The sequence below is a fragment of the Lolium perenne genome, chromosome 1, assembly GCF_019359855.2.
Source record: "Lolium perenne isolate Kyuss_39 chromosome 1, Kyuss_2.0, whole genome shotgun sequence".
Classification (NCBI taxonomy): Eukaryota; Viridiplantae; Streptophyta; class Magnoliopsida; order Poales; family Poaceae; genus Lolium; species Lolium perenne.
Genome location: NC_067244.2, coordinates 27,917,243 through 28,033,670, shown reverse-complemented (window position 1 = coordinate 28,033,670; position 116,428 = coordinate 27,917,243). Strand labels below are relative to the sequence as shown.

At 46.4% G+C, this 116,428-nt stretch overlaps 4 protein-coding genes and 2 long non-coding RNA genes across 7 annotated transcripts; 3 read left to right on the top strand and 3 right to left on the bottom strand.

Annotated features, from left to right (window-relative positions):
- Positions 1 to 29,051: 29,051 nt before the first annotated feature.
- LOC127344809 (uncharacterized) lies at positions 29,052 to 31,966 on the bottom strand. The gene is made up of 3 exons (XR_007878253.2): positions 31,494 to 31,966; positions 30,197 to 31,052; positions 29,052 to 29,332 (listed from the first exon to the last, which is right to left on the bottom strand). It is a non-coding gene; the product is annotated as an uncharacterized lncRNA (long non-coding RNA).
- Positions 31,967 to 36,204: 4,238 nt separating this feature from the next.
- Positions 36,205 to 38,988, bottom strand: LOC127329224 (uncharacterized). The gene is made up of 4 exons (XM_051355762.1): positions 38,857 to 38,988; positions 37,776 to 38,484; positions 37,480 to 37,668; positions 36,205 to 36,731 (listed from the first exon to the last, which is right to left on the bottom strand). The coding sequence occupies exons 1-4, from the start codon at positions 38,986 to 38,988 to the stop codon at positions 36,676 to 36,678; spliced, it is 1,086 nt and encodes a 361-aa protein (XP_051211722.1). The 3' UTR covers positions 36,205 to 36,675.
- Positions 38,989 to 41,475: 2,487 nt separating this feature from the next.
- On the top strand, positions 41,476 to 42,818 carry LOC127331665 (uncharacterized). 2 transcript variants are annotated; one of them, XM_051357931.2, is made up of 5 exons: positions 41,476 to 41,605; positions 41,690 to 41,785; positions 41,924 to 41,977; positions 42,278 to 42,343; positions 42,465 to 42,818. In XM_051357931.2, the coding sequence occupies exons 1-5, from the start codon at positions 41,569 to 41,571 to the stop codon at positions 42,488 to 42,490; spliced, it is 279 nt and encodes a 92-aa protein (XP_051213891.1). In that variant the 5' UTR covers positions 41,476 to 41,568; the 3' UTR covers positions 42,491 to 42,818. The 2 variants fall into 2 exon arrangements, with proteins under 2 accessions (XP_051213891.1, XP_051213828.1); XM_051357868.2 differs by having other exon boundaries at positions 42,251 to 42,343; positions 42,465 to 42,815.
- A 4,789-nt stretch (positions 42,819 to 47,607) lies between these two features.
- On the top strand, positions 47,608 to 82,915 carry LOC139831866 (uncharacterized). The gene is made up of 2 exons (XM_071821208.1): positions 47,608 to 48,169; positions 82,788 to 82,915. The coding sequence occupies exons 1-2, from the start codon at positions 47,608 to 47,610 to the stop codon at positions 82,913 to 82,915; spliced, it is 690 nt and encodes a 229-aa protein (XP_071677309.1).
- Positions 82,916 to 89,642: 6,727 nt separating this feature from the next.
- LOC127331405 (uncharacterized) lies at positions 89,643 to 91,031 on the top strand. Its single transcript, XM_051357591.1, has 4 exons — positions 89,643 to 89,997; positions 90,084 to 90,185; positions 90,278 to 90,364; positions 90,736 to 91,031. Exons 1-4 carry the CDS (start codon positions 89,880 to 89,882, stop codon positions 90,762 to 90,764), a joined length of 336 nt encoding a protein of 111 aa, XP_051213551.1. The 5' UTR covers positions 89,643 to 89,879; the 3' UTR covers positions 90,765 to 91,031.
- An 11,662-nt stretch (positions 91,032 to 102,693) lies between these two features.
- LOC139836163 (uncharacterized) lies at positions 102,694 to 103,176 on the bottom strand. Its single transcript, XR_011752662.1, has 3 exons — positions 103,083 to 103,176; positions 102,916 to 102,985; positions 102,694 to 102,799 (listed from the first exon to the last, which is right to left on the bottom strand). It is a non-coding gene; the product is annotated as an uncharacterized lncRNA (long non-coding RNA).
- Between the last annotated feature and the right edge of the window lie 13,252 nt (positions 103,177 to 116,428).

Below are 116,428 nucleotides of genomic sequence, written 5' to 3'. Positions count from 1 at the left end.
TGCAGAGCGAACGGAGGTGAGGAGCTCACGGTCGGAGCAGAGCGGAGGCGCTGGGTCGAGGAGCTGGGAGAACATCGTCTCGCACGCGAAGCGAGATGGAGGTCGCCCGGGGAGGAAGGCTGCAGCAGCTAAAGGACGTCGGGGCTAGCTACCAGAGAGCAGATTGTTGAAGGAGCGTGCGCAGGAGAGAGGGCGAGCTGGGACCCTTGGCTCCATCCAACGCGAGGGGCGGCGGCATGGCCTCAACCTCAAGACACGGAAGCAGCCTGGACGACGCCCAGCAGACGGGACCTCATGGCGGACAAAGGAACCGACGGCGACGGCAGATGGGTTCTCTTAGCCGACGAAAACGCCCATGGCGGCGGCGGACAAGCCCTCCCGGCCAAAGACAATGGCGATACAAAATTCCCCATTGGGAATTTCTAACCGCACGGAACGGAGCTTACCACTTTGCCATTTTCCATCAGATCCCTGGGTATTTAAGAATTCGCATAAAACAAAACTGACCCTGGCTCACGGGATGAGCTGCACCAGCTCTCCAAGTAGAAGTAGCAAGTACTGCATCCAGCATCTGTATACTATACTAAAAATACTTCAGATTCTTTTTCCTTACAAACATGCGTACCAGACTGAAGCAACAATAGTTGACGTGATGATTCCTTTGATCTGTGTTGCACAATTTTACAAGTAGATTTTATTTTCCACGAAAGCCATACCGAATTATACTTAGTTAGTGATGCGAGGGAAACACTGTGAAAGTAGATTTCTCCGCGCGAGCCATATTCCATTATACTTGGCGGTGTGAGGGCCATGTTGTACAACACTTTAGCACATGCCAAAATAATGTTTGAAGCAAAATCAATGGCTAAGATTGCGCTGCGGCAGACGACGCAACGAACAACGTCCAATCGCGCGTACCTAGCAAGTCGTCGAGCACCTTGTGTGCGCGGAGGTGCGGCGGATTTGACACTGTGTTCTGGGACGCGCAGGCGAAGCGGCGGCGGCGGGACGACTGACGAGAGTGCAGCCGCAAAGAGATCAGTCATCTAAATGGCCGGCAAATCCAGAGGCGGCGGAGGTGTGGGAGGCACGGGAGGGAAGGTGCGACGAGAAAAAAGACGCAAACCAACGGTTTATGGAAATAGTCGCCGACATGTGGGAGCCCGCCTCGCTTTTCGTTGTGTCCGGCGTGCCCGGAGCGTCCCCTCTGGGGCGGGGACGGGCTCGGAGCAGCGGACACCGTATCGAGTCAAGTATGAATGTATCACTGTAAAAGCAGTGTAGAGAAGCGAGTCACGTGATATAATTCATTTGAGTATTTATTTCTCCCGATGCAACGTATAGACACTTTTGCGAATACTTGCTCCGTAGCGAAGCACGGGCTTTGTCCTAGTATATATAAAGGCCACACCCGATTAGGGTTGTTGAGCTATTGCATAATATCTGTTTTACATGGTATCAGATTAGACCGGTCCGATGTCTTCCGCTGCCGCCTTCGATCCGATCTCTTCCGCCGTCGTCACGTCGGCACCTGCGGCCTCCGCTGCCACGCCTCCATCTGCGCAGCTGTCGCCGTTCCTGGCTTCGCAGCCTCTGGCTTGGGCTCATGCTCAGCTGCCCACCATGGCCCCGTCGCTGATCGCTGCTGCCGATTCTACATCAGCTGGCACTGTTGGGGTTGAATCTCTCAGCCCCTATCTTCCTTCTACCTCTACCAATCTCACTTCTGTATCTCTCAAGAACACACGCACATACATTAGCCAAGGAAGAAGAATAAGCTTTGCCCACAAACACTTCCTTGGCACCACCGCGGCTACATCCTTCCTCTTTTCTCATTACTGAACATAGTACTTACATAGACTTATATAGGCAGGGCCAGGACGCACGCTGCCCACTACACCACCTAGCAAGGCCATGAACTCATGCCACTCCTTGACCCACTACTCCACTAACATGCACTAACTAATCCCTAGCTACATGCATCGCGCGCCATCTACTCAACGGCCACATGACCTGGCCAGACTAACAAAACGACTTCGTACTGGCCGGTTCACTAGCTCAACACTTGATCATACAGTACCGTATCCCGTCACGCTCCAGCCTCCGTCGCATCATGCCGCTTCTCGCGGGGTCGCCGTATCACACGGCACCATGGGCATCTCACCCTGCTCACCGCGTCGCACGGCAGCCTGGCACCTCGCCTCTTTCGCGCACACAGCCGAAGTATCATTGGCATACGTATACTTTTCTAAACTACATGCAATGCTCGAATACAAACATGCAGATACATGATCATGACAAGATTAATTCTAACATTCACCTCCCTAATCTTGTCATGTCAACTTGCAGATCACCCACAACTTCTTGCCATGGACGAGGCCCTTGCATCGCCAAACTCCACACCATCTTGCTTCAGCATCACGCTGCAAATGTTGTTGGCTTCACACCAACTCTTCATAATGGCGATGGCATCGCACCACCGTCGACCCTCCTCGAGATGACGGCATCGCACCGTCGTCGCCGCACAACGGCATCACACCATCGCCGCCGGTGACACACGGCAGCGTCGCGCCGCCGCCACCGTCTCGTGGAGGCATCACACCTCGGCTCCTTCTCGCAGCATAGCACCGCGCTGGGCTGCTAGCGGCATCACACCGCCAGCGACCTTCACCTCCTAGCGGCATCACGCCGCGACCAGCTGCTAGCGGCATCGCACCGCCAACAGCCTCCTTCTTGCGCCCTCGGCCTCCACCTCGCATGAAGCCCGCCGAGCCGCCGCCACCTCCTCGGATCTTGAGGCTCTGATACCAATTGTTGGGGTTGAATCTCTCAGCCCCTATCTTCCTTCTACCTCTACCAATCTCACTTCTGTATCTCTCAAGAACACACGCACATACATTAGCCAAGGAAGAAGAATAAGCTTTGCCCACAAACACTTCCTTGGCACCACCGCGGCTACATCCTTCCTCTTTTCTCATTACTGAACATAGTACTTACATAGACTTATATAGGCAGGGCCAGGACGCACGCTGCCCACTACACCACCTAGCAAGGCCATGAACTCATGCCACTCCTTGACCCACTACTCCACTAACATGCACTAACTAATCCCTAGCTACATGCATCGCGCGCCATCTACTCAACGGCCACATGACCTGGCCAGACTAACAAAACGACTTCGTACTGGCCGGTTCACTAGCTCAACACTTGATCATACAGTACCGTATCCCGTCACGCTCCAGCCTCCGTCGCATCATGCCGCTTCTCGCGGGGTCGCCGTATCACACGGCACCATGGGCATCTCACCCTGCTCACCGCGTCGCACGGCAGCCTGGCACCTCGCCTCTTTCGCGCACACAGCCGAAGTATCATTGGCATACGTATACTTTTCTAAACTACATGCAATGCTCGAATACAAACATGCAGATACATGATCATGACAAGATTAATTCTAACAGGCACGGCCTCGATGGTGCCGTACGGCCCTGCTTACGACGCTTTTCCGTCGGCTACGTCCGCGACTGCTCCGTCCCAGCTGCCGTATGGTGCTCCGGCTGCGCCCGCTCCGTCCCAGCAGCCGTATGGCGGTCCGTCTCAGCAGCCGTATGGAGCTCCGGCCGCGCCCGCTCCGTCCGAGCTGCTGTATGGTGCTCCGGCCGCGCCCGCTCCGTCCCAGCAGCCGTATGACGCTCCGTCTCAGCAGCAGTATGGAGCTCTGGCCGCGCCCACTCCGTCCCAGCCGTCGTACGGTGACGCGTTCCCGCCGCCGCCGCAGGCCTGGCTTGCTTCGGCCGCGTCCAGCTACCACGCGCCCCTGCCGCCATACGGATCCCACGTACATCCGACGTACGGCGCATATCCTCCAGTGCACGGATCCTACGTGTCGCATTATGGTGCACTGTCCGCTGTCCCCATGACGGACGGGGCTGGTTCTGCGTCCGTCTATGCTCCGCAAGCACCGCCACCGCCAGCACCTGTCGACCCTACTGCTGCGAAGCCGTTCTATTTTGCGCACTTGATCCCGGTGAAGCTCACGCCCCATAACTATCTTGCATGGCGTGCGCAGGTTCTGCCTCTACTTCGGAGTCGCTACCTCGAGGGGTACGTCGATGGTACCTTGCCGTGTCCGTCGCCGTATCATCCGTCGTACCACGCATGGGTTGCTCGGGATCAAGCCATCCTCTCGGCAAAAAAAAAATTTTGTATCAAATTGGAGCTAGTAACCAATCCCAACATAGAAGTAGTGAAAAAACTTATATAAACAAAAAATCTCAAATATCCTTCATCGTGAGACATATAACCATCACTATAAATAAGAACCAGGATTCCTACAGTAGTAATTAGTATTAACATAATAGAAGTAAGTGGGTCAATCAAGTATCCAAATTCTAAGGAAAAATCATTATTGACGGTCCAAGACCATCCAGTCCTCGCTTTCGGACAACGTCTCGTCGCTCGTCTTCTTCGCCACCACGTCTCGGGATGCATGGTCCGCTCTCCACACGAGCTTCGCGTCTCAGCAGCAGGCGCGCGCTCATGCCATCAGCGCCGAGCTTGGGGAAACCAAGCTCCTCGACCTCAGCATCACCGAGTACTTCAACAAGATGACCGGCTTCTCGGACACTCTGGCCTCCATTGGCCAGCCTCTTCGCCTCGAGGACTTCACCACCTACGTTATGAACGGGCTGGATGACGACTATGATAACCTCGCTGAAAATATCAATGGTCGCGACACCCCACTGCAGCCTCGGGAGCTCTACTTGCGCCTCCTTGCCACGGAACAGCGCGTCAAGAATCGGCGTGCCACCCCGAGCTTTGCTTCTGCCAATGCCGCCATGCGTGGCAACGGGAAGCCCTACAAGCCACCAACTGGTGGGAAGACGGCAACCCCGATTCAGCAGGCTCCGCGGCCTCCAGCCGTGCCCCCCTCGCCCACGACTGGTGGTGGGCGCCCATGTGCATGTTGCCCCTCTTGCGGTGCCCAGCTCGCCTGCCAGCTGTGCGGCCTTGCGGGTCACATCGCCTCACGCTGTCATCGCCGCTTCAAGCAGGACTTCCTTGGCATCGGCAACAACGGCAAAGGCAACGACAAGCAGGCTGCATTGGCGACTCATGACTACGGACACACTCCATCATATCCTATTGATCCGACATGGTACATGGACACAGGCGCTACTACTCACCTGACGAGTGAGAAGGGCAAGCTCTCCACCCAGGAGCCGTATCGTGGTCATGATCAGGTTCGCACCGCCAACGGAGCAGGTATGCACATCTCCCATATTGGTCAGGCATCACTTCTTACTCATAATTCCAAACAGTTGCATCTCCTCAATGTCCTTCGAGTTCCTTCCGCTACACGTAGTTTGTTGTCTATTCCTCAACTTACTCGTGACAATAATGTCTTTGCTGAATTTCATCGTTTTCATTTTTTTATCAAGGATCGGGATACGAGGGACGTTCTTCTTAGAGGTCGCCTACGCCATGGGCTTTATGCGCTTGATGTGCCGCATGCTCCTCAGGCGTTCAGTGGTGTACGTGTGTCATCTACTCATTGGCATGCACGTCTTGGTCATCCTGCCACCCCCATAGTTCGTCATGTGCTGCATCATCATGACCTTCCAGTTGTGTCCAATAAAAGTGTTGAAACAGTTTGTGATGCCTGTCAGCAAGGCAAGAGTCATCAGCTTCCGTTTTCAGAGTCGAGTCGTGTAGTCAAAAATCCCCTTGAGCTTGTGTTTTCTGATGTGTGGGGGCATGCCCAAACATCTGTTAGTGGTCATAATTATTATGTCAGTTTTATTGATGCTTATAGTCGATTTACCTGCTTTATCTTATCAAGCGCAAATCTGATGTGTTCGATGTTTTTCTGCAATTTCAAGCACATGTTGAGCGTCTCCTTAAGCATAAAATTATACATGTCCAATCTGATTAGGGGGGGGGGGGGGGGTGAGTATCATAACCTCAATGCTTTCTTTAATAAACTTGGGATTTCGCATCGTGTGTCATGTCCTCATACACATCAACAGAATGGTGCCGTCGAACGGAAGCATCGTCATATTGTACAAACTGGCCTCACTTTGCTCGCTCATGCCTCAGTTCCTTTTCGTTTCTGGAGTGATGTTTTTTCCACCGCCTGTTTTCTTATAAATAGGCTTCCTACACGACTTCTTCACATGAAAACTCCTCTTGAAATTTTGCTTAATGAAACTCCGGATTATACGTTCCTCAAAGTTTTTGGGTGTGCATGTTGGCCTCACCTTCGTCCGTATAACAAGCGTAAACTAGAGTTTCGGTCTAAAAAGTGTCTCTTTCTTGGGTATAGTCCTCTCCACAAAGGGTACAAGTGCCTTCATGTTCCGTCTAATCGCGTCTACATTTCACGTGACGTTGTTTTTGATGAGAGCGTGTTTCCTTTTTCTGCACTTCCGACTATGCAAAACACATTTGTACCACCTGAGCACTCCACTATACTGTCACCTGATCAGTTTGTTGATGTTGCATATTCTCCTGCGTTGCTACCTAACCATGCTGCAGGTATCGGTCGCGGAGCTCGCCTACAGCTGTTGGACGACCAGAACATTCACGTACCGGACACTGCTCCCGCCCAGGACGCCGATCAGGTGCATGCGCCATGCACACCTGACCCGTCCCTGTCGCCAGTGCCGCACAACACGCATGGACATGCCCCTGTCGCCTCGTCGCCAGGACGGCCGGCCTCTCATGCCCCGTCACCTGACCCACGTGGGCTGGTTTCCTCACATGCATCGCCCGGCCCAACATCTCGGGTGGTCTCCCCGGACTCCAGCGCGTCCACTCCCCATGGGCCACATTCGCCTGAACCATCTGCTGGCTCGCCGCTGTCCACGCCAGGCTCTTCGCATGGTTCGGTCAGGTCGCACGACTTGACGTCCGTCTCCACCATGTCCAGTCCTGCCTCGACTACGCCTGCAGTTGCTTCATCATCGCCAACGCCTGAGCCTCCTGTTCTGCGTCCTCGTACGCGCAGCCAGGCTGGCATATTCCGTCCAAAGGAGCGCACTGATGGGACGGTTGCATGGATTGTGGCTTGCATGGCGCAAGCTGAGGATGATCCAACTGCTGAACCTCGACATTTTCAGGCTGCTCTCGGTATTCCGCACTGGCGTACAACGATGGAACATGAGTTTCAGGCCCTGTTGAAAAATGATACTTGGGAGCTTGTTCCTCCTATTGCTCGGGTCAATATTATTGATTCTAAGTGGGTCTTCAAGGTCAAGAAGCATGCTGATGGTTCCATTGAACGCTACAAGGCACGGTTAGTGGCTAAGGGTTTCAAACAGCGATATGGTCTTGATTTTGAGGACACTTTCAGCCCAGTTGTTAAGCCTACTACCATACGTTTGCTTCTTCCATTGGCTGTCACGCGTGGGTGGTCTCTTCGCCAGCTGGATGTGCAGAATGCTTTTCTCCATGGAGTATTGGAGGAGGAGGTTTATATGCGCCAGCCCCCCGGTTTTGTGGATCCTGCTCGTCCTCATCACCTGTGTCATCTTATCAAGGCGCTCTATGGACTTAAGCAGGCTTCTCGTGCATGGCATGCACGACTTGGATCTGTTCTTCGGGCTCATGGATTTGTTCTGTCCACTGCTGACACATCACTGTTCCTTCTACAACGTCCTGAGGTGACTATGTATCTTTTGGTCTATGTTGATGATATTATTCTCATTAGCTCCTCAGATGTTGCTGTTGATCGCCTACTGTCTTCTCTGAGTGGTGATTTTGCTGTGAAAGACTTGGGTACTCTGCATTATTTTCTTGGGATAGAGGTCTCTCGGTCTTCTATTGGGTTGACTCACTACTAGGAAAACGGCTACTGCTAGCGCACCAAATTAGCTTACCGCCGGCGCACCTGCGCCCGCCGGTGGGAACAGGCCGGTGATAACCGACTATCACCGGCGCACCATGCTGTTCGCCGGAGTAATGTCATGTTTTGCCGGCGCGCCTCAAGAACGTTCGCCGGCAGTAGCATATTATAGAATTTTAAAAAAGCAGGCCACGAGAGGCCTGGCAGGGCGTGACCCATCGTGTCTGGTAGGTTCCCTCCACTTTGCAAATAGGACCCTGTGAGAAAATGTATTTGGTTCCTATTTCAGATCATGGCCGCTCCGCTGCTCATCGTCGTTGCGGCTCGTCCTGCCTCCGCGCCGCTGCTCATCGCCGTCGCGGTTCTTCTTGAACGCGCTGCTGCTTGTAGACGTCGCTGCTCTTCCTGGCCGCGCCGCTAGCTGCTCGTCGCCGTCGCTGGCGCCCGTGGCGGACTCCACCGAGTTGAGGCAACGCGGTGGGCGCGCCGGGCGAGGGAGGTTGCGAGATGGTCGCCGGGTCAAGAAGGTGGGGACACGCAGTGCTCGCCGGCAACGATGGACCTCGAGGAGGTAGGCCGGCAGGTCCCGTCGGTGACTTAGAGGAAGCCGGCGACCGGAGGCAGCTCCAGAGAGAAACGGCCGACGCATCTAGAGGTAGCCAGGAGCGATGCGTAATCTAGCATACGAAGAAGGGAGGCAGCGACCATGGCGTTGCTTGGCAGAGCAGAGAAGAGGAAAAGCAGAGAGGATGGAGGAGAAGTGGGCCGATGGAGAGAACAAGCAAACAGCAGAGCACTTGCCCTCACATGCGTGTCCACCAGAGCCCAGATTTTTTGATCTGATGCGTTCCAAATCCAATGGTTCATGACTCTCAGAGAAAACACACGATCCGTGTATGCTCTTGTGATTGGCTGAGAATGGATGTACGTCTTCCTCTCTCTCTCTTTCTTTTGACCAGGTGCCTCTTCTTATTGGTGGGAAGTGGCTGCACGTGAGGTTGGGTTAAACTGACTTCTGTCTAGATTCGTGGCGACAAACCCTCGACGGCTATGAGTCCTTCTAAAGAAAACAGTCCACTACCACCGGCGGAACAATGTATGCGTGCGCCAGCCACATGACCGTCGTACTTGCCAGTTTGGTTTGGAACTGCACGAAGCCTTACTCCCGGCGCACGTAGTTGATGGTCCGCCGACAATATTACTATATCACCGGCGCACCAAAATACCACCGGCGCACAATATTTTTGGTGCGCCGGTAGTAACTTTGCAGCTATAGGCCTTTTCCTTGTAGTGACTCTCACTCAGCACAAGTACTCTCTGGACTTGTTGCGTCGAGCGGGTATGCTGAAGTGCAAACATGCTTCCACTCCTATGTCTGCCACAGATCGATTGTCTGCTCTGGATGGGGATCCTCTTACTCCCAACGATGCCACTGAGTACCGCAGCCTTGTTGGTGGTCTGCAGTACTTGACTATCACCCGACCTGACATCTCCTATGCAGTCAATCGTGTATGTCAGTATCTTCATGCTCCCAGGACTTCACATTGGTCAGCTGTGAAACACATATTGCGCTACATCTGTCTCACAGCGTCATATGGTCTGCATCTCCAGCATGCACCATCTTGTGACCTCTCAACGTTCTCTGATGCGGATTGGGCTGGCAGTCCCGACGACAGGCGATCCACGGGGGGCTATGCTGTCTTCTTTGGTTCTAACTTGATCGCCTGGAATGCTCGCAAGCAAGCTATAGTGTCTCGCAGCAGTACTGAAGCTGAGTACAAGGCAGTTGGTGATGCCACAGCTCAGATCATTTGGGTTCAGTCATTATTAAGAGAATTGAGAGTCTCTCAGCCTCGGCCACCTGTCCTTTGGTGTGATAATATCGGCGCTACATATCTTTCCTCGAATCCGGTATTTCACACCCCGAACGAAACACATCGAAGTGGACTATCATTTTGTGAGGGAACGTGTTGCCAAGAAGCTACTTCACATCAAGTTCATCTCCTCTAAAGATCAACTTGCTGACATCTTCACGGAGCCACTTCCGTAGCAGGGAGGGTGTTAGATTGTATATACGTAGCATATACCTGTCTTGTATACGTACATTTGATGTACCCCATATATATATATATATATATATATATATAGGACGAGGTTTTGGTACGTAACCTTACCCCAGCGCATGCTATCATTGCCGTCCATATGCTTTGAGATTGGTACTTCTTTTCTCTTACTAGTTTCAAGGGTGACTCATAGAAAAGGAGTGAAATGGTTTTCTCTCTCCAAGCTCCTCAGGCGTGGACCCAACGTGTGCAGGAAATTTGAAATTCTTTGCTGTTTTGGTATGCAGTGGGTGTGGAAGTTTTGGTTTGCATTTGAATTACGCCTGTTTATATCACTGTGTACAGAGGGCTGGGCCAGTATGTACAGTCGTTTCAAATTAAAGCAACTAGGCCCGTCGTGTTCTCGTTTGTCCCTCGCAAGACGGCCCGGTACCGAAGTGGGCAAGCCGGACACTGGACTGAGGTACCGAAAGCCTCAATCTATCGAAATTAACACAGTACCAGAAGAGAAGCCCAGATAGTCTCCATCCTCTTCCAAGTAGTACCCGACAATCTCCGACGGCCGGCGCCGGTTTGGCGACCATGGGAGACCAATCCCATGTCGATGGGCATGGAGTATGCGACGGCGCGCCGATGCGCTCGTCCGACGGTCAGACACCGGACCTGACGTTCCCCGCGTTTCTAGGGTTCCGCCCCCCATCTACATCGGGCGGCGCCGGTGTGGCAACCACTGGAGAGCGAGCTCAGGTCGAAGGGCACGGAGCACCCGCCGGCGCGCCGTTGCGCTCGCCCCAAAGCCAAACACCAGACATGGCGTCCCCCGCGAATCTAGGGTTCAGGACTCCCTCGACGACGGGCGGCGCCGTCGTGGTAACCATGGGAGTGCAGGCTCGGGCTGACGGGCACGTGGCATGTGGCGGCACGCCATTACACGCGGCCGAAGGTCAGACACCGGATCTCCTCCCCTTCTCGCATCTCATGTCCTACTTTAGCATTCTATCTGTATGTCCTCCGTCACATTCACCATATGTGCAGATTACCGAACTATATGCCAACTAGTTGACTGCCCGTGCGTTGCCACGGAGAAATAATACAACATATGGAACCATTAAATTTTTTTCTCTAACATCTAGCTAGCTATCTTCCTCCCTCTCACATTCTATATCAACTCTGCACCGTGTTATATGTACACTACGTTCTTACTTTGACCAACAATATCTTATTTGTAATATTTCTTCTTTGTGTGCACATATTTTACTAATACACAAATCTACACGTGAAATTCTCCTTCGGGTGTATAATGTAGGCCTCGGATTTGTACCTTTGGCTACTATCGTATCATTCCATCCTTATTTGCATGATCTCGCCATTTACCTTATCCTATCTCAAGGTTTCTTTGACAAGGTTTATGCCACTTCTGACGCCCTCTTTTCCCCTCAACTCTACGCACATCTTTGTCATTGCAGCGTCACTCCACTCATTGTATCATCTCAATCTACCTTGCTCTGCCATCACATGCACACCTTAATCTACCCTCTCAAACCTCTGACGTGGTTCCTAATGTATTCACCCTCCTCTTAGGTTCGCCCCAGATCTGACGCTATTTATTTTTTGGAAAACAGTAAAATTTGCTACAGGACACCGTTATTTCCAGCGTTTTCCAAAACACATCACCCAATTATGCCTTTGCCCGGTACCATTACAATTTTGTGACACAATTTTGCCATAACACACCACCTGGCTAGAAGTTTGCACTTTTTCTGGGGATGAATGGTTCTGACGACAAATGATAAAAATTTCCATTTTTAGTTAGATAGTGTGTTTTGGCGAATGTGCCACATAATTGTAATGATATCTGGAAAATACACAATGGGGTGGTGTGTTTCAACAATCACCAAAAGATAAGGTGTCTTGTCGCAAATTTTCCCTTTATAAAAACATAACCAAATTTGTACAATCAGCTTGCAAGATGTGACTAAGAAAAACAGAGGGAGCATATACTCATTCTGAGCCTACACCCTGCGCACAAGCATGTCGTGCACATTCATAAGCTACCGAGTTGGCAGCTCTTGTAGCAAAACATAAATCGGAGAACACAAAAGAAGGAATAAGTTCTTAAATCTCACTAAGGATAGACGCGATTATCGATTGCTGGGTTTTTATTTCCTCCCAAAGCAGTCGGACTCACAAGGTGATGTTCAGGTAGCCTTGCTGATTGGCAAAAACAAGTGAATCTCTAAAAGCTAAAGCTTCATCGTCAGAGGGTCAGACCATACCAGCCGGAAACACGAAATGGTAGTCCATCCCACAATCCTGATTCATCGTCTCGGAATCGGATTCAGGGGCAAGGATCGGCTCGGTAGGATTCAATGCCGAAATGCATCCCCGATTGTCACTACTTGACCCAAGTTCACCAACTCCGCAACACCGATTTGACCCAATTAATAATTACCGTGACCTGGTAAACAACGCTCGCCATCAATGCTCATCATCGCCATTTTTCCCTCCTCTATCGTTCCCCACGGTTCCTCGTTATCCAATCTCCATCAACTCCAAAGCATATAACATGGTAATCAATAGATCCTTCCGTTGGAGAAGATATGATCTATTCTCCCTTGGATTTCTCCTCTCTATAAGTACACCTATCCTAGCGGCCGGAATGCGTCGGCGGGAGTCGAACTCAAAGCACAAAGTATAGGCTGCTAGTTAAACAACTCAGTGGATCAAAGATTTTATGTAATTTTGAGTCCATTTCTTCCTTTGATCTCTATCTTTATAAATTTCTCTTCTCTCTTTCGCTGAGAATGGTTTAGAAACCGAGTCATACCTCAACCAGACCTGCACGTATATCTCTCTCAGCCCAACCCCACCTAAAACCATTTAATACTATTTTTAACCAAACCAAAACCAAACCCACTCTATTGTTCACCCAAACCGAACTGAACCCATTACACAACCGTGGGTCTAACCTTTTTTGCTCAACTGGTTGAGAACTACTGCCCACGAACAGCCTCTCTGCTGCGCACCTCAGTACATCACGTCACGTCATCAGTACAGCCGACGGCGGCGCGCGGCACTGGCGGCGGGAGACGCGACGCAGCAGCGCGGGAAGGGGACGTTGGGGCGCAGGAGCCGACGCGCTTGGTGACGAGGTACTTGTGGATAGCGGCCGGAAGAACTCCAAGGAGGCGCGCGGGCTTGCAGGGACCGACGAGGAAGCAGGGCTCTTGGAGTCTTGGTGGACGGAGATGGAGGCCAGGGCTCTGGGAGGAGATCGTGGCGGCGCAGGCGTCGTGGGGGAGCTCGGAACGGCGGCCTTGGCGGAGGAGGCCGGGGCGACGAAACTGGCGGCCGGCTGCAGGGCTCGGGCGAGACGGCCGGGAAAGCGAGCCAGGGAGGAGGAGGACGGGGCCAGGCCGGAGAGGGCCCGCTGCTGGGTCGGTGAGACGAGCGCGAGCAGCGACGGCGGCGGTCAGAGACTTCGCCGGCCAGCCGTCTGCGAGGTCGGCGAGCCGAGCAAGAGCAGCGGCGGTCAGAGATTTCGCCGGCGAGCCGTGGTCGGCGAGCCGAGCAAGAGCAGCGGAGGCGGCGGTCAGCGACTTTGCCAGCGAGCCGAGGTCGGCGAGCCGAGCAAGGGCAGCGGAGGCGGTCGCAGAGGTATCGCCGGCGAGCCTTGTGCGAGGTTGGCGAGCGGCAGCGACGGCGGTCGCAGCGCGAGCCGTGCACGGGGTCGGAGAGCCGAGCGCGAACAGCAGCGATGGAGATCGCAAGGCTGCGACGGCGAGCCGAGCGCAAGCAGCGGTAGCGCCGGCGGTCGCAGGGGCTGTGGCAGCGAGCCGTTCGCGGCGGCGGCGGCGGCGGCGGCGTCGTCTGCGGTCGCACAGAGAAGCGGAGATTGGACTTGGTTGTCAAACCGGGTGTAAACTTTGGGTCTGACTCGTTTGGACCCGTACCTGTTCGGACCTGGACCAAACCATACCCACCAGTTTTGTACGGAAAACTAAACTAAACCAAACTTTTGTTAATGTGAGCCCAGTTACAACCGAACGAAATGGGCCCAATGCGAGAAACTGAACCAACACACCCGGTTTATTTAGAACCAATCTCAGGTTTTCTAGTGGGCACGAAGATGAGGAATTGGGGATTGAAAACAAGAAAAGGGCGGGCGTGGCAGGAAAATCGGGCGCCGTTCCCTGCAAGCCAACAGACGCAGCGGATTTTTCTCCCGGACGTGAGAGCTGCTCGGCATGTGCGGTAGTGTGGATCCATGGGGCCGGCGTCGATATTTTCTCGGGCGAGTGAGAGCCTTTTTAGATAATTAGTTTTGCGTTGAGATAAATCATCTTGGTAGGATAAAGATGTGGGGGTATTATTGTCCACCCTGAAAATATGACACCAGGCATTCACCAGTTTGCTCTTAATAGTAGAGATTGGTTCAGTTGTTGCTAGTTGCACATCATTCAGCATTGCAAATTTCCCCTTTCGATACATCTGCATAAACAACCCACAATATTCCCATGCTAATTCATTGTAATTATGGAATTATGCAGATGTCCATACGACACCTCGTCTCATAAACAATCAGCAGAATGAGCCATCTTTGTCACATCCAATGCAAATAAATGGCGCTGTAGGTAGCATATTGTCTCAAGGAAAAGCCAAGAAAGTGTACTACTTTCCTGGTGATGCAAAAGAATACCTCATTTTCGCCAAGACAGATGCATCCTCTTCAGGTGCATGTACTTCTTATAGTGTGGAGTCAGTTAAATCCACGTCGCTTGATATGAATGTTGATAAAACGAGACCAGACCAAAAGGACCAATTGCGCCAATGTTCGCAAAAAAAACATCCCAGTTTCAATTGGCCTCCACCCATGCCATCACCGTCGTACCATGACACCCCATCTTCGGCAGAGGCTGTCAAGTCCCAGCCAGCTGAGTCACCTTTGGGACCAGGGATGCGCCAAAGGTAATTATGCTGGATATTTCATCTTTCTTACGTTTCATGTATCAACTCAAGCAGAACAAGAAACACAGCTGATCGGTAAGATTTACCACACGTTTTCTTGTGTGTTGTATTCAGAGGACGCAACGGCGCAGCTTTCCGCCTGAGGGAAGACGGAACTGACGGTGCATTGGAGGCGGCACTGAAGCGAGCAGCAGGTGCTGCAGGGCACCCGGTTTTTGCTCCGTATGTTGGCTTGCAGTTTGATTCAGAAGTGGAGGCATATGAGTTTTATAACACATATTCCTGGGAGTTGGGGTTCGGCATAAAAAGAGGGAGAAAATACGAAAATACATCTGGCTATAAGTCCCTGCAAGAATTCAGTTGCTCATGTGAGGTACATTTATTTCGATCCCTCTCACATCCCTTTTTTGTAACTTAAATAAATTAACCACTGAATTGTCTCTGACCATAGTTCACTCTCAACTGGCAACAGGGTCGTTGCCCAGCTGGGGTCTCTGAAACTGTCCGTAAGCAGTGTAAAGCCATGATTCGCCTCAGGAGGACCTTTGATCACGGGTGGTACATCTCTGATATGGAACTTGAGCATAACCATGTGATGGCTGATACCACAGGGGAGAAAATGCACTGGAATTGCCATAACAATGTCGATCCGTCTTTGAGGCTTCTAATTGGACATATGAGAGGGAACAATATACCCTTGAATCAAGTATATGGTGTGATGTGTGATATGCATGGAGGCGCTGCTAACCTCCCTTTCAGGAAGCGATCATTAAAAAGTACCTGTTCATCAATAGCTCATGAGGCAAGCCAAGATGACATTAACAAACTGATGGCGTTATTTGGGGAGTCACAGGCTACGGATGGTGACTTTTTTTATAGTGTTGACATGGACTCTGAGAAGAGAGTGAGGTCAATATTTTGGTCTCATGCTAAGTCCAGGGCCGACTATGTCTGCTTTGGGGATGCGATCACCTTTGATACTACTTACATGAGCAATTTGTATGAGATGCCGGTTGGTATGTGACATAGGCATCCCAAATGGGCCTGCCGAAGATGGTACCCGGGGTTTACTGGAGGCCCAATACCCGAAGAATAAGAAGATTCGGGAGCCCAAGATTTACTAAGGAAAGATAGAGTTGTAATAGAAATTGTTGTTTGTAATCTGGCGGGACGAGTTAGAAACCGTCCCGGACTCTGTAAACTTGTATAGCACGAATCCCTCGGCTTCACCTCATATATAAGGGGGAGTCGAGGGACAAAAGAATCAATCGAATCATTGTCTGCAAACCCTAGTTTTCATAGTCGTCGAGTACTTTTCGGCTGAAACCTTCGAGATCTACTTACCCTCTACTTCTAACTAAACCCTAGCCTACAATCCATAGGCATTGACAAGTTAATCCCTTGTCAATTGGCGCCGTCTGTGGGAATTAGAGGCGTAAGGAGCTGATCTCGATGGCACGCTCAAGATCTTCGACATCGTCAACCGCAAGCAACACAATGGATCGAGGTAAACAGATCGCTACTGGTCTTGTCGATTTTGTTCCTCACCCACCCTCCCGTTTGGATGCATATGCGTATCTGGCGGAACCCATGGAGATGACGTTCGGAAGGTTCCACTTTCGCGTCGAGAAGGAAGGATCGTATCGTGTCGAGATTCCGATTTCGTCGGAATCATCAGTGGCCGATTCCGATTTTTCAAGCTATACATCGTCAAATGAATCAGGAGAAGAAGAAACCTCGGCGACACGCTACGTCAGCATCAGAGCAAGAGAGAAACTCGCCAAGATCTTCAACGACATGTCGTTTGAGTCATCTGCGGATTCATATATAAGCGATGGTTCAAGCAATGTCGACAGTTACGACTTCATCGACAAATCTTTGACAGTGGGCAAGGTCTTCATCAATCTCAACGACGATGTCACCAAACCCAACATAGATCTGAGTACAAAGTATCATCAGATTTACGCCATTGAAAATCAAGAAGAGACATCTCGAGGCTTTCGACGGTTTGGGAAATCCATACGTCGATCCCTCCAATCTGCGACAAGGCTTGGGCAACAAATACGTCGGGCCAGAGCCGCGAGATAGAGTTCAACTTTCACAAGCAGCGTGGGACAGAGCTGCGAGAGCTATGAACGGCACAGAACCAATGGCTACCACAGCCACACCAGAAGAATTGCAAGCATATCAATATAGGCTCGCACGAGCTGCCAGGGAATTGGAAAAACAGACAGCTGAGTTGAACAGGAGAAAGGAGGCAGCTTCTGCATCCAGCAGGAGAAGGGCAGATCTAAGTCGACAATCTAGAACTACGGGTGATAGCCATCGGGAGGCGCGGAACAGAGCAAGATCAAGGCTGCAACACATACCCGAGGCAGAAAGAGAACACTTGGTTCAAAACCTCGACATGTCCTTTATGTCGATAGATACAAGAGGAAACATCATCCCTAAGACACCGAGAGGCTGGGTATATGGCGACACATGCTTTTATCCTTGCATCTAAACCACCTCCGGGTGACCCAAGGGAAACACTGTACAATATGGCGGTAGCAGGAGTTGGAGCTATGGGGACAGCGTTTATATCAACGCCTCCCGAAGGAGTGGCAAGGCAAAATAGTCCGCGACCCGCAGCAGCAACAGCGGCAGCACCCGAAGGGCCAAGTGGAGCAAGAGACACAACAGCACAAGCAAGAGTCGACGAGGCGCGGCAAAACAGAAGGGATCATCGGCAATCCCCGAGAACTCAACGACGAAGATATGTGCGGCTTACCATGCTTCACGAGGAGAGTCCGAAAACGCGAGTCCCCTCGGGATTCAAGTTACCCGATAATTTCAAGAAATTCGACGGCCTTCAAGATCCAGAGGATTGGCTAGTCGACTATCTGGAGACGGTGAAGCCGACAGAGGAACTAGGGCAACAGCCATGCAAAGCATCCAGGTGCACCCGAGTGGTGCCGCACGATCATGGATAAAGAAACTCGCTCCAGGATCCATCGACAGCTGGGAAAGTTTCGAGGACGTGTTCGTCAAGAACTTCAGATCCACGTGCAAAAAACCCGCATCGTTAGAGGAGTTGAGAGCGTGTCGACAAAAGCCAGATGAGCCAATGAGAAAGTACATCCAGAGGTGGAACATCATCAAAAACTCGGCGAGAAAACATATCCGACGAGAGAGCAATAGATGCGTTTGTCGCAGAGTCGGGCGTGGAGACTTTGTCGAGGATTTGGGAAGGACCAATCCAAGGACGATATCCGCGTTAATGGAGATAGCAAATAAATGGGCAGATGGAGAAGACGCTGTCCACAACAAACGACACAGTCGCCGAGGAGGACCGTGGTCGAAACTATCAACCGAGGCGAAGATTTCCTCGGACGTACCCAACTACGACGCCCAGAACAAATTTCGGCAGGTTTTCGGACAAATACAGGAGGCAACGAGAGATGATTACCGGAGAAGCGATGAACAGCGAGGTGATAATAGGGATGATTCACGCAACGGAGGCAAAATAGTGGGCCGAGGTTTCCAAGACCTTTCGTGTCCCCGAGGAAATGCTGAACGGACCGTGCCGGATGCACTTCTTCCTCGACAAAGAACGGGAAAAGACAGTCGGGGCACTGCGAGAAAGACCGTCGAAATTTTCAGGCAATGTTCAGATACGCAGAAAATGCTCACGCTCGAGCAGCACAGAGAAACCCTCGGGAGCCTAGGAGCGAGGTTCATCTACCGCCACCTCCCGCGATTACAGAGGACAATCGACACCAGCTAAGAATAGCGGCAGCACCCGCACCACCACCCTATGTTGATCCTAACTCCAACGGAGCGGTGTTGATGATTCGAAGGGAAGGCCGTCCAATAGAGCTCAAAAAGTAATCTCACGACAGTGTTTATGGCAGAGAAAATGCCTCCACCAACAGTTGAGTACCTTAATTGGTCAGGACAAGATATCGGCTTCACAATAGCAGATCATCCGCAGCAAGTTCCTCGACCAGACAATCGGCACTTATTCTCGCCAAATAGCTATCGCGAGGATTTGATGTCTCTCGAGTGTTCATAGACGGCGGCGAGCTTGAACCTCATGTATGCAGATACATTGAGGAAGATGAACATATCCTTAGCAAACTTGAAACCAACGAGACACAAGATTCCACGGCATCACACCAGAGAAACCAAGTTATCCATTGGGAAAAATCAATCTCGATGTTCAATTTGGGACCCGAGAAAATTATAGAATCGAGAAGCTCGAATTTGAAGTCGTGGATTTTCCATCACAATACCACGCTCTGTTGGGACGACCAGCATATGCTAGATTTATGGCAGTACCACACTATACATACCTGTTGTGGAGGTTGCCCGGACCAAGAGGACCAATCACAGTCAAGGGAAGCTTTGCCTTAGCCGATAAGTGCGACAAGGATTTTCACAAAGTTGGCGTAAACTTTCGGGATGCAAGCCGAGTACTTGGCGTCAAAAAGCATGACTGATTACGACGTCTTGCCAGACGTTGGAAGGCCAAATAAAGAATCAACTTTCAACACAGAGAAAAATTCTAAGGAGGTGCAGATTCACCCGACAGATCCAAAAAGACGACATCTATCGCAAACGATATGGATATCGCATAGGAAAGCGCTCGTCAAGTTCCTCCGTGAGAACTGGAAAATCTTTGCATGGTGTCCAGCCGACATGCCAGGAGTACCTGTGGAACTTGCCGAGCACCACCTAAATTTGGATCCAACAGCGAAACCAATCAGACAACCTTTGCGGCGTTTTTGAACCAAACCGCAAAGCCATGCTTTCAGAAATAAATCGACTCGAAGAAGCTGGTTTTATCGTAGAAATATCTACGAAGCCACATGGGTAGCTAACCCGGTGATGGTGCCGAAGAAAAACACGACAGTCCTTCGCATGTGCGTCGACTTTACGTGTCTCAATAAACATTGTCCTAAGGATCACTTTCCCCTCCCAAGGATCGATCAAATTATCGACTCCACGGCAGGTTGCGAACGTCTTTCCTTCTTGGATGCATACTCTGGTTATAACCAGATCAGATTAAAAGAAGATGATGAAGCCAAGACAGCGTTTATTACACCTTACGGCGTGTTTTGCTACAAAACAATGCCCTTTGGTCTAAAAATGCGGGAGCAACATATCGAGGATGATGCGAAGTGTTTAGCAACACAGATCGGGAAAACGTGCAAGTATACATCGATGATGTCGTCATAACATCAAAAAAGGGGACAACGTTGATCGAGGATCTCAAAGAAACTTTTGACAACCTCGACAAATTCTGCCTCAAAGCGAACCCGACGAAGTGTTCTTTTGGCGTCCCAACAGGAGAACTTCTGGGGTTTCTAGTTTCGGCAAGAGGGATTGAAGCAAATCCCGACAAAATACAAGCCATAGTAACAATGAGAAAGCCAACAAAGTTGAAAGAAATACAGCAGCTAATCGGGCGAGTCGCAGCTTTGAGCAGGTTCGTCGCCGAGTTAGGAGAAAAAGCGTTACCATTTTATGCGCTGATAAAACAAGGAGATAAATTCCAAAGTGGAACGAAGAGGCCGACGAGCTTTCGAGGATCTGAAGCGAAAAATCTCGACACCACCAATCCTGGTGGCTCCAAAGGAAAAGGAACCTCTCCTGCTATATATTGCAGCCACGCCCCAAGTGGTTAGCACGGTATTAGTTGTCGAAAGAGAAGAAGAAGGGAAAATCCATGGAGTGCAGCGACCAAGATACTTCGTGAGCGAAGTCTTGTCACCTTCAAAACAAAGGTACCCTCAGTACCAAAAACTAGCATATGGAGTGTTCACGACAGACGAAAATTGCGCCACTATTTTTCGGCACACCCGATCATAGTGGTCAATGAAGCTCCCTTATCAAATATCTTGAATAACCCGGAAGCTACGGGTCGTGTCTCCCTTTGGGGAATAGAACTTTCCCTCGGGACATCACGTATGAAAAAGAAAAGCAATAAAGTCGCAAATACTGCCGAGACTTCATCGCAGAATGGATGGAGTTGCAAAATACAGGACCTCCAGATTTATCGAGAACTTGGACCATGAACTTTGATGGGTCCAAGAGACTAGAAGGAGAGGCGCAGGAGTAGTACTCATATCACCTGAAGGCGACAAATTAAAGTACATCCTCCGGATGACGTTCCTTAACGCATCCAACAATGAAGCAGAATATGAGGCTCTCATACACGGGATGAAGATGGCGAAAGCCTGCGGAGCAACTCGATTAAAAATCTTTGGCGACTCACAGTTGGTGGCTCAGCAAGTTATGAACCAATGTGATGCAATCAATGATAGCATGATGGCATACAAGGAGGTGTACAACGAGCTTGAAAAGTTATTCGATGGATGCGAAGTAAATCATATTAGCAGGTTGAGCAACGACGAAGCCGACGTTCTTGCAAACATCGGGTCCCAGTGCCTTCCAATCCCGCCAGGTGTATTCTGGGAAGAGATAACAGAGAGATCCACTAAGCCAACAAAGTCAAAAAAGAAGGAGAAGAAACCCTCGGGGGCTGCCAAGGAAAAGCAAGAGGACGAAGAAGAAGATCAGGACTTGGTCATGGTGATACAGATACCGTGGATGCAGCCGTACATATCATACATCATGAGGAAAGAAATACCCGATGATCCAGTTGAAGCAAGGCGAGTAATTCGACGCTCCAAAGCTTTTACGGTGGTCAAGGGAGAATTGTATAAGCGAAGTATTTCAGGCGTTTTGCAAAGGTGCGTTACACCAGAAGAAGGAAGAATAATCCTGAAGGATGTAAACGAATGTATATTTGGACACCACGCACGTAGTAGAGCTATCGCAGCCAAGGTTTTTCGGGCAGGATTCTACCGGTTGACAAAGCAATCGAGGACGCCAAGGACATAGTAAGAACTTGCGACGCATGTCAAAGGTTCGCCGCAAAACCTCACTCTCCAGCAGAGCTAGCACCAATACCATTGTCTTGGCCCTTTGCTCAATGGGGACTTGATATGGTGGGTAAGTTACACAAATCCTGGCCAGGAGGAAAGGAGTATATGCTAGTAGCTGTCGATAAGTTTACAAAGTGGATAGAAGCGAAGCCGATAAATTCACCAGATGGAGCATCCGCAGTAAAATTCGTAAAAGGCCTCGTCTTCAGATTTGGAGTGCCTCACAGCATCGTCACAGACAACGGCAGCAACTTCACATCCCATGAATTCAAAGATTATTGCGAAGAGGTGGGTATTAAGCTGAACTTTGCGTCGCTGCACATCCTCAAACCAATGGGCAAGTCGAGAAAGCCAATGGCATCATCTCGCAATGGTATTAAGAAACGCTTGTTAGGACCACTGGAAAAAGCTCGACATACCTGGCCAGAAGAACTACCAAGCGTGTTGTGGAGCATCCGAACAACACCAAACACAGCAACGCAGGAAACTCCGTTTTTCCTGGTTCATGGAGCAGAGGCAGTACTACCAATTGAGATAGAGCACAACTCTCCACGTGTCGCTGAATATGATGAAGAAACGTCGAGAAGAGTGCTAGAAGACGACGTCGACGCACTTGATGAAGCTCGAGATGAAGTATTATCTCGGGTAACCAAATATCAACAGGACTTGAAGAATTACCACAGTCGACGTTTGCGGCCAAGATCTTTTCAGGTGGGAGACCTAGTTCTTCGGCTCACGCAAAAAAGTCATGAAAAACTCGAGTCACCATGGCTTGGCCCTTACATTGTCACGGAAGTAATTGGAGGAGGAGCATACAGAATAAAGGACAAGAAGACAGGGGTGGAGGAGCCAAACCCCTGGAACGTGGCGCAACTTAGGCGTTTTTACGCCTAGAGTCAAAATATAGTCTTTGTAAAGCTTCAATGTACTGAAACGCCCGCGAGTTTTCAGACGCACTCTTTTCCTTTTTCGGGGCACCAAGTGGGGCCGGAGAAGGTTTTTAATGAGGCGGGCTCGCGGTGCTGCAATATAATAAAGATAGTGACAATATAACTTTTCTTCCTTATCGACATGACCAAAGTCTTCGCTCCGACGAATTTCAATATAGTTCATCGACAAAAGGAAAAACTTGCCTTGGTATTCAAATACCTCGTGAGTCAACAAAAATACAAAATAGTGCTCAATAAAAAGCTTGGGGGCTCATATTCGCCTTAAATATATAAATGCTTTGGTTCAAAACCTCGCAAGTATACAAATATAGTAAAGAGTCACCGAAACACTCGGGGGCTAAACAAACAGAGAAATATAATGATTGCTTTACAATATAGTCATGGATTACAAAGAAGAAATATCTACAAGAAGAAACTAACTAGTCTTGATTCAATATGTCATCAAGAGTAACCCTGTTTTCCTCAGGAGCAGCACCAAGAAAATCGGCATAATGGCCATCGGCAAAAAAGTCGGCATCCATCCGAAGTAGGTCCTCAATCATTTCTTCGGCTATAGGCGTAACCTTCGTGTTAATCCTGTCAACACCAACTCTCCGCCGTTTTACTTTTTGGTGAACCTTCTCGACAACCTGGGTAAGGTCAAGCTTCGAGTGGCAGATTTGGAGCATGATAAGAGCAAATCTGGCACCAGCTACTAGTTGAGCTTTGACAAAATCATGGATACTGCGAGCATCCTTGAACCTTTCCATCAATTCAGGAAGAGTTTTTGGTTGGACGTTGCGAGGAAACATGGAGTTGTAAACCATGGACAAGGTCTTGGTACAGAAGTCGAGGAAATCGCGAGTTTGAGAGGCGCGATCTTGAAATCTGACAATTTGGCGGGTCCTTTCCGGGGTAGCCCAAAACAAAGAACCATGGTCCAAGGAGAGATTAACAAGGAGGGTTGTCCTAGCATTCACCCTCTCCTCCTCGGCAGCAGCATCAGTAAAGGCACCTATCAAAACAAAGAAGTGGAAACCTTTAAAAAACAGTAGCATGAAGATGGAAGATATCAGAGGATGAAATAGACATACCCGACATATCTGCACTGGCTTCATCCATTAATTCGAGCATGAAATTTTCTCGAGTAGTTGCCTTTTCAGCCTCGGAAGCGGCAATTTCCTTAGCAGCCACGGCTTCGTGAGATTGTTGAAGAGCAATTTTTTCGGCTTCAGATGACTTACGAGATTGCTCCATCATCACAAGTGTTTGCTTCTTCGCATACTGAAGTTGCTGCCGAAGTTCATCCAGTTCTTGCGACAAGGTATCGTCGACAGGTGCGATCAAAGAAAAGCTCTCCTCGCACGAGAAGAAGGCGATACATTGGAAGGAGCGGAAGTTGGAGTATAGTTATCAAATATCAACTGAAATTTAGACAAGACAACATCAAATGACAGATAAGAGTTTTTCATTAATTTCTTGGAATAATTACAAGGGCACTACAGTGGAGCTAAGGAAATGAATGTCGCCAAAACAACTACTTTGGCAACAAAAGCAAAAGAAATAGAAAAGGAAACAAGGAGGCATGCAACTAGACCTCCGGCCTCGAGGAGCTAGGAGTCGAAGCTGGCTTGATCCCCAGATACGCCAAGATCTTCTTCGTGTTGGGCTTGGCTGCCTTGATCAGCGACCTCCATCTCGAATGCTCTATCTCGCTGGTGTCGCCAACCTTCATCCAATCAAGCGTCACGTTGGCTGTCGACAACCAGGGCAACAAGATTCTCGACAAGAACCTTCATATTCTCCTGACGCATCTTCAATCCCAGGTCTTCCGACGAATTGAAAAGCTTGGCAAGGGCAAGGAAAGTTGAAGGTTCCTCTTTCTTCGGGAAGAAGAAGGGGAACAACGCCGACAAACTCGCATTGGCATTGGCCACGCCTTCACGAATTTCGCGCCCATGGAACTCCAGAAGAGAAAGTGCATCAAGGAGAGGGTCATTGACGGGATTCTCCAGATCAAAATCTTGGTTTGTTTGGGCTGCCACACAAGACAAACCATTAGTCAAAAACCAAGAAACAGGAAGTACAATAGAAGGGGTTGATGATATTACTCAGCGTACGCCGACTTTGCGACTTCAGACGCTTGATGATCTCTTGTTCACGCACAGTTTGTGCAGTTTTCTGCTCATCTAAGGCAGATTCGGCATCTTTGAGCCTTCTCTGCAGTTCCTCGACACTAGCAGCTTTCACCTTGGCTTCATCAACCTCGGCCTTGGCTTTGCTAGCAGCAAGTTCAGCTTTCTTGCGAGCCGCCTCACTTTGCTCGAGTTTTTGAGCAAGCGCGTCGACACGTTCGTTGGCCTCTGAGAGTTTTTCTGTCGAGATATGAAAAAGAAAGAAAAGAAAGATCAAAAAATAGCGACAAGCAACAGGAATAGAAAGTCAGTGCAAAATAGCGAGTATAAAAGTCGTTACCTTCGGCTCTGGCGGCATATTCACGGTACCCAATAAATTGGGACCCGATGCGGAGAAGATCCTTGATCATAGGCTGTTCAGCGTGAACACAGTAAAAGAAACATTGGCATGAAAAAGAAAAAAGATGTGAAGAAACAAAATAAAGAAAATATAGATGTCGACAAACTTACATCATCTAGGAGAGGGGGCGACGAACTGCCCAACTGAGGGGCAGGATCAACAATATTTTCAATCCGTGCCCTTTTTGGTGAAGGGGCACGGGGGCTCGAAGGAGTAGATGTATCAACATTTTGCTGAGGAGGCGACGATTCCTCCCCTTCAACTGGTTTTTCTGAAATAACTAAAGTATGTGACGTGCTCGTTCGAGCAGCCACATCTAAAGTTGGTGTTTCTTCATCATCACTGTGACAAAATAGTGGCAGCATAAAAGCAAGGCAAAATAAAATTCTTCAAATAAAAAAGGAAAAGAGCAAGGAACCTACGAGCTGATGATACTCTCGATGTATGGATCATAAGCTGCTTTTCGAGGTACAGGAGCAGTTTCTTCGGGTTTCGAGGTCCCGGAATCTTCGGCATTGCTCCTTTTCCTTTTGCTCTTCGGAGAAACAGCAGGAGGAGGAGATTGTGCTGATGTTGTATCTTCAGAGGCAGCATCCTTCTCAGTAGATCCCGCAGATTTTCGAGAATCTGCGGGTTCATTCACAAAAGAGGGGGTCTCCTGGTTGACATCATCGACAACGGCTCTTTCTTCGACCTCTCCATCCTCAGGAAGAGGAGGAAGGGAAGCCATAGTAGGATGATTCTACAAAGAAATAGTGACAAAAGAGAATAAGTGAGATACCACTGCAAATAAGATACGAAGAACAGTTCAAAACAAGATAAAACTTCGAGAAGAGAAAATACCTCGGGAAGAGGATTGGAAGCACTGTATGGTTCCACTCGACAGGAGGAGGGAATAGGATCCTTCTTGCCTAATCGAGAAATTCTTCGAACCAATTTTTCCAAGTCCTTTACAGAAAGATCACTGGAGATTCTGTTGGCGTCATTTTCACCAGAATACGTCCAAAGGGGATTTTTGCGAGCCTGAAGAGGCTGCACTCTAATCCTAAGGAAGTAGGCAGTAATTTGAACACCAGATAGCTCTTTGCCTCGAGTGTTTTGAAGATGACGGATACGAGCCATGAGCGCCTCTGTCGCTTTTTTCTCTTCTTCAGAAGCTTCGGCATCCCAGGAACGGCGACGCTGAATCCTGGCACTTCCGTCGAAAGGAACTATGTTGTGCTCCACAGAATTGGCGCTTTCTTCGTGGATGTAGAGCCACTTTTTGCGCCATCCTTGGACAGAATCAGGAAACTTGACGTCGAAATAATCGACATCAGTCCGAACACAGATAACAACGCCACCTATGTTATAAGTGACGTTGTGGGAGCCATTACGGCGGAGGCAGAAAATGCGCTTCCACAGAGCCCAATTGGGAGTGATTCCGAGGAAGCATTCGCAAAGTGTGATAAAAATAGAAATGTGAAGGATGGAATTGGGAGTCAACTGGTGCAGTTGAATCCCGTAAACAAAAAGAAGGCCGCGGAGGAAATCGTGGATTGGGGTTGAAAGGCCGCGGATCAGGTGATCAACAAAACTAACCCGATACTCCATTGGAGGCTTGGGGTAGCTTTCTTCGCTAGGAAAGCGGATGGCGTCCTCCTTCGTCATGAGGCCGAGCCTCTTCAGCGTGTTGATGTCTTGATTGGAGATTTTGGATCTCTCCCACTCAAGATCCTCGGCGGCCATCTTGGATTCCGGCGTGCTGTGGCGAGTCAGACGCGTGCGCGGTGGCATCAACGGCAGTGGGCAGAGCAATGTATGTACGTACGGAAGACTGGAGAGAGTTGGGCGCAGGGGAAGTTTTGCGAAGAAGAACAGGTGAGCGGCGCAAGCGAGGGGATGAACGAAGGTTGAAGAAGGGTTTATATAAGATTCGGGTGAAGCAGTCTGCCGTTGGATGAAGAAATCGTGTGGTGAGGATGGATCCTCTAGACACAAGGGCAAAAGAGTATTTTTACTGAAATAGGCGTTACCGTACGTGCGCCAGGAAAAGCGGAGGACGTGTGTCCACTACTTGCACGACGTGTCAACGTAGTCGAAGCAATGGACCCACAGGGCAGAAAAATCACGACTATTCGAGGAGGATGAAGTAAATTTGATTAAGGGAAGTATGTCGACAAGAAAAACGGCGACAGAAAGAATTATTCAATACCTCGGGAACCTTTGGTCAAATACAAGTTTTTGCCCAAATGCTCGGGGGCTACTTCAGAAAAAAGTAAATTTTCGAGTATGACAAATATAGAAATTGCGGGAGCCTACAACCAAGCACAAGTCCTTGGCTGTAGCCTCGGGGGCTACTCCCATCGGGAGCGCTGTTCGCGCACCCGAGAGATAAAAAAAAAAAAAAAGAGAAAAGAGAGAAGAAGAAAGAGATCATATTGGGAAGTAATGAAAATATAGCGACAAGGTGGACTAAAATGTTGAGCCTACAACCAAGCACAAGTTCTTGGTTGTAGCCTCGGGGGCTACTCCCATCGGGAACGCTGTTCGCGTGCCCGATGAAATTAACAAAAATAGAAAAACAAGAGAGTATATTTCGAGTTATAATTAACTCTACATATACTCCCATCGGGAGAACAATATAAGTCATATATGACTCGATAAAATGTGCCATTCCAACAGCCGGAAAAGCACTCGACAATATATTCTCAGAACGCCGAAGTTGCGATCAATTTCTGAATGCCGCAAAATTTGCGAAGGTAAGACCCCAGATCCGTTCTGCTGGGCGTGGCATCGCCAAAGACTGCGCTCTGCTACTTTTATCCGTATCAACAGATACGAAGAAAAATCCTAACGGACGCGTTAGGTACCCGATAAATTTGACTGGGACTCGACAGAATGGTAAGACCTTAAGCGGCACCTGTCGACGTTTACACCAGTATCCCGAGATCATGTCCGGGGACGTGATTTTGAAGTAGGTTTTTGCGGATTGCCACTAGAGCAGTTAACTAGTACCTGATCCGTCAGATGAACTAGCCCCAATTACCAGTATCCCTGTACAATATAGAATTTTATGTGAAGAAATATAAAAGGTTAAAGCTTTCGAGTAAAAATAAACAATGGAGATTTTCCCTGACTCTACGATTCAAGCAAAATCTCGGGGGCTACTGACATAGGCATCCCAAATGGGCCTGCCGAAGATGGTACCCGGGGTTTACTGGAGGCCCAATACCCGAAGAATAAGAAGATTCGGGAGCCCAAGATTTACTAAGGAAAGATAGAGTTGTAATAGAAATTGTTGTTTGTAATCTGGCGGGACGAGTTAGAAACCGTCCCGGACTCTGTAAACTTGTATAGCACGAATCCCTCGGCTTCACCTCATATATAAGGGGGAGTCGAGGGACAAAAGAATCAATCGAATCATTGTCTGCAAACCCTAGTTTTCATAGTCGTCGAGTACTTTTCGGCTGAAACCTTCGAGATCTACTTACCCTCTACTTCTAACTAAACCCTAGCCTACAATCCATAGGCATTGACAAGTTAATCCCTTGTCAGTATGATAGTGGGCGTCAACAATCATTTTCAGTGCTGCCTGCTTGCATGTGTGATAGTTAGAGAAGAGACTGTAGAGTCATTTGAGGCCTTGTTTTGTGCCAGTGTTTTTTTGAGTTTTGAGGGGGGTTTTGAGGGGTGTTTTGGGTGAAAACAACAACCACCCAAAACACTACCTAAAACACTACAAAACCCCTTTCACCTAAAACACTTGTCAAAACACTTGTTTGGCCGGCTGGTTTTACAAACTAGTGTATTCAAGTTTGGTCAACATAAATGGATAAAAAGACGATCTTTTTAGACAATTTAAACTAGAATTGTGTCACAAATAAGGTTTCAGCTCAGTTCCAACAGAAAATATCTTCAGGCACTGAAGCTAAAGACTTGCTAAACAATAAATTATTCAGTATTATTTCAGCTCAGTTCTAACAGTAAATATCTTCAGGCATGGTCTCTGACAACTTCAAGCAGAGCAAAAGGGCAGCATGAACATAAGTTTTCTCTGAGACGTTCTCATCCATACGTACCCTGCAGCAATCAACAAGTTGAGAGAAAATGACACCGAGTTGCATATTTAAACGTCACAAGAATTGCAGTCAAAATGAAACTGTAATTGGTAACTGGGCATAAAGTGAATGTAGTTAGAAAAACGAATAGCCTCAAGACAATTGTTAATATGCAGTGGCAGTGTCAGATATCTTGATAAGAAAAAACTTTATCCAATTAAATGTGTAGAATCCAACCAGGTTAGAATGATTTGGTGTCTGGTTCCAACCATCTAAGACATCCTACTGCCAGTTTTGTACCCACCTAGTTTTGGTGTATACATTCTATCTTTCACGGCTCATAAGTAATTGGGAGTTGTTAATAAGCCAAACGGTGCTATAGCTAGTTTTGGTGTATACAAAAGGGAAAATATTTTTTGTTCTTTCTGAATCTTTCGAGAAACAGGGCACCACAATGTGATAGTGTACCAATTTGAATATATACAGATAGACTGTAACACTTGGAGCGAAGATCAATAGCAGTGAAAATATTCATGTTTCCTAAAAACTTTATCACTATGTTTTACCTTCAGTTTGCCATTGTGTATGTAGGCGTACACCATCAGTTAAGACCAAAGAAAATTATTGATCGAAGGTCATGGCAACAATACTTCATGGTTCATTCTACAAATTACACGGAAATAACAGATAGCAGGTGTGTTTTGTAACAAATCAATAACAGGGACACGATTTTTGTGTATATAAAACTTATTAGCTAGAAACCTAGATGAAATCATAATGCCATGATATAAACCAACAAACCCCATTTTGTTAAACGAAAACATATTGAAGGCGCAAAGAGGGGGCTGCAAACCTGCAACCGAAAGCATATGAAAAAAATCAGTACCTCTAAAACTGGGGTGCTTTCTTCATCTCGCTTGTACTCATCAGATCCATTCTCATGGTCCATCACCTCTTAATAAGTTTCCTCCAAAGCTTCAGCCATGTTAGTATCTGCAAAGTTAGCCTCTGGTGTTACGATGAGCGGCCCGTACGTGGTGTTTAGTAACCCGGCTCCGACGATGTTGGTGATCTCCTACTCGTCCTCGTTGATGCCACCGGCATGTCATCGTTGTTGGATATTTTGGTGATCTAGGCTGCTCTCCTAGGTCAGATTTTTTTTGGGTTGCTACAGTAGGACGGTGCTACAGTAGGGCGGTGCTACAGTAAATGGCCACCTATCCTTATGTGTTGTCTTGATCGGAGACATCGATTTTGATCCAACGGTGCTGGTTCCCCTAGTGCATAGTGCTAAACATATATAAAGGGGTCAAATGACCCTAGAAGAGTGGAGAACACACGGCTGCTCTCAGTTCTCTCTCTCACTCTCTCTCACACAAATTAAGCCACCGATCAGGCTAGCACTAAAGCACTGGGAAGAATCAAGCACAAGTTGCTCCATTTTGGTGTGAGCAATTAAACAAGAGGAGACATGGCATCATCTTCAGATCAAGGTATTTCTGATCTTATTCTTTTGTGGCTCTAACTAGAGCTAGTTGATCCTGCTGGATCCAACAATCGTCGATGCCGATCTTGGCCCAGAGCTCCTTCCCCACGTTGATGACCTCCTACACGTTCTCGCTGACGCCCAGGGGAATCTCATCAGCGCCATTGCGTCCCAGGGCAACACACAAACTGCACTGGCTCCACCACCGAGCCGGCATGTCATCGTCGATATCTTTGAACCTACTACTGAATACTACCTAGACATCAAGCAAAGAAAAAAAAAATGTCTGAACAGGTATGTAAATACAGATACTGATATAAACAACTATGTGCTACATTTCATATGGATAAACAAGTACTACCTATAGTATAGATCGAGGGAGTAGAAGAAGAAAAATGTAAACTAGGTGTTGATGCTGAAACGATTTCTTTTCCTGCTGAAACGATTAACAGCAAGAGCAAGTGCGTGCATGATACTGTCTGTTTTGGGTTTTGCACGCTGTTTACCCCTATCTACATGTGCTCAGCTCAGTCAATCCGAACTCATACTAGAGGCACACGAAGTCATACTTGGTCTATCAGTTTGAATCAAGAAAAGATCCTAAATCCATCCGTTTGAATCAAGAACCCTAGAGGCCTAACACTAACATCTGCAACCTAGGACTAGATCAAGAGAAGGGATGAGGCAGGAGACATACCTGAGAGAAGCCCAGACTTCGACGGAGATGGGGAGCTGCGCAAGGATCTGCAAATCGACGGTGGTGAGCTTCGATGGAGTCAGGGAAGGGAGGGAGGCGCCGGGGCGGAGGAAAGCCTCGACAAACGTCGGGGACGGAGGAATGAATTGACTTCAGGGCATAGGAAGGCGTAGCCATCGGCGGCGGGGAGGAGTGTCGGTGGCGGCAGCGTGGCGGAGCTTTGGTGGCGGCGGCGGGGAAGAGCGGAGCTGCGAGCCGTCTCACCCGATCAAAACGCGAGGGGGGCGGAGCGTTTTGATTCCACGCCGGCCCGACGTGTTTTGGGGTGTTTCTTGGGCCCTAACCCGGCCGAAACCGGCCTGCCGAACGATCCAAGAGCGTTTTGGAGTGTCTTGAAGTGTTTTAACCGGGCCCAGATTTTACACCCCAAAACACTACAAACCCTCTTATAAAACACTTGCACCGAACAAGGCCTGAGTGGGCTTTCAACATGTTCCTGAAGGCAATGCATGGGAAGCACCCCCAAACCATTCTGACAGGTACTTGCATAGTATTTTGACAAATTCATCAACGAAGCGATGAACAAACTTGTTGTGTATATGTGTTCACTGACTTACATGGTATTCTGCTTTTTTCAGATATGTGCCGTCAAATGGAGATAGCCATAGCAAACGTGTACCTACCTTAGGATTATGACGTACCCCATCGATAAAACATTCGGTACTTATGAAACCATCTTAAACCTAGACGCCATATGTTTTGTCCAAGCATTCCTCTATAAGCACCCACCCCTAGGATTATGACGTACCCCATCGATAAAACATTCGGTACTTATGAAACCATCTTAAACCTAGACGCCATATGTTTTGTCCAAGCATTCCTCTATAAGCACCCACCCCTAGGGTAATGCCATACATTCGACACCTAGTCTGACTAATTTGGCATTTGAATTGATCTACAAGTACCTACACCGATGAAAGCCACACCTACATTATAATTATATCGGTACCTCGGAAGTTTACCAACACGCATCGCCAGGGCCACCGGCTCCAGGCTCTATCGGTAGGGTTGAAAACGGAACGGAAACGGACGGAAATATGTCTTATCGTTTTTGTTTTCACCTATCTTGACGGAATCGAAAACGAAATCGGAAACCCCGGAAACGAATATGGAAACGAAAATCACCGGAAATAAATATGGAGCGGATACGTTACGAAAATGAATATTTGTCACAATAAAATGGTGGCATATTACCTTGGTATGTATAACGAAAAGGCACATATAACGAAATAGACAATAAAACAAGGAATATCACTCAACTTCAACAAGCGGCGATTCAACATAAAGTACTACGTAATAGACATAGTTTAACACTTAGACAAGCGCAAGTTCACATAAATATTTTTGCGTCGACACTAAACATGTTCGTGGGCAGTCGCTTTGCCGCCTGATCGCTCGTCTTGTAGGAAGATGCCTGTAGGAAGATGCCGTGATCGCTACGATCGCTTGGGAGTTGGGACTAGATCTTGTGGTATCATCCCAAACAGAGATGAGTCGTCGGGACTGTGGGCGGCTGTCTATAATTAGTAGGTGGCACCTAGTTTCATGTGTAAATGTAGGCCTACCAAGAACATGGGCCTCTCTAGGTTACATTTGCGGAAACTTTTCATATTTGTTTATCCGGAATTTCCTTTGCCGTTTTCGTTTCCGTCGGAAACAGCTCCCTCGTTTTCATTTTCGTTTCCTCTTCCGTTTCCTTTCGTTTTCCGCAAAATGCCATTTCCTTTTCCCTTTTTTGCTCTCCATTTCCTTTTTCTTCGAAAACGGACGGAAAGTTATTCCCTTTCATTTTCAACCCTATCTATCGGTGAAGCAGACCCGTCATGCGCCGGTACCTACCTTAGGATTATCGGTACCTATTATAATGCGGCCCATGGTACAAACTTAAGTCCATCGGTACCTATTATAGGATCTATCGAAGAAATCGAACATCTGTACGCCGGTACCTACCTTAGGATCATGTCGTACCCCGCCGACAAAACATTCGGTGCCTAAATTTTTATGTCTTCAATAATTATGTCGGTGGGGTACTCCCAGATTGCTCCTTCTTTTTAATGCTAACGGTAAATCGAATATATCTAAACGTTGTTTGCCATGTATATCGGATATGGGACCTACCGGTTTACGTAAAACAACACCTTAATTGAATTGTGTGGTGTAACCCGCTGAGAAATCATTCGGTACCTAGACGCCATATCCTTTGTCCGTGAATTGGTCTACAAGCACCTACCCCCAGATGTCGTCGTACCCCCCGCTGACAGGTCTCAATCGGCAACTAGACATACTATTTTGGTAAAAGTACCAATCTACCAGTACCTACACCTATTGAAGCAGCACCTTCTTTGTATTTCTATCGGTACCTTGGATATATTCTAACCCACCTCATCAGGTCCATCGGCTCCAGGCACCGTCGATGAGTCACATGGGTACCTACCTATTACAAATGCGTCACATGGTTCAAACTTAATGCTATCGGTACCTATTGTAGGATCTATCAAGGAAACCGAGGCTAGAAAAACTTGATCGGTGTTTGAATTTGACTACAAGCACCTGCACCAATGGAAGCCGCACCTTCTTTATAATTCTATCGGTACATCGGATGTTTTCCAACGCACCTATCGCTTCGGCACCTATCGTGGTGTTTAGTTTTATCTACAAGTACCTATGCTAGTATCAGCCGTACCTTCTAGAAAAAATTTAAAGGTACCTCAGAGATTTTCCAACGCGACCTAGCGGGGGGTAATCGGTACTAGGTTCTTTCGACGAAAAAGAACCGTCGTACACCGGTACCTACCTTAGGATTATGACCTAGCGCGGTTTTGTCCAAGCATTGCTCTATAAGCACCTACCCCTAGGGTAATGCCATACCCCGGTTGATAGGTCTCAATTGGCACCTAGACGCACTATTTCTGTAAAAGTACCAATCTACCAGTACCTGCACCTATTGAAGCAGCACCTTCATTGTATTTCTATCGGTACCTTGGATATATTCTAACGCACTTCATGAGGTCCACCGACTCCGGGCTCCATCGATGAGTCACATGGGTACCTACCTTAGGGGTATCGGTATCTATTACAAATGCGTCACACGGTTCAAACTTAATGCTATCGGTACCTATTGTAGGATCTATCAAGGAAACCGAGGCTAGAAAAACTTAATCGGTGTTTGAATTTGACTACAAGCACCTGCACCAATGGAAGCCGTACCTTCTTTATAATTCTATCGGTACCTCGGATGTTTTCCAACGCACATAACGTTCGGCACCTACCGTGGTGTTTAGTTTTATCTACAAGTACCTATGCCAATATCAGCCGTACCTTCTAGAAAACATTTAAAGGAACCTCAGAGATTTTCCAACGCGACCTAGCGGGGGGGGGGGGGGGGTAATCGGTACTAGGTTCTATCGACGAAAAAGAACCGTCGTACACCGGTACCTACCTTAGGATTATGACGTACCCCATCGATAAAACATTCGGTACTCAGGAAACCATCGTAAACCTAGACGCCATATGTGTTGTCCAAGCGTTGCTCTATAAGCACCTACCCCTAGGGTAATGCCATACCCTGGCTGATATGTCATTCGGCACCTAGACGCACTATTTTGGTGAAAGTACCAATCTACCAGTACATACACCTATTGAAGCAGCACCTTCATTGTATTTCTATCGGTACCTTGGATATATTATAACGCACCTCATCAGGTCCACCGGCTCCAGGCACCGTCGATGAGTCACATGGGTACCTACCTTAGGGTTATCGGTATCTATTAGAAATGCTGTCACATGGTTCAAACTTAATGCTATCGGTACCTATTGTAGGATCTATCAAGGAACCGAGGCTAGAAAAACTTAATCGGTGTTTGAATTTGACTACAAGCACCTGCACCAATGGAAGCCGCACCTTCTTTATAATTCTATCGGTACATCAGATGTTTTCCAACGCACCTATCGCTTCGGCACCTATCGTGGTGTTTAGTTTTATCTACAAGTACCTATGCTAGTATCAGCCGTACCTTCTAGAAAATATTTAAAGGTACCTCAGAGATTTTCCAACGCGACCTAGCGGGGGGGTAATCGGTACTAGGTTCTTTCGACGAAAAAGAACCGTCGTACACCGGTACCTACCTTAGGATTATGACGTACCCCATCGATAAAACATTCGGTACTCAGGAAACCATCGTAAACCTAGACGCCATATGTTTTGTCCAAGCATTGCTCTATAAGCACCTACCCCTAGGGTAATGCCATACCCCGGCTGATAGGTCTCAATCGGCAAACAGTGTGTTTCGTCTCGTTTTCACCGTTAACATGCATCGTTGAGTTCTATGCTGGCATCTGGTTTTACAGTACCATACAGGTCTCCATTCTGAATTGTCTTTTAAACAGGAGACAAAACCAAATTATGTAACATAAACTATGACTAGCAGAGACACCGTCCACTGGACATTGAGATTAAATGGTTCTGGTTAAAAAATGCATCATTACCATCTATATAACATGACCTTTGCTGGATGTTTAAAGAAGGAACTGACAGCAAAATCTCGCAAGCTAAAAGGCATGTATCATGTTGTCTGACTAAAATCTGCATTACCCAAGCTAACAAACTTGTCTCTGCAAAGATACAACAGAAAGTCTGGATTCAAGGTCCGAGTGAAAAATGCAACCTTTCAATCTGCATTATAAAATAGAAAAAATCATACACTTCAACCATTAGTCGCTCTTACAATCTGGTACATGGCAGCCTGCCAAAAAGCAAAATCATCCTTGAAACAGATTAGCCCTACACGACATTCCTAGACTAAATCAGATCTGACACTACTATAATTCTTACCCAAAAATAAGAATCACATCTGAATGAACTTAGCGAGGACGCAGCCAATCCAAACTACGACCAGGGTAATCGCAATGATCCTGGACGTCTTTTTGGCGGCGCAGAACCCCTTGTACGCCGATCTTGCCTCAGCTACACCTGCTCTTATGTCGGCTATGCCCTCGTTCATCTCGCGGAGATGGTTAAGCACCTCCACCAAGCTGTCTGATGATGGTAACGCCACAACAGGTGCAGACTCAATCTGGGTTTCGAAGACGCCAGATGGAACTGCTGCCATTATCCTCGAAGACCTCAGGTCCTCAATATATGTGTCCTTCCATATGAAGAAACCTGCATGGCGAAAATTCCTGCAAAACAATGAACAGATATCAGGACAACTCAATCATACCACCTATCTGGCTACAACAGTGTATATATTCCATATATAAAATAAACAGCAACACACTGCATAATTTGGATGGTGCTACAACTCCCCCAAAGAAAGGATGGCACTGGTCACCTAAATTGGTTGGACATGTCTCCGCATTACTGATACAATTGGATGCGAATCTAATGTATAATTGGATGGAAAATAAAATCCCAATACGGCCCATACATGCCGTTTGTTAGATGAGATGTGTACACCACCTACTTAATGAAACATGGAGCATTTTCCAACTTATATCATGATTGGATAATCGAAAACTATTTTAGTGCTTTTAAAAAAATATAATGAACACCATGTTGTTGGTGCCCCTGCCAAACATCTCCGAAACATCCATAGTGAGCGCTACCTAGGGCCCCCAATTCAGCTAGTGAACGGTGAAAAACCGCTATGAACAAGAATCCTTCCTAACTAATATGACATAACAAGATCTCTGGGAATAGCTCCAGTGGTCATCTTGGAGACCATAGAACTCCAATGATTACGCCGTGGCTATAGATAGATGAAAATACAAAAACAAAAAAAAATATGCATGAATATTTGATATACAAAATACTACGCTACAAATACTGATTACACGAATGAACTGACTATATGCTCAAACTGGAAAATAAATCGCGGGGGAAAGGCCATGCCATTACATGTCTGACAAGAACAAGGCATGAACTTACGCTCAGGTTCCTGCAGCACTTGAAGAACTCCTTTCCAGCGTTCTTGCCGTTCTCGCACACTCCCCATGTCAATGGCGAAGCACCGCACCGTGGGCAGGGCAACATTGGAAGACCCCTTCCAGAGGACTCGTCCTGCGAACTCCCCGCGTTGTTCCCCTTGCTGGCCATGAACACGGACGCCGATTGAAGCTTTTGCCTGCCAGGTAACATGAAACGACAGGCAAATCAGAAATGACTGGAGAGGGGCAAATCAGTATGTCTGCTAGGGGAATTCGCAAATAGCATGCATGAGATACTTTTTATCTTGCGCTCGAAATCTAGCGCGGTGCTTGCTCTTCTTTCACGGCGACTTTCTGTCGCCCACTCCTGCAGCGGGAACGTGGCACCGCCGGCGTGTGGACTGGGCAGTGGTTCTTGGCAAGTCGAGGGGTGGAGGCGTGGAGAAGAGGCAGTAGGGGAAGCTCTGGGATTCAGGCGGTGAGAGACACGGAACGGTACAAAAAAACCGTCGATGCAGGGGAGCTGGGGCGCTCCACCGGCCGCCGGGAAGAGCCAAACTCGATCTGCAGGGATCGGGAGGAGGGTGGAAGGTCGGGGCAGCACTGCAGAGGGCGCCGCCGGTCGCCGCCAGTCGCTGGCGGGTGCCGGAACGGGCAGGGTCGGGGGAGGGGGACGGGTGGTTCTCGCTTTGCAGGGAAGAGACAAACTGGAAGTGCCGGGATTTGGGGAGTGTGGAGGTCGGGGCAGCGCTGCCGCCGGACGCCGCCGGTCGCCGGAGCGGGCAGGGTCAGGGGAATCGAACGATGTGCAGGGATTGGGGGAGGACCGAGGATGGAGGTCGGGGCAGAGGAGAGAAAATGGCACGATGCCTGTAGCGATATTCGTTTCCAGGCATAAACTGCCAAACCCAACGGGTCTTACACAAACGGACAAGCCCAACGGCTCCTCTCTCAGACCTGACTCGTATACTGCCCGGGCCAGCACAGCCTGCAGTGCATCGAACCACTAAAAGGTAATAAGGCTGTTTGGAAAAGAAAATAGCAACAGTTAGCACGGATCTTGGCACGGAAGTGGACGACAATGATAGCATGCACTGCAGTTTGGTTACATACGAAAACTTTTCTCTCTCTCTCTCTCTCTCTCTCTCTCTCTCTCTCTCTATATATATATATATATATATATATATATATATATATATATATATATATATATATATATATATATATATATATATATATATATATATATATATATATATATATATATATATATATATATATATATATATATATATATATATATATAAAGGCCACACCCGATTAGGGTTGTTGAGCTATTGCACAATATCTGTTTTACATGGCTGGCTATTTATAGCACCGCCGGCGGCGCTGTAGCAGTATCGGCGACCTTCTGTAGCAAGGCGGACAGTCGTTTGTAGCAGGGCGGATGGCCGTTTGTAGCAGCGGGCGAGAATTGCAGGACCACGATGGCGTCGGGCTGGAGATCCATCGCCGGCGGCGGCCGCCACGAGCGACACGCGGGTTGGTGGTGATGCCACACATGGAGCAGGGGTGGCGAAGATGGAAAGGCCGGCCACGATTTCGAGGGGATTTGGGGAAGAGACACAGGCGGGTAGATCCGACGAGCGCCGGCGGGACAGGGATCCGGCGAATTTTGGTAGAGCACCACGGTGGTGAAGGGATTTGAGGAAGAGACCATGGCCATGGCATGTGAGAGGGACGGGAGACACAGAGGAGAACGGGCAAGGCGGAAAGAGATAAGGGTGAGACCGTCTCCATCATGTGTGGGCCCTGCAGGGACGCGTGTCGCGCCAGGAAGCCGGAGGATGGGATGGCGTGGATCGTCCGGGAGAACAACAGCGTTTCCCAAAATTAAAGCTGAGTTAAGCAAAACCACGCATCCACATCCCACCATGCTCGCAGCCCTATTGCTAGGTAATGTGTTGGCATTTTGCGCGTACGTCGCAGTCTTCCTGGTGCGTGACCAAGTCTTTTAGTGCGTGTGTGTCGTTAATCGTCCCTTTCGTTTCGACCTCTCGTACTTATGTCTCGTCTGGGACTGATTCAACGAAATCTAGTCTTTCTCGAATAAAAAAGTTATCTGGCTAGTCTGCAACTATTAAGTAGATACATTTGCTGTAAGAATGTCTTGTTAAGAGATCCTTAAGAATTATTCAAGCAGGGTTGAGAGCGCCCAGAAAATGAAGCATGTACCCAACTGGTCAACACGTTGGTTGGCTTCCTCTCCTACGAAATACTCAATAAATGATCATCAACGATGTATATTGTTCAAATTCTACACGTAAGTGACTTGACTTGATGTATATTCCGACTTGGAACGACCTATGAAAAATCTACCATATGTATACGGATACACACATCAGATAGCTACCTAGACCAGGAAAATATGTGCCATGACAGTTATACCAACTGCATAATGCAGGTAGCTGTTTATTTAGAATATATAGACTTAGCAAGGAAGAGATCAACGTACGAAGTACATTGACTATATGACTGAAACTTGTGCTAGCTGCAGGATATTACGTTCACACATTCAGTGGATCATATCCGTCAGTACACTTCGTGCCTTTTACCAGTTAAAACAAACTTTGGGAAATCCAAATATTACATTTTCGTGCAGTTTTGACTAACATATAGTCTGGCCGGAGACATTACTGTTTTTGTTTTACTATTACATGGGCATTACCCAGGCTGAACCAGGGACAAGCGGATCACAATTCACAACCAGCGGTGGATTTACCGTCCTAGAACCCTCGGAACGTGCCTGGTCGACACCGCCGATTACAGCAACTTCATTACCTAATTATATTTCATATGTTCTGATTTTCCATCCAGCCATGATTACTAGACCAGGGCCTAAACCGGAAAAATCATCAGGCCAGTAAGAAAGGATCGAGGTACGGTCCTCGTCCTGCAGGCTCTAGCATCTTAATCCCATGCATGGAACTGTTTATTAATTGATTGATATTGGGCATCTCCGAGCTTTACTTTTTGATCAGTCCATCTTTTCTTGTCCTCCAAAAGATTTATGCATGTTGCACTTTCTCTAGACATGCACTTTCTCAGGAAAAATCTACCACATATATGCGCTTACCGGCATATATTGCGCCATGACAGTTATACCAACATCATACTGCAGGTAGTTGTTTATTTAGAACATGTAGCCTTGTAGACCAAGCAAGGTAGAGAACGGCGTATATAGTACATACATTGACTATTTGACTGAATTAAAGATTTGTGCTAACTGCAGGATATTACGTTGACACATTCAATGGATTCATTGGTACACTTGGTGCCTTTTACCAATTAAAAAAAACTATGGGGAATCCAAATAGTACATTTTGGTGATGTTTTCACTAATATTTTTTTTTCATATATATATAGTCTGGGTGGAGACATAACTTTATTTTTTTTACTATCATTGGCATTAGCCAGCCTGAACCAGCGACATGCAGATCACAACCATATGCAAAAAAAAAATATTAGCTCCGTTTTGAAACTTAGCTATCTAAAACGGCTTATATTCGAGAACGGACGCAGAAGAATATTTTCCCTAGCTTGTCATGTTCACGGAGTTGAATCGCAATAAAAAGCATCTTAATGCATGTTCAAATAGTTAGCTCTCTAATATTTTTTACTACCTCCGTACCCTGTTCATAAGGGTTACATGTAGTTTTAGAAAAGACCATAAATTGTGTCTACAAAATATAGTGGCATAATTTTTGTGACATATAATTGATATTTCATTGACTAAAGTATGGTCTTACTTTTTGTTAAATGACGTGTAGTCCTTATAAACCGGTACGGAGTGAGTAATCCAGCCAACTGGGTCAACTTGAACATTCCATGACACTGGCACATAACTAATGAGTTACAAATATTCCGTAAATAGAGTAAAATACGCAATATTTTTTCACGAGATGTCATGATCGTTGCAATTAATTAGATGCAATATCTACGATTTCTCCGTGCCTATAAGAAGCGGACTTTTTCCAGGCTTTCGGCCATCGAAAGCTCAAAGTTGTTCAAGAGACACATAGTTGAGAGAATGAGTGACTCGTTATCTTCAAAGAACAGGGCGCAAGGTGAGCTAGTTAACATAGCATATTGCATGCATGCTAGGCAGGGACTAACTGACTTATATCTTCTGACTCGCGATATTTGTGCAGCGGGAAGTTTTAAGTCTGCGCCTTCACAGGGAATTAACGATGGCCGTAAACCGTATGTTCCAGCAAAACATGATGCTGGGAATCATGCATCGTCTGGTTAGGCCCGTCTCCATCTAATCGAATATATCGTGTCTAATCCCGTTCATTTCCTTATTATATTTGATTTGTTCGGGCAGTGAGCTCTGTTAGCAAACTCAAACATTGATATTTCATATGTTCTGATTTTCCATCCAGGTATAAGTGCTAGACCCGTGCATAAATTGGAAAATCTTGAGTCCACTAAGAAAGGTACGAACCATCATCTCACATGCATGTGTGCATGCAATGTTTAAAGAAGGCATCTTCTTGTGTTAATAAAATAGTGAGATCGAGCAGCTACTGATCGCTCAGTGCATGCACAAGTGTCGACATCGGCCTTACTTTTTGGTCATGGCTTTCTTTCCTTGTCCTCTAAAAGATTTCTCATGCACTTTCTCTGGACTCTCTAAAGATCGTGACGATGAAACAAACAATGGACTCTCTAAAGTTTATTCTTGTCTCTTGTGTTTCGCATGCGTGCAGAAGCTAAAGCTAATGCGCTGCCAGCAGGTCAAGGTAATACCACACCATCGGCGCATGCATCAAGCAGCAAACCGCAAAAACAAGTCAACCTAGGTATACGAACTATATAACTAGGCACTATAGTGCGTTTCTTTGCAAAGTGGTATATTTCTTTGCATATATTGTGCGTTTGGCGCCGCAGCGAAACCTGACATGCCTAAATTATATTTGTCAGGCAAGGGGGGCTCCAAATACTTCTAAACGGTGAATATATATTGAGGTCAAAGAATAAAACAAATATATCAGTTTTCTCCTACGAACTGATGCAGAAGAACGGCTTGAACATTCTGTTGACATGCTTTGTCTCTGGTATCAGTATGCAAGTAGTTAAGAGGTGCAAAAGAATTATGTACTGCATGATTAGTTCTAAACTAGTAGTTTGTACAAGTTTGTAGTACTTGCTTTGGTGAATTTCTACACCGTTCCTAGTTCGTAAAGTATGTTGGTATTGTAATGAACTCGAATGTATAAATAAATTGAGGTTGTTGAGATTGTACGGGCCCGGGAAAAAATTAAAATGGGGTTTGTCGACTTCATTCGACTCGTGAAGTCCGTATGAATCGATTGTATTTTGCATGAAAATTTCTTCGAGTAGTAGTACACAAAAACTCCTAGCATAGCGTTGAGTTATTTTTGTTTCAAAAAACGTAAAGCTTGCCGGGGTTAACCTCAACCCCCTCCTCGAACTGTCAAAATCCGATGAGACGTATTATGTGGGAGGATGCCCCAGCAAGCCTAGAAGGGCACAAAGACTTCCAACTACAGGACATGCCTCGAAACTATCAACGTTGTGCCTGGTCTGCTCCACTAAACCTTTTTGCACACCATGCTTGTAGCAACATACGCATGCCGCCATAAGTCAAAATCTGTAAAGTGTTCTCATATGGCCTAGACACCTGCAATCCACAACCCATGCCAGCCAAGGTACATCCATGTCGTGAGGTCACGGACATGACGAGAGTGTCTACAAACTAGAGCCAAGGCGAGTGTATCCAACGTGTGCGCCAATTGATGGCCAAATCTCCAAGAACAACGCCTCCGGTGAGGAAGTGATATCGATGGCGATGTGGTTGTATGGTGCGACAAAATAGATGTAAGTTTCCACCCGGAGAACTTGGGAACAAGGTATGGAGGTGATCTAAACTCCTCGACGAGGCCACCAAGGAGTGAACGGTTCCGGAGGGTGCTGCCGCCATCGGCACCAACAATAGTGTAGATGGCCCTTCACCGGAGAACGAAAAATACCATATATGAATGAACACAAAAGAACAAAGCCACAACAATATGATCCTAGATTTTCCTACATTGGTGCCACTGTGGGACTTGGTTGGCCCGCCGCCCCACCCGTAGAGGCCACCACATATGCCATGCATCTCAGCCAGCATGAGCCAACCAGGACGATAGCCACAACAAGCTAGGCACTGGCCCAAACGGTAAGTACCGACAGGTCGTGGGATGAGTGACAAGGGATTAACTTATCAATGCCTACAAGTTGTAGACTAGGGTTTAGTTGGAAGTAGAGGGCAAGTAGATCTCGAGGGTTTCAGCCGAAAAGTGCTCGACGATTATGAAACTAGGGTTGCGTGAAACAATGAGTCGATCCTTTCTTTGTCCCTCGACTCCCCCTTATATAGGAGGCGGAGCCGAGGGATTCGTAATACACAAGTTACAGAGTCCGGGAGGATTTCTGACCCATCCCGTAATAATTACAAGTCGATATTCCTAATACAATTCTATCTTTTCTTCATACTAATTGGGCTTCCAGGCTTCATATTCTTTGACTCGTGGACCTCCAGTAAACCCCGGGTACCATCTTCGGCAGGCCCATTGGGGATGCCTATGTCAGTAGCCCCCGAGATTTTGCTTGAATCGAAGAATCAGGGAAAATCTCCAACTTTATAATCATTAAACAACCTTTTAACCCATCATATATCTTTAGATAGACGTTTATATATTGTACAGGGATAATGGTAATTGGGGCTAGTTCATTTGACGGATCAGGTACTAATTAACTGCTCTAGTGGCAATCCGCAAAAACGTACTTCAAGATCACGTCCCTGGACATGATCTCGGGATACTGGTGTTAACTCGACATGCGCCGCTTAAGGCCTTACCATTTGTCGAGTCTCAGTCATATTTTATCGGGTACCTAACGCGTCCGTTAGGATTTTTCTTCGTATCTGTTGATACGGAAAAAAGTAGCAAACCGACGTCAGAGACGGTGCCACGCCGCTCAGAACGGATCTGGGGTCTTACCTTCGCAGAGTTTTGCGGCATTCAGAGATTATTCGCAGCTTTGGCACTCTGAGAATATATTGTCGAGTGCTTTTTCGGCTGTTGGAATATCATATTTTATTTAGTCAACGGATGACTTATCTTGTCTTCCCGATGGGAGTATATGGAGAGTTATTTGCATAATTCGAAATATGCTCATTATATTTTTCATAATGTTATCGGGCACGCGAACAGTGTTCCCGATGGGAGTAGCCCCCGAGGCTACAGCCAAGGACTTGTACTTGGTTGTAGGCTTATCACTTCAATATCTTTTGTCGCTATATTGTCATGTTGCCGAGTTCTTTTATCTTTATCGGGTGCGCGACCAGCGCTCCCGATGGGAGTAGCCCCCAAGGCTATGGACAAATGCTTGCATTTGATCATAGGCTCTCGCCATTTCTATTTTTCTATACCCGAAATCTTCCTTTTCAAAAGTAGCCCCCGAGCATTTGATCAAAAACTTGTATTTGATCAAAGGCTCTCGAGATTGTCAATAGTCTTTTACTGTCGCCAATTTCATTACCTTCACAGCCGAGATTTTCACTTGGCAAGGTGACATCGGTGTTGACGATAGCCACGACCACTGTATTGGGAAGACGCGAGCACTGTCCTCTCTCTGTCCTGCGGGCGCAAAACCCGCATCAATTTGACACATCGTGCAAGTGGGGGACTGCTGGCGCGTAATTGACGTGTGTCTCTCCGTTCAACACGCGACCGTTGGGAAACCCAAGTGGAAGGTGTGATGCGTACAGCAGTAAGTTTCCCTCAGTAAGAAACCAAGGTTTATCGAACCAGTAGGAGCCAAGAAGCACGTTGAAGGTTGATGGCGGCGGAGTGTAGTGCGGCGCAACACCAGGGATTCCGGCGCGAACGTGGAACCTGCACAACATAACCAAATTACTTTGCCCCAACGTGACAGTGAGGTTGTCAATCTCACCGGCTTGCTGTAACAAAGGATTAGATGTATAGTGTGGATGAAGATGTTTGCAGAGAACAGTAGAACGAGTATTGCAGTAGATTGTATTCGGTGTAAAAGAATGGACCGGGGTCCACAGTTCACTAGAGGTGTCTCTCCGTAAGATAAATAGCATGTTGGGTGAACAAATTACAGTTGGGCAATTAACAAATAAAGAGGGCATGACCATGCACATACATGTTATGATGAGTAGTGTGAGATTCAATTGGGCATTACGACAAAGTACATAGACCGCTATCCAGCATGCATCTATGCCTAAAAAGTCCACCTTCAGGTTATCATCCGAACCCCCTCCAGTATTAAGTTGCAAACAACAGACAATTGCATTAAGTATGGTGCGTAATGTAATCAACAAATACATCCTTAGACATAGCATTGATGTTTTTATCCCTAGTGGCAACAGCACATCCACAACCTTAGAACTTTCTGTCACTGTCCCAGATTTAATGGAGGCATGAACCCACTATCGAGCATAAATACTCCCTCTTGGAGTTACAAGCAAAAACTTGGCCAGAGCCTCTACTAGCAACGGAGAGCATGCAAGATCATGAACAACACATAGATAATAGATTGATAATCAACATAACATAGCATTCACTATTCATCGGATCCCAACAAACGCAACATGTAGCATTACAAATAGATAATCTTAATCATGTTAGGCAGCTCACAAGATCTAACAATGATAGCACAATTAGGAGAAGACGACCATCTAGCTACTGCTATGGACCCATAGTCCAGGGGCGAACTACTCACACATCACTCCGGAGGCGACCATGGCGGTGAAGAGTCCTCCGGGAGATGATTCCCCTCTCCGGCAGGGTGCCGGAGGCGATCTCCTGAATCCCCCGAGATGGGATTGGCGGCGGCGACGTCTCTGGAAGGTTTTCCGTATCGTGGCTCTCGGTACTGGAACTATTATCGACGAAGGCTTATGTAGGCGGAAGGGTAGGTCAGGGGGCTGACGGGGGCCCCACACGCTAGGGCCGCGCGGGGCCCCCTTGGGCCGCGCCGCCCTAGTGTGGCGGTGCCTCGTCGCCCCACTTCGGTTCCCTTTCGGTGTTCTGGAAGCTTCGTGGAAAAATAGGCCCCTGGGCGTTGATTTCATCCAATTCCGAGAATATTTCCTTACTAGGATTTCTGAAACCAAAAACAGCAGAAAACAGCAACTGGCTCTTCGGCATCTTGTTAATAGGTTAGTGCCGGAAAATGCATAAATATGACATAAAGTATGTATAAAACATGTGTGTATCATCATACAACAAGCATGGAACATAAGAAATTATCGATACGTTGGAGACGTATCAGCATCCCCAAGCTTAGTTCCTACTCGTCCCGAGTAGGTAACAAAGATAATTTCTGAAGTGACATGCTATCATAATCTTGATCATACTATTGTAAGCACATGTAATGAATGCAGCGATTCGAAGCAATGGTAAAGACAATGGTTAAACAATTGAATCATATAGCAAAGACTTTTCATGAATAGTACTTTCAAGACAAGCATCAATAAGTCTTGCATAAGAGTTAACTCATAAAGCAATAAATTCATAGTAAAGGCATTGAAGCAACACAAAGGAAGATTAAGTTTCAGCGGTTGCTTTCAACTTGTAACATGTATATCTCATGGATATTGTCAACATAAAGTAATATAACAAGTGCAATATGCAAGTATGTAAGAATCAATGCACAGTTAACACAAGTGTTTGTTTCTTAAGATGGAGAGAAGTAGGTGAACTGACTCAACATAAAAGTAGAAGAAAGGCCCTTCGTAGAGGGAAGCATTGATTGCTATATTTGTGCTAGAGCTTTTATTTTGAAAACAAGAAACAATTTTATCAACGGTAGTAATAAAGCATATGCATTATGTAAATTATATCCTACAAGTTGCAAGCCTCATGCATAGATTACCAATAGTGCCTGCACCTTGTCCTAATTAGCTCGGATTACCTGGATTATCATCGCAATACATATGTTTTAACCAAGTGTCGCAAAGGGGTACCTCTATGCCGCCTGTACAAAGGTCTAAGGAGAAAGCTCGCATTGGATTTCTAGCTTTTGGACGAGTATGGCGACCTGCTTGCGGAAGGTCGCTGTAGAGGAGTTTGGGGTGACTAAGGGAAGTAGAAGGGACGCTAAGGATACCTGGTGGTGGAACGATGAGGTCCAGAAGGTTATTAGGGAGAAAAGGTACTGTTTCAGATGCCTATATCTGGACAGGAGTGCAGCTAACATGGAGAAGTACAAGGTGGCGAAGAAGGCTGCAAAGCGGGCGGTGAGTGAAGCAAGGGGTCGGGCGTATGAGGACCTCTACCAATGTTTAAACACGAAGGAAGGCGAAAGGGACATCTATAAGATGGCCAAGTTTAGGGAGAGAAAGACGAGGGATGTCAACGAAGTCAAATGCATCAAGGACGGAGATGATCAGCTTCTTGTGAAGGATGAGGCGATCAAGCATAGATGGCGGGAGTACTTTGACAACCTTTACAATGGAGAGGCTGAGAGCTCCACCATTGAGCTAGACGACTCCTTTGATGATACCAGCATGTGCTTTGTGCAACGTATCCAGGAGTCTGAGGTTAAGGAGACGTTAAGGAGGATGAAAGGCGGCAAGGCGATGGGTCCTGATGGTATCCCCATCGAGGCGTGGAGAGGCCTTGGAGACGTAGCGATAGTATGGCTAACTAAGCTTTTCAACCTCATTTTTCGGTCAAACAAGATGCCCGAAGAATGGATGCGGAGTATTTTAGTACCAATCTTCAAGAACAAGGGGATGTTCAAAGTTGTACTAATTACCGTGGAATCAAGCTGATGAGCCATACTATGAAGCTATGGGAGAGAGTCATTGAGCACCGCCTAAGAAGGTTGACAAGTGTGACCAAAAACCAATTTGGTTTCATGCTTGGGAGGTCTACCATGGAAGCCATCTTCTTGGTACGACAGCTGATGGAGAGATACAGGGAGCAAAAGAAGGACCTTCATATGGTGTTCATTGATTTGGAGAAGCCCTATGATAAGATACCTCGGAATGTCATGTGGTGGGCCTTGGAGAAGCACAAAGTCCCAATAAAGTACATTACCCTCATCAAGGATATGTATGATAATGTTGTGACAAGTGTTCGAACAAGCGATGGCGACACTGATGACTTTCCAATTAGAATAGGGCTACACCAAGGGTCAGCTTTGAGCCCTTATCTTTTTGATTTGGTGATGGATGAGGTCACAAGGGATATACAAGGAGACATCCCATGGTGTATGCTCTTTGCGGATGATGTGGTGCTAGTCGATGATAGCCGAACGAGGGTTAATAGAAAGTTAGAGTTGTGGAGGCGAAATCTCGAATTGAAAGGTTTTAGGATTAGTAGAACTAAAACTGAATACAAGAGGTGCAGTTTCAGTTCTACTAGGCACGAGGAGGGAGAGGTTAGCCTTGATGGGCAGGTGGTACCAGAGAGAGACACTTTTCGATATTTGGGGTCCATGTTGCAGAAGGATGGCGATATCGATGAAGATGTGGGCCACCGAATCAAGGCTGGTTGGATGAAGTGGCGCCAAGCTTCTGGCGTACTCTATGACAAGAGAGTGCCACAAAGCTAAAAGGCAGGTTTTATAGGACAGCTATCCGACCTGCGATGTTGTATGGCGCTGAGTGTTGGCCAACGAAGAGACGACATATCCAACAGTTAAGTGTAGCAGAGATGCGCATGTTGAGATGGATATGTGGCCACACAAGAAAGGATCGAGTACGGAACGACGATATACGGGAGAGAGTTGGGGTAGCACCGATTGAAGAGAAGCTGGTCCAACATCGTCTTAGATGGTTTGGACATATCCAACGGAGGCCTCCGGAAGTGCCAGTGCATAGCGGATGGATAAAGCGTGATGAGAATGTTAAGAGGGGTCGTGGTAGACCAAACTTGACATGGGAGGAGTCCGTTAAGAGAGACCTGAAGGTTTGGAATATCGACAAAGATTTAGCCATGGATAGGGGTGCGTGGAAGTTAGCTATCCACGTTCCAGAACCATGACTTGGCTTCGAGATCTTATGGGTTTCAACTCTAGCCTACCCCAACTTGTTTGGGACTGAAAGGCTTGGTTGTTGTTGTTGTTGTTGTTGTTGTTGTGATTATTCTCAACTTAGACATCCATACCGGGACAACATAGACAACAGATAATGGACTCCTCTTTAATGCATAAGCATTCAACAAAAAATAATATTCTCATAAGAGATTGAGGATAGTTGTCCAAAACTGAAACTTCCACCATGGATCATGGCTTTAGTTAGCGGCCCAATGCTCTTCTCTAACAATATGCATACTCAAACCATTCAACTCATGGTAAATCGCCCTTACTTCAGACAAGACAAACATGCATAGCAACTCACATGATATTCAACAAAGGGTAGTTGATGGCGTCCCCAGGAACATGGTTATCGCTCAACAAGCAACTTAATAAGAAATAAGATTAATAAGTACATATTCAATACCACAATAGTTTTTAGGCTATTTGTCCCATGAGCTATATATTGCAAAGACAAAGAATGGAAGTTTTAAAGGTAGCACTCAAGCAATTTACTTTGGAATGGCGGGGAAATACCATGTAGTAGGTAGGTATGGTGGACACAAGTGGCATAGTGTTTGGCTCAAGGATTTTGGATGCATGAGAAGTATTCCCTCTCAATACAAGGCTTAGGCTAGCAAGGTTATTTGAAACAAACACAAGCATGAACCGGTACAGAAAAACTCACATAAAAACATATTATAAGCATTATAAGACTCTACTCTGTCTTCCTTGTTGTTCGACCCTTACTAGAAAATATCTAGACCTTAGAGAGACCAATCATGCAAACCAAATTTTAGCAAGCTCTATGTATTTGTTCATTAATAGGTGCAAAGTATATGATGCAAGAGCTTAATCATGAGCACAACAATTGCCAAGTATCACATTATTCAAGATATTATACCAATTACCACATATAGCATTTCCCGTTTCCAACCATATAACAATTTAACGAAGCAGTTCAACCTTCGCCATGAACATTATGAGTAAAGCCTAAGGACATATTTGTCCATATGCAACAGCGGAGCATGTCTCTCTCCCACACAATGAATGCTAGGATCCATCTTTATTCAAACAAAACAAAAACAAAAAAACAAACAGACGCTCCAAGTAAAGCACATAAGATGTGATGGAATAAAAATATAGTTTCACTAGAGGAACCTGATAATGTTGTCGATGAAGAAGGGGATGCCTTGGGCATCCCCAAGATTAGATGCTTGAGTCTTCTTGAAATATGCAGGGATGAACCACGGGGCATCCCCAAGCTTAGAGCTTTCACTCTCCTTGATCATATTGTATCATCCTCCTCTCTTGATCCTTGAAAACTTCCTCCACACCAAACTCAAAACAACTCATTAGAGGGTTAGTGCATAATAAAAATTCACATGTTCATAGGTGACATAATCATTATTAACACTTCTGGACATTGCACAAAGCTACTGAAAGTTAATGGAATAAAGAAATCCATCAAGCATAGCAAAACAGGCAATGCGAAATAAAAGGCAGAATCTGTCAAAACAGAACAATCCGTAAAGACGAATTTTTTAGGTGCACCAGACTTGCTCATATGAAAATGCTCAAATTGAATGAAAGTTGCGTACATATCTGAGGATCACGCACGTAAATTGGCAGATTTTTCTGAGTTACCTACAGAGAATACTACTCAAATTCGTGACAGCAAGAAATCTGTTTCTGCGCAGCAATCCAAATCTAGTATGAACCTTACTATCAAAAACTTTACTTGGCACAATGATGCGTGTGGTTGACACGTCCGTTGGGAACCCCAAGAGGAAGGTGTGATGCGCACAGCGGCAAGTTTCCCTCAGTAAGAAACCAAGGTTTAATCGAACCAGTAGGAGTCAAGAAGCACGTTGAAGGTTGATGGCGGCGGGATGTAGTGCGGCGCAACACCAGAGATTCCGGCGCCAACGTGGAACCTGCACAACACAACCAAAGTACTTTGCCCCAACGAAACAGTGAGGTTGTCAATCTCACCGGCTTGCTGTAACAAAGGATTAACCGTATTGTGTGGAAGATGATTGTTTGCAGAAAACAGTAGAACAATATTGCAGTAGATTGTATTTCAGTATAGAGAATTGGACCGGGGTCCACAGTTCACTAGAGGTGTCTCTCCCATAAGATAAACAGCATGTTGGGTGAACAAATTACAGTTGGGCAATTGACAAATAAAGAGGGCATGACCATGCACATACATATTATGATGAGTATAGTGAGATTTAATTGGGCATTACGACAAAGTACATAGACCGCTATCCAGCATGCATCTATGCCTAAAAAGTCCACCTTCAGGTTATCATCCGAACCCCCTCCAGTATTAAGTTGCTAACAACAGACAATTGCATTAAGTATTGCGCGTAATGTAATCAGTGACTACATCCTCAAACATAGCACCAATGTTTTATCCCTAGTGGCAACAGCACATCCATAACCTTAGAGGTTCTTGTCACTCCTCCAGATTCACGGAGACATGAACCCACTATCGAGCATAAATACTCCCTCTTGGAGTTACTAGCATCAACTTGGCCAGAGCATCTACTAATAACGGAGAGCATGCAAGATCATAAACAACACATAGACATAACTTTGATAATCAACATAACAAGTATTCTCTATTCATCGGATCCCAACAAACGCAACATATAGAATTACAGATAGATGATCTTGATCATGTTAGGCAGCTCACAAGACCCGACAATTAAGCACAATGGGGAGAAGACAACCATCTAGCTACTGCTATGGACCCATAGTCCAGGGGTAGACTACTCACTCATCACTCCGGAGGCGACCATGGCGGCGTAGAGTCCTCCGGGAGATGATTCCCCTCTCCGGCAGGGTGCCGGAGGCGATCTCCTGAATCCCCCGAGATGGGATTGGCGGCGGCGGCGTCTCTGGAAGGTTTTCCGTATCGTGGCTCTCGGTACTGGGGGTTTCGCGACGGAGGCTTTAAGTAGGCGGAAGAGATAGGTCAAGGGGCGTCACGAGGGGCCCACACCATAGGGCCACGCGGCTAGGGCAGGGGCATCTTGTTACTAGGATTTCTGAAACCAAAAACAGCAGAAAACAGCAACTGGCACTTTGGCATCTTGTTAATAGGTTAGTTCCAGAAAATGCACGAATATGACATAAAGTGTGCATAAAACATGTAGATAACATCAATAATGTGGCATGGAACACAAGAAATTATCGATACGTCGGAGACGTATCACACAACAATGCAAAAAAATTAAGATAAGGAGAGGTTGCTACAGTAGTAACAACTTCCAAGACTCAAATATAAAACAAAAGTGCTGTAGTAAAATCATGGGTTGTCTCCCATAAGCGCTTTTCTTTAATGCCTTTCAGCTAGGCGCAGAAAGCGTGAATCAAGTAACATGAAGAGACGAAGCATCAACATCATAATTTGTTCTAATAATAGAATCAAAAGGTAACTTCATTCTCTTTCTAGGGAAGTGTTCCATACCTTTCTTGAGAGGAAATTGATATTTAATATTACCTTCCTTCACATCAATAATAGCACCAACAGTTCGAAGAAAAGGTCTTCCCAATATAATGGAACAAGATGCATTGCATTCAATATCCAAGACAACAAAATCAACGGGGATAAGGTTATTGTTAACCGTAATGCGAACATTATCAACCCTTCCCAAAGGTTTCTTTGTAGAGTTATCAGCAAGATTAACATCCAAATAACAATTTTTCAATGGTGGCAAGTCAAGCATATTATAGATTTTCCTAGGCATAACGGAAATACTTGCACCAAGATCACATAAAGCATTATAATCAAAGTCATTGACCTTCATCTTAATGATGGGCTCCCAACCATCCTCTAACTTCCTAGGAATAGAAGCTTCACGATTTAATTTCTCTTCTCTAGCTTTTATGAGAGCATTTGTAATATGTTTTATAAAGGCTAAATTTATAGCACTAGCATTAGGACTTTTAGCAAGTTTTTGTAAGAAGTTTATAACTTCAGAGATGTGACAATCATCAAAATCTAAACCATTATGATCTAAAGCAATGGGATCATTATCCCCAACATTAGAAAATATTTCAGCAGTTTTATCACAGGCAGTGTCAGCAGTTTTAGCAGCTTCCGGTAGTTTTTCACGCTTTGCATTAGAAGTAGAAACATTGCCAACACCAATTCTTTTACCATTAATAGTAGGAGGTGCAGCAACATGCGGAGCATTAGCATTACTAGTGGTGGTAATAGTCCAAACTTTAGCTATATTGTCTTCTTTAGCGTTTTCTTCTTTTTCCCACCTAGCACGCAATTCGGCCATTAATCTTATATTCTCATTAATTCTAACTTGGATGGCATTTGCTGTAGCAAATGACTTAATATCATTATTTTCATTAGGCATAACTTTCGATTTCAAAAGATCAACATCAGCAACAAGACTATTGACTTTAGAAGCAAGTATATCAATTTTCTCAAGCTTTTCTTCAATAGATTTGTTAAAAGCAGTTTGTGTACTAATAAATTCTTTAAGCATGGCTTCAAGTCCAGGGGGTGTATTCCTATTATTGCTGTAAGAATTCCCATAAGAATTACCATAACCGTTACCATTATTATAAGGATATGGCCTATAGTTGTTACTAGAATTGTTCCGATATGCATTGTTGTTGAAATTATTATTTTTAATGAAGTTCACATCAACATGTTCTTCTTGAACAACCAATGAAGCTAACGGAACATTATTAGGATCAACATTAGTCCTACCATTCACAAGCATAGACATAATAGCATCAATCTTATCACTCAAGGAAGAGGTTTCTTCGATAGAATTTACCTTCTTACCTTGTGGAGCTCTTTCCGTGTGCCATTCAGAGTAATTAACCATCATATTATCAAGAAGCTTTGTTGCGGCGCCTAGAGTGATGGACATAAAAGTACCTCCAGCAGCTGAATCCAATAAGTTCCGTGAAGAAAAATTTAGTCCTGCATAAAAGGTTTGGATGATCATCCAAGTAGTCAGTCCATGGGTTGGGCAATTTTTAACCAAAGATTTCATTCTTTCCCAAGCTTGGGCCACATGCTCAGTATCCAATTGCTTAAAATTCATTATGCTACTTCTCAAATATATAATTTTAGCAGGAGGATAATATCTACCAATAAAAGCATCTTTACATTTAGTCCATGAATCAATACTATTCTTAGGCAAAGATAGCAACCAATCTTTAGCTCTCCTCTTAATGAGAAAGGAAACAATTTTAATTTTATAATGTCACCATCTACATCCTTATACTTTTGCATCTCACATAGTTCAACAAAATTATTAAGATGGGCAGCAGCATCATCAGAACTAACACCAGAAAATTGCTCTCTCATAACAAGATTCAGTAAAGCAGGTTTAATTTCAAAGAATTCTGTTGTAGTAGCAGGTGGAGCAATAGGTGTGCATAAGAAATCATTATTATTTGTGTTTGTGAAGTCACACAACTTAGTATTTTCAGGAGTACCCATTTTAGCAATAGTAAATAAAGCAAACTAGATAAAGTAAATGCAAGTAACTAATTTTTTGTGTGTTTTTAATATGGCAAACAAGATAGTAAATAAAGTAAAGCTAGCAATTAATTTTTGTGTGTTTTGTTTTAATGCAGCAAACAAAGTAGTAAATAAAAGTAAAGCAAGACAAAAACAAAGTAAAGAGATTGGAAGTGGAGACTCCCCTTGCAGCGTGTCTTGATCTCCCCGGCAACGGCGCCGGAAATTTACTTGCTGGTGCGTAATTGACGTGTGTCTCTCCGTTCAACACGCGACCATTGGGAACACCAAGTGGAAGGTGTGATGCGTACAGCCGTAAGTTTCCCTCAGTAAGAAACCAAGGTTTATCGAACCAGTCGGAGCCAAGAAGCACGTTGAAGGTTGATGGCGGCGGAGTGTAGTGCGGCGCAACACCAGGGTTTTCTAGCGCCAATGTGGAACCTTCACAACACAACCAAATTACTTTGCCCCAACGTGACAGTGAGGTTGTCAATCTCACCGGCTTGCTGTAACAAAGGATTAGATGTATAGTGTGGATGATGATGTTTGCAGAGAACAGTAGAAAGAGTATTGCAGTAGATTGTATTCGATGTAAAAGAATGGACCGGGGTCCACAGTTCACTAGAGGTGCCTCTCCGTAAGATAAATAGCATGTTGGGTGAACAAATTACAGTTGGGCAATTAACAAATAAAGAGGGCATGACCATGCACATACATGTTATGATGAGTAGTGTGAGATTCAATTGGGCATTACGACAAAGTACATAGACCGCTATCCAGCATGCATCTATGCCTAAAAAGTCCACCTTCAGGTTATCATCCGACCCCCCTCCAGTATTAAGTTGCAAACAACAGACAATTGCATTAACTATGTGATACGTCTCCGACGTATCGATAATTTCTTATGTTCCATGCCACATTATTGATGATATCTACATGTTTTATGCACACTTTATGTCATATTCGTGCATTTTCTGGAACTAACCTATTAACAAGATGCCGAAGTGCCAGTTGCTGTTTTCTGCTGTTTTTGGTTTCAGAAATCCTAGTAAGGAAATATTCTCGGAATTGGACGAAATCAACGCCCAGGGTCCTATTTTGCCACGAAGCTTCCAGAAGATCGAAGAGGAGACGAAGTGGGGCCACGAGGTGGCCAGACTATAGGGCGGCGCGGCCCAGGTCTTGGCCGCGCCGACCTGTAGTGTGGGCCCCTCGTGATGCCCCTTGACCTGCCCTTCCGCCTACAAATAGCCTTCGTCGCGAAACCCCCAGTACCGAGAGCCACGATACGGAAAACCTTCCAGAGACGCCGCAGCTGCCAATCCCATCTCGGGGGATTCAGGAGATCGCCTCCGGCACCCTGCCGGAGAGGGGAATCATCTCCCGGAGGACTCTACGCCGCCATGGTCGCCTCCGGAGTGATGTGTGAGTAGTCTACCCCTGGACTATGGGTCCATAGCAGTAGCTAGATGGTTGTCTTCTCCCCATTGTGCTTAATTGTCGGGTCTTGTGAGCTGCCGAACATGATCAAGATCATCTATCTGTAATTCTATATGTTGCGTTTGTTGGGATCCGATGAATAGAGAATACTTGTTATGTTGATTATCAAAGTTATGTCTATGTGTTGTTTATGATCTTGCATGCTCTCCGTTATTAGTAGATGCTCTGGCCAAGTTGATGCTAGTAACTCCAAGAGGGAGTATTTATGCTCGATAGTGGGTTCATGTCTCCGTGAATCTGGGGGAGTGAGAGAAACCTCTAAGATTATGGATGTACTGTTGCCACTAGGGATAAAACATTGGTGCTATGTTCGAGGATGTAGTCACTGATTACATTACGCGCAATACTTACTGCAATTGTCTGTTGTCAGCAACTTAATACTGGAGGGGGTTCGGATGATAACCTGAAGGTGGACTTTTTAGGCATAGATGCATGCTGGATAGCGGTCTATGTACTTTGTCGTAATGCCCAATTAAATCTCACTATACTCATCATAATATGTATGTGCATGGTCATGCCCTCTTTATTTGTCAATTGCCCAACTGTAATTTGTTCACCCAACATGCTGTTTATCTTATGGGAGAGACACCTCTAGTGAACTTGTTGACGTCCGAAACCCACCGGCGGGCAGCGACGGGCAACACCGTAGAGCCGGGAACAACCTAGGGCTGCGGCTGGCCGAGGTCCCTCCGAGCGACGGCCCGCAAAGCCTTCTGGTCACACGTCCGATGCTGATGCAAGGGCGTGCCACCTGACCTATACCTGGTCAGGAAGGTGATGGAGATGCCTCGCTTAGTTTCCTGCATGGCATACACGTAAACATTAAATACGAGCCTCGATCGGCTCTCAGGTTATCCTGTGAATCGGCTCAAGGAGCCGATCCACCCATGATTCGTACGAGGTGCACAAATATATGGTGGTCCTACTTGATCAAGATAAAGCTAATGAGATCTACGACGATTTAGGGTTTTCACCGCATAATCGGATCATCCTACTCAGGATTGGGCCTCGCAGCCACGCACGGTGATCGTAAGCCGATCCTAGACAAGGCCTAAAAACCAACACGAGGTTGATCCCCGGAACATCCTGTCTAGGACTAACGAACGACACCCTACGTGCCGCTGGATCCTCCAGCCCCTTGTAAGGCCTAACTATTGCAGATATTAAACTAATCCTTGTAGAACAAGGAGCAACCGTAACGGATCAGATCTACTAAATAACGATCAAGCGGGGTGCCGCCCCCACACCTAAGATAGGTGTGAGGGCGGCTAGACATGCAAGGGTTGCACTACGATAGCATGTTACGCAAAGAACTATGCTAACCCTAACACATCTATGATAACTACGTTGCTCGCCATCAACAAGGCTTCAGTACGAGCAACGCATGAACAACGTGGAGCTTGTGCTGCCTAGATCGCAAGATGCGATCTAGGCAGCATGTTGCTTACCGGTAGAAACCCTCGAGATGAAGGAGTTGGCGATGCGCCGAGATTGATTTGTTGGTTGAACGTTGGTTGTTGTTTATTCCATAAACCCTAGATACATATTTATAGTCCAGGGGACTTTCTAACTTAGACGTGCACCTAACCGTGCACGGGTAAAATTCTAACTAACCGACACGTATCCTAATATGTTACAGATACAAAGGCAAAACTAGCCCAAACTCAGCATAACAGGCCGATTCACGTAATTCTTCCATGTATATTCTTCAAGTCCATCTTGATCGCGGCCCACCTCTGGCTCGGTCAAATTTTGGTGATAACACATGCCCCCCTGGTTTTGGAATTGGTAATTCCAAAATCACTCTGCTTTTTCTTCATCGGGTCATGTCGTGGCAGAACCGTTGCAGTATCCGTCATCATGATGCCTTGCCTTCTCAACTTCTCCGTGTGACCTGGCAGTTTTTTTTTTCTTTTAGGCACCACTTCCTCGGAAACTGTTGTGGCATTGAATTTCCACTATATCCCCTTTTATTTAACCGCTCCGCACAGTTTATTTCCGCATCTTCTTCGCATTAGCACTCCAAAAGCCCTCCTGTGCCACCATGTCTTCTTCCTCCTCTGCCTCATCGGATCTTTCCACCCAGTCCTCTTCCTCCCGCGAGCCGACGCCGGAACCGAACCCGGCGGAGGTCCACGCAGCCAACACCCGCCGCGCCATTGAGGCCGGGGAGGAGTCTAGCCATGACTTCTCCATCTGGTCGGAGGACGACAAGTCCCTGGCCGACGGGGAAAGCGACCTCCGCTTGCTCGCCAGCGGGGAAACGGAGGAGGAGAGCGACGACGATCGCTTCTCCTGCGACTTCACCTCTCCCGAGGAGGTGGAGGAGGAAGAAGAGGAGGAGGAGGAGGACGACACCTCCTCCGACGAGCCGCCGGCCAAGCGGTTCTGCCCCTGGCCGGGGAACCTCAGCGACTTCGACAGCGACGACGACGACGCTGACGAAGAGGACGAGGACAATGAGGGCCCGGTCGGCGGCCATTGGAGCGACGATGAGCCCGCCGGGAGCAGCGCCGACCACGGCGACGACGGCGACGACGAGGGCAGTGACGGCCCGTAGATAGGACCTCTAGTATAGGACCAGTAGTAGTAGATGGGGCAATGTATCCCCTAGTACTTCCTTTTGAGAGCAATCAGCTCTTTTATGTAAGAAATCTATCAATGAAGAACTTTCCCCAATTTGATCTTGCCGATTTCCTTTGAGTTTAATTTAGCCGATTTCTTCTAATACTGATCTTGCCGATTTGTCCCCTCTGCCAATGCGTAATGAGCCGCTAGCAACGCATCGGTCCTTTAAAATTCACCCTTCCATTCTTCAGCTGATGATTTTGAAATCTGGTGGATAATGTAGAATCTTCAGGGAAGCCTTTGAATCCAACCAAACCTAATGGTCTTTCTTTAACACTCATCATTTGTGAAGAAGGTTGCGACGAAAGACCAGCCGATGGTACCCCAATCGGCTCTTAAACAGAGCATCCACCAGGCCTGCTGCCCCCCGAGCCTTACTCGAGGCGAGAATGTCAGAGAGGACGCACCCAAGCCGATCACCTTTCCTCCTTAGAAAGCCGATATACCCCTTCTGTCAACACAGCTGAACTAGTACCAAAGGTTGAGAATCCTCGACAAGAAGGTACAGGAACCTGGATCGGCTCAAAGCAGCTGAAGAAGTTCTCATTGTTTTACCCCCGCGAAGAAGCAGAGGGCCCCACAGCTGAACTGGATTTGGTGGAGATCCGGTAAACCTCGAGTAATTGTACTAGAGTCGATGGCTGCGCATCGGCTTTGTTTCTTAGTTCTAAAGTCGATGCCCTTGCATCGGCTATAAATTTTTTTTTTACTGGCCGATTTTCTCCTATCGGCCCGAATATTTCACTGCACACATGTTCTCCTGCACCTATTCCCATGTTCATCGTGTTTAGGTGCCCCCCGAGCCGAATCTGTCAGGGAATGGCAGATATCGGCTCTGTAATTCGCACGTCGGCTCCGATAGGATCAAGGACGAACACAAGTAGAACATGTGGTGAGGATAATTTTGGCCGATTACTGGGATCGGCCACCATAATGATTGAAGCGCTGACTGAAGGTCCTGTAATGTCCCTTCATAGATTTTTGGGGCCGATCACAAGGATCAGCCTCGTCACGTTTGCTCATCGCTTTGCTTCAGCTATATGGTCAGGCTGGATAAAACCAACCCAACCTCTGACTTTATCATGTTGATGCGCTTGCCATCGTCCACCTTGAGTGCATCGTGTAATCGTGGAGCGCTAAGCTCCGTCGGAAGGACGAGCACCATGTTTGTACCAGCCGATGTTTCATCGTCGGCTTTCCTTTGCTTGGGACGCCACTCCATTTTCCGTGGACAACCCTCTTCATCCAGGGTTCGCTGAACTTTCACAGCCAGATCAGGTCGTGGCTTCCTTAGCGTATGCAAGTATAACCTTTCGGCTTCCTCCAGGCCGCGCAATCGCTGAACCCTGCGCTTTTGGGAACGGCTGAGTCCATCAGGGCACCACCTTGGACGGTGGTACCTATTTTCTTCTTCTTCTTGTCCCTCGTCTTCTGAATCCTTGAGATCTGCCCACCGAGGGGACTCAGCGCGCTTGCTTTGTGGCGGGAGAGGCCCTAAGCGCCTGAACACAGACACGTTGGCTGCCTCCTTCTTCTTCTGGTTGCATTCTGGGCAATTGCCGATTGTGGGCAATCGGCTCATTCCTGAATCCCAGCAGTGTCTGAAGAAGGGGCAGTCCCAGTGCCTGTCGTTGTCATCTTGCTCCCTTGATTCTCCTTTGGCACGGCGCTCGTGTTCCTCCTCATCGTGACCGTGCCGATGATATCTTCTGGCTTCTCGAGCCAGACGATCTCTTTCATCATCATCACTGGATCGTCGGCGTCGGTCATACTGACTCACATACTTGTTGAGGAGGTGATCAGAGAGGGGTCGCTGATATCTCATGTTCTTCACTTCTCCCTCTGTGACGTAGCGCTTGCCATCATGACGGAGCCGATCGCGTGGAGCGGCCTCCTCTGTGTCCTTGCTACGAGAGCAGCTGCCCTCGTCTCCATCTTTGCCAGAGTGATGCCCAGGTCCTACCATGTTGATGCTGAACGAGGACCCTGGCTGGCAACCTTCAGGGTAAGTGCATTCTACCATGTTAACGGCGGGGAAGGGTTGGGTGTCGACCTTCATGGCGTACTGATTGAAAATCAGACGCCCTTTTTCTATCGCCGCTTGGATGTGCTGACGCCACACCCTGCAGTCGTTGGTGGCATGGGAGAGCGAGTTATGCCATTTGCAGTATGGCTTTCCGTTCAGCTCTTGCACCGTGGGGAATTTGAGACCTTCGGGAATCGTCAACTGCTTCTCCTTGAGCAGGAGGTCGAAGATTTGCTCAGTTTTGGTCACGTCAAAATCAAACCCCCGGGGCGGGCCTGGTGGCTTTACCCATTTGCAGGACACGGGGGTTCCTCCCCGAGTCCATTCAGCCACTGCTACCTCTTGATCTCCCGCAGAAACTTCGTCTTCCTCTGCATCGACCCGGACGACTGCACGCTTGAATTTGTCCTGGTACAGGTCCGGGTGGCGCTGTTCATATGCCGACAGTTTCTGAACCATGTGCGCCAATGAGGGATAGTCTGCTTGGGAGGCCATGTCCTTGAGCGGTGTTGCGAGGCCCGCTACTGCCAACTCGACTGCTTCCTTTTCAGTTATACGAACCGAATAACATCGGTTCCTAAGATTTCTGAAGCGCTGGATGTATTCTGTCACAGTTTCTCCACGCTTCTGACGTAATTGTGCTAAATCGGCAATGCCGGACCGGAAGCTTCTGAATGGTACTGCATATGGAACTGTTCTTCCAACTGCTTCCACGTCCGGATCGAGTCTGGTGGCAACGAGGTGTACCACCCGAAAGCCGATCCCGTGAGGGACTGTGAGAAGAGCCTCACGCGTAGTTGATCCGACACTGAGGCCGGTCCTAGTTGTGCCAAATATCGGCCTACGTGCTCGATGGAGCTGGAACCATCTGATCCACTGAATTTGGAGAAATCAGGGAGCCGATATTTAGGTGGTAGCGGGATCATCTCGTAGTCGTCGGGGTACGGCTTGGAATAGCTGATTGCCCTCCTTTTCAGCACCATGCCGAACTGATCTCTCAGTATGGTACTGATCTGATCCGCTGTGCTGGCTGCAGGAGTTGAACTCTGAAGATTCGCCGGGGTGGCGTACTTAGCCAGCCATGTTTGCTTTTCCAGCTCTGAGCCAACTGCAGGAGCTGAGCTCTGGAGGTTCGTCGGGGTGGCGTACTTAGTTAGCCACTTCTGCTTCTCAAGATCTGTTGCTGACGTCCCTCCTGCTTTCCCAGAAGTCCCTGATGTTGTGGCCTGGTTTGTGAGCGCCCAGTTACCGCAATCTGGCACATATGTGCACGTGTACCCGTGAGGGATCTCCTTAGGCGCCTCCGGCAAGAACTGGTAGTCACTAGGGTCACCACCGATCTTGTAGACGACGAATGCCGGTGAAGCCGGCACCTCTGGTGCTGCCAACGCAAATGGCAGCGGTGGACGGGGCTGGAGTGGCAACTCTCCTTGATGCGTCCCGAGAGCTGGTCCTGACGGCGAGTACTGGTGCCTCATGATCTCCTGGATCACACGAAGAGCGACACGCTCCAACGTGTTGACCAGGTTCTCAGAGTGGCGGTGTAGCGAGTGAGCCACCAGGTAGTTGATCTCCTGCCGTAGGGACCTGGTGCGTTCTTCTGACGGGGCAGAGAGGTCTATCTCATCGAGTGCACCTTCAGGCGAGAACCCTTTCCATCTGATGCCATGTGAACGGGTTCTGTGGAAAGAGCCGATGAGGTCGGCCTCGAGGATGACCTTGATCTCGTCATACTTCTTCTTGAGCTCATCGGTCAGATCCTCGTACGTGACTGGAGTGCCGTCCGCCATCTCAGATGTAGATGGCGAGGTGGTTGATGTAGAAGCTTGTCCCACCGGGCGTGCCAGAATGTGTTGACGTCCGAAACCCACTGGCGGGCAGCGACGGGCAACACCGTAGAGCCGGGAACAACCTAGGGCTGCGGCTAGCCAAGGTCCCTCCGAGCGACGGCCCGCAAAGCCTTCTGGTCACACGTCCGATGCTGATGCAAGGGCGTGCCACCTGACCTATACCTGGTCAGGAAGGTGATGGAGATGCCTCGCTTAGTTTCCTGCATGGCATACACATAAACATTAAATACGAGCCTCGATCGGCTCTCAGGTTATCCTGTGAATCGGCTCAAGGAGCCGATCCACCCATGATTCGTACGAGGTGCACGAATATATGGTGGTCCTGCTTGATCAAGATAAAGCTAATGAGATCTACAACGATTTAGGGTTCCGCATAATCGGATCATCCTACTCAGGATTGGGCCTCGCGGCCACGCACGGTGATCGTAAGCCGATCCTAGACAAGGCCTAAAAACCAACACGAGGTTGATCCCCGGAACATCCTGTCTAGGACTAACGAACGACACCCTACGTGCCGCTGGATCCTCCAGCCCCTTGTAAGGCCTAACTATTGCAGATATTAAACTAATCCTTGTAGAACAAGGAGCAACCGTAACGGAACAGATCTACTAAATAATGATCAAGCGGGGTGCCGCCCCCACACCTAAGATAGGTGTGAGGGCGGCTAGACATGCAAGGGTTGCACTACGATAGCATGTTACGCGAAGAACTATGCTAACCCTAACACATCTATGATAACTACGTTGCTCGCCATCAACAAGGCTTCAGTACGAGCAACGCATGAACAACGTGGAGCTTGTGCTGCCTAGATCGCAAGATGCGATCTAGGCAGCATGTTGCTTACCGGTAGAAACCCTCGAGATGAAGGAGTTGGCGATGCGCCGAGATTGATTTGTTGGTTGAACGTTGGTTGTTGTTTATTCCATAAACCCTAGATACATATTTATAGTCCAGGGGACTTTCTAACTTAGACGTGCACCTAACCGTGCACGGGTAAAATTCTAACTAACCGACACGTATCCTAATATGTTACAGATACAAAGGCAAAACTAGCCCAAACTCAGCATAACAGGCCGATTCACGTAATTCTTCCATGTATATTCTTCAAGTCCATCTTGATCATGGCCCACCTCTGGCTCGGTCAAATTCTGGTGATAACAGAACTGTGGACCCCGGTCCAATTCTCTATACTGAAATACAATCTACTGCAATACTGTTCTATTGTTTTCTGCAAACAATCATCATCCACACTATACATCTAATCTTTTGTTACAGCAAGCCGGTGAGATTGACAACCTCGCTGTTTCGTTGGGGCAAAGTATTTGGTTTGTGTTGTGCAGGTTCCACGTTGGCGCCGGAATCCCTGGTGTTGCGCCGCACTACATCTCGCCGCCATCAACCTTCAACGTGCTTCTTGACTCCTACTGGTCCGATAAACCTTGGTTTCTAACTGAGGGAAACTTACTGTTGTACGCATCACACCTTCCACTTGGGGTTCCCAACGGTCGCGTGTTGTACGCGTGTCAAGCTAAATTTCTGGCGCCGTTGCCGGGGAGATCAAGACACGCTGCAAGGGGAGTCTCCACGTCCCAATCTCTTTACTTTGTTTTTGTCTTGCTTAGTTTTATTTACTACTTTGTTTACTGCACTAAATCAAAATACAAAAAAATTAGTTGCTAGTTTTACTTTATTTGCTATCTTGTTTGCTATATCAAAAACACAAAAAAATTAGTTACTTGCATTTACTTTATCTAGTTTGCTTTATTTACTGTTGCTAAAATGGGTACTCCTGAAAATACTAAGTTGTGTGACTTCACAACCACAAATAATAATGATTTCTTATGCACACCTATTGCTCCACCTGCTACTACAGTAGAATTCTTTGAAATTAAACCTGCTTTACTGAATCTTGTTATGCGAGAGCAATTTTCTGGTGTTAGTTCTGATGATGCTGCTGCCCATCTCAATAATTTTGTTGAATTGTGTGAAATGCAAAAATATAAAGATGTAGATGGTGACATTATAAAATTAATATTGTTCCCTTTCTCATTAAGAGGAAGAGCTAAAGATTGGTTGCTATATCTGCCTAAGAATAGTATTGATTCATGGACTAAATGCAAGGATGCTTTTATTGGTAGATATTATCCCCCTGCTAAAATTATATCTTTGAGGAGTAGCATAATGAATTTTAAACAATTGGATACTGAGCATGTTGCACAAGCATGGGAAAGAATGAAATCTTTGGTTAAAAATTGCCCAACCCATGGACTGACTACTTGGATGATCATCCAAACCTTTTATGCAGGACTGAATTTTTCTTCGTGGAACCTATTGGATACAGCTGCTGGAGGTACCTTTATGTCCATCACTCTTGGTGAAGCAACAAAGCTTCTTGATAATATGATGATCAATTACTCTGAATGGCACACGGAAAGAGCTCCACAAGGTAAGAAGGTAAATTCTGTCGAAGAAACCTCTTCCTTGAGTGATAAGATTGATGCTATTATGTCTATGCTTGTGAATGATAGGACAAATGTCGATCCTAATAATGTTCCGTTAGCTTCATTGGTTGCACAAGAAGAACATGTTGATGTAAACTTCATTAAAAATAATAATTTCAACAACAATGCTTACCGGAACAATTCTAGTAACAACTATAGGCCATATCCTTATAATAATGGCAACGGCTATGGTAATTCTTACAACAATAATAGGAACACACCCCCTGGACTTGAAGCCATGCTTAAAGAATTTATTAGTACACAAACTGCTTTTAACAAATCTGTTGAAGAAAAGCTTGGGAAAATTGATATACTTGCTTCTAAAGTCGATAGTCTTGCTGCTGATGTTGATCTTTTGAAATCGAAAGTTATGCCTAATGAAAATCATCATAATAAAATTGTTACTACAGCAAATGCCATCCAAGTTAGAATTAATGAGAATATAAGATTGATGGCCTAATTGCGTGCTAGGTGGGAAAGAGAAGAAAATGAAAAAGACGAGAATATAGCTAAAGTTTGGACTATTACGACCACTAGTAATGCTAATGCTACACAAGTTGCTGCACCTCCTACTAATACTAATAAAACAATTGGTGTTAGCAATGTTTCCACTTCTAATGTAAAGCGCGAGAAACTGCCTGAAACTGCTAAAGCTATTTGAAACTGCACTGTGATAAAACTGCTGAAATTTTTTCCAACATTGGGGATGATGATCCCATTGCTTTAGATTATAATGGTTTGAATTTTGATGATTGCCACATCTCTGAAGTTATAAAGTTCTTGCAAAAACTTGCTAAAAGTCCTAATGCTAGTGCTATAAATTTGGCTTTCACGCAACATATTACAAATGCTCTCATAAAAGCTAGAGAAGAGAAACTAGAGCGCGAAGCCTCTATTCCTAGAAAGCTAGAGGATGGTTGGGAGCCCATCATTAAGATGAAGGTTAAAGATTTTGATTGTAATGCTTTATGTGATCTTGGTGCAAGTATTTCTGTTATGCCTAAGAAAATTTATAATATGCTTGACTTGCCACCGCTGAAAATTGTTATTTGGATGTTAATCTTGCTGATCATTCTACAAAGAAACCTTTGGGGAAAGTTGATAATGTTTGCATTACCGTTAACAATAACCTTGTCCCCGTTGATTTTGTTGTCTTGGATATTGAATGCAATGCATCTTGTCCCATTATATTGGGAAGACCTTTTCTTCGAACTGTTGGTGCTATCATTGATATGAAGGAAGGTAATATAAAATATCAATTTCCTCTCAAGAAAGGTATGGAACACTTCCCTAGAAAGAGAATGAAGTTACCTTTTGATTCTATTATTAGAACAAATTATGATGTTGACACTTCGTCTCTTGATAATACTTGATACACACTTTCTGCGCCTAGCTGAAAGGCGTTAAAGAAAAGCGCTTATGGGAGACAACCCATGTTTTTACTACAGAACTTTGTTTTTATTTTGTGTCTTGGAAGTTGTTTACTACTGTAGCAACCTCTCCTTATCTTAGTTTAGTGTTTTGTTGTGCCAAGTAAAGTCGTTGATAGAAAAGTTCATACTAGATTTGGATTACTGCGCAGAAACAGATTTCTTTGCTGTCACGAATCTGGGCAAAATTCTCTGTAGGTAACTCAGAAAATTATGCCAATTTACGTGAGTGATCCTCAGATATGTACGCAACTTTCATTCAATTTGAGCATTTTCATTTGAGCAAGTATGGTGCCTCAATAAAATTCGTCAATACGAACTGTTCTGTTTTGACAGATTCTGCCTTTTATCTCGCATTGCCAGTTTTGTTATGTTCGATGGATATTTCGATTCCGTTGACTTTTAGTAGCTTTGTGCAATGTCCAGAAGTGTTAAGAATGATTATGTCACCTCTGAACATGTATATTTTGATTGTGCACTAACCCTCTAATGAGTTGTTCTAAGTTTGGTGTGGAGGAAATTTTCAAGGATCAAGAGAGGGAGATGATACAACATGATCAAGGAGAGTGAAAGCTCTAAGCTTGGGGATGCCCCGGTGGTTCACCCCTGCATATATCAAGAAGACTCAAGCGTCTAAGCTTGGGGATGCCCAAGGCATCCCCTTCTTCATCGACAACATTATCAGGTTCCTCCCCTGAAACTATATTTTTATTCCATCACATCTTATGTGCTTTGCTTGGAGCGTCGGTTTGTTTTTGTTTTTGTTTTGTTTAAATAAAATGGATCCTAGCATTCTTTGTGTGGGAGAGAGACACGCTCCGCTGTAGCATATGGACAAATATGTCCTTAGGCTCTACTCATAATATTCATGGCGAAGTTTCTTCTTCGTTAAATTGTTATATGGTTGGAATTGGAAAATGATACATGTAGTAATTGCTAAAATGTCTTGGATAATGTGATACTTGGCAATTGCTGTGCTCATGTTTAAGCTCTTGAATCATATACTTTTCACCCATTAATGAAGAAATACATAGAGCATGCTAAAATTTGGTTTGCATATTTGGTCTCTCTAAGGTCTAGATAATTTCTAGTATTGAGTTTGAACAACAAGGAAGACGGTGTAGAGTCTTATAATGTTTTCAATATGTCTTTTATGTGAGTTTTGCTGCACCGCTTCATCCTTGTGTTTGTTTCAAATAACCTTGCTAGCCTAAACCTTGTATCGAGAGGGAATACTTCTCATGCATCCAAAATACTTGAGCCAACCACTATGCCATTTGTGTCCACCATACCTACCTACTACATGGTATTTCTCCACCATTCCAAAGTAAATTGCTTGAGTGCTACCTTTAAATTTCCATTCTCTACCTTTGCAATATATAGCTCATGGGACAAATAGCTTAAAAACTATTGTGGTATTGAATATGTACTTATGCACTTTATCTCTTATTAAGTTGCTTGTTGTGCGATAACCATGTTCACTGGGGACGCCATCAACTACTCTTTGTTGAATATCATGTGAGTTGCTATGCATGTTCGTCTTGTCTGAAGTAAGGGAGATCTACCACCTTATGGTTAGAGCATGCATATTGTTAGAGAAGAACATTGGGCCGCTAACTAAAGCCATGTTCCATGGTGGAAGTTTCAGTTTTGGACAATATCCTCAATCTCAAATGAGAAAATTAATTGTTGCTACATGCTTATGCATAAAAGAGGAGTCCATTATCTGTTGTCTATGTTGTCCCGGTATGGATGTCTAAGTTGAGAATAATCAATAGCGAGAAATCCGATGCGAGCTTTCTCCTTAGACCTTTGTACAGGTGGCATAGAGGTACCCCTTTGTGACACTTGGTTAAAACATGTGCATTGCGATAATCCCGATAGTCCAAGCTAATTAGGACAAGGTGCGGGCACTATTAGTATACTATGCATGAGGCTTGCAACTTGTAAGATATAATTTACATAACACATATGCTTTATTACTACCGTTGACAAAATTGTTTCTTGTTTTCAAAATCAAAGCTCTAGCACAAATATAGCAATCGATGCTTTCCTCTTTGAAGGACCATTCTTTTACTTTTATTGTTGAGTCAGTTCACCTATTTCTCTCCATCTCAAGAAGCAAACACTTGTGTGAACTGTGCATTGATTCCTACATACTTGCATATTGCACTTATTATATTACTCTATGTTGACAATATCCATGAGATATACATGTTACAAGTTGAAAGCAACAACTGAAACTTAATCTTCCTATGTGTTGCTTCAATGCCTCTACTATGAATTATTGCTTTATGAGTTAACTCTTATGCAAGACTTATTGATGCTTGTCTTGAAAGTACTATTCATGAAAAGTCTTTGCTATATGATTCACTTGTTTACTCATGTCATATACATTGTTTTGATTGCTGCATTCACTACATATGCTTTACAAATAGTATGATCAAGGTTATGATGGCATGCCACTCCAGAAATTATCTTTGTTTATCGTTTACCTGCTCGGGACGAGCAGGAACTAAGCTTGGGGATGCTGATACGTCTTCGACGTATCGATAATTTCTTATGTTCCATGCCACATTATTGATGATATCTACATGTTTTATGCACACTTTATGTCATATTCGTGCATTTTCTGGAACTAACCTATTAACAAGATGCCGAAGTGCCGATTCTTTGTTTTCTGCTGTTTTTGGTTTCAGAAATCCTAGTAAGGAAATATTCTCGGAATTGGACGAAATCAACGCCCAGGGTCCTATTTTGCCACGAAGCTTCCAGAAGACCGAAGAGGAGACGAAGTGGGGCCACGAGGTGGCCAGACTATAGGGCGGCGCGGCCCAGGTCTTGGCCGCGCCGTCCTGTAGTGTGGGCCCCTCGTGACGCCCCTTGACCTGCCCTTCCGCCTACAAATAGCCTTCGTCGCGAAACCCCCAGTACCGAGAGCCACGATACAGAAAACCTTCCAGAGACGCCGCCGCCAATCCCATCTCGGGGGATTCAGGAGATCGCCTCCGGCACCCTGCCGGAGAGGGGAATCATCTCCCGGAGGACTCTACGCCGCCATGGTCGCCTCCGGAGTGATGTGTGAGTAGTCTACCCTGGACTATGGGTCCATAGCAGTAGCTAGATGGTTGTCTTCTCCCCATTGTGCTTAATTGTCGGGTCTTGTGAGCTGCCGAACATGATCAAGATCATCTATCTGTAATTCTATATGTTGCGTTTGTTGGGATCCGATGAATAGAGAATACTTGTTATGTTGATTATCAAAGTTATGTCTATGTGTTGTTTATGATCTTGCATGCTCTCCGTTATTAGTAGATGCTCTGGCCAAGTTGATGCTAGTAACTCCAAGAGGGAGTATTTATGCTCGATAGTGGGTTCATGTCTCCGTGAATGCAGGGAGTGAGAGAAACCTCTAAGATTATGGATGTGCTGTTGCCACTAGGGATAAAACATTGGTGCTATGTTCGAGGATGTAGTCACTGATTACATTACGCGCAATACTTAATGCAATTGTCTGTTGTTAGCAACTTAATACTGGAGGGGGTTCGGATGATAACCTGAAGGTGGACTTTTTAGGCATAGATGCATGCTGGATAGCGGTCTATGTACTTTGTCGTAATGCCCAATTAAATCTCACTATACTCATCATAATATGTATGTGCATGGTCATGCCCTCTTTATTTGTCAATTGCCCAACTGTAATTTGTTCACCCAACATGCTGTTTATCTTATGGGAGAGACACCTCTAGTGAACTGTGGACCCCGGTCCAATTCTCTATACTGAAATACAATCTACTGCCAATACTTTGTTCTCTTGTTTCTGTAAACAATCATCATCCACACTATACATCTAATCCTTTGTTACAGCAAGCCGGTGAGATTGACAACCTCGCTGTTTCGTTGGGGCAAAGTATTTGGTTTGTGTTGTGTAGGTTCCACGTTGGCGCCGGAATCCCTGGTGTTGCGCCGCACTACATCTCGCCACCATCAACCTTCAACGTGCTTCTTGACTCCTACTGGTTCGATAAACCTTGGTTTCTAACTGAGGGAAACTTACTGCTGTACGTATCACACCTTCCACTTGGGGTTCCCAACGGTCGCGTGCTGTACGCGTGTCAGTATGGTGCGTAATGTAATCAACAACTACATCCTTAGACATAGCATTGATGTTTTATCCCTAGTGGCAACAGCACATCCACAACCTTAGAACTTTCTGTCACTGTCCCAGATTTAATGGAGGCATGAACCCACTATCGAGCATAAATACTCCATCTTGGAGTTACAAGCAAAAAACTTGGCCAGAGCCTCTACTAGCAACGGAGAGCATGCAAGATCATGAACAACACATAGATAATAGATTGATAATCAACATAACATAGCATTCACTATTCATCGGATCCCAACAAACGCAACATGTAGCATCACAAAGAGATGATCTTGATCATGTTAGGCAGCTCACAAGATCTATCAATGATAGCACAATTAGGAGAAGACGACCATCTAGCTACTGCTATGGACCCATAGTCCAGGGGTGAACTACTCACACATCACCCCGGAGGCGACCATGGCGGTGAAGATTCCTCCGGGAGATGATTCCCCTCTCTGGCAGGGTGCCGGAGGCGATCTCCTGAATCCCCCGAGATGGGATTGGCGGCGGCGGCGTCTCTGGAAGGTTTTCCGTATCGTGGCTCTCGGTACTGGAACTATTATCGACGAAGGCTTATGTAGGCGGAAGGGTAGGTCAGGGGGGCTGACGGGGGCCCCACACGCTAGGGCCGCGCGGGCCCCCCTTGGGCCGCCCCGCCCTAGTGTGGCGGCGCCTCGTCGCCCCACTTCGGTTCCCTTTCGGTGTTCTGGAAGCTTCGTGGAAAAATAGGCCCCTGGGCGTTGATTTCGTCCAATTCCGAGAATATTTCCTTACTAGGATTTCTGAAACCAAAAACAGCAGAAAACAGCAACTGGCTCTTCGGCATCTTGTTAATAGGTTAGTGCCGGAAAATGCATAAATATGACATAAAATATGTATAAAACATGTGTGTATCATCATAAAACAAGCATGGAACATAAGAAATTGTCGATACGTTGGAGACGTATCAGGGACACACGTCCTGCGCTTTTTCTGGCACACGCACTCTAGCGTCTGTTCCGTTCCTTCACAGTTAAAATACACATTTACCCCTTAGCCACGTGTAAAGCATCCATCTCACAATTATTCCATCCAACGGTGCGTCGATTGGCCAATTCCCTATATAAAGTCTTCTTTTTCCTCCGTCCTTCCTTTCGCTGCGCCTCATCTCTGCTCTCTTCTCCAAAATCTCCTACTGCACCCAACTATTCCTGAGCTCCGCCAAAGTTTCACTCTCGTTTCTGCCATTGTTAATGCCACCACGCACCAGACTCACCAGGCATAGCACTCCCGTATCCAATATGGCGACGGAAGATCTGGAGTGGGAAAGATCCATGATCTCGAATCAGGACATCAACCTGATGAAGAAGTTTGGGTTGATGAAGAAGAAAGACGCGCTGCGCTTCCCTAGCGAAGAAAGCTACCCGAAGCCTCCGATCCAATATCGGGTTAGTTTCATTGACCCATCTCATCCGCGGCCTCTCTGCTCCCATCCATGATTTTCTCCGCGGTCTGCTCTTTGTCTATGGGTTGTAGCTTCATCAGCTGACTACCAATTCCATCCTCCATGTCTCTATTTTCATCACTCTTTGCGAGTGCTTCCTCGGAGTCCGTCCTAATTGGGCTCTGTGGAAACGCATCTTCTGCCTCCGCCGCAATGGCTCTCACAACATCGCCTACAACATAGGTGGTGTTGTTATTTGCGTTCGCCCTGATGTCGAATATTTTGACGTCAAATTCCCCGACTCCGTCCAAGGGTGGTCAAAAGATGGTTGTATGTGTGCGAAGAATGCTCCGACTCGGTGGAGTACAACATTGCTCCTTTCGACGGAGGTGCCGAAATTCTTCGCCGCCGATCCTGGGACGCGGAGTCCACCGAAGAAGAGAAAATGGTGACAGAGGCGCTAATGTCTCGTATCCACGAGCTTCAAAATACCCGCGGCAAGGAACTGTCGGGTATCCAAATTACAGCATACTTCCTTAGGATTAGGGTCCAGCCCCTACAGGCTCGCAAGAACCCCCTTTGGATGTATTCTGGCGAGGAAGATATCGACCGGCTCTCCAAAGACCTCGAAGCAAAGGACTTGGAGAAGCTTGTCCGAAGAATCTCCTCACTTAGCAAAAAAGACGCCGTTCCATCTACCTATCGCGTGGAGCCGTATAGCGGTGCCAACGCCCTCCCCGAGGTAAATTTTGTCGACTACTATTTTTTCCCTTTGTCGATTACTATTTTGCTGACACCTTTTATCTCACTTCTTATCAACATATGTTGTCCTTGTAGAATCATCAAGTTCTAGCTTCTCTTCCTCCTCTTCCTGAAGGCGGGGAAATCGAAGAATGGGCTGTTGTCACCGATGACAACCAGGGTACTTCTCGCCCTGGGAGCGAAGCTGCGGGTTCTCAAAAATCCGCGGCTTCCTCTGAAAGAGAAGTTGAGTCCGAGGCTACCGAGTCGACACACTCCCTCCCCTCAGCTTTTTCTCCAAGGAAAAAAAGAAAAAGGGATGAAGTCGCCGACTCCGGCACCTCCAAAGCCGGCGAACCTCCTGCCGAAGAAGTTGTTCCCAATGAAGAAGGGACAACTTTCAACCCTTATGAAGATGCCCTTGTCAGCTCGTAAGTTTCTGTCGCTTTTTCATTTTTTGCACCCGATATTTTGCCTGTGTTGTTTCTTATATTGTCGCTTATTTATTATAGTGGCGACGAGGACTGCTCGAACGAGTACGTCTCGTACTTTAGTTGTTTTCGAAGCTCAACCGAATGCGGATGAGACCTCGCCTCCTCAGCAAAATATAGAGCATCCGACTCCAGTTGCAAGCCCCCGTGCCTCTTCACCAAAGAGAGCTAGGGTCGAGCCAGTCAAGGAGCCTACTCTGTTAATTGGTGGTTCTACGACTCCTTCGATGGATGATGTAAGTCCTCCTTTCATTTATATTGCAACCTTTTCAGCATTTTTCGACTCTCCCCTGATTTTTATATTTGCTGTCGAACTTGTGCTTCCTATGTTGATTTCTCTTTCTCTGTTTTCCCTTTTAGCCTTTGATGAAGGAATTTATCCGTCTCGGTACCCAATTCGTCGGGTACCGTGATCATGCTAAGAACCTTGAAGGTATTCTTTTTCTTGCCTCTTTCCATTGAATAGATCCTCCTTCATTATTTTGTCGTGACATTTGCTATCCTTTGTTTTGCTAGACACTCTTGCAGAAGCTAACAAACGTGCTGATGCTCTTGCTCTTAAGTTAGAGCAAAGCGAAAAGCTCGCAAGAAAGCTGAATAAGATGCCGCCGCAGTCGAAGATCTTCGAAAAAGACTTCATGACGCGGAAAATTCTTTAAGCGAGAACATAGCTCAGCAGTCTGCTCGTGAAAAAGAAATCCTCACTCGCTTGGAGTCACAGAGCCGACGTTTTGTTAGTAAGTACTCTGACCATTTCTATTTCTTCGGGTCACCATGTTTTTCCTGGCGCGCTTTTTGACAAGCTTCATTTTGCTTCATTAGGGAAAACGCGACAAGATTTTGATCTCGAGAATCCTGAAGGTGATCGCCTTCTCGACGCGCTCTCCCTCCTTGAAATTCATGGAGACGAGGCACGTCAGGGCCTTGCTGACGCTAGATCTGGTCTGTTGCGGCTTTTTCCCTACTTCTTTGCGAAGAAAGAGGAACCCAAGACTTTTGCTGCCCTGGCCAAGTGCTTCAACTCCCAAGAAGATCTTGGGTTGGATCTTCGGCAAGAAGGCTTGAAGATTGGTGTTGAAGGCACCATCGCATTGGTTGCTGACAGCCAACAAGACGTTGACTGGGCGAAGGTTGGTGATGTGAAGAAGATGGAGACGAAAAGGTGGCAGTCTTTGATTAAGGCTGCCAAGCCGAACTCGAAGAAGATCCTCTCCTTCCTCGGATGCAAACCAACTCCCGCCCCTAGTTCATTGAAGCTAGAGGTCAAGTAGACCATCATGTCTCTACTTTTGTTTTGTTTCTCTTTTGATGTTGTCGCCGTAGTAGCTTTGGCGACAACCCTCCTTTGTAATAGCCATGTAAATATCTGACCTCATCAATGAAAAGCTATGTTGCCGAATTATTGATATCGAAATATTTCTTTCCAGTTGATTTTTGACAACTATACCGTGATGCCTCATTCCTCGGATGCTTTACCCGCTGCGTCTTGCTCGAAAAGCTCCTCCACTGTCGGGTTTATTGGAGGTTCTTTGAGTGCTGCTCAGAATGAAGACTTGGACGATCTCCGACAACAACTGCAGTCGATGAAAAAGCAAGCTCTTGTGATAATGGGACAGTCTCAAAGATCGTCTGAAAGGGAAAAACTTGCTATTCAACAAGCTCGAGAAGCCATAGCGTTGAAGGAGACTGCGGTTGCTGAGGCTGCTGAAGCTGCTTCCCGAGAAAATTATATGCTTCAACTGATGAACGACTCCAGCTTGGACATGACGGGTATACTTCTTTGAACTTGGTCATATTATGTTATTACCATCTATTCTTCCTCTCTAATGCTTCCGTTGAAAATAGGGTCTTTTTTGGATACTGCTGCCGAAGATCAGCGTGTTGAAGCTCAATCCAATGTGCTTCTCAAGCTTGCGCTGGAGCATGGTTCTAATTTCTGGGTTACACCTGAACGTACCCGCCAAATCGTCAGATTTCAAGATCGCGTGAGTCAAGTCTGTCATTTTCTCGACTTCTACACGAGGATATTGTCTTTAATTTATAACACCATGTTTCCGCGCAACAAAACGACAGAAACTCTTCCTGCTCTGATGGATAAGTTTCGGGATGCCCCTCGAATCCTTGAATTTGTGCGGGGCCAACTGTCTGCTGGAGCAAGATTTGCCATGATTATGCTTCAAGTTTGCTACCCGAAATTAGACATGACTCGAATTGTCTCCAAGTGCCAAGCCAAACTGACGAAGAGGAGGAGAAACATCGACAAGATCAATGATGCTGTAACTCCTATAGCAGAAGAGATAATGGATGAACTGCTTCGGCTAGATGCCGAATTCTTCGTGAGCGGTAGCTATGCTGAACATAGAACTGGCACTGCAAACAACGAAAATGTAAACATAGATGATATACTAGGTAGCAACTGAAAGTTTACTTATCCTTGTCGAATTTTTTCTTGATGATGAGGTTATGTGTATTGTAAATACAATCTATATTGCAAAGCCCCCGAGCCTTTTGTTGGCCGGTGCTCGAGCTATTTTTACGCCATGGTGAATTACTATTTTGCGGGAGTTCATATATATGTTGTTGCCGCGGGTTGTGAGCCCCCGAGCCTGTCGACGAAAAAGATGTATATCACCAATATCTTTTACTATATTGCAGCACCGCAAGCCCGCCTCATTAAAAACCTTTCAGCCCCACTCGGTGCCCTGAAAGGAAAAGAGTGCATCTGAAAACTCCTAAGTTGCAGGCGTTTCAGTACATTGTATGTTTACAGGGAGGACTATATTTCGACTTCAAGCGTAGAAACGCTTAAGTTGCTCCACGTTCCAGGGATTTGGCTCGGCGACCCCTGTCTTCTTGTTCTTTATTCTGTACGCTCCTCCTTCAATTACTTCTGTGACGATGTATGGGCCAACCCATGGCGACTCGAGTCTCTCATGGCTAGTTTGCAGGATCCGAAGAACTAAGTCGCCCACCTGGAAGGATCTTGGTCGCAAACGTCGACTATGGTAATTTTTCAGATCTTGCTGGTACTTGGTAACTCGTGATAGTACTTCGTCTCGAGCTTCATTGAGTGCGTCAACATCGTCCTCTAATGCCTTTCGTGAAGTTTCTTCGTTATATTCCGCCACTCTCGGAGAATCGTGCTCTAATTCTATTGGCAATACTGCCTTAGCCCCGTGAACCAGAAAAAAACGGTGTTTCATGTGTCGCTGTATTTGGTGTTGTTCGGATACACCATAAAACATTGGGCAACTCTTCTGGCCAGGTGTGTCTAGCTTTTTCCAACTGTGTGAGCAGACGTTTCTTGATGCCGTTGCATATGATACCGTTTTCTTTCTCGACTTGCCCATTGGTTTGCGGGTGTTCAACTGATGCAAAGTGTAGTTTGATGCCTACCTCTGCACAATAAGCTTTGAATTCCTTGGATGTAAAATTGCTGCCATTGTCTGTGACTATGCTGTGAGGAACTCCAAACCGGAAAACGATGTTTTTTACGAACTTAATTGCAGATGCTGCATCTGGTGAATTTATCGGTTTTGCTTCTATCCATTTTGTGAACTTATCGACAGCTACGAGCCTATACTCGTATCCTCCTGGCGAGGCCTTGTGCAGTTTTCCCACCATATCGAGGCCCCATTGAGCAAAGGGACATGACAATGGTATTGGCATCAACTCTGCTGCTGGGGAGTGTGGTTTTGCGGCAAACCTTTGGCACGCGTCACAAGTGCGTACTATGTCCTTTGCATCCTCGATTGTTGTTAGCCTATAAAACCCTGCTCTGAAAACTTTGGCTGCTATATCTCGACTGCTTGCGTGGTGTCCGCATACTCCTTCGTGTACATCCTTCAATATTAGCCTTCCTTCTTCGGGTGTGATGCACCTTTGTAACACTCCCGAAATACTTCGTTTGTATAACTCCCCTTTGACCACAGTAAAGGCTTTAGAGCGTCTGATAACTCGCCTTTCTTCAACTGGATCGTCGGGTATTTCCTTTCTTAAGATGTATGATATGTATGCTTGCATCCAAGGAATTTGTACCATCATCACTACGTCTGGTTCCTCTTCTTCTTCCATTGATGCTATTTTAGCCCCCGAGGGTTTCTCATCCTTCTCCTTCTTCTGTGGTTTCTTCGGCTTGGTAGATCTCTCGACTATCTCCTCCCAGAACACGCCAGGTGGAATTGCGAGGCATTGCGACCCGATGTTTGCGAGAACATCGGCTTCATCGTTGCTGAGCCTGCTGATATGATTTACTTCGCATCCGTCGAATAACCTCTCGAGCTCATTGTATACCTCTTTATATGCTATCATGCTATCATTGACTGTGTCGCATTGATTCATCACTTATTGAGCCACCAACTGCGAGTCGCCAAAGATTTTTAGTCGAGTTGCTCCACAAGCTTTTTCCATCTTCATCCCGTGCATGAGTGCTTCATACTCTGCTTCATTGTTGGATGCGTTTGGAAACGTCATTCGCAACACATATTTCAACTTGTCGCCTTGGGGTGATATTAGTATCACACCTGCTCATGCTCCTTCTAATCTCTTGGACCCGTCGAAGTTCATAGTCCAGGTTCTCGACAAATCTACTTGCCCTCTACTTCCAACTAAACCCTAGTCTACAACTTGTAGGCATTGATAAGTTAATCCCTTGTCAATTGGCGCCGCCTCGAAGCTCCCTTCCCAACGGGCGGTGGGCTGAATCCCCACAGACGGCGCCAATTGACAAGGAATTAACTTATCAATGCCTACAAGTTGTAGACTAGGGTTTAGTTGGAAGTAGAGGGCAAGTAGATCTCGAGGGTTTCAGCCGAAAAGTGCTCCACGATTATGAAACTAGGGTTGCGTGAAACAATGAGTCGATCCTTTCTTTGTCCCTCGACTCCCCCTTATATAGGAGGCGGAGCCGAGGGATTCGTAATACACAAGTTACAGAGTCCGGGAGGGTTTCTGACCCGTCCCGTAAAAATTACAAGTATAATACAATTCAATCTTTCCTTAATACTAATTGGGCTTCCAGGCTTCATATTCTTTGACTCGTGGACCTCCAGTAAACCCCGGGTACCATCTTCGGCAGGTGCATTGGGGATGCCTATGTCAATGAGTGAACTCAAAGTCAAGAAAGTATCACCATGGTAGAAACTTCAACCAAGATTCCCAATGATAGAGCAATCTTATCATTGCCTTGATTACGGTAGAAAAATAGGCATTTATCTATATCAATTACATTCAACCGAAGGACTTGACTGTCCTAGTCCAACGTTGGCTCGTCCATGTCACATGCATTATTAAACAGGAAAATAATCAATAATGAAGTAGAAAAACACATATGAGGAATTGGAACTAATTATGGAGTCAGCACTCTCATATTCTCACCAATATCAGTGTAGCAGCTGGACATACTATTTGTCGTCATCATTAAGAAAACATCTCCAGCAACTTACCCATATTTTGGGTAAACAAAATGGGTTTATGTAAGATTGTACGGGAGAGAAGGTATGGGTAAACCAAAAACAAAACTTCCTTTCCATCTTACATAAAATTGGTGACCGAAAAACCCGCGTCGCCTGGAGAATCCACCTGTGGGTGGTCATTTTTCTTCTCTCCTTTATTTCCCAAACTACGTCCCTCCTTCCCTGCTACCGTGCCAAACATCACCACCCTTAGCTGACGCTACAATCAGAGGCGGATCCACAGGTGAGCGGGCCCTCCATGCTTCAGCCCCTGACAATGATATGTAACAAAGGGAAAACAGATTTCACATTATCACATGCCAGAAAAGGAGAATTCAGCACGTACTCCCGCTAAAACCTGGAAGAAACCGAGACATGGTTGGGCAAAATTAAATGCAGATGCATCTTTCTCGGAGTCTGAGGGTGCAGGTGCTTGGGGAGCAATTCTATGGGATGATCTGGGAGAAGTAGTCATGTCCGCTTGGGGCCCAATACCTCACTCCCCTAATGCAGTGACATCAGAGGATCTTGGAATGTTGTATGGTTTAAGGGCGACCTTGCCAATCTACGCTGGCCCGCTTCAGATTGAGAGTGATAATGCATTCCTGATAAATGAGGTGAAGAGTACGGTGTGCAGCAAATCCTTAATTGCAGGTTCTGTAGGAGACATCAAGCACATCACTGCTTCGTTCCAGGAGTGTCTCATCTCCAAGATAAATAGGACGACAAATGGGGTAGCTGATGGTCTAGCTAGAGAAGGGCACAATGTGTTAAGTGAGTGTGTGGTGTTGGCTCGTGTTCCTCCATGTGTGGTCGAAACCCTTAAGCATGATTGTAAGCAAAACTTTATGCCTTAATTAAATATAGTGCCCAAGTTCAAAAAAAAAAAAAATACCGCGGCCATTAGCTAATCAAGGCCTAATACAAGCCCTGCCCAGCGTCTAAACTAGCGTGCTGACTTGAACAGGTCAAGCCCAAAGCAATTAGCCAAGGGCCAAAGGCCACAATAGCACGTATGTGCCGAAGCTTTAGCAAAACAGAATCCATAGATTTATGCACATCAAACTTCATGTTTGACTCGGTTTTCCTGTGGCACACCATCTCGAGCACTTATGTGATTCGGCATCACCGTCACCTCTGTTATAGGCTTTGCCGTTATTTCCATTCCGCTGTTCCACGACATCCTCCATCGATTTCGGTCATCCCGCATGCTAGGGCTTCACCGGGTGGCATCACGCCTTGAGCGGGCTACTGGAGATGCTCTAATTTCAGCATTTACATATGCAGCTCTGCTATCCGGAGTCATGTCTACCCCGCGAAGGTGCATGTCGAAGTGTGGCAAACTACCAAGTTACTTCGAATCCGTCTATTTCTATTATAAGATAAAAAAATTATAAATCAAATTTGACCCTCGGAGTGCGGAAAAGTTATTTTGCACCCAATATAATTTTACGTCGTTACATTCATAAAATTATGTTTCTATACAAATAATTACATTCATATTGACTCACCACAAAAAACGCATTGTGTGAGTAATTATAGTGTAAAAAGGACAAAAGTACTTATTTTATGTCATACTTTTTTAGGTCAGATAAACAAATTTTTTTGCAAAGTTATTTTAGATTATACATTGTCCGTATTAAAATATCAAATATATTATAATTTTGAAAATGGAGGGAGTACTTGATAAGTACCTAAGTGCTAACAAATCATCAGCAATGACGTACTTGAATGACTCCACTTGATGTATGGAAATAGTTAAACTTTTTCCGGCTACAAAGACCGACGAACAATCTATACCACAAGTGTACACTTTAGCTGGCTAGTCCGAAGAAGAAAAATTGCGCCATGACAGTTGTACCATCTGCATACTGATAGCTGTTTATTTAGAAGAAGTAGACTAGACTTAGCAGGGCAGATAGCTACAGCATTAACTCTTGAATGACTTGTACTAATTTGAATGGCAAAGCCAATGAATTACATGCTAGCTACAACCTACAATAACACTTATTCCGTCAGCGAATAAGTATATTTTTATCTTTTGCCTAATTTATTTGAAAAAAACTGATCAACTTCATAGGAAAAAAGATAACATCATTTATGACGCTGACTTTGCTGTTACTCTTTTCTATAAAATTATTCATAATTTGAAAACTTGATTTGACACAATAGTTGAAAATACACTTAATGGTGGGTGGAGGGAGTATACGTTCATGCCTTCAGTGGATCTAACAGTATACTTCGTGCCATTTTCTAGAGAGAGCAAACTAAAATAAATCCGAACAGTACATTTTCATGCCTTTTTCACTAATATACAGCCATGATTTGAACTATCACGGGAATTAGCCTGTTTGGACCATGAATATTTGACAGTCGATTCATTTTTTTAAATATATATACTCCATTTGTTCCTAAATATAAGACCCTTTTTTCATTGCACGGAGCGGATAAACAGATGTAGTACTCCACAGATCAAATAGAATACTCCATCCGTCACATTAAACATGTCCAAATTCTATATCTATACCTAATAATAAAGTACGAAGCGTTTCCGTGGTTTGGTCCGTTTGGTCCGTATAGTTTCGTCCGTCGCGAGTGTTTGCCCTTCATACGCCGTTCTTTTCGTCTTTCCAACGTGGGCCTGGAAAAAATTCCTGCGATACGATTGTCCGATCTGTATGTAGTCCGGTTTGTACGCTCGTTTCTCCACAAAAGCTCCTCCTTCGTCTCTCTTGGCCTTGCCAAACAATTTCTCACGAGCACGATCAGATCACGACCGTGATCGAAATCGTCAAACCACCGCAGGCCGCCTGATGAAGACCGAAATCAGCGAATCATACACGCCTGATTGCTTGCGTGCGTCGAAGCGGCCGGGCGCGGCTGTCACCATCGGCGAAGCGGGTCGAGGATCCAAAAGGGCACTGAGGTAGCCATGTCGTAGACACGGCCTGCGGTGAGGACGAGCGCGGGATTTCTTTCTGATCCACGGTGATCCCACTTTTTCTCGCGAAGTCATTGATCCCGCGCTTGGAGAACGCAAAGGCGCCCGATCTTTTTCTCGCACCCGCCGTCGGCTGGAGAACACAGTCATTGATCCCACGCCTTTCTGGCTAGCGAGTCGTGAATCGATCGACTTCTCTGACGGGATACGATCGAGTAGCAGCATAACTTCTATGTGGATAAGGTCGAGGGCTACGACGGTGGCGCCGCCGAGGGCTTGGTGATCCCCTATAATGTCGGCTCTTTGGTGCTGGGATTGACGAGATTGGGCGCGCGAAGAGCCGGGATCAGTGACGCTGCTCGTGAGGAAGTTCCGCGTGTTGGTGGTTTTGTTCGTTTGTGCGTGGCAGTCCGTGGGCTCACAGGAGTTGCGGGTTCATTGAGATCATGTTGGCCCTCCAATGATCAAGGCATCTCAGGAGGGTGCTCCTCAAAATCCATGGTGGAATCGGATTGCTGGTCTCGAACTCGATAGCCTATGATGTCTCAGGACGTGGAAGCGGCGAGGCGGCCACCGTCGTTGATGATGTGCGTGTACAGTGTACTGTCATTAAGCTGATGTGGCCGACACAGTGCGAGGTGAGGACGAGCATGGCTGGTTGCGACGCTTGCATCTAGAGCAAGGCGGGGTAAACACGTTGCGGCCGGCCGGCCTTGATGGCGCGGCTGAAACCGGATATTGCAGGCGATGCAGGCAGCAGTGAGTACCCCGGCATCGGCAACGTAAGCGAGGAGGCCCAGCGGATACGACTCTCTGAGGCCGTGATACTGCCAACGCTTCTGGCATGACCCACGGCGCGCCCACCTGCTGCACCCTGCGCGGCTTACGGCGGCCACGCCCATCCCCTGCATGAATACCAGTACTCTGAAGTCTGAAGGATAGCTCGGTTTTTTGTATATGGGTGGTGACTGTCAGTAGGACGCAATGCAGATATTGCATTGCAGGTAAGCCATGTTCAATCTACAGGGATGTTTTATTAGGTTTCTGTTTAAAATAGATTATTTATTAGGTGAATTTACAGACCAGTTGTGAGCTGAAAGATTTGCAAATCAATAGCATTGACGAATATGATGGCCGAAATATTCACATTGAGAGGCGGAGTGGAGGGTCGCCCAGATCACCTCCGTTGCTTATTGTTGTTTGTACCCGGTGCAATTTTCACTTGGGGTTACGGCTGTAAGAATTCCATTCTGGCTTATCTAAGGGGGATCAACTGATCCTTCTCCTCGACGATCTTAAGGAAATAGAACAAGGCACATAGTTGTGGAAATGCACCAGATACTACTATGAAGTGTCACCATTGATGTCTTTCTTTCCTCTTTACACGTTAAATGTCAGAAGATTGCTCAAGTCCTGATTCCTCAAAGAAGGAAAATGCTTCACGCCAGATGAATCGAATTATATTTTTACATCAAGGAATGCATGAAAATTATTTTGGGGCTCTCTCACTAAGGGTATGGGTATAAGTAGATGGGTGAATAAACATGCCATACTTTTAATGTAATAATATTTTATTTTGCTTCGTAAAACGTATGGACCTACCCTAGCTACAGCGCGTGCCACCATCTGGCTAGAAGCGGCGCTGGCGCTACCACTGCGCATCTGAGTCTGACCAGAAGCTGTTTAGCACGAAACGCATGCGATACAAGGCGAAGCGCGGGGGAATTGGCCGAGCATGACTGATTTAAAATTGTTGCAACATGGAACAAGTATAGTAATACTAAATTCAAATACAACATATTTTTCATTATCTAGAGTCGACATAACGATGGGACTTAACATATTTGTATTTGTATGGTACAAATGAAACTTTTTTTAAGAGAAATAGGCACATATTAATTTTCTTCTTCAACCGTTGCAACGCACGGGTTTTGTGCTAGTATATCCTATGACTTGACACTTGTCATGTACACGGAGCAGAACTCTAGGGTCTATATAGAAAGAATAAAGCTAAATGCACGCTCAAATAATTATCTGTCTAATTATGTGTAATTCTGCCAACTTGGTCAAATTGAAGATTCAGTGAAATTGGCACTCGAAGGAAGAATGTACACATCAATGCAGTAATGTTCTGTAGATTGAGTAGAATATATGATAATTTTTCCAGAGATGTCATGATCATCCTATTAATTTGATGCAACTTATACCTAGTTCGCCATGCGCAAGCCTATAAGTAGCGAACTTTTCGCAAGCATTTGGCCACTATCGAGAACTAAACAATTGCTTAGGAAGCACAGTGAAGAATAAAGGCATCTTCAACTCCAGGAACATGTCGTCCCAGGGGAGCGGTGAGCTAGTTAGTTAACCTTCAATAGTTCTGACTCGCCGTTTCTGCACAGCTAAATTCTAATCCCACTCATTAGCTGAGTATGTTTTGTTGTTATTCGTCACACAGGGATGCATACTAAGGGGCCTTTTCGTAAACAGCAGACGGACAGCAGTACAGGTCCTCATCTTCTACTATATGCATGCAACTGTCTAAAAAATGATTGATATTACCATGCATGCAACTGCTTAATTGATTGATATCGTTGTGCAGAGAAAAAAAATGTGCCTAAACCGCAAGAGGCAACTCCTACTGGTTAGTAAGAAGTTCGATCTGGTGCACTTTGTCTAGACAGGAATGACCAAATAATCACTCTCTAATTTTTTTTCTTCATGTCTCTTGTGCTTTCGCATGCGTGAAGGAGCTAAAGCTAACGGTATGTCAACTCGGGCTCATAACACACCACATACGGATGCAGTCAAGCAGCCAAAACCAAAGCAACAAGTCAAACAAGGTACATATGCATACTTTCCCGTGCCTTTGGCTCATAGATGACATAATATACTGATTTGTATAACAGTTTTGGTATGGCGCGCAGAAACCTAACGTTTTTTTTTGTCAGGCACGGGCCCCAAATAATTCTTATCAGCTGGTGAATTGAGGATAAAGAAATATATTGCTTATCTCGTCTGAAATAATGTAGAAGACATGGTATATTCGGGCCATGCCTTGTCTAGTTGGAGTATGTAAGTAGTGAAGGGATGTAAAAGAAATATGACTTGATCTATTACATATTAGTAATGTGTACCGTGTACAACTTGGGCTCGTGTATTTATTCGCTATCCTTAGTCCTTCTGTTGGCATTGTTATATGAATTCACATCTATTAATAAATTGAGATTGTATTTGTTTTGCATGAGTCTGGCATACAAAAAAGGGATTGTTCGACTAGAAATAATTTACCAAGCATGTTGTTTTTGTAAGGTCCCAACAGAGTGAGTATAATTTATTGGAAATTTCTTTTAGTAGTCGGATAGATACTTTCATAGGTACATAATTATAGTTCTAGCCATGCAGAAATAAATTAGTTAAGTAAATAGAGACATAACTAAAGCTAAACACTGATGGTTGACAAGATGGTATAAATATAAACTAAATAGATTAACCATTAATCTATCCGTGGTAAAATGTTGTAGCCTAACATGCTCACCAATGAATTCGGTATATCTATAGCTACTAACTATATGAGATTGGCCTTGTCTTATGATCCAAAAAGTTGGATTATCCAGTTTAAAATATTCGGATATATCTGCATGCTATCCATTATACCATATCCTATATAGGGTTCGGGGTGCCAGTTTGGATTCGGCTACTCTTATCATCCAGATTCATGAAAATCAGACATGGATACCTTAAAACCGGTTCAGAGCTGGATTCGTTGCGGAAATTGTCCTATCCATTTACACCCCTAACCTCCGAGGAACACTTTGCTATATTTTTTCCCTGAAAATTTCCGTACAATTTCAATTACTTGCGCGATATAATATGTGTATTTACATGGTAAATTTTCACTAGGTACAGATAGAGTTGCGCACTCACATGACTAAACAAATGATATAGGGAACCATTTACCTTCCTAGCTTGTTTTCCAGATAGTTCTCTCTCACTCAATATATCACCTCTTCTCATCCACCTCTCTGAATCAGGTTGCTGCGTCTTACTTTCTTCCACCCCTCCTTAAAATTGATATCGCTCACACCTTTCTCACTCGCGAGAAAGAGTCTTGCCAGCAAGCCGCAACTTGATTTATGCAATTATAGACATATGCACCATTAGAAAAAATATTTCTAATGGATCTTCGAAGAGGACCACCAAGAATGTCACAGATCTGGTCTGCAAAGTTACGCATCAGATGGGCTTGATTCATATATAGGAGTTGGACATGGACCACCTGCTATCTCAAATGGCTCATCGTGGGCATCACACGAACTCTTCACGGTTTCAGATATGTCGCTTTGGTGGTTTAATGCCAGAATTGCCAAAAGTGGCATTTCAACCAGAACCAAAAAAAAAAAAAGAGGCTTGACATAAATTTATATTCCCTAGAGTCAGCTTCCGCAGCCATAACTCTCCCATGGAAACCCCAAGGTTTAAAATAGGGTGTTAAAAGAAATAGCGGCGGCATGCTATGCACACTATATCGTGCTAATAGCGTGCTATATTTTAAATAGTGTCTTGAAAAAAATATCAGATATAGTCTAAAAATATAGGATTTCAGTCCAAAAATCGGATTCATAAATACATAATCACATACAAAAATAGTTCTTCAATTTTTTTAGAAACCTAACAACGATATTTCAGCAATAACATAGTATAAATTATTTATTAAGAATTATCAGTATTACCGATATTATCTTCCGATTCGGAAGAGTAATCAAAAGATTGATGTTCATCACAACAACAAACAAAAATAAATGTCTTCTTTTCTTAACGAGGAAAACTCAAACCCTTGCACCAATAGGCTGTAAAAAATAGCGATCTAATACTATGATGTTTTAGCGAGATATAACATGCTATTTGTCCAATAGCATCATAGCGAGCAATATTACTAAAATTTAGCATGGACTGTTAAAATATGGTATAGCGCGCTATTAACGTAAAAATAGTGCACTATTTTAAACTTTGTATAAACCCCAAATGGGCCAAACTCGATGCGCTTTCACGCTTTCTCATTCATGCTCCTTTGGTGGACCAATCAAGTGGGTTTCAGATTCAGTTGAGAGTTTGAGTTGTCTTGAGTTATTTACTAACAAAGGGTTCCGCACGGGTGTGTATGTTTCCGACTTTTCTTGGCTAGTTATTCTGGTTTTTGGTTGTTGTGCTCTGCACCCAAAGGTTGGCAAAGAGTTGTGTGTCATTTGGTATTATCTCAAAATTTCTGGGATACTCATACTCCTCTTGCCCCCGAGAGGCGGCGGGAGGGGGAAATTCTACCCGCCATCCACCGTCCTCCCAACCTCTTCCCTTCATCCCCCACTGCCCATGGGCGCATCCTAGCAAAGACTCACAAACACCGGCAGCGGGGGAGGCCTCCTCATACCCATGCTCAAAGGATCGACTCAGGTCATATTCTCTGAGCTGGGGTGTGGTGCATCCGGGCACGATGGCGTGGTGGCTCTTCTAGCTCCCTGGAGAAACCATGACGCGGAGCATCGGCTCGGTGTTGTGCATTTTGGATGGGTGGTGGCTTCAACCCCCATCTCTAGGAGGCTAGGAGGTGGATGGCTCAGTCTGCGGGATTGTAGGTCTCTTCTGTGGCGTGGCTACATCAAGTTATGATCCGTCGAGTGCGGATTTGTTTGGCTACCGGTGAAAGCGTTTGGACGGTACACCAAGACTATGCCTTACGAAAGTCTTGGATAATCTTCTTGTTTTAACACTGATTCTTGTGTCAATAGGATATCTCTGAAAATTATTTTAGTTTATCTTCCTTTTTTCCATGTTTGGATATATTTTATTGGGGATGAAATTATTCTTGCTAGAGTGTGCGTGTAATATATTAAGAGTAGATTGATATTGTACAGGGCCCCACCCAACAGCAGCACCACCACCCATTACAGGTTTTTGTTAGATGAATCCATGATTTAGAAGAAATTAGGTAGTATGATGATCTCCAACTTCATACTCGGTCTACAAAGTGCAATTCTTTGGGTCAACTCTCACATGCATGAACGAGTTGGTTTGAAAAGATTGGGCACCTCCAAAGATAAAATTATTGGCTTGGATGGCAATTAAAAATAGGCTATGGATGCTGGACCGTCTTGAGAAAAGAGAATGAACAAATTATGAGCTTGTCCTTCTATGCAAGCAAATCCAAGAGTCGGGGATCATCCTTTTGTGCATTTCCGGTATTCCAAGATAGCGTGGGGGATGATGAAAGAGTGGACTGGGCTTCCCTCCGTTCATACTTCCACTTGGACGCCAGAGCTTTCCATTAAGGAGTGATGGACCGGTATGTCGAATAGAACTGTGCCAATTTTTAAAGACATGGCTTCTATCGCCATGCTTGTTTGTTGGACAATTTGAAACAAGCCGTGTTGACGACTATCCTTCTTGCTTCTTTGAAGAGGGACGAAAACCTTTTTGATCAAAGGGGTCCAAAAAATTGAATGTTGTAATTTTAGGGGAGTAATCCCTTTGTTGAACTTTTTTATTTTTCATGCGCCAAAACTTATTTTTCTTTTTAAAAAATTCCAATTTGCATGGCTGGCTCCGTATGAGAAAATTCTGTTGTCGGTCCCCTTATACTTGAATCCTGCCTCCGCCCCAAACTGTTTATAATAAAGGGAACGAGTATTTTATATGTACGAGTTGCGCGTTTGACACAGAGTTTCTCCATTTAAAATTAATTAACTTAAATTTAGCTAGATACAAGTCAAATGTAAATCACCTAATTTGGAACGGAGGTAGTATTTAATAGTGGCTAATCTATTTCAACATTATTGATCCCTCTATCATTCAACAGAGGACAAAATCACGGAAAGGGCAGATAAGTTGAGCTCACGGATTGACCCATCCATGGGCATCAATAGTCTTCTCCTCTTCACACAGGAGTGTCTCCACCATCATCTCTAGTCGGTCTCGACAATATTGTGACATGGAACACTGTGATTGGATTCAAGTCACACCGACCACACACGCGCTGACAGGTTCTGGTTTAGCATGGGACAACACGGTAGGCATAGCCAAGCCAGGCAGAGGGCAATTTCGATATAACGCCCAGAACTTGGGGCGTAGGTGGTTGTACGACTGTTCAACACGTTTGCCTGCCTTCTCTCACCAACAAAAAACTCTGAAATTAGCTGAGCACCAAATAAATGATCAGGAAGTACGACGTATATCGTCAAAATTCTACACGTAACCGACTTGACTCGATATTTTAAATACTTTTATTCCAACTTGGAAAGACCATGGAAAATCTACCACATACATAGACATACGCATCAGCTAGTCAGATCAAGCCAAGTTACGGCTTGGTATATATATATACCGTCTGCATACTTTTTTTTTTTTGCGAGGAATACCGTCTGCGTACTGGCAGATGTTTACTTAGAACATTCATGTAGAGCCAGCAAGGTAGACATCTAACACATGCATTAGGGCATAGGATGTATGTATACACCAACGACGTACTGCGAATAGCGTAGAATAGTCCACGCGTCGGCCCGTGTGTGGTTAGACTATAAAATCGACATTTGGCCATGCATCATATCATCATCATCCTAATTAATTAGATGCAATTTCTACGATTTTCCCATGGGGTTAGACTATAAAAGCTACATTAGGCCATGCATCAACTGCTTAAACTCGCCGAAGACGAACAAAGGCATCTTCGACGCAGAAGAAGATATGCCGTTGCCGTCCAAGGCGAGCGGTGAGTTAGTTAGTGAATCTTCGTAGTTATCATAACTGCATGCATGGTAAGGACTAACGGATTTATATCTCATCATATTTATGCAGGAATCAGTGCGAAATCTGTGCCTCAACAGCTAACTTCTTCAGGGAACCGTAGAACGGAGGTTGCAACAGAAGATGCTGCAAAACAAGCATCATCTAGTCCAGGTTAGTACCGATCTCAAATGTTCATGACTCGGATACATCCTATGCCATACTCGTTTAGCAACGAATGTTATATTTTCTGAATTTCCATGCAGCGATGAGTACGAAGGCTCAGCGTACTAAGGAGAACTTGGAGACCAGGAAACCAGATGCGCATCAGCGGAAAGGGGCATCTTCTACAGGTTAGTAGTATACTCCGGCACTCTATTAGTCACCAAGTAATAAGAACGGCTACTGATCCTCGATTGCATCCATGCATGCACTGTTGTCGACATCGGCCTTGCCTTTTGATCTGTCTTTCTGTCCCTGTCCTCTAAAAGGTTTCTTTTGCGCTTTCTCTTAAAATGGATGACCAAGTAATCAACGGGCTCTCTAAAGTTACTTTTTCATGTCTTTTGTGCTTTCTCATGAGTGAAGAAGCTAAAGAGCTAGAGTGACGACAAGTCATACCACATCACACCAGAGATGCATGCGAACACAAATATATCATCTGCGTATCTTGTGCTTCTGGTGCCGCACAGAAACCTGACATGCGGAAATTTCATTTTATCAGGCAAAGCTCCAGTTACTTCCAAGCGGTGAATTCGATCAGGATACAGAAATAAATCACTTCTCTCGGATGGAGTGATGCAGAAGTATAACGATATGCACATCAATCGATTAGCATACTTTGTAGCTTGTATGTAAGTAGTTAGGAGGTGCAGAAGAAATATGTGGCTTTAATATATTGCATGTTAGTAGTTCATACCTTTGTAGATACTCTGCCTTGGTGAATTTGTTACATGTTCTTAGTTTGTAAAGTATGTTGGTATTGTAATGAGTTCACATTTATCAACAAATTGGATTCTCTATTGTGTTTGCATGAAACTAGAGGGAAAAGATGAAAAGTGGACTGTTCGACCTGATTAATTAGGTTATGCCTCTTGGAACAGCTAACTAGTTTACTCTTGATGCTAACACGTACGTGGCGATGTCCGTATGAGTTGAGTACATTTTCATGGAAATTTCTGCAAGTAGTACACCGTGCTCCGTTTCTGGTTGGATAGAAGAGAAAAAAATCACTATATATCACCTTCTTCTTCCTCCTTGCTCTCCTTATTTACTCCATTTTTTTTTGAGAAATCTCCTTGTTTACTCCATCTTCATCTTCTCCATATATTTCTCCCCCCAGACCCAGTACTCTTATCTATGAAGTTGGAGAGAAGTTGCACGTCGATCACGTCCACATTTGACTGATCAGAGTCCAAGTTAATGTCCATATATGTATTGCATGCATGCATATGATTGGAACTGATCGCTGTACTGTCACCTCGCCGGACCCATCATGCTTGCTAGGATGAGGGCCCTTGTTAGCTGCAATTGCTTTTAGCTTCCTAAAGTTGACGAGATTCCAAAATGGCCCAAATAGAAATTGTTTAAGTAAATCCAAAATTCAAATAATACAAAAATGTGGGCTAGGTACAAGTTTGTGTATCCTCGAAACAGGCTTTCGCCCCGCTATATTAATATAGCAAACGACCCGATACAACGAACGCGCTGGGGCCGCAGCACAACACCAAGCCCAAAAGGAAACACAAGAGAAAAGAAAAAGAAAACAAAGCCGACACCGGCAGCTTGACAAGAACAAGAGAGCCTCGCAACCGCTGCGCCCACCAAAGAATGCTACCACACTCCTAGCACGCCGGAGCGCCGCGTATCAAGCAACACCTTCAACAAGGAAAGTGACGACGACGCCACTGCTGCCCGGACTGGTCCTAGGGTTTCCCCCGATACGCGGAAGGGAGTGGGGAGGAGGGACTACCGACGCCCTTCAGGAAGGCAAGGCGACACCCGCAGGCGTCACCGCGTCAGTGTCGGGCCTGCCGACAAGATTTCTCCCGTCCCCCAACCCACACACCCGGACGATTCGACGTGCTCCACCCGACTTGCCGCCCACCAGCACACGCCACCGCGACCTTGAAGCCATCCTTGCTGTCTCGCTGTGGTCGCCGGAGAAGGGCCTAGACGTAGAGATGAGAAACAGCCGGGTCGGGGGTAGCAGCACCTCAGCCGAGCGGGAGGGAACTACCTCCACCGCCTTCGCGGTAGCCGACCGGACATGGCAGCGAGGTCAAACCCGCCCGGCCGGGCCCAAACAGGCCCGCAAAGACCTCGCTACCACGCTGCAGCAGGCCGTCCGGAGTACCGCCGCCGCCGCCCACCGCCGTCGCATCTCCTCCACCTCCAGGGAGCATCACCGGGGCGCCATGAGCAGCCCGCCCGCCCAGCCCCTCTGGGCCCCGAACTGGGCCCAGATCTGGGCCGAGCAGGCCCTGCCATGGCCGCCACCAGCGCAGCTCCGCCACCAACGGTTGCGCCGCCTCTCCTCCAACCACCCGACGCACAGGTACCACCCCGCCGCGCCGGACCGCCGCCGCCGAGGAGCACCGCCGCCGGCCGAAGCCCCGCGCCCCCGCCGCCGCGACGGGTAGAGTCGTCCCCGCCGCCGCCGGCACCGCGAGCAAGGCCTGGCGGCTCCCGCCGACGGCGGCGGCAAGGGGGAGCGCGAGGAGGGAGGGAGGAGCGCCGGGGAAGGGGCGCGGCCCGGCCGCCGCGGGGAGGCGGCGCGGGTCGCGAGAGAGGGGGTGGTCGGGTCGCCAGTTTTCAACCTTTTCACTACATCACTTTTCCACAAGTTTGTGTATGGCTCCTTCTCTTTTCTGGTTTCTACAATATCGATCTCTAATCAGCAGCGGAACTAGCCGAAAAATGTTGGGCGGGCCAGTACACTAAAGATGTGAAAAATAGGCTAGTATTAGGCTAGATTTTACAAGTGTATAGGCTAAAATATTTTGGATGGGCGTGCCACACCCTAGTTTTGCCCCAACATACGTCTGCCATTGTCTCTAATACGTCGGTAAGTAATGGCTCTCCAAGTTCTTGTCATCCTCAGCTCTGGTCATCACTATTAGAGAGAGGGGGGTCCTAGGGGTCTCCATGCCCAAGCTCCCATCTATGGCAAGTTCCACGGTGAGCCACCGGCTTCAGTGGCGTCACGTAGGAGGGCTAAGGAGGAGACGAGGACACCGATGTTGGAGGTGTCGGGTGGGAGGTCAACTTCCCATGCGGAGGAATTGAGAGACAGCGGAAGGCTGGCCTAGAGATTTCATCGGGGCACGATAGAGAAGGGAGGTATGAGAGCACTAGCCTTGCTGTCCTCTTCATGAAAGTGCGGGACGACTATGTCGAAAGCTGAGGTTTGCCATTCTAGTGGACAACAGGAGGTGACGGGTGATCTAGTGAGAAACAGAGGCACGCTCTAGGAGGAGCTACACAAGAGGCCGGTCTGGTGGGGAATGTGTGTGTGCGCGTGTCCTATATCTATGAGAGGATAATGTTGAGAGGAGGGAGAGAGGAGGTAAGGAGGAGAAGCGACCCCGCTGGTTCATTGTATCACCGTTGGCCCTAGTGCCTTGGAGGCGTGGCGGACTAGATACCCTCGTCGACGGGATGGTTCTTGTTCTTTGTTTAGGTTTTTTTTTCAAAGTTTTCTTCGACGTGGTGAGGCGGAGGCTACGTCTTGAAGTCAGAATAAGGTTCTTTCTGTCCTATCCTCACTCCAGTGGTGCGTCTAGCGCCGACGGAGGGCGGATGGAGTTGTCGTCCCGCGGATCTCCTGGCATTATGTCGGTTTGCATGTTCGTTGGTGTGGTTTAATTTCTGACTCTTCCGATCTACAGATCTCATCTTTAGCGATGGTTTACTTCTCTGATGTGGTGGTCATTTGAGATCTTACCATGACGACTTCTTGTTTGTGTACTACAATAAGCTTCAATACGAGAAATTTTGCATGGCTCCGATGATGGAGGGGCGTTGAGGAAGATGGACATTGAGGACGACGCGACTTCGGTTACCCCTTGTGTTTGTAGTCATCGCTAGATGTTCTGAAAACCAATTTGTAATCTTTATTACGATTTGAATTTTTCATATTCCTGCTATTGATAATTATCAATAGATGGAGCATCTCGCCTCCAGGCTCAACTACTGTCTACTGGTCAGTCTCCACAGTTTGACGAGGAACTCTAAGGTTAGGGTAGCACTCAACGTGTGCGACAATCAGGACCGGTTGGACTCAGGCTGCACCGACTAAACGCGCTGACGTGCGGTTGTGCCTCGTCCATCCCCGGAGTCCCAGGATGCATGGCAAAAATGGAAAAACAAAGGATAGTAGTAGTAAAGGAGCATCTCTTTCCCGTGAGATTTTTTCGTGTGTTTGTCGTCCCTTTTGTCTGTTCTGGGGCTGATCCCGAATATCTAGTTTCGATCGATGACAGTTCACCACTTGAAGCAGGTACCTGTACGACTGTTCAACACGTTTGATAGTTTCTTCTCCAACGGATTAGTTAATTAATGTCGTTAAAAAAACGTACTACTAGGATTATTTCGTACTTGTTAATTTGCTCGATCTGTGCATCAGCAACGACGCATATCGTCCAAATTCTACACGTAAAGTCACTTGACTTGTTGTATTGTAGTATTAAGAACTTACTTATTCCGACTTGGAACGACCAAGAAAAAATCTACCACATACGTACACATATACACATCTGCAATACTGATATTCCCTGCACAAAGTTAATATATATTTTATGGGACGGAAGGTGAGAACATGCATTAACTCTCGGAAGACTTTTGCTATCTGGAATGGGAAGATCAAGGATATTGCGCACGATCAGACTCTTATTGCGAGATATTAGGTAGTACATACCTTCGGTACCCTTTTCTAGCTAAAGCCTGCTGTGAGAGATCCAATAGTATTTTTTTTGCAGTTTTCACTAGTTTGGACAGATATAATTAGTCAGCTTGGACCATGGACAAGCTAGCGGATCACAGCCATATGCTATGACAGTTTCATTTGCTTGGAAAATACTATCTCCATTATATATGCAAGGCTACTTCCTCTCCTCTTAGAGCATCTCCATTAGTGGCTGTAAACTAGGGCTACGCAAAAATAATCGTCAATATACAGAGCTGTAAATATTTTATCCTCCAGCAGATGCTGCAAAGTAGATCGCGCTAAATATTTTAGTGTGCGCGGCAGTTTGCGCTATCCAAAGCGGTATATCTGGTGCATTAGCTAGAGCACGTTGTAAGAGCATCTCCACTCGTCTCCCCCAGAAGCCCCCCACGACCACTTTTTTCATCTGGACGGCGAAAAATGGCCCAGTCAGACCCCCGGTTCCTCGTTTTGGTCCGGATTTGAGCCTATTTTCGTCCGGACTCCCCATGCCATCCTCGGTTTCCCGGGGGTCTCCCGGGGACTCCGGATGGAGCAGAACCAATCGCCAACGCCCATGTGTCTCCTCTTTCGTCCGGACTCCCCGGGCCATCCTCTTTTTCCGCGAAAAACGCCGCTTGGGGAGCACACGACTGGAAATATACTGCCCTCAGGCCAAATTTTCGTCCAATCTAGACGAAAATTTCGCCGGATTTGGACGTGAAGAGCGCCAACGAGTGAAGATGCTCTAAGCTGGCAGTGCGATTCTTCCCACCGCGCGCGAAGAAAAACGGCTCCGAAATGTCTTGGCCTCGCCTGCCTCTCGACGCTTCAATGATGAGGAGGTCCGCCGGCCGTGCCCGACCTTGCCCGGCGCTGCGAGCTCCACCGGCTACGTGCGCAGGGAATCAATTGCTGTGGCCGCGGGCACGCAATCAATCGTAATTTCTTGCTAGATAGACCAATTGCTAGCTAGATGGATAAGCCCCGGTAGAGTTGTAAAATTTAGTTGATTTTTTTATATTTATTTGTGGCCTGTTTGATCTTGTTTGATGTATGTATGTTGAAATTTTTGTTTGTGGAGCTCTATTTTAGAGCCTTTGATGAAGGGTTATTTTGGCTTCTTAATTGCATTGTAAAGTAAAGCATGTGGTGAAGCTCGCGTCGGCGCCGGGCGCTGTATCCGGATCAAGCGCGGTGCAAACGACTTTTACAGCGTCAAATTTTATAGCCTCTGTTGGAGATGCTTTTAAGACGAAGCTATTTAAGTTTTTCATGGTTAATTAAAGACATCAAAATCTTTATACTACAAAATTATGACATTGATTTAGTAATGAAAATATATACTCCCTCTCTCACAGTTTATTAGGCGTGCGCGTATCCCTAGGTCGCAAATTTGATCAAATTAGTATTACTTATTGTCTGATCTCTAGGATCGTCTAGGTGTAGATCTAATGCCGGGTATCACTATGTCTGCAAACGAATACTGGTACTGTGAGGTTTACCTTGTCCCTGCAAGGAGGACGAACCCGTCGAAGTCGACATGGTGGTGATGGCGACGATGACGGCGTGAGGTCGAGCGAGAGAGGTGGCGGCGGAGCTTCCCGCCGGCACTATGCGAACCCTAATCGGTGGGTCTATCGGTGTTGCGAGTGGCACTCCGGTCAACCTCGTGATCTGTGCCACCGCCCCCACCACTGTATTTATAGCACAGGCGACAGGGGCCCACCAACCAGATGCCGTTGGGCGCCCCCGATCAGGGCGCGGACAAGGTCAAGGGTCCGAGTTCGAGCCATTGGGCTCGGACGTGAGGAGATCATCCTAACATTCTCCCCCTTGATCTCAACTTTTCTTTTAACTTTATACTTTCATCTTATTCATTTCATTTTAGATCAGTACATAGGGCATGTTTCTTCGTCACAACTCTATTGCCGATAGAATCGGTCAGCCACAACGCACTTCTCTGTTTTGAAACAAATTCTTTTACTTCTGGGCCTCTTATGATCCAGGATAGGTAAGACTTTCCCTTAAACCCATGCCGGCTACGTGCTCCTTGAACACGCTGGGTGGTAAGCCTTTCGTTAGCGGATCCGCAAGCATATCTTTTGTCCTTATATGCTCGAGACTTATTGTTTGATTCTGGACCTTGTGTTTCACAACATAATACTTAACCTTAATCGGTTTCGTAGCATTACTCTACTTGTTGTTGTGAGCATAAAATACCGCAGGCTCATTGTCGCAGTACATCTTTAGTGGTTTGTCAATACAATCTACCACTTTCAAGTTGGGTATAAATTTCTTTAGCCATAATGCCTGCCCCGTGGCTTCATAACATGCTATAAATTCTGCATACATCGTGGATGATGCAACTATCGTCTGTTTGGAGCTTATCCACGAAATAGCTCCCCCTGTGAGGGTGAATATATATCCATATGTGGATTTTCTATCATCTTTATCCACCGCAAAATCTGCATCTGAATACCCTCTTATTTCTAGGGAATCAGATCTTCTGTATGTTAGCATGTAATTTTTTGTGCCTTTCACATAACGCAATGCCTTCTTTACCATTTTCCAGTGTTCTAAACCTGGATTTTCTTGATATCTACCGAGTAATCCGGTGATAAATGCTAAGTCAGGGCGAGTGCACACTTGTGCATACCGTAGGCTTCCAATAGCCGAAGCATATGGAACCGCTTTCATTTGATCGAGCTCGTATAGATTTTGGGGACTTTGATGTTTCCCAAAACTGTCGCCCTTGACTATAGGGGCAGGTGTGGCACTGCACTTATGCATACTATACTTACTTAGAATCTTTTCTAAATAAGCCTTTTGCGATAGTCCTAATACTCCATTATTCCTATCTCGGTGAATTTCTATGCCCAAAACATATGACGCTTCACCAAGATCTTTCATATCAAAATTTGAGAACAAGAACTTCTTTGTCTCTTGCAGTAGACTAACATTACTGCTGGCAAGCAGAATATCATCCACATACAAGATTAGAAAAATATATTTTCCACTTTTAAACTTTGCATAAACGCAATTGTCCTCAATATTTTCTTTAAAATCCAAATCTCTTGATTGTTTCATTAAACTTTAGATACCACTGTTTGGAATCTTGATTTAATCCATAAATGAATTTCGTTAGGCGGCATCCCATTTCTTCCTTGCCCTCCATGATAAACCCTTGGGTTGTTTCATGTAAACATTTTCTTCTAAATCCCCATTTAGAAATGACGTCTTTACATCCATTTGATGCAACTCTTAATCAAAATGTACAACTAGTGCCATGATGATTCTGAAGGAATCCTTACATGAGACCCAAAGAAAATGTCTCATTGTAATCTATCCCTTCTCTCTGTGTAAATCCTTTTGCCACAAGTCGTGCTTTGTACTTTTCAGGAGGTGGCTATTGTTGCTCCCTTTCATGCTCAACAAATGGTTCATTCGGCTCCTGACGGACAGGCTCCCAATTTTCACTCATCGTTGTCATGGGTGGAGTCACAACAGGCGCTTGCACCACAATCGCAGGGATCGTTCGTACAGGTGCAAATGGTAGGCTCCTGAGTCATCGGATTAGGTGCATGCACCCTCTTCTCAAGATCAATTTTTCCGAGCTACCATGCTCCCCCTCATCATTTCGTCCTCTAAGAAGACAACATGTCCCGTTTCCACAAACTTTGTGTATTTCTCTGGACAGTAGAAACGATAACCTTTTGACTTTTCAGGATAGCCAATAAAATGGCAGCTGACTGTTTTGGTATCTTACTTTGCGATACTTGGATTGAATACTTTGGCCTCAGCAAGGCTCCCCCACACTTTCATGTGGTTTAGAGAAGGCACTCTCCCTGTCCATAGCTCATACGGAGTTTTGGGCACTGATTTGCTTGGTACTATGTTTAGAATGTGAATAGCGCCTTTTAAGCCTCAATCCACAATCCCAATGGTAGGGTGAAATAGCTTATCATACTGCGCACCATATCCATAAGGGTACGGTTGCGCCTTTCAGCTACCCCATTATGCTGAGGTTCGCCCGGCATCGAGTACTGGGCGACTATTTCAGTCTCCTGTAGAAACCTTGCAAAAGGTCCAGGGACTTGGCCATATGGAGCATGTCGACCGTAGTAGTCCCCTCCACGATCAGACCTGACTATCTTTTTTTTCTTTTATCATGTTGATTTTCAACTTCAGTTTTGAATATTTTGAATTTATCCATCGCTTATGTTCTTTTTTTATTGGATAAATATAACCATATCGGGAGTAATCATCCGTGAATGTTATGAACGAATCATAGCCATCCACACTTTTCACAGTGTTGATGTGCTTCGATTTGCATCCTTTTAAATTTGCTTTACAAATTTTCCTTTAATGCAATCGATGCACTGTTCTATGTCTGAGAATTCTAATGGAGGAAGAATATCATTTTCGACGACCAGTCTTTCTATTCTCCCCCTCGAAATATGGCCTAAGCGACAATGCCATAATTTCGATGATTCATCAGTTCTTTTTCTTTTCTTTTGTTCTTTTTCTGACACTGATACCTTCTCATTCACATTACACACAAACATCACCTTTTTCACGCGAGGACAATAAATAAAGCTCATCATGTAGTAAATCAACTCCACATAAGCATTATTACAGCCATATGGCACACTCGCCATGTCCTTCATGTCCATGTGTACTTTTCTGTCACCAGTTGCTTCAGCAGCTGGGTCACACATATCTTTTAAGAACTAGTGAACTGGCTCTTTATACTTTGAAGATACTCCCCTACGGAAGCACACTCTGCAATTGAGCCCACAATAGCATTCTCAATTGTATTCTTTATAAATGGAACTTAGCCACTTTTTTTATGCTGCCATGTAGCATCATCATCCTTGTCATTTCTGACTGGATCTTTTGGTCTGATCGGCTGTGGGAACCCAGTCCATCTCAGCACAAATCGACCTTCTTTTCTCCATTCAGTGTAGTTGTCACCTTTGAGGGTTGGAACATCCTTGATGCAACTCATCAAGTAGTACCCTCCTTTAAAGCACACCTGTTTGTCAAAATTGCATGCAATAATCCAACGTTGGTCAAAATTAGAACATAAAACTGTTTGTACAGTTAAAACAATATCACCGTTGGGCAGAAAATAGAGATAAATGCACACCTTATTGCAACAAAATATGATCATGTCATTAATGACGTTGGTCCAGAAAATAACATAACCATAATTGTCATAATAATCACTTTAATCAAAATTTTAAAATTTTGATTATCACTTTTGCATTTTTTTAAAAATTAAAATGCAACTTTAACTATTTGCAGCAGAAACTTTGAATTCATTAAACTTTAAAACTTTTAAAAGCATCCATGTTACTTTTTAATCTCCTAAAACAAATGTCTCGTTGGTTTAAATTGCTCAGGAAAAAAAACTTGACAAAAATGCTTCTTTTTCCATTGCAGCAGAAACTTTAACTTTAAACTATTAACTTTTCAACTTTTCAGAGACATTACTGTTACTTTTCATTTCCTAAAACATATATCTCGTTGGTTCAATTTGTTAGGAAAAAAACAATGCAAAAAATAGGCCCCAAACTGACCTAAAATGTCAAAAAATGCCTCTGTACAAAAAAAAAAACTGTAAAATTGTCGCGGTCTGTGGCCCACGCGGCCTGCACGCGCTGTGCGGCGCTCAGTCTACGAGGCGCCCACGCTGCCCGGATGCGGCGCTCAGCCGACACGGCCTGCCCAGCAGCCCGCACGTGGCCTGGCCACGGCGCCCACGCGGCAAAGGTTTCTGGCCGTCGGATTTCATCCGACGGTGCCGCTGTGATTTCGGCCTGTATAAGACGGGACCCGAACGGCCACCCCCAAAAAACCCTAACCCTAGACCATTTCCCCCCGGATCCCCTCTCTGTCTCTCTGTGGCGGCGCCGCTGCCGGCATCTCCTCACGCGCGCACAGCCACGCAGCTTGCCGGCGTCGAGCTACAGCGCGGCGCCTCCCCTTTCCCTCTTCTTTCTCCAGCACTACCACGGCGGCACGAAAACGTCGCGCGCCCTCTCTGCGGTGGACTGCAGCAGCCAGCGGCCGGAGGAAGAATGGCGGCGCCTCCCTGGCCCTCTTGCCGGCGCGTGCGTGCACCCGAGCGTGGGCGCACCTCCGGCAAGCGGCTCAGGTGGCTGCGCCCTTTTCCGGCGACTACAAGCAGCAGCAGCTGCGCTGCAACTCGGCCGGTGTTCTTTCGGCGCGTGGCGGCTCTGTGCCCCACTGCCCGCTGTTCCTTACTGGCCAGGGCCTTGTGCTCTCTAGCGAGAAAGGCTTTCTTTTCCCTCTTTATCACTTTTAGGTTTGGGTTCGGTGCACAAGGATGCGATCTAGGGTTTCCTTTCTGTTTTTCTTTCGATTTCTATTCCGAGCGCAAGATCTACAGCTCTAGGGGCTCTGATACTAATGTTTGATCTCTAGGATCGTCTAGGTGTAGATCTAATGCCGGGTATCACTATGTCTGTAAACGAATACTGGTACTGTGAGGTTTACCTTGTCCCTGCGAGGAGGACGAACCCGTCGAAGTCGACATGGTGGTGACGGCGACGATGACGGTGTGAGGTCGAGCGAGAGAGGTGGCGGCGGAGCTTCCCGTCGGCACTGTGCGAACCCTAATCGGTGGGTCTATCGGTGGGGCGAGTGGCACTCCGGTCAACCTCGTGATCTGTGCCACCGCCCCCACCACTGTATTTATAGCACATGCGACAGGGGCCCACCAACCAGATGCGGTTGGGCGCCCCCGATCAGGGCGCAGACGAGGTCAAGGGTCCGAGTTCGAGCCGTTGGGCTCGGACGCGAGGAGATCATCCTAACACTTATATGTTATAAAAATTATATCATTAGAAATTTTAGATGTTCTATTTTCTAATGATATAATTTATGTATTATATAATTTAAATTATATAGGTCAAATTGACGACCTAAGTATACGGGGAAGACTAGTAAACTGAGAAAGAGGGAGTACTGATATTCATTTGTAGAAATTTAATCGTACCTAAATAGGTTTGACTTAAGATGAGAGAAGGTGCTCTCACTAGTAGAAAAAGGGGCAATAGGCCCGGTCCATTTGGGCCTTCAGTCCCGGTTCCCAAACCGGGACCAATTAGGCGGGACTAAAGGGGGTACCCTTTAGTCCCGGTTCAAAGTTTAACCGGGCCTAAAGGCCTTGACACGTGGTGCGGCCAGGGAGCTCGCGGTGGAAGGCCTTTGGTCCCGGTTCGTGGTACGAACCGGGCCTAGGTTTCTCTGCCGCGGCAGAATTGCTATTTCTGCCGCGGCACGAGTTTAGGCTGTACCAGCGTTTCTGCTGCGGCGAGAGAAACGGGGCGTTTCTCTGCCGCGGCAGAGTTTCAGCAATGCATATATATCATTCAAGAAACCACAAAAAATCGTCATGAATATATATAGACATCGTCAACAGTACACGGCATCGTCAACAGTACACGTAATGCATGCATATTTACAATACAACATCTCCTCGACGAATATCCTCCGCCGTCACGATCTGCCGATAGTGCTCTCCACCTGGGGTAATGACCTCGGTAAGAAAGAATTCCGCGATTTCCTCTTGAATTGTTCGTATTTGATCCTCCGTTATGAGAGTGTCCCGCAGGCGTATCATCTATATATATTTAAAAAATGAGATCATTATATATATATATATATGAATAGAACTCAATACAATAGATGGTACTAATTAAGTGAAAATTTGTTATCGTACACGAGTTTGGTGTATACGGGCATCCCCACCCTTGGGACAGGCCATGTCACGAATGAAGGTGCAGACGTAGTATCCACATAAGTTATTCCCGGGTTCCTGCCTCATACACTTTACGAAAAAATAGTTCGATCAAACTAATATAGAGTTTCAATCAAGCATCGTATTGAAAGTAAATATCATATATAGAGTTTCACGGACATAGCTATATATATAGTACTACTTACAGGGTAATCTTGAAATGTAAGCTCCGGTTTCCATTTACCCGGAACAGTATTGATGAACCGTTTCCAAGCCCTGCCCGGCAATAATGAGTAAATGAGTTATTGATTGGTTGATGATATCGTCGAATTAGAACAGATGAAGATGCCAATACGAAATTGATTGAAATTACCTCTGGAGGATGGCAGCCATGTCCGCCCATTCCGCATGTTCTTTACGTTTCGAGTCCATGACATTTACGACTCCTTTGTGAAGATCAATGATTAGGATAATAAAGTGGAATCTGCACAAGCATAGCTCAATGATTATGAGAATAAAGTGGAAGCTGCACAAGCATAATGTATGTTATATATAACACTCACTTGAAGTTGTAGGGAAAGAATATATCCTCTTTGTTTGCTTGCTTCACTAAAAACATTACCATGTTGTCCTCTGTGTCCTTGGCGAAGTCTCGAACCGTAACTTCATGAACTGTGTCTGGGTCAATGAACCCCAGCGGTAGGAGCTTGCCTCTTTTGCATTCGAGCTTCTTCATTCTGCATAATTAAATGTAGAGCGTACACAAAGAATATAGTGAGGATAATTGTTAGTGCAAATGAATGAGCGCTGAGCTAAAGACTTAATTACATAAATAAATCACTTACGAGCGTATAACCGATGACAGCTTTGTCGAGGGCGTCTTGATTGAATAACTGAAACAGTTCTTCGAAGTCAAGGTTTATCTCCTCCCGCCCCCGGAAGTAATGCTCATCTCTAAGATACACCGTGAGGTAGCGATCACTTCTTCGACAGGCTCTCAGGTACCATTCATGCAACCTTCGCATCTGAGTCCCTAGACGCGCGAGCTCGCCAGGTTTGACGAGATCATGTCCGTATCTATACTTGTTTACGACTTCAGCCGTTGGATAGTAATCTTCGTACTCAACTGATGCTCCCTGAGCTCTAGCCTCCCGTTCGATTATCGATGCCGTCTCTGGATCATCATAGGACTGCACGACGAAGTGGGGTATGGACTGTTTGTCCTGCTGTCCAAGTTGGGCGACTTTTTTCGCTTCTTTGCTCGCTCTAGAGGACTGTCCAAGAGAGCGGTCATAATCAGCTCTCAGCTCAGGTCTCTTCATTCTCGTCTCGGCAAAGTGCTTCACTGTATGCGGTGGAATGAACATCTTCTTCGGCGCAAGAAACGCCTTTTGCTCTTCAGTCTACTCATGTGGTAACAACTCTGGAGTCTGTGCCCTCATCGGAGTTGATGATCTCGTCGGAGCTGTAGAAGGTGCCGCGGTTAGCTTCCTCTTTTGCTTAGGTGGAGGCGGTGGAGTCTCCTGACGACGAGGAGGAGGAGGCGGCGGAGTATTCTCACGCGGAGGAGACTGCTCATGCACAGGGGAATCATCATCACGTAGAGGAGAATCATCACGCGGAGGAGACTGCGCAGGTGGCGGAGGAGGCGGACGAGGTGGCCTGCTTGGTGGCTTCTCACCTGGAAACACAATGTTCTGCTTCTGCCATTGCACGGTGGTTCTACGGGCTTCTCCCAGTTCTTTGATTTCCCCATCTTCACCTGTAGGGTGCTCAAGCACCAACCCCTCATATTCTCTCAACACTTCATCCACCATCACAACAGCAAAGTTGTCTTGGACCGGACGGCAATGGTAAGACCTTGTAGGTAAGAGGATGCCGACCGCCGCCTTGAAGGATAGGTTGAAAACTTTAACATGCAGCTCGCAAGGACGGCTCTCAGTGAGATCATCCATGGGGGGTAGCGAGGAGGCTCGACCACCTGGTCATCATCATCATTATCCACCCGCTGAGTGGAAGCCACGCTGCTTTTCCGGTGTTGTTGAGATTGCAGCGGGACGATAGCATCGAGCAATGCAGGATCTACAGCCTGCCCCTGAGCCATCTGGGATGTAAGTACTTGGGTTACCATGGTTAATTGGGCTTTCATGGTGCTAAAACCCTCCTCTAAGGACGCTATGCGGTCTGTTTCCCTTGCCTTTCTCCTCTCATGGCTTTTATCAGGAAATCTCTTTCTTTCCGCAGGAAAGCCATACTTCCACGGAACGGAGCCTTCTGTGCCTCGTGTTCGTCCGCCGTGTTCTTTGTTCCGAAGGGCGCATGTCAGCTCATCGTTCTCTCTGTCGGGCTAGAACAACCCCGCCTCCACGTCCCTATGTGCTTGTTCCAGGGCTTCAATGGGAACCTTCAGATGAGCTTTCTTATAGATGCACTTCCCTGTTTCTGGATGCAACGTTCCCCCAATCCCGTAGAACCACTCCTTGCACCGTTCGATCCAACCGTGTGTCCCTAATCTGATCCCTTTCCTGGTCAGTTCCGCCTCAGCTGCCTGCCACTTAGGACGGTTAGCCCTGTATCCACCTGGACCCAGAATTTGGTGATATAGCTTCAACGCAGCATTTGCCTTATTTGTTTCCGACCTTTTCTTAAATTCTTCTGACTCCGTGTTGTACTTCACGAATTCGTCCCAGTGATCTTTTACCTTCTCACTGTCCGGAGTCTTGTCTTTCTTGATAAAGCCACGCAATCTTTTCTTGTGGTTCTTGAATAGTTCGGCCATCTTCTTCTTGGCAAAGTCACGGAGGGCCTGCTCCATCTTTGCCTTTTCAGCGGCATCCCCCTCTGGAGGTACTATGTTGAAATGTGCCATGAGCTTGGTCAGAATGCTGTCTTTGGCTACATCATCGATATAAAGACCTTGAGCTTCTTCCTCTGCAGACAGCACTAGTCCCTTCGGCTTGTTCCATTCTCGAACGGTGATAGGGACGTGGTCCCTAACAAGCAATCCGCATTGAGCTATAAATGCCTTTGCACCTTTCTCTGGAGCAATCGGTTTACCATCATTACGGATATGGGTGATGTCGTGCCTAACACCGGCGTCCAACTTTTTGGCCGGGCCTCGCTTCCTCGACTTTACAGAAGAAGTGCTCGATCCGGAGGGCTAAAAAAGAAATAATTCATAGTCAGTACAATTTAATTAGTTAATGCATCTAGTCGATCAACAGCGGCTTAATTAATTTATATACCTCGGTGATAACTACAGTTCGAGAGCCATTATGATGATCTTGTTCCTCACCGGCGCCACTAGGATCTTCTTCCTCAATATTCTCCGCTCCCTCACCGGAGTCATTCAAATAAGTTGCGGTGACATCGTCACCGCCATCTTCTGGAATAACGTCGTCGTCGCGATCATCCAGAGTACCGTTTGCTATGAGGTTCTCCATGAAATTTTCTTGAATTTCATCTATGTCCATGCTTTCTACAACGACTTGCAAGCTATACATAGGAACCATCATATGATCAAATTAAGGATAATGCAGACAACTGAAAATGGAGTTACATATGTAGTTCTTAACTAAGGATCGATAATATAGTGCTGAAAGCAGATAGTGCAGTTACATGCATACATAGATCAGGTTCATGTTTATTTAACCCTAATACATATCAATCACTACTACAACCACTCAACGGCGCAGACCGGGTCCTAGAGGGCGCCGACCGGGTCCTGAGCCGCGCTGGGTGTACCCCCAAAGCCACGGAACAACAACGGGAGCATAGCTAACATGAGATCCCCGCATAACGCTCCATCCGGTCCTATACATGTTGTCTAACGCGTACATGTAACGGCGAACGTGCTGGTCCTCCGCTTCAATTCGCTGAGCTACCTCCTCCGGCGGGGCCGGCTCCCTCTGAAACGACCGTGGCCCATAAGACCTCCACCAAAGAATATCCGGGTCGACAACAGGACCCGGATTCCGCACCAAGGTGCGCGACCCGGAAGCTAAGACCTCCCAGTGCCACCCCGGCGGAGCCCAGTCCCGGACCTCCCCCATCTGGTCCATCTCTTCGGTGAGAGTCAGACCACGGCCCGCCGGCTGTCGCTGTCGCGGCATCGTAGCTACGAAAACAAATCATATATGTACTAATATAAATAAAAAACATGATCTTGTGCTAAATAAAAAACTTCACTACTTTTGTACTAACGCCACGTTCCACGACCCCGGATCGATCGATCCGGATCGGGGGTCGGGAACGACAGCGGGAGCGGTAGCGGGAATTGAATGACCCTGTTTTGGGGGCATCGGCAGGGGCGTCGGCAGTACCGGCACCGCCACGGACTCGGCGCTCCTCCTCGCTCGCTCTTTCTCTATTTCGCGACCCTAAGTCTATGTCGCGGCGGCATCGCTACGGACTCGGCACCGCCACGGTCTAAGTCGTCGGCGCGCGCGGGGGGCGGCGCCGACACAAATGAATCTATTTTGTAACTTTTGTAACTTTTTTCTAACTAATTTTACTAACTTTTATCTAACTAATTTTACTAACACTAACAAACTAATTTTCTAACTTTTCTCTAACTAATTTTACTAACACTAACTAATTTTCTAACTTTTCTCTAACTAATTTTACTAACACTAACTAACTAATTTTCTAACTTTTCTCTAACTAATTTTACTAACACTAACTAACTAATTTTACTAACACACTAACTAATTTTACTAACACACTAACACATTAACTAATTTTACTAACACACTAATTTTACTAACACACTAACTAATTTAAAAATCTAAAAATCTAAAAAATTAAAAAAAAGGGTGTGACCGGGGCTCACCTTGGCGCCGCGGCGGAGAGGAGGCGCGCGACGGCGACGGCGGCACGGTGGACGGCGATGCGGGCGGAGAGAAGGAAAGCGGCAAGCGCGGGCCTGGCGCGGCGGACGGCGGCGGACAGCGGCGGGCGGACAGAGCGGGCGCGGGCGTGGCGGTGGCGGCGGCGCGGTGGGCGGACGGTGCGCGCGGACGGCGGACAGCGCGCGAACGGCGGCGGCGGCAACGAGCGGTGGCGGCGGCGGCGAAAGCGGCGATCGCGGCGGGGCAGCCTGGCGGCGTCCAACTGCTTCGTCTCCGCGGGATTGATCTCCGCGGAGACGAAGTGTTGGCTTATATACTCGAGGACCCTTTGGTCCCGGTTCGTGTTACAAACCGGGACCAAAGGCCCCCCTTTGGTCCCGGTTTGTAATAGATACCGGGACTAAAGGCCATTTTTTGCGGTTTTTCTGCGCGCAAAAAGACCTTTAGTCCCGGTTTGTATTACAAACCGGGTCCAAAGGCCACTTTTTTTAAAAAAATTCATTCCCGCCTTATTTCAAATGAAAAAAAAGCCACCGCACTACCACACGTGTCCACCGCCGCCACCGCCATGCATGTACAAGCCACCGTCGCCACCGCCGTGTAGTGGCCACCGTCGCCACCGCCGTGTACTGGCCACCACCATCACCGCCATGTACATGCCACCGTCGCCACCGCCGTGTACTGGCCACCGTCGCCACCGTCGCCACCGCCGTGTACTGGCCACCGTCACCACCGCCGTGTACTGGCCACCGTCGCCACCGCCGTGTACTGGCCACCGTCGCCACCGCCGTGTACTGGCCACCGTCACCACCGCCGTGTACTGGCCACCGTCGCCACCGCCGTGTACTGGCCACCGTCGCCACCGCCGTGTACTGGCCACCGTCTCCGCCGCTTCCACGTGGCTCGCCCCGCCGCCACCGCCGTGCGACGTGTAGATCTCGCTTCCACGTACGTGCCACGCCCCGCCGCTTCCCCGCGCCACCTGTCGCCGCCGCTTCCACGTGCCACGCCCCGCCGCTTCCCCGCGCCACCTGTCGCCAAACTTGCCGCGTCGCTGTGCTATAAAGGCCGCGTGCGCGCGGAACCACACGTCGCCGTCACCTCCGTTCATTCGTCGCCGGGATGCCGCCGCGCCGTCGCGGCTCGTCCGGCTTCCGTGGCGTCCGAGCGCGTCCGAACGGTAGGTTCTTCGCCGAGATGCGCGCTGGTGGCTTCCGGCTCACCCTCGGCACGTACAACACCCCGGAGCTGGCGGCGCGCGCTTACGACGCGGCCGCCTGGCGATTTCGGCGGCCATGGTGCGACATGAACTTCCCAGACGTCGAATCGCTAGAGGAGGTGGAGTTCCTCGCGCCGACGCCGTGCATCGTCGACGACGAGGACCGTCGCCGCCACCGCCAGGTGCAGCGCCGGATCGCAAGCGCCGAGCACGACGAGGAGTTGATGCGCCAGTGGAGGGTGCAGTTCCCCAACGACGTCGACAACACCGCCGCGTTCTTCGCTGACCTCCGGGCACAACGCAGGTCCAACAGGCGCCACCGTCGGGCCGTCGCCGTGTTCGAGCTCAACAACCCGAATACAACTTGGGCCGACAACGACCCTCGGTGGGACGACATTTGGACCGAGAAAACCTCCGACGACGAGTAGATCGACTAGACTAGTTGTTTATCTATTTTAATTGTATTTTCAATAAAGTCGTTGTGGCAGACGCTGATTGTGAGAAAAGTTTCCCGCCAGATTATATGTGGAATTAAAGTACAGAGCGTACTCGTGCCTAGCCCTATAGTACTCGTGCCTAGCTCAACTGAAAATTAATTAAGATACATGGCCAAATAGTACTCGTGCCTAGCCCTATAGTACTCGTGCCTAGCTCAACTGAAAATTAATTAAGATACATGGCCAGATAGTACTCGTGCCTAGCCCTATAGTACTCCTGCCTAGCTCAACTGAAAATTAATTAAGATACATGGCCAGATTCAACTGTTCGAGTCATTCAGTCATACTCGTGCCTAGCCCTATAGTACTCGCCACTGTAGTCGTCGTAGTCACTGTCATCATCGTCGCTGGCATCGGGGTCGCGGTAGTCAAACCTCGGCGGGAGAGCACACGTGGGCTGGGACTGAGGGTAGCGCAGGCGGGGGCCACGGTGGGCCATGACGCCCTGGAGAGTCCAGTCGCGCCACCACAGCCGACGGCCGGCCTCGCTGAAGTTCGAAGGAGGCGGGCCGCCCTCCTCGTGCCTGGCGAGCGCCCTCTCACGCCGATTGATGAAGAAGCTTTCCCAAGTCGGGTTGTAGTCGGGATGCCACTGGGGATTCCTCCGCTGCTCTGGCGTGAGCTCGAAGTAGTAGTGGTTCGTGATGGCCATCTCGCGCGCCACACCTAGAGGGACAGGAGGGACCGGTACGCCTCCGACGCTCAGCAACCAGCCGGTAGGGACGCGGTAGCCCGGCGGGCAGGGGTAGTTCGACGCGCAAAGCGCCTCCGCCTCCCGGAGGGTTAGAGATACGATGGAAGCCATGTGACCTGGTGATGAGGTTTGCAGATATGAGTCTAGATGTCATTTGTAAATGGAGGCCAAGCCAACATATATATAGTGAAAAAATGGCGGGAGGACGGAGGCGGGAAGCAGTGGAAAGCGCGGGAAGAAAAAATGGCGGGAGGACGGAGGCGGGAAGCAGTGGAAAGCGCGGGAAGAAAAATAGGAGGGAACGCAGTGGCGCCCAAAACTGTCGGTGGGATCCGGACGTGTGGGTAACCTTTAGTCCCGGCTGGTGGGTACAACCGGGACTAAAGATCCTTTTTGTGTCATCTAACAAAACTGTCGGTGGGATAAGGACGTGTGGGTAACCTTTAGTCCCGGCTGGTGGGTACAACCGGGACTAAAGATGTCGGCAGGATAAGAACGCATGGGTGGACGGATTGCTCGATGAGATAAAGCATGTAGCGCACGACGCCCTGTTGAAGGAACAAGACAAAGTAGAAGAGGTGCCGTGCCTATAAAAGGAGCATCGATACGCCTTGCCAAGCAGATCAACAAGCCAAGCAGAGTTTTCATTCCCATGGATGAAGGGAAGGGTTGGGAAATCTCCCGTGGCGCAGCTTCTCGAAGATGTCGTTGGTGCACACGCCCTACGACATCTTCGGAAGCTGCTCCTCGGAATTTTTCCCTGCAAGCCCCTAAACGACTACATCTCATCTAACAGTGTTGGGGAAAGGGTTGGGAAATCTCCCGTGGCGCAGCTTGTCGAAGATGTCGTTGGTGCACACGCCCTACGACATCTTCGGAAGCTGCTCCTCGGAATTTTTCCCTGCAAGCCCCTAAACGACTACATCTCATCTAACAGTGTTGGGGAAAGGGTTGGGAAATCTCCCGTGGCGCAGCTTCTCGAAGATGTCGTTGGTGCACACGCCCTACGACATCTTCGGAAGCTGCTCCTCGGAATTTTTCCCTGCAAGCCCCTGAACGACTACATCTCATCTAACAGTGTTGGGGAAAGGGTTGGGAAATCTCCCGTGGCGCATCTCCACTTTTAATATCTTACATACAGTTACATGATTACACAAAAATAAATGGGAAATTGATTGCCATGTTGAGATACTCATTTGTGCCATGAACATTCTTCAATTAACTTGATGATGGAGCATCTTCATCATTTAATCTTCTTCGGCCGTAACCATGGAGCATCTTCATCATTTAACTTGATGCTTGGATCAATGTTCACTCTGAAGGGTGGAATTTCATCAAACTGATTATAATCTTCTGACATGTCTGTCTTGTCCTCCACTCCCACGATGTTTCTTTTTCCAGAAAGAACTATGTGGCGCTTTGGCTCATCGTTTGATGTATTTGTTTCCTTATGTTTCCTTTTTCTTGGTTTGGTAGACATATCCTTCACATAGAAAACCTGGGCCACATCCTTGGCTAGGACGAATGGTTCGTCTCTATACCCAAGATTGTTGAGATCCACTGTTGTCATTCCATACAACTTGTCTACCTGAACCCCGCCTCCTGTTTTGTTGACCCATTTGCACCTAAACAAAGGGACCTTAAAAGAAGGTCCATAGTCAAGTTCCCATATATCCTCTATGTAACCATAATATGTGTCATTTGGGCCTTCATTCATTATTGCATCAAACCGGAAACCACTGTTTTGGTTGGTGCTCTTTTTATCTTGGGAGATCGTGTAAAATGTATTCCCATTTATCTCGTACCCTTGGAAAGTCACTACAGTCGAAGATGGTGTCTGGGCCAGCAAGTACAACTGATCTTCAATATCTTTGTTATTCAGGAGATGTTTTTGCAACCAACCGCCGAAAGTCGACATGTGTTCACGTCTAATCCAATCGTTCGACTGCCCCGGGTTCTGGGAGCGTAGAAAGTTCTTGTGGTCACCGATATACGGAGCCACCAAGGTGGAACTTTGTAGAACTGTGTAGTGTGCTTGAGTCAAAGAAATCCCGTCCCTACATATCATTGATTTCCTTCCTAGCGTGCCTTTTCCACTTAGTCTCCCTTCATGCCGCGATTCAGGAACACCAATCGGCTTAAGGTCAGGAATAAAGTCAACACAGAATTCAATGACCTCCTCTGTTCCATAGCCCTTGGAGATGCTTCCTTCTGGCCTAGCACGGTTATGAACATATTTCTTTAAGACTCCCATGAACCTCTCGAAGGGGAACATATTGTGTAGAAACACAGGACCGAGAATGCAAATCTCATCGACCAGGTGAACGAGGAGATGTGTCATAATATTGAAGAAGGATGGTGGGAACACCAGCTCAAAACTAACGAGACATTGGACCACATCATTCTGCAACCTCGGTAGAATTTCTGGATTTATTACCTTCTGAGAAATTGCATTGAGGAATGCACATAGCTTCACAATGGGCAGTCGAACATTTTCCGGTAGAAGCCCCCTCAATGCAATCGGAAGCAACTGTGTCATTATCACGTGACAGTCATGAGACTTCAGGTTCTGGAATGTTTTCTTCTCCATATTTATTATTCCCTTTATATTGGAGGAGAAGCCAGACGGGACCTTGATACTGCTCAGACATTCAAAAAATATTTCCTTCTCTGCTTTTGTAAGAGCGTAGCTGGAGTAATGACGTCCTTTAACTCTCTCATGCAGTTTTTTGGGGTCTTTCCTACGTTGCTGGTCCTCCTGTGCTTCTGGTGTATCTTTTGTCTTCCCGTACACGCCCAGAAAGCCTAGCAGGTTCACGCAAAGATTCTTCGTCACGTGCATCACATCGATTGAAGAGCGGACCTCTAAGACTTCCCAATAGGGTAGATCCCAAAATATAGATTTCTTCTTCCACATGGGCGCGTGTCCGGCATCGTCATTCGGAACAGACCGTCCGCTAGGACCCTTTCCAAATATTACATCTAGATCCTTGACCATACCAAATATATCAACACCATCACGATGGGGAGGCTTCCTCCGGTGATCAGCCTCACCGTTGTAATGTTTGCCTTTCTTTCTTACGGGATGGGTAGTCCTAAGAAATCGACGATGCCCCAGGTACACGACCTTCTTACATTTTTCCAAATAATCACCTTCGAGCTCATGTAAACAGTGTGTACATGCATTGTATCCCTTGTTTGACTGTCCTGAAATGTTACCAAGAGCAGGCCAGTCATTGATGGTTACGAAAAGCAGCGCTCTTAGGTCAAATTCCTCCTGCTTGTGCTCGTCCCACACACGTACACCTGCTAGAGACCACAACTGTAGAAGTTCTTCAACTAATGGCTTCATGTACACATCAATGTCGTTCCCGGGTTGCTTCGGGCCTTGTATGAGCACTGGCATCATAATGAACTTCCGCTTCATGCACAACCAAGGAGGAAGGTTATATATACAAAGAGTCACAAGCCAGGTGCTATGGCTGCAACTCTGGTCTCCAAAAGGATTCATGCCATCTGTACTTAGACCAAACCGTAAGTTCCTTGCATCCTGTGCAAAGTTTGGGAACTCTCTATCGATTTTTCTCCATTGGGAGCCATCAGCAGGGTGCCTCAACATCACGTCTTTCTTACGGTCTTCTTTGTGCCATCGCAACAACCTAGCGTGCTCTTTATTTCTGAACAAGCGTTTCAGTCGTGGTATTATAGGAGCATACCACATAACCTTGGCAGGAACTCTCTTCCTGGGGCGCTCGCCCTCAACATCACCAGGGTCATCTCGTCTGATCTTATACCGCAATGCAGTGCACACCGGACATGCATCCAAATTCTCGTACTCACCGCGGTAGAGGATGCAGTCATTAATGCATGCATGTATCTTTTGCACATCTAATCCTAGAGGGCAGACAATCTTCTTCGCTTCGTACGTACTGGCGGGCAATTCGTTACCCCTTGGAAGCTTCCTCTTAATTATTGTCAGCAACTTTCCAAATCCTGAGTCAGTGACACCGTTCTCTGCCTCCATTGCAACAATTCCAGTGTGCTGCCTAGCTTTTTATGGAAATCTTCGCAAGTTGGGTATAACAATTTGTTGTGATTTTCTATCATCTTGTCGAAGACCAACCTTTCCTTTTCAGTTTCACATTCTCTCCTTGCATCAGCAATGGCCCGACCAAGATCATCATCAGCAGGCTCATCTGGTGCCTCTTGATCTTCTACTTCATTGTCTTCATTGCCTTCTCCAGTATCATCGTATTCAGGGAAATTGGGATAACCGTCATCATCCTCTTCCTCTTCTTCATTGTCTTCCATCATAACCCCTCTTTCTCCGTGCTTGGTCCAACAATAGTAACTGGGCATGAAACCGAATCGCAGAAGGTGGCTGTGAATGACACTCGAGTGAGCGTAATTTACGGTATTCTTACAATCAACACATGGACAATACATGAAGCCACCATGTTTGTTTTCCTCCGCCACGGCCATAAAATTATCCAGGCCCGAAGTGAACTCGTCAAACCGTCGGTCAATGTACATCCATTGCCGATTCATCTGCATGATATAATTAAGCTGATCAAAACCATTACAGAACATCACGATGTATATATACACATGCATTTTATCAATTACAGATGAAAAGGATAAAGTTGTTAACCTCGATGAAGAAGAAAAAAGCAAGTTAAGTGTGGCTTGATTTGTGTAAACTCAAGTGGCAAATCCTCTTAAGCATTTCATCGAACACCTCTTGTGCATGTGAATAAGAGAGGAGAGCAATACACCCCTCTTGTGAAGAAAGTGAAAAAATGGCCAAGTGTGGCTCACACTTGAGCAGGGGCAAGGTTATATAACCAGATTGGGCACTTTGTCCCGGTTTGTAATACAAACCGGGCCCAGAGGGGTGCCTTTGGACCCGGTTTGTATTACAAACCGGGACTAAAGGTTTCCCACGCCTGGCACGGGCTGGCGCGCCCTGCGGCCGACCCTTTAGTCCCGGTTTTTCGTACAAACCGGGACCAAAGGCCACTACCGGACAGGCTCTAGCTGGTGTGGTCGCTCTGAACAAAACGAACCGAGACCAATGCCCCCATTGGTCCCGGTTTGGTTCTGCACTGGGACATTTGCTTGGGACCAAAGGCCTCTTCTCCACTAGTGTCTTGTATTAATAGACGTAGGGAGTATAGCAGATTTTCCCTTTGGCTCATTGTGTTCACGTAGCATTTTGAAAAACAACAGATATATTTGTGCACTTTAAAATAATTCTCGCTCTAATTCTGGTAATTCTGCCAAGAGGGTCAAGTTGAAGATGCATTGACTTTGGCACACTTGGGATAGGATAGGAGATATGTATAAATAAATACTAGGAAACATGCCCCGTGCGTTGCACCGGGAAAATCATTCACTACAAGAAATCTGCCATAAGTTGACAAAAAAAAGGTGTCACTGAAACGTCACTGATGGTTACTTGTGACGTTACAGTGACGCATTTCAAAACGTCGAAAGCTGGGAGTCAGCAGTGACTGCTTGCGACGTTCCACTTGAAAACGTCGTAGATCTTTGTGATGTTTGCAAACGTCATTGACGACATGACGTTCCCAAAACGTCATGGGCACCTACCCCCGAGTCCAGTATGGCAATCCGACGTGGCAAAATTGTGATGAATTAGAAACGTCATTATCTGAATTCAGCCCGGTCCATTCATCTCCTTATGTGGGCTGAGCCCATTAGTACTGATTATTTTTTTCGGCTTTGTTGGGCCTTGGCCTTTTTAATTTTTTTTTTAGCTTATTACCTCGGCCTTTTTAGCTTTTTTTTTCAACGGCCTTTTTAGCTGCTGTACTTACTGGGCCTGGGCCAATTTTCATTGGGCCTGGCCTGTTTAAAGTCTTGGGCCGTGGCCTTTTTAGGATCCATTACAGTTCCGTGGCCTTTTTAGGACCCATTACAGTTTTGGGCCGTGGCCTTTTTAGGACCCATTACAGTTTTGGGCCATGGCCTTTTTAGGACCCATTACAGTTTTGGGTTTTGGCCTTTTTAGTGTCCGTTACACTTTTGGGCCTTGGCCTTTTTAGGGTCCATTATGGTTTTGGGCCTCGGCCTTTTAGGGTCCATGAAGATTTTGGGCCTAGGCCTTTTTAGGATCCACAAAGGTTTTGGGCCTCAGCCTTTTTAGGGTCAATTATTTGTTGGGCTGTAGCCTTTCAAGAGCCCATATATTTCAACGCTACTTTGGGCCTTGGCCTTTTAAGAGCCCACAATAGCCCAATAGTGCATATATTAAATTAGGAAATTCAACAGCAAAATATAAAAGACAACATTTCAAAACTGCAAATTTCACAGCAGAGTCACAGCAGCAAAATGACCAGGTTTACAGATTCACCAACATGTCAAGAAAGTTCACAGATTCACCAACATGTCAAGAAAGTTCACAGATTCACCAAAAGAAGTTCACAGATATGACCAAGT

Coding starts and splice junctions, on each gene's coding strand:
- LOC127331405 (XM_051357591.1), top strand. CDS start 89,880: ATGGGGTTAGACTATAAAAGCTACATTAGGCCATGCATCAACTGCTTA. Junction 89,998..90,083: donor GTTGCCGTCCAAGGCGAGCG/GTGAGTTAGTTA, acceptor ATATTTATGCAG/GAATCAGTGCGAAATCTGTG. Junction 90,365..90,735: donor GAAAGGGGCATCTTCTACAG/GTTAGTAGTATA, acceptor TCATTTTATCAG/GCAAAGCTCCAGTTACTTCC.
- LOC127329224 (XM_051355762.1), bottom strand. CDS start 38,988: ATGGATCTCCAGCCCGACGCCATCGTGGTCCTGCAATTCTCGCCCGCT. Junction 38,485..38,856: donor CTGCTACAGCGCCGCCGGCG/GTGCTATAAATA, acceptor ATTACCTTTTAG/TGGTTCGATGCACTGCAGGC. Junction 37,669..37,775: donor TTTCGAGCGCAAGATAAAAA/GTATCTCATGCA, acceptor GGCAGGCAAAAG/CTTCAATCGGCGTCCGTGTT.
- LOC127331665 (XM_051357868.2), top strand. CDS start 41,569: ATGAGTGACTCGTTATCTTCAAAGAACAGGGCGCAAG. Junction 41,786..41,923: donor TGGGAATCATGCATCGTCTG/GTTAGGCCCGTC, acceptor TTTTCCATCCAG/GTATAAGTGCTAGACCCGTG. Junction 41,978..42,250: donor TCTTGAGTCCACTAAGAAAG/GTACGAACCATC, acceptor GCATGCGTGCAG/AAGCTAAAGCTAATGCGCTG.
- LOC139831866 (XM_071821208.1), top strand. CDS start 47,608: ATGGCGACCTGCTTGCGGAAGGTCGCTGTAGAGGAGTTTGGGGTGACT. Junction 48,170..82,787: donor CAAGGCGATGGGTCCTGATG/GTATCCCCATCG, acceptor ATGATGTCTCAG/GACGTGGAAGCGGCGAGGCG.